We start from the raw sequence: 144,179 nt of genomic DNA on the forward strand, positions 1-144,179 counted from the left end.
TGGATTGATATATTATACCCCTAGTTTTAATTTTTTGTTTTTTTGAATTTGGTTTTGTGAGTGACCAAGATGACTAAAAGGAAGTTTTCTTTAGAGGGAATGGAGGAGGATTAAGAGGATAGCTGTGATGAAAAGCTCTTTGATTTTCTTCATGCAACTAGAAATTCATCTAGATTTGTTTACATCAGAGATATGCTCAATGTTCCCTTTGATTTGAAGATCTCTTGAAGGATCTTGAAGATAAACTAAAGGATTTTAGGGAGTTTTATGATGTGCATGTGGAAGGCCTAGAGATTGAGGGATTTGTCCATTATAGCGATGTAATGGAAGCTACCAATGTTGCTAGAACAACTTTGCAAACAAGGTTTAGCCTTATTGATGAGGAATTCAAGAAGTGGAAAGTAGATTGCCCTTTTCATCAGAATTAGCATCAACGTCTTCTTGTACAGAAGGATGTTGGATTTCTTGTACATCTTCATTATATGGATAGTTGTTCTTCAAATACAATACAAGAGAAGAAGATAGAGGATATTGCATGCAAAGACAAAGAAGTTGAAGAGAAGGGAAAAATGGTTCAGGACGATATTAAGAACCAATTAGTGCTAGGATTTGATGTTGCTTTGTTTAAAAGTGAGAACATTATAAAGTGGAAGAAAATGAGATAGAGTTGAGTGCAAAGATTGAAACAGGTCCTCTTGAATGTGTCCCAACATTTCCCAATTATCTCATCAACAAAAAGAGATATGTATTCCTAAATGATATTCAACACCTTTTTGATCTTAGAGAAGATTAATTCTTGGTAATCCGTGCAACATGGGATCAAAATGATAAGAATTTTATAGGTTATGAAGAGGAATTGCTAGCAACTCTTGATGTTGAGGGAGAGAATTTTCAAGACAGCTCTATAGCCTTGCATTCTTGTATTAATTAGATTGTGGAATATGAAAAGGGAGGGAATACCTACAAAGGAAGAATTCTTACAAATTCAGCAGAGACTTGGTATTGATAACATGCGATATGAAGAGAAACTGAAGTCTCCATTAAAGGAGAAACCAAAAAGTTCAATAAATCTATATGATGATAGTCTTCTTGAAGAAGATGAAAACCCTAAGGTATGAAAGATAATTCTAAGATATCCATTGTGATTTATATTAGAGTATGTTATGAATTATAAACAAATATTATTGGATATTTATCTACTGACATCTTTATACTATTGTGGTTTATTGTGCATATAGAAATTGAAGATGCAGACAGCTTTCTTGGAAGAGCCAAGGACTCAAGGCCATTGAAGCTTGGCAAAAGTCAAGGCCTTGGTCATTATATTGGAAGCTTAAATAATCAAACTATTGCAATTTATCATAGCAGGTTGTCAAGCTCTCCAAGCTTACCGATAATGGCTTTGAAAGCTATCTGCAAGGTGATGGGATCCCAAGCTTTCAATAGAGGTTCAGACAAGATAATGTTGGTGGAGAAGGAAGAAGTTGTAAGAGTTTTTGGCTTCATGCCTAAATACAGTGGATCTAGGGCAAGATACTTTGGAGTTCTTGGCTCTTATTTGCTCTCCCATGTAGAAGATGCCAAGAATTTGAAGCTCCTTCTAGGATATAGGAAACAAGAGTTCTTGAAATGTAGAGGTCTCATCGAGTGGGATGAAACAAAAGATTCCTTTAGAAGACCTAGTGAATTCCTTGAAACTAAAGACTTTTCTGCAAATAGAGTCAAACTAAAATATATTAAGGGTTTCTTGAAACTCATCTTTTTCCATCTCTTTGTCTAGTTTGTAACCATTTTGAATATATTTTCTTTGCACAAGATTTTAAATATCCCTCTTTTCTTCTTTGGGTAACAATGGATATAGTCCTTGCCAAAGATTATGTATTACATGATGCAGTTGTGTCTTTGAGCTTGAATTTGTGCCAAATTTGTATGTAGAACCATTGAAATACCTTTAATAAATTGTTTGCTTTGTATCTTCCACCTCCATGTCTTGTGTCTAAAGTATTTTGTTCTTGCTTAATAATGTGATTTTTCCGTACCTTGGGTACATTTAAGTGTCTTTAAGTCACTAGCTATGTGCCACTCAATCTTATAGTTCCCAAATCCTTCAACAAATAGCTCTTCCCCTGCTTGTTGTCTCTTAAAATAACAATAGCTATTGGTGTTCGATGAAAAATCCAATACAATATATCAAAATCCTCTATATCTACTTCGAATGCTCCTAGCCACCAAATGTTGTATTCTTATTGAACACTAAATGACATTGAGTGATTGCAATGATCAGATGAAAGTGCTCTATTTATCAAGGTAATAGAAACCCTCTCTAGTTTTGTACATTTTAAAATCTCACTTTCATCAAGTTTAACCATAAATCTAGCCACTCATTATGCCTCTTCTAGTGACAAGTCATAGAATCTAATCATTAAACACTTTAAGGTGGAAATTTCAAGGAAAATATTATTAAATTCATTGAATACAACTTCATTTTTCTTACCCTTGAAGCTAGCCTTGATATGGAAAGGCTCACCCAGAATCTCCATCACTTTGTTATTCACTCTTTGTCTAATAGTGCTAACCACAGATGGCCTTAGAAGTATGCAATTATATACTTGTCCTTACTTCATATTTGATTGTAAAAGTTGTGTATAAGCATCTTGAGACTGATACCAATATTATCTAGTGTCTTCTGCGCTAACTCACTATCCAAAGAATGCTCCTTTATAAATGACTCCAAGCCTTGTTTCTTTGTCTTTTTAAATTGCTTCTTCTCCAAAATATCTTTGGAAACTATTGAAGAAAGAAGATGATAATAAAACCAAGATGTTTTCAAAGAATCTCTTTTACTTGTATTCAGTTGAAGAAGAGACCTAAACAAAATCAATATCACAAATCAATACAATTAATTATAAGCAAAGTCATATTTCATATTTTTAAAGTGAAAAAAAATGTACATTGCTACTTGGATTCTTTTACTGCAACCATCTCCTCTTCGTCTGAGACTCTCAATATTTCTAAGAGCCTTTTGTCAATTTCAAAGGCCTAAAATAGTTTACTTTCTTTGATAAGATTTGATGTGTTTCTCGAACGAATGAATCCTCTGTTGATAACCCTCTAGCTTCTATAGTAACTCATTGTTATGTTTTGATAAAAGATTGTTCTCCAATTTGAGAACATCCTTTTCTACAACCAAGTTAAGTGTATAACCTAGAAACCCATTATAACCATCACCAATGAACTTCAACAATGAAGAGCTATTATAGAAAGGCGGAGTGCTATTTTTGCTAGGATCTTTGGAATATAGCCTGCCATCTAACCAAAGATCAAGATTCTTCTTTCCTTCAAACTTGAGTATATGTTTCTCATAGACTCTATAATAGTACTGGGTTTTATTCTCTTCCTTATTGGTTCATACTCACTATCCAACTCAATATGAAGATGATAGAGAGGTCTTTTACTAGAGCTACAGAGATCATTGGATGACTGATCCATAGCTAAGGATGTGATCAGAATATTGGATTGAAAAACTATGCGAATTAGAAACAAGAAAGAAAACGAAGAAGAAACTAGTAAGGATGGGAAAGAAAGAAGAGAGTGATAATGGAGGGAAGTGATCAAACATCGAACAAAATTCAACTTGAATATTAGTTTTCACTTTAATGAGGATGAGTAATATCTTCATTATGACAATCTTTGTCACCTTTATGGCGGCCTAGATTTCTAGGTTTGATGTGACCACGAGAATATCGCAACAATAACTTATTAATAATTTTTTATATATTTACTTACCAAAATATAAAAGTTTTTAAAAATATTAAAATGATTTTATTTTCTAAAATATTTTCTCTCTCTAGGATTTCTTACAAGGCATTTTCAATACCTCAAAACTCCCCTAATGTAAGAGTGTGTTTTTAGAGGATACAAGGATAGGATAAAGTGACAAAGAACCAACCATAAGTCAATGTCAGTAGCTTGACGGGAATAACATCATTGAAAAATAAGTCCTAACATCAAAAATACCCTAGAGTTACCTTAATAGAAACCCCAATGCTTAATGATTCTTACCAACTAATGAGAGTGAATTAGGAAATTACCATTGGAGTACCTAGTGTGTAATGTAACAACCACTTTGCAAACCTCTAGAGTAAGAAACTTTTTCCTCAAAAGGATCCATCTCCCTACCTAAATTGATCGGTCTTATCAAGATCTTGGTCAAACAAGAAGAGTTAGAGGCCATACTTTCTTCAAGCTCAAATGTAGATGTCTTAGGGATTGAACCTAGCAAATTTCCAACAAAAATTTAGTAGCTATTAGTGCAACATGATTAGAAGACAAGCATAATGCATGTGGGGAGATCAACACATGAGATAATAATAGATTTGGAGGAGGAAGGAAGACTAGGAAAAGATCCACTATAGCAAGTCACTAGGTTTATGCATGCACAAAGAATTGATAGGAGAAAGAGACTCTAATTATGTAGGAGATGAAAATAGTAGGAAGTCTACCTCTGCTTATGTCTTTATATTTGCTAGAGGTATTGTTTCTTAGATGTCCAAGGAGCAAAAATGTGCAACCTTGTGACCTTGAAGAGGTAGCAACGGTTGCTAGAGGTGATGCAAGTCTCTTTTTCCTCTAAATCAAAGTAATGTGCTTCTTTCGTCATCATTGAGTTGGCCTACTAGTGGGTCGGTGTATAACTCTAGTCCAAGGTCGTGCTTTGCCTTAATTAACCATGTAGTGTTGGCCTGAGTGATTCAATATTGGAGTGATTCTACTCAACGATGTATAATTCTTCTTAGTGGTGATGTCCAAATCAGTGAGGTGGTCACCTTACACATCGATTTAAAGTTTCCTAGAGCACAAGTGATCTTAGCATTCAATCTCGAGGACTAAAAGCTAGGATACATGCAAATTGCTAAACCCACCTCCCCATCCCAATAGTCCAATCCTACAACCAACACAATTCTTCTTACATAACTTCTAATTTTTTAAGCTCAAAATAAAAAACATGTGAGTGCCAAACCTCACCACCTTCACTCCAATGGAGGCACAAGTCCACCAACTTATCCTAAACATGACCTAGCTCTTCTCAAACAATTGTCTCCTCTCGACAAAAAAGCCATACATACCGATGACATCATCTTAAGGTGCACACCACACCTCGATGGGTCCCTATGGCTCTTCTAGACTATGAGCAATCCCAATGTGGGGTTAATCATGGTGTATAACAAATAGAGCATATAATCATGTGGATTGTAATATACCAAGAGATACATGGTGACAAAATAAAGAGGAGAAACAGATTGCACACTCAACAATTCTTCTATCTTTTCATTGCATACAATGACTACACTTTTAGAGAAGAGATAAGGCCTCATTTATGTAGCCTCATACTTTTCATGTGTGTCCCCATGTGATACACTATTACTCATACTTTGCATGTGTGCACCTATTTGGCACACTTCTCTCCACATCTTACATCCATGTCCTCACACCATACAATCTCTAGTATATAGAGTTCTTTAACGCACATACACACACCCACAACACCAAGCTTACATTCTCAAAACTCCTCTTAAGTGAGGTGTTTATTTCACATTTTCACCCATCCAATGTAGCATTGCACAACTGTAATTGTTATATCTTAATGCTCCCCCTCAATGCTATATTGGAGTGTTATAATGTGACTAGACATATCTAATCCACCATATGCATGTGTCACTGTGTGTGTCCCATGTTTGCTTGAGCACCACTTACTCAGGTGAATCCAACCCATCCTTTTTGAACTACATTAGTTTCTTTTTTCATATCAATCTCCATATTTCCCTTTTCCATGGTTTTCTCATGATGTTGGTTCCCAAACTATCACTGCAATTTGATGCTCCTAAGATGTGACATCTATCCCATTTCTTATTGAGCACAATTTAATTGAATCTTAGCATTGCACAAAAAATGTGGCACCATCTACTCTAATTACAATAGTGTACTCCTCTTGGTTGGATTTAAGCCTTCCCTAAAATTGTCACATGCCATTTTGTAGCTCACCTTTTCACTTCTTATATATAGTAAATATGGTGGCAAGAAAAAGTTTGACAAGAACTATCAAAAATATAGATCCAAAAATGCCAAATTATTTCGATCTACGCAATAGATATGTAGCTTCAAAATTAGTCCAAGGTAGGCACACTCAAACAACCATGTAGCTCTCCTAGTTGTTTTGTGCAAAGTTGGTATCGATTGTGCCATGATATGGCCATCTCAAGGCAACCATCTTTTCACCTGGACTGAACAAGCACAATTAGGTTTGAATACAATTAACAAATACAAAAAAGTTACAATACCCAAACCCGACACAAAGAGATTTATATTGAAGATATATTACTTTATTCCATGAAAAGAATAGAAAGAACTTGGAGCAAAGACAAAAATCAAAATAGTATGCTCATGAAATATTTCACTTTATTGCTATTCTTAGAATACATCATCATCATCATCATTATTGTCACACTAGAATACATTAGAATAAAAGAGTCTCAAGGATTTTTAAGCTCATATTTGTTTTCATAGCCAAGATTTGCAAGGGATCTCTTCTTTCTGTGCTTGTTATAACTACATCAGGCATATCTTTTGCAATCCCATGTTTAGCTTTGCTAGACTCTACTATTAGGCTATGTTTGGTTTACACTAGTTAGCACATATTGAACTAATATTAAGTTTAACTTCTATCTCAACAACCCAAATCTAGGGCATTTGATATGCCACCAATGTGGTCCTACAATTAGAAGTGCAAAGTCAAGTGGCAACTTCTTTTAGGGAGGAGTGGTAAATGATAACTAAAAAATAGTTGTTATACTTTAAGCATGTAGACGTAGATGAGTCAAAAATTATCAAGGAATGTCAAATGATAATGGCATGCCCAATTGCGACTCATCTGCATTAGTCAAGAAATCAGGAAAATAATGAATATTATGAGGGAAAGGGCACTAACGAGCTATTCATCATGTGTTTTGCCAAAGATAGGTGTGGGGATGACTTCATTGTATGGCTCATGAACTTATAACAACAACAAGTTGAAAGTATATGTGAATATGTCTCCAAGGTCCGAAGCTTATATAAATGAATCCCTCTTGCTAAGAGGACGAACTCCAAGGCTATCTCAAAGTCATTTGTCAAGGGGATATGGGACACATGCATCTATGAGGCTATGGCTAGTAACTCAACACTTGAGAGGTCTAACTTGAACTTTTTTTTGGATGAGGCCATATGTGTAGATGATCTACATAAAGAAAGGAATTGAGACAAGAAGGATAGAATATGAACCAATGTTGCATTGTTAAAAAGTTGCATTAAATTGAGTATAGCACCAGATCTTCTCACTACTTTTTAAAGCAATTGTAGCTTTATCGGTCAAATATTTAGTGCATGCATTTCAAGGCGACTGCCTACCTTCCAAATGTTCCATATGTCCACATATTTGTATGAATTATGGATGTATTGGACACGACAAAGATTATTGATGTGCTCTTAGGCACTTACCCTATGTATAGCCATTTAACAGTAGCCCATATCAATAGTAGAACATGACATTGTATTACCCTAGGCCACAACCAATTAGCCTTTTCAACCTCCAATGAGAAAATGTCAGTAGCTCAAAGAGCAAAAATAATCCATCTAGAATACCGCAACCCCTAGTTGTGATAGTAGCATGCCACCCCTTGAGTGACACTCCTAGCCACTACATTGAAGAGCTAACCAAGGAAGAGGAATATTCAAATCCTTGCATAACTTATAATGAGGAGAGTAATTTAGTTCTCATGGATTAATAACTTGTTCCAGTCATGGTGTTAGGGTGAGGAAGAGATAGAGTGCCAATCCAATATAAGGATCTCATTGAATATTGGAATTTTGGGAAGCTAAGAAATGCATCCTTAAAATGTTCTCTAAAAACTAAGTCTCCCAAGGATAATAAATTAGACCAACGATGTACCAATTGTGGTATGACCTATATGTGCCTTGATTGTTCTGGGAGGAAGTCCAACAGTAGTAAAGTCATTGTCCCATGCTTGTCAATGCCATTATGAGAGCTCCAAGCAAGAAATTTGGTGTCATTATTCTAGAGCCATCTATCACGAATGAATATGTGATTGAGAAGAAGAATGTCAAGAAGAGAAAGAAATGAGAAGTATAAAAGCTCATGCTACAAAGTGAAGAGATTGCAATAGAATCGACAAACAAAGTCTATCTAGTGCTGAGATGCCACCACTACCCCTCACATTGAGAATATGGAAGTCTCTAAAAAAAAGGAATATCCCAACATAAGCAACATCTCGAGATAATTAACAAGGTTGAAAAGTGGGTGCAAGAAGCTCAAAAGACTAAGCAAGCACCAAATGCCACATACCACAAGTTGCATAGAACTGTCAAGCATCTTGCCACCATCTTGCCTAAGACATGAACTTGAAACACAAATATTATCCTTTGACCCAACTGAGGTTGGAATGAGCCAAGGCATCATAATTTCCAAAAGAATTAGCAACCAAATAAGTCATCAGTTTTACCACCCTAAGGATGTGGAACCTAGCTTTATTGCCACCATAGCTTGGACCAACATGACAATACAACTTGGGTTGTTGATGCATAGTACCCTTGATGTTTGGAGATTTTTTAAATGTTGGATAGGGGGAGGGATGAAACCACAAGAACCACCACTCCGTGCAATCCACAGAAATAATACAAGCATGGAAGCAACTAACCGTTCTCCAAGAGCTTTTACAATCAACACCTTTTGGTGAGGGAGCTAAGTGTCACTTCGTTCTCCTGGAGGCTCTAGGTGACTCGTTAAGAAGAGGAAACATAGATATATGTGCCAAAGTTAGCATAGTCAATCATTCAACACTCGAGGCTTGGGGAAACCTACCATAGAAAAGTTGCATTTTAATGTGACAATGGTTGATGGTTACAAGATTTCACCACTCAGAGTACTAAAGAATTGGCTAGTCAAAAATGCAAGAATCAATTTCAGTATAAACTTCATGTTGATGAAGTGAGTAGACTGTGATTTGCTTCTAGTTCACCCTTGGATACGGAATGCCTTGCCTCATTGAGGACTAAGGTAACAAATTGGTCTTCTTGAGAAACTAGTGAGCTGCAATAATAGGATAGAAATGGAAAGCTAGAAAACCAGGCCCGTTGATCCCAAGGCCATATCAAAGGTGTTGAGATGCCAAGCTCAACACAAGATAATACTCACATACATGGATGATTGTTTCCACATTCATATCGCTAACAGTACCTACACCAACATATCATTCAAGTGATACTTTATAGTTACACATCAGACGAATAGCTTGTTCTATTTTTTTTTATCCTTTAAATATATAAAATTTTACAGTTAGAATTTTCCCACCCCCCTTGGGTATCTTGCCACTTCTTGTGGTCTTTCTAGCTAGCCATGGTTTCTATTCATGCTTGTAGACTAAAAAATGACTAGTACACGTAACAATTTCAAAGGATCAACAACCTCTTTTGTTTCTTTCCTCATTGTTTGCAACTTTCTTGTCACTAAAGTAGCATTCTACATCCTTTTTGCTACATGGCTTACTTCTTGACTTTCCTCTCTCAATAAGAGTTCCCCCTGGCATTTGACCTTCCTCTCACCATATGTGCATTGGAGTTGTTTGACCTTGCATTGTTATTTATGTTCAACTCAATGGTAATGAGAAAATTTCTCTCAATATTAGCACTCATAAGACCACTTGCAAGAGTGTGGAGTTACTAATGGCAATTTTGAATGTATCCCAACTTTGAGGAAAGGTCACTAATAAGAAGGTGGCCTTCATTGAATCATGAAAGAAAATATTTTGAGATGTCAATTGGCTCAAAATAGTGGTGAACCAATTGAGGTGATTAGACACTAAATCCCCCTCCTTCATGCATAGATCAATGATTTTTTTTAGCCTAGTAAACTTGCAAGATTGCACTTTCTTTCTCATATAGGTCGCCAAGATTTTTTCATACACCATATCACCTAGTATGTCTTTCACATCAAAATACATGGAGTTTGAGAGTATCAATATAATATTGGAGTATTCTAGCTCATCCAATTCCTCCCATACTTTTGTATCCATGTCTTGAAGTAGCTTAATCCCACTATATATGATTAGCTTCGCCTACTTTTGGACTAATACATTGTAGATCTGCTATTTTTGGTGTGAAAAAATCATGCTGTCAAGCATTTTAATACTGAACAATACCTTCTTTGAACTCAATGAAGAAGCCATAATGACAAGACTATGTCTACACACACCAAGCATGACAAGGAATACCCAAGTGCAAGCTCAAAATAGACAACGAACTCCAAAAAAAGTGCCCTACAAAGCCAAAAAATGGCTATCCAAATATTAAAACAGCATAAAACTTACACAAAAATGATAATTTAGCACTCCCAAAGGCATGTGAATTTTTTCAAGCTCTTTCGAGTATTGACTATCTTTTGAGCATAAAACAACCGCTAGAGATCAAGAATATGCAAACTACCTTCACAAATCAATTCCAATGTTGTACATAATCTCTACAAATAGACCACAAATAGCACGGGATAAATCCTTTAAGATAAAAATCTTTCAAATTCTTTATGTAATTCCAAGCCAATAGTAATCCAAGAGCCTTCGAGTGTTAGCTACTATCTAAAACTAATATCCAAACCAGAATTATTCTATTCTGTGTAAAATAGTGAATTGAAAACTCCTGAGCATCAACTCTATGATTGCTCGGATTTGTAGCTCTTGTCATACTCTTTGCTTTGATCTATAATAACACCTCAATTTGATATCATATGCAAAAATTCTAGTCAAATTACAAAAGTACTATCAAGATGCCATAACTATCTAATGATTTCTGTAGCATGCTCTATATCCACTCAAAATGGATAGAATGGCTCCAAAGTGAACATGAAATGTATTTTTACTCTCCTCTATTGCACATATATTTGAGAGGAAGAAAATGGAAGAGAATGCTAATTTCTCTTCTCTTGAAAAGCTTCAATGTTCCTAAATCTTGAGCATCCCTAACCTTTTTTTGAGCATCTAAACCCAAGCTATTTTGCATCAATTCGAGCCACTAATGACTACCTAAATGTAACCAGATCAAGCCATTGCAACCTCAAATCGAGCCTCAATGAATCAAGCACCTTCTTGACTCAAATCTAGATCTTAATAAGGAGGATAGTACATTTATCAATGTGTAAATAGCAAGCATCAATGTCAAAGAAAAAGCTCAAATCCTTTATCTTCATGAAAAAGCTTCACTCCTTATGCTCCTCACTCTAAGCATGAGCTCAAATGAACACTAACAAACACCACTCTGATACCAGTTTTGAGAGCAAAGCAATGGTAGGATGCGAGGTAGAAGCTATGGAGTCCAAGAAGGTTGAGAGAGAGAATAGCACAAGAGAGTTATGTGGATATAAAATCAATGGTATCCTTATTCTTTGTCATCATCTCATTGATATATGATTGTACAGTGTATATGTATACAAGGGGTGCCACCCAGCTATTGACCATTACCCTTTACCCCAACAACATTAAGAAGAATTAATATACTAGTGTTAGGTACCCACCTTGATTTTTATCTCCTTCTATCATGTGGATGGTACCATTTTTTAGGTGGAAGTAGCCATGGTGCAATTCAAAGAAGATTAGAGGCCTTGGTCTCTGTAAGAAACTTTGCTTATGTTGAGTGATATGAATTGAGTGTCATATATTGAGACTAGAAATTTTAAGAGTATGTGTAAAGGAGTAGGTGAGAAGAGAAGGGGCTAAGATAGAGTAGCCATTTGAGAGAATATCTAATTGAGACTAGAAATGTGAGTAGTGTATGTGACAGAGTAGGTGAATAGAAGGGGCTAAGATAGAGTAGCCATGTAACACGAGATTCATAGGTGCTTTGTAAGACTAAGAACCTTAGTGTCTAATCTAAGGTTTCATGAAGATCAGAAATTTTATTCAACTTTAATGGATTATACATGGTTTCATAACCCTTAGAATGGATACTCATGATAGGACTTCATAAGGAAATGATATAAGTTGTATGTGAACTAGATATATAAGAAGAGGAACCTAGTCATTATTTGATGGATAAGTTAATACTAAAGTGTATCATAGAAAGATCAACCTTAATTCAACCATTGAAAACTTGGAGAAAATCTAACTATGGAAATGATTGAGAGAGTGTTCTTATTGGTTGAAGAGAGCCATGGTAAAAGAAAAAGGGAAAGCTTAATGATTGGAAGAAACTAAAGTAACTTTGAAAACTCCATGCATGAAATAATGTTATGATGTTCATGAACCAAATTTCATAGATGATTATGCTAGAGTCACTAGTGGTTTTATTATCGTCATCTTTTGTCGTGAACATTATTGGTATGGCTTTGAAAGAAACTCCATCCCACTGTTGAGATAATGGATTCTTTTAACACCCTTTCTTTAGACACATACACATATGCATGCATATAAGCATGCATGTGTCCATACGCATAACACCCACCCACACACAAAGGGGGTGGATTCAACATGGAACCCACTCTCTAACAACCATGTTTGACTATCTATCAAAATGATAAAGTAGTTCAACTTGCTACCCACTCTTAACAAGCACTAGATGAGGGGTATCTAGAAAGATTTATCTATTATTTTATCTTGTGATAAGTCAAATATATAGTTTTCTCTTTTCCTTGATTTTCATTCTTGTTTTAATCCTTTTTTGAGATAGAGTTAGGAGTCATAACTACCCATATCCAATGGGTCAATCCACCTTACAATATGCTATGTTATACCAACAATAATTATAGATATCATATCATTTTCTCCAATAAACTAAGTCTTTGAATGATATCCCACATCCATGAATTTCTCATTCTTTTTTCTTTTGTGTAGTTAAGGTATGATTGCAAATGTAAGAACCGTGGTGTAGCATCTCCCTCTATCCATAAACACACATATACATAAATGCATCTCCATCTATCCTAGCACACATCAAGTTGGATCTCTTTTAACGTGACCATATATATATATATATATATATATATATATGAGGGAGAGAGAGTGTGATATGGCTAGTTTGTGAGGGATTCCTTGAGATTTGGTCAGAACATACTATAGTTCCACTATTTAAAAGCAATGATTCTTTGATCTGTAGTAACTATAGAACCATCATTGTTGGCCACACACTGGGGACCAAGATATACACTCCATATTGGAACATGAGCTTAGTGCATGGGCTATGAGGGAGGATAGAGGAGCACAAGGATAGGATAGTTTCAGACATAGATACACCGCATTGGATCACATCCTCACACTCAAAGAAATCATTATGAGGAATGATAGGCTCAAGGCAAGAAGTTCTATTGTTGCTTTGTAGAATTTCTTACGGCATTTCACACAATACCTCAAGCATGTATCATGCAGAGATTATAGCAAATGGGTGTGTCAAAAGGTATGTAGTGGAGCATCTATGCATTCTATGAGAAAGTGGCATGCCGTATATGCAAATAAAGGGATGTTTGAAAGATTTGACAACACCATAGGAGTAAATCAAGGATGTATACTCTCACCCCCCACGTTATTTGAATTATAAATAGATGAGTTGATTGAATATAGATTAACTAAGATAAATGTGCTTTTCAAAATTAATGTTAGTTATGACAAATCTTATGTGCAAGTGTCTCAGAGCAAAGAGAGAAATACACCAGGTAGAGATACTCTCATGAAACAAGTTTTCCTCCCACCACACAATCTTGTTGAAACAAATGCAACAATGATAAAAATAATGAAAAGTGATACAAAGACGATTTCAATTCCATTACAAAGATCATTTTGCAATTTGATTACAAAGTTGTATTTTCCATACAAGAGGGAAATTTGTGATTTCAATACAAAATTTGTGTTGATTTAGGGTTGCACAAATGCAAGGACGCAACTTGGAGAAGAAGAAGCTTGAGAGAGCATAACTCAAAGTGTATTGAGAGGTATCGATAGAGAAGATTTATAAGACTAAGTATGCCCTAAAAGTGAATACAAGACTAGGGAAAACAACCTCTGAAAGAAAGAAAAAAGTGCCCCGACAGTCCTATGTGTGTTCACACACATCACTACCAAAATATAGTAATAAATTCCCCCATGAGTGATGTAGTGAATAAGAGCTAGCACTCATGTATAGGGAAGTTCCATGCATGGTGGATTATATCAATCCACAAAGGGAAGTAAACCCAAAGCTTTTTAGAAATTTTTGAACTTTTCACCACGCAAAGCCTTTGTGATAAGATCTACAAGGTTGTCGTCGGCACATAGGCCAAGATGGTCTCTCTTGTAGAGAGTCTCTCCATGACATAATGATAGTGCACCTCAATGTGCTTAGTATGTGCATGGAACACTAGATTTTGTGTAACTACCAATGTGCTCTGATTGTTAGTGAAGATGATGGTGGTAGATGATTGTTCAATAACCAAATCAATTAAGAGGCCTCTAAGCCAAACATACTCAACCGTACTTGTGAAAGATGCTGTATACTCAGCTTCACAACTAGTAGTGGCCATAGTGGGCTACTTCTTGAGCTACCAAGCATGAAGCAAAAACCACTTGTGGATACACAAGTATCATAACAACTAGCCCATTCAAACTCCAAAAAAGCATGTAAATCTAGTTGCAATGGTCCCCCCTTGGGATAAAAAAGTTCAAAAAGCTGAGTGTTGCTCAAGTGACAAAAGATCAGCTTTCTTGTTTACCAATGCTTAGACTTGCTTGGGCTATGCATAAACTCGCTAATTTGTGAGACTACAAACTCAGTGTCACACTTTGTAATGCATACATAAATCAAACTTCCAATAGCTTGTTGATAGAGGAAGATATCAAGGTACTCTTACATCATGAAGGCCCAACTTCAAGCATGTTTTCATACGAGTAGCAATAGCCTTGCAATCTTCAAGACCAAATCTTTGCAATAATATATTAACATAGTTTATTTGACATAAAGCGATACTTCCTTCACATTACTTAAAATGAATGCCCAAATAATGATGTAATGGGCACAAATACAACATGTCAAAAGTTGAATTGAACTTTACCTTAAATCCAATAATATAGGTCTCATTAGTACCACAAGTAACATGCACAATGATCATATGCACATTACCCTCATCTCTAACATATAATGTGATCTTAGTGGGACTATTTTGAAAATGATATGCCATCAAGTATGCACGTATCTTCTCATATTAAGCCCAAGCTCCTTGCTTTAGATCATACAAATCCCTTTTCAATATGCACACTTTGTTTGCTTGCCCCTTCTACACAAAACCATGATGCTAAAAAACATTCGCTTCTTCATGTAAATCACCATTCAGAGATGTAGTTTTGATATCTAAATGATGTACATTCCAACCATTATGAGCTGCTAATGTGCAAATGCTATGAATAGTTATCATATGACAAGTGGGAGAAAATGCTTCATCAAATTCAATGTCCTACTACTGAGCATAACCCTTTGCCACAAGTCTAGCTTTCTAGCGATCAACACTATCATCTAGCTTGTGCTTTGACTTGTAACCCATTTGGTACCAATGACCTTCTTACCACAAGAGGTAAATCACATAAGAACCAAGTGCCATATTTAATAATAGTATGGTACTTAGATTGCATAGGAGCCACCCAATTTTTTAAATTTTATGCATTTCCAAAAGCCATAGGCTCATCCTTATCATACAAATAGAAATAGCCAATGTATAACAATCTAATGCATAAGAGATGCTTAGAGACCTCGAACAAGTATGACTAGCCAATGATGCATCCAACTTACTATCACACAATGTTTGCACCAACCATTTTTCATAGACTGCTCAATCTCTACTCCCTCATCAAGAAGTGCATCATTCACATTTTTATCAAAAATAGGCCAATTGGCTTTATCATGAGGAATCTACATACGCTAAAAAACTACATGATTCGGCACTGCATTGGATTGCACACCACTAGAAAGAGGCAACATCAAAGTGTCATAGATATCTTGTGAGCATACATATGTTTCTTTCGTACATGAAAGTAAAGGATGAAAAGTATCTTTTGTGAAGAAAATATCATAGCTAATAAAGATACACTTTTGTGGATGGTATAATTTATAACCTTTGCTTTCAGTACTATACCCATAAAAATGCATTTTAAGCCTTGTTATCCAACTTCTTGCATTGTTGCACTAGAACCAAAGTATAAACCAAGTAACCAAAAACACACAAGTGAGCTATAGATGGCTTTTCACCATGCCAAGTCTCATATAGAGTGATAGGTTGCAAAACTTTAGTGGGACACTTGTTAAGTACATAGACTATAAATACAACAAATTTAAGCCAGAAACTATGCAACAAAGCATGAATCTTAGCCATGCATTGTTTGCATCTTCACCATGAGTGATTTGTTATTCCTCTCATCTATATCATTTTACTATGGTGTTTTTTCCCACGTTAATCTAGACATGCATTAAATTCCTTTGACAATTTTTTTTCCTTGATTAAAATGGGGGGTGCCTACTCTGCATCACAATAAATTTTCAGCCATGCTAACAAACTGTTTGAAGCACGAAAATACTTCAAACTTAGCTTTTAAATCATATATCAATGCATACCTAGAGTACTTATCAATGAAAGTCATGAAGTATAGATAGTTGTCAAAAGATGTTGTTTGTGTTAAACCACAAACATCACTCTGTACAAGCTACAGTTTACAAACATGTCTCATTGAATTGCCTTCACAATGTATTTTCTAGGTGCCTCGAGTAGGCAACAAAGACATCATATCAAATTTCTATTGATGGGATGCATAAAGTATGTGCAACATGTCAATTTGGAAAGCAAGACGTGCATTTCCACATGAAAAGCATGTATACAAGAAGCTACTTGAGCTTATATATCCTAATGTTTGGGGTCCTACAAAGATTGCAACTACGTGTGGGTACAAGTATTATGTCTCCTTCATTGATAATCATACTCAAAAAGTATGGATTTACTTTCTATGTGAGAAAAGTAATGTGTCCAATTTTCTCTCTTTAAAAGCTTTAAGGCTTTGGTTGAAAAGGAGATATAGTAATATATTAAATGCCTACGATTGAATGGAGGGGGAGAGTACTTCACTAAAGAGTTTTTTTATTTCTTGTAGGAAAATGGTATTCAAAGGCAATTTACATGTAGATAATGGAGTTGCTAAGCAAAAAGCCAAGCATATTACAACGATGGCTTGAGCATTGATGTCTAAAAGAGACTTGTCTTATTACTATTGGAATGAAGCATTTGCTATTAGAATATATATTACGAGTAGGATACCTATGGCTATTGTACATGGTATGACACCTAAGGAGAATCATACATGGAAAAAGCCAAATATCTCCCATCTAAAAGCATTTGGATGTATTGCTTATAGGCACATTTATGATGAGTTGTGCAGTAAATTGGATCCCAAAGCAAAAAAATGTGTATTTTTGGGATATTCTCTTAAATAGAAGGTATGCATATGCTATAACCATATGACACATGAGTTGAGAGTAAGCAAGAATGTCTTCTTTGATGAAATGAGAAGTCGGTATAGCAATGTGCAGATACAACTAGGGCTCATGTGCATAAGAATGTGACTTGTAGAAAACAGGTCAAGAGTCATAGACATTCAGTGGGACATGTGAGTCTCCTAGTTATGGGTCTGTTGATAAACCTTGAAGTGGTAGATTACAGCCATAGGTCACTCCACCAAGTACATCATAAGTGTTAAGAAAATGCAAGGAGAAGCTTGGAGACTCATCTATTATGACTAATATATCATTAGGTTTCTCTCATGTTGATGTGGATTCAAAAGGTTCTATAGCTAAGGTTGTGCAGTACATAGAGCCCACTAGTTTTGAGGACCTAGTGAATAATGAGAATTGGGATAATGCCATGGATGATAACTATATAGCTCATCACTATGCATACATGGCTAAGGTTGTGGGAGCTATAGAGACCACTAGTTTTGAGAATGCAATGGATAATGAGCATTGGGATAATGCTATGGATGAAGAAATGGCTATACTTAAGGCACATGGCACATGGGATTTGGTGCCTTTACCAAACGCAAGAAAGATATTGGCAACAAACGGGTTTACAAGGTGAACCATAAGTTTGATGGATCGGTTGAGTGCTATAAGGCTTGCTAAAGGGTATGCACACAGACTCATGGTACTATTGATTGTGAGGAGACTTTTGCTCTAGTGGTAGCTAAAATGGCTCTTGTGAGGGCCTTCATAGCAATGGGTGCATCAAAGGGTTGGATTATATATCAAATGGATATTAAAATTGTCTTCTCACATGGAGAGTTGCAAGAATAAGTTTACGTTGAGTAACCAACTAGTTATGTGGATGATAATTATCATGATTATATGGGCTGAAGTAAGTACCCAAGGCATGGCATGATAGGATTGTAGAATAATATCTTATTAGCATTGGATTCTACACAATATAAGTTGATCACTCACTTTATGTATATGAGAGTGATGTGGGTATTATGGTTATTAGTATATATGTAGATGAATTGATTATCATGGGTTGGTGATAGTGGGACAGAGATTGACCATATGAAGTTTCTTCTCAAGACTAAGTTTGAGATCAAGGATTTGGGAGAGGTTTACTATTTTCTTAAAATAGAAATAATTAGAACTACAAATGGTATATGGTTATCATAAAGACAACATGCTTTGGATATGCTAAAAAAGTATGGTATTATCAGTTGTTGTAAGCCAATCTCGATACCTTTGGATGTCAATGTTAAGAGCTTACCTTTGGATGTCAATGTTAAGAGCTTACTACACATGAGAGTGATATGATTGTACCATTGAACTTGCATGGTTACACAAATGTGGATTAGGCTAGTAATATTTCAGATAGGAGTTCTATCTTTGGATTTATGTTTTCCTTTGGGAATTGTATTGTTATTTGGAGTTCCCACATCTTGTGTCTCTCTTTGTCTATTGCTCTTGCTTCCACTCATGCACTTACACTTCGGGCTCACTCCCTTTACTCTTGTCTATTTATAGGAGTTGCTCAAGAAGCATAGTAAATGTGAAATTTTTAGGATGGAATATCACTACTTTGGCCGTAAAATATCCAAACAAGGTATTAGAATGGATTTAGACAATGTCTAGACTATCTTACAATGACCTCATCCTACAAATTTGGAAGAGTTACAAATGTTCCTTGGCTTGGCAAGATTTTACCATACATTTATTAAAGTTATCAAGTGATTTACTATACACAAGGATTTCAAAGGAAGAAAGGCTAGATGGGCTAAATGTCTTCAAGGATTTGACTACATGCTACAATATCACAAGGATTATAATCTTGTAGCTCTAATGCTCTGAGTAAAATGTCTAAGATTGACACTCTCTCATTTATAGTATTGAAGAGGAATCTAATTAAAAATCTATAAGACAAATGTGAGCATGATCAATCTTATGCAAAGGTATTGAATGTGGTTATAAGAAGGGATCTTTCACCAATCCATGCAGAATATGTAAACTCCACATAGGGCTCCTCTCTTATAAGTGATGAGCTCAATCGATGGAAGAACTTTACCATCGATAACGAGTACTTGCTTCAGAAAAGGATACGTGTACCCCCAGGACTCAAACACTCCATGACAAATTCTTTAAAAGTGTCATGTTAGTCCTAGTAGTGCAGGTCATCTAGGGATCAAGAAGACCTAAGCACATGTATGTACACATTTTTATTGGTCTAGATTGCATAAGGATATAGAACAATACATTATTCTATGCCAAAATGTCCAAGTGAACAAAGTTGAGTGTTGGAAGGCAGGTGGGCTTTTATATCCCTTAGAGATTTCTAATGGAAAGTGATAAAGTCTCTCTATAGCTTTTATTGCTTTACTTTCTACTACCAATTGTGGTCGTGATGCCATCTAGATAGTATGCAATAGACTCATAAAATGCATAGATATATTCCAATGAAGGCAACTATGAAAAAATATGAATTAGCATGGCTATTTGCAAAGTATATTTATCCATCTATCTAGGATGCTAGCCAATTTCATAAGCAATCATGATAAAAAGTTTAATAGCCATTTTTGGAGCACTATATTCACAAGTTTAGATGCAGTGCTCAATCAAAGGAGAGAGAGAGAGAGAGAGAGAGAGAGAGAGAGAGAGAGAGAGAGGAGGGGGAAGGGAGATATGGCATAAGAGAGAATATGATACATAGTTCAATCATGTGTTTTAGGGTGTCAAATTTTAAGTTCCCATGGTAAATGTATTTAAAAATCTATTTGTGGACCAAGTTTACTTTAATGAGAATCTAGTAAAAGTAATAATGGAGTGTTCCAAGAGTAGACTAGGGCCTCTTACAACAAGAAACCAAGCCTTATCACAACAGTCTCCTTACAAAATTTCCTAAGATTAGGTTTCCATTTGTGTTGGGCATCACAAGTGTGTTATTGTGTTTAGTGTTGTTGTGATGGGGATAACACATCAACAAATTATATGTGGTCTTATAGCCCTTTCCCATTTAGGCTAGTTACAACACTAGCCTAGCTGGTGGATGGACAACTGAGTGCAAAAGGGCCAACCAAAAAGATTTTTCCCAAAAAATGGGCAAGAAGGCCTTAAGGCTTGGTTCACATGAGGCGAAAAAAGGAAAAACAAGAGGGGCATCATCCAATATGTATCATTTTCATTTGAAAACAAAAAGGTGGCTTTCTTTCAGACAACTTACAAAACTTTATATTTCTCTAGTACTTGATTTGTAGGGTTTCATAGGTCAAATAATTGACTCTAATTATACAATATTTAAGAGTTGAAGACAACAAGGTGCAAGACAATTGTGATGTTGCATACGAACTTTCATTATTAGACAACATTAAGTATTACAATTTAATTATACAAATGTGATAATAATCCATATTGGTGACTATATTATGATGTTTTATATAGAGAAAAGTTATTCAATATAATAGCATTAGAACATTAAATTCAATATTAGAACATTGGAATTATGTAAAAGTGCATCCATATTATATATTCCCCCTATTTTATTTAAATTCATGATCATCTTAAATTTTCATTCCTTGCATGTAGTGCTACTACTCTAGCATTAACCCACAATAGTTGTCTCAATTGAATTTCACTTGTGTAGCTTATATGCATGGAAAAATGTCAAGGAGATGTGGGGCTATGGAAGCACAAGAAAATGAGAGAGAGAGAGAGAGAGAGAGAGAGAGAGAGAGAGAGAGAGAGAGAGAGAGAGAGAGAGCTTGTCTTCTGCTTAGGTAGATTACACTCTTCGAAGATTTTTTAAACCTCAAAAATCCAAACCAAAATGAGGTCACATACAAATTTATGAGCTTTTCTCCACCCCTTGTCATGAAAAGACAAACACATAAAATGGGTGAAATTGATGTTAATTTTTTCTTAACATACATGACAAGAGCCCTTAAATTAAAAGACTTCCTGAATGAGTGGATGAGGCATGGACTATAATATGTCTATAAGAATGCAGAGCCAGAAGTATGGTGGAAGAAAGAAGGATAGAGGTCAATGAGAGAGAGAGAGAGAGAGAGAGAGAGAGAGAGAGAGAGAGAGAGAGAGAGAGAGAGAGTGTGTGTGTGTGTGTGTGTGTGTGCGTGTGTGTGTGTGTGAGTAAATCAATCACTACATGCCTAGAGTGTGGGCATGGACTTTTTGAAACTTGGCATAAATATGGGTAGGATACCTTTACATACCAAAATTAAAAGCTCTATCAAAAAGTGAAAAATGATAAAAATATCAAGTTGTTATCCTAGATATGCAAAAAGTACCCTTGTTTGTCACTTTGTAAGGTGAGCAAAGGAGACTCTTCACCTAAAAGTGGACACAAAATTTGACAATTTAGTAGGTAAATAACAAGTCATGTCCTCTCTTGTGTGTAAAAGAGATTAAACACCGAGATGCTAAATAGACACTTTGATTGGTTATGAACTTGCAAACTGACTGTTGATGATTTGGACGATAACTGGCCTTGAAGTTAAAACAAATAACACGATAAGAACATTGCACAAAAATCATAGGTTTGCATATAATTCTTGTGTGTATACACATTTATTGGAATTATATTGGCCAATTAACTCACAATCCTTAAACCTAATAACTTGGTTCAAGACATGCTAGTTTAAATTATTATTTCACACACACACACACACACACACACACACACACACACACATCAAATCCCAACAAATTACTAAAAATATGTGATGTTTATCATGCATAAGGTGGGAGAATTTTGGTAGCAAATCCCATCAATTTGTCTATCAATCAATGGACTCAAAAGATAGCAACCCTATGGAGAAGTTCCAACACCATATCACATATAAACCAAGACTTGATATTAAGCAATAAGCTTATGTATTTCCATATGGCACCTTAACCTCCCCATACTCCGAGCCAAAGTGTAGGGGGAAGCATTCTAGTGAATGTATTTCCAAGCCACCCTCCATCGATTGGCAATCTTCCTCCCGAGTTTGCACTATTCCAATGACCTAGATAGTTATGCATAGAGGATTTCACACATGCACAAAGAATTGTGATTATGCAACCAATTCCTCATAGCCCTCAATCTAGTCCTTCATTAACACAAGCATCTTCTTTTTCACAAGGATCTCAAGCAACAAATTCTTTTGAGTCAACCCAAAATATGTGTTGAGGTTAAAGCCATTGATTCCTAAGTATCAACAATGTCACAACTCCAAAAGACTAGTAAAGCATGCACACCACAAGCTCCATTCGAGACTAATGTGCCAAGGCTACCTAAACCAAAGAGAGTATGGAAAGAAAAGAATCAAGAAACCTTATCCCATGCATTGGATTAGACTCCTACAAAATGAAGGGAAAAAAATCCTCAATGAAAGGATCCATGGATTGTACATCTCATTCACATTTGAGGATCGATGAGCATAGATTTCTCCAAACCACCCAAGCAAGGAGTTAATATTCAACCCAAGGTGGCACCACAACTAGCATCCTTGTTTCTCGAGTTCGACAAGGATGGTGAGACAAGCAAAAAATAATGGGGATGTGTCTGTAAGTCTTATAAAAAAGTGATATTAACAAGTGAGATGAAGGCAAAGAGATTTCTGGGCAACATGATCGACAAGCCATGAAAGTTAAAGTGGAAGCTATGGAAAGATTTGTGCAAAGACTATACAGATTTAGAAAGAGATCCCAATCTTAAGAATGCTCATACCAAATTTTAGCATTTCTTTTGATAACCTAGTGTGTATAATGGTGAAACCATCAATAAATTGTTCCACTCAAACTGAATTCCATAGAGTAGTCAATGATTTTACAAAGATAGTTATCAATACATAGGGAGAAACCAACATTACCCACTAGATGGTATGTCTTGAAGTTTACTACTTATATCTTCTTATAATTTGGCATTCCAAATCTAATGTCAATGGCCCATTCTTTTGTAGCATATATTATACATTCATGGATCATATTTTTTAAAGTATGTGATTTTCTAAGGAAGGAGCATCCAAGTGTGGAGAAGTCTCATTATTGGGTTGGTGGTGTGAATTTCAAGAACACTTTACCATGGCGTGATGTGCATGCATCGACAATGAGTGATGCATCCTCATATGAAGTCAATACCACAATTGTCTCCAAATATACAATCACAAATGTTCCACAAGACATTGCCTCAAATGAGTCAAAATCTTCTTCAAAAGTGATTGAAGGATTCACCTTTACATTAAAATTTTGTAAGGCACATACACTATTGAAGTGAAAACCAATTATCAAAATATTAGTTGAAATAAAAGGCAATTTCTTTTCGTTTGGGTTAAGAGATACTAAACCATGGGTATCCTCAAGGATTGAAAATATGTGAAGGCTATTATTCTCAAGTAGCAAGTAGAAGCATTAGTAGCTGGACACAGATTTTTAAGGTGCATCTTTCTGGGCAATCCAATGCTTCATGAAAAAACACAATTCTCTTTTTTGTAATATGAAGAATGTACTGAGTAATATTTGCACCCCTGATATGTTCTCTTTGCAAATCTAGTAATTTCAACCATACAGGCTGTTGTTGCCATCCAAGCCATTGTCATCCAATCCAAAAAAAGATAAATTTTTACTATATTCTCATTGGTACCCATTGGTTTAAACAAGAATATAGAATATAGAATTTTGTTTTTGGGGGCAGGGGAGAGAACTGACACGTGTCCTAGTGGACCAGAACCCATTACAGTGTAAAGACAGTGACATTTTTACATTGTCACAAATCTTCCAACATAATTTCCTATCTAGAAGAAATCCTAATGTCTCCAAGACAACCATTCATTAAAAAGTAACACTTGCAAATGCACCACCAGGAAACATTGACAGTGGAACTCAATTATACAAACACCTAAATTGTTGAGTTCTATCTACATATTCTATCTCTGTTGATATGCCATATAGACCCTAATTTAGGTACACAGAAAATCAAGAAACTTTATAGAGAAGACACTACATTACAGAGATTGGAGGTGATCCACTGTCCAGATTTGTCAAGCTACTGCCTTCACTTGCACTATCTTGCACTAACTTGGGTTCCAGGTCAATAAACTCATTTGATTTGCTTGCCAAGTGGGCAATGCTTACTCGACCATGCTTCTTTATGTATTCTGCTACAGCTCTCATTTCCTCCAGTGAAATGTAAATATACTTTCCACGATCATCCATTACACCAGAAAGGCGACCTTCAAATGAAAAGCATGTGTAAACTGCTCGGTTAGAATATATCACATCCACACTTTTTCCAGTAAAATCATGACAACCAACTCACAACACTCACCTAGTTTCTCAAGTGATAAAATTCTATTGATGGCATCCTGCATTTGTGGACAGTATCCAATAATTAAGCAAGGACTGAAACTAGCAATTTGAGCATATTAAACCAGCTAGATTACACTTTTGATTTACTGAAAATAAATACCAAAGCAACACAAAATACCTGTGTTCGAAGATGAAACTCAGCTGCAAGATCTTCCAACTGCACGCACTTCTGCTTCTGCAAGTTATTTGCTAGTAGCATCAATTACATGCCCAAAAAATGGCTACATTGGCTCTATGAATTCAACCAGAGTATTAATAACAATTTGATCTTTTGAAGGCCTGATCAAAATGCACAGCCTAAACTATAAGTTCTCTCAACTCACCATTACCACTTAGTGGGCAGATAGTTGGAGAGTAGAGAGAAATAAGCACTAGATGACAATTCCACATTGATTGACTTGAGATATGCACAATAATGAAAGGGATTGTGGCAATATATCAAGTGGGTGTTATAATCCTTAATTGGCTGGGTGATAGATACAACGAAGTGCTTCCATCATACCCAATGCTACTCGAAATGATAAAGAAATGAGGTATTTAAAGCCTAAAATCAGCTTGCCCTGCTGATAAAATATGGTTGAGGTTCCAAAAACAAATTTCTTAATCACTTACATAAACTATAAGAAGGGTGAGCCTTTACTTGTCTACAAGTGAAATATGCTTCAAACAGATGAATTTGATATTTAACAGTGTAAAATGGCAGCTGGCACAACTTTCCACTCAAACCCACTAATTTCACTGCAGGAACTTGATACCCATTTTCAATAGATTCTAGAAAGAATAGGGCAACTTATTGGTATCAGGGCTGCTGTGATTCATGGATTTTGGTTTCTAGACTAACCAATCAAAGCTAGTTGGTTAAAGTGGTTCATCCAAACCTGCCATGCAATGGAGAACTGGGACTTGCTGTGGCATGCTGCTGTAGCTTGTCAGGCTGACCTGCTCCTGACTTCCTTTGGCACCACCTGGAGTGGGACAGTCAACACAGCCTCAGCTGCTCTTCTCAGCCTTCCCAGCACACCAAAACACAAACAACACCCACCCCCCCGCCCCCCCCCCCCCCCCGCCCTTCCTCTCTCTTTATCTCTCTCTGTGTTTTTGCGTTGGCCCCTACCCAATTTTAGCTGAGCGTCCTGCCTCACCAGCCCCTCCTTTTATCCTCCACAGCTGTCTCCTCTGCCTCGACTCCAGCTTCACAACAAATGGAATCCATATCTCAACAGCACCAGATGTACCATACAAATCACATAGGTGATGGCACATGCAATGACCAGCAGTACCTCTTGTCTCCCTTTCTCCGAGTGGATGTGGTCTGATACAATAAGAGTGGAGTGGAGTAAAAATAGACTACAATACGAGACCCGAGACAAATGGACCAGCCCTAAATGATCAGCCTTGCTGCCAAAACAAACACCCAATAACAAGCCTAGCAATGGAGATATGCTACGGTTTGCAAAAGAAAACACAGCATGTACAACTGAAACACAGTAAATAAAGACAATACTGCAAAAAGCAAAACTAAAAAATAAAGATCAATTGAATGAATGAGATATTGAATAATGAATAGATAAATGAATTGTTAGATATGCTCGATGCCCCACCCCCATAAGGTGCCACCAATGATCCATGGTGCTCTAAGTTGTAACACCCCCATTATGAGGAGAAGCCGCGTGAGCCCGGGGACATTGGTTGGATCCTGACTTATATGCCAAATCAGGTCTATGTGACCAAATGGCAAAAAGGTGACCTTTGCAGATCCAACCTTTGGGTTAGATGGAGTAGTTACGCTAGTAGCAACTCGAGGCATGATGCATCGAGCTACCGAGCGTGGGAGTTATCAAGGACCCCTATTTTGGGGTCTGGGGGCCATGAAAGTGGCCCTTAGCTTGGGGAGGGGGTCTCGGGGGGGCCAACGGTTCCCTGATAGGGATCTAGGGGCAGCACCCTCGGCCCGATAGTAAAGAAAATGTTCCCTGGCCAACTAGGACAGGTCATAATATGGTCGAATAGGTTTACCAAACCACCTTCCCGGGCTATAAAAGGAAGACCCCTCCAAAGCTAGAAACTTGTAACATCATAGCATATACAACAATGACACCAGAAGCACCATGGATACTCTTGAGCACTCACTGAACGCTAGATGCCCCTTGGTAGAAGCACCAATGTCGATACATATCATGCTTAAACCCTACTCATAGACAGTGGAAATGTTTGGATCTCAATGTCTATCACAAAGCGCTATAGAAGCACATCATGACCGTGAATTCCCCTCTTCCAATCAAACCACCGAAGTGTCTTCCGTTGTTCCATGGAACTCCATTCCATGGATTAAGGAACTTGGGAAAATGTTCCATAAGCATCATTGTTTCCATTCCCGTTACACAAACATGCATAGTGTGATACAATTACCTTAGGGTGTATATGGGAGAAATCCTATACTTAAATCGCTTCTTAAGCATATGAATGTGTTGGGAATGCTAGATTGCAATAGTTATGTCTTGGGCCTCGTATCATCTTATGTTGCAAAGCTTGTCAATATATATTAGTGCTACATTCCCAAATTTATTCAGTGCCCTCATTCCCATTCCGAACAAGAGTCTTGTTCTGTGTATGTGTTCTCGTTCCATGTGACTATGGTGTCTCCCCACGTGGAAATTGACTAGAAGCAAACACCGCTAGCTCTCAAACCATCCCATCATGAACCTAGAAGTCACATCAGCTCCAAGATTTCAGCTACTAGAATAAGCTAATGCATTAGAAAGCCGCCCTCAAGGTCCACCACATCATGTAGATGTATCGCAAGCATTATCATGCACTTCCTTCACCCTCTTGCAATCATTCCTCTAGGGAAGATACATAAGGAGCACAACTCCACTATTATAAGATAGGAGTATCCTCACTCTATGCCAAGACATGCACCCAAGAAGAATAGATGTCATTATAGACGACATAAGAGAATATCAAAGAGCTTGTACGTGCAAACCTACCATGCACTAGTACAACCTAGCCACACCATAGGAAAAGTCTACTTCCCTCCCTAACATGAAACCATCATCCAAGTCAGTATAGAGGGTCAAGAATCCATGTAGCAGCCATCCATCCACCATCAGCCAAACAAAACTAGCTATGCCACCAAAGAGCATGAAACTGGTCTATATCTACAAATCAAAATCCAAGCATCCTCCAAGTTCGAAAAGGAAGCCTCAAAAAAGAAATGTTAGGCTTGGTGAAGGAATCTCAAGCCAATTATATAGGACAATCATAAAGAAGACCAATGATATGCAAGCTGATAATAGAAAATTTTGCGACGCAAGGTGGGGGGAAGCATGTGTGTGTGAGTGTTATATTAACGTCTTGTGGAGACCAAAACTAACCTAAAGGACAAAATCAAGTACATCAATCATCATTTGTACATTCTACTTTGGGTGCCAAAAAGGCATAATCAACTAGAAACTAAAAGAAAAATAAAAGTAACCTCTAAGGTCAACCTATTATTTTAAGTCTAAGAAGATGAAGATATCGAGAATAATAGTTTTGTTCAAAATATGAAAACATACAAAGAAAGGTTTGTAGAGTTATCCCTTTCATTAACATTGGGGATTCTTCAATCATGGTCAAACAAAAACATCTAGATCCTTGCAAGGAACTATGATATGGATGGTAGATGAGGTCGTACCCACCCAGCTCGAGAACATTAAGCAAGAGTTGGCTAAAGTATTTGAGGCCCAAAGACATGGAAAATGGGCAGTCTATAGATGTGGCAGAGCCTTCATTGTAGAGATTCAAACACCCAAGGTAGAAGAGAAGTGGCCATATGAAAATGTTTAGGTGAACCTTTTGACATATCCTACCCCTATCTTAGTCCCATTCATCATCCAAGCCTCCTACCTTGATTTCCTTGGTGGCCCAAGCTTCAAGATGTTTTTCTTCAATTTGTGTTATGATTTCCTTTACTAGAATCTCTTTCTATGGTTCAAACTATTGTATCTAATAGGTGGTCTCGTCTTTGCATTTCTTCATCTGACTAACGTGCTCTTCCAATTCTTGAACTTTCTTCCTTGCTCCCTTCTGTTCCTCCTTTAATCTTTTGTTTTCTTTGGTCTATAACAAATGTCAATCGGAACAGAGTAGAACAATGGTAGAGCTTAGAAGAAGATAGTGGGGAGAAGAACATTAGGTGGGCAAGGGAGGTCAAGGCAGGTAAGGCAAAGGTGGGGCGAGTAAGGCAAGGGCAAGGTAGGGTAGGTTGGGGCAGAGTAGGTAAGGCAAGGGCGGGGTCGAGCAAGTCGAGGCAGGCAAGGCAAGGGCAAGGCAAGCAAGGCACACACACACACACACAGAGCAGAGGATTTCCAATGGTTACTGCTTCTTTTGTCAAACATCTGTAGAATCCCCTCGCCATCAGTTCCTTATTCATCCGATGGGATGGAAGATTTGGGAGCTACCATCAGCCTTTTGGTTGTGAGTAGTTGGACTACCAATGCTTCCAAAATTATCGGTCTTTGGACATCCCAAGTTTGTGGATCCTGTGCATGTTAATATGAAAGTGCTCTTTTATTTCTTACACTTCTAGGATTGTTGGTATATATGGACCATGAGGAATGCATTCATCTTTGATGCTTCATCAAGAGTGCAAAGTCATATAGTCCGCTTGAAAGGACTTCTTCATTGTCAACTCGACTTGATTGAGTTGGTAGATATTCTCCCTGGACAGGATTTGCTTCCTTGGCACACGGTAGTTTCTTCTGTCCCCCTCTAGTCACTCTACTTTCTTTGTACTTTAATTGTGATGTCTCAAAGAGGATCTATTGAGTCGATTGTATCTACTCCATGCTCGATGGCCTAGAGCCATCTTGCATATCGCAATCTTGTAATCTTGTACTTCTTTTGTGATTAATATAATTACCTATTACGAAAAAAAGTGTGTGTGTTTTGTGCTACTTGTGGTCTATCAACTGAACACGAGTTCCACTATTCACATAGAAAAGCAAAGAGATGGCAATGAAGTGAATGTGGTGACAAGTCACAGCAACCAACAAACAAAACCCTCTCTATAGCCAAAAATGCAAAACATAAGTGTGAAGTAGAACAAATCAACAAAAACGCAGAATTTACCACGACCCAAAGCAATAAACCCACAAATGCAAGATCATGCAGGGTCAAAGATAGCAGGCGAAATGTGTGGCAGCCCTCACAAAGCAGTCCAAGCCCTTCACAACAGTAGCAATTCCAAAACACATGTTAGAACCTTTATTAGTAGGAAAAAGTTGTCTACTGCCAGAAAGAGGTCATCCAGTTGTTGGAGAGGCCGCCAAGAGAAGACAAAGAGCTGAGGATGAAAAAAGCAATGTATACGAACTCCAAAAGTGATGGACATAGACTTCAGCAGCTCAGACCATTAAGAAATCAGGTTGCCAGTATGCAGCAGGCCTGCGTGACACAGGAGCAACAAAACACAGCACTTTGAAACTTGAAACAGTGAGTAACAGCTGCATGAAAAGCACAGAACCTGCAATACTGGTAGTCTTATACCATGTGAGAATCAGCAGCGTAAGCAGAAGACACAATTGTGAGGCAGTGAGAAAAATGAATAGTGAAGAAGAGAACATAAGAACTCAAAGAATGAAAGAACAGGTGATGGGACCCATAACTCAGACATGAGATATACCATACAAACCACACAAGTGATGGCACGTGCAATGACCAATAGTACCTCTAGTCTCCCTCTCCAAGTGGATGTGATCAGATACAATAAGATTGCAGGAGCAATGAAGTACATATAGACTACATGACAATACCCAGGCAAAATGCACCAGCCCTAAATGAGCCATCTGGATGCGCAAACAAGCACCCAAAACCAAGGCTAGTAAATGTGTCTAACACCAATATGTACACTACTAACACCTCCTCCTTTGCTTCAGCACTAAGCCCCCTCCCTCCTTATCTTGCAGCCACCTTACCTCTTTCTCGTTATGCTATCAGTTCAGCAGCTTTGCCGATTGGGACTAGTCTTCTTTACCACAACCACAGTCGAGATCATAGACGCTCAGACTAGTATAATGATTGCTTGAGGCAAGGCACAACCTAGTGACCTTTATACGGTGACTTAGTTCCTCTCCCAATGGATTGCCAAGAACTCTGAGTTCCACCATTTCTCGGCTTTAGTCACCATAAGGAAGCCTATGAACAATGAGCATCTTTGGCATTTTGCCCATCAGCACCAAAATCCTCCCACCATAATGCTGCCCCAATCTTATTCCACAAGTACATCTGGCCAGCCAAAAGAGTCCTCTTGCTCTCTATACTCAGATAGCTGATTTCTAATTTTTCTCCTCGTATCAACATCAAGGCACCATTCTCTCCAGAGTAGTCCTCCAACCACCCTATACTTCTTTATCTTTCATTTGATTGCCACTTTGAAACTTTGGATCCAACACACACACTTCTGCCTGCAAGGGAGAGTGGTAGGAATTCCATCTGCTGATGCACAAGTCATGGATGGACTCATACATGTCTGCATCGGGCTCTAAATCCTTCAATCTCTCTATCGTCTTGTCCATGGCCTCATAGACCTTGCCAATGCATGACTGCATACCATCCACAAGCCTCAACAAATGCATTACTTGCTGCACCATAACATCAATGTGCTTCACATCCTCCAAAAATACAAGATTCTATTCCAATTCTTTGCATTGTATCCTTGCAACTGTGATAGCCAATGGTGAAGAAATAAACTCATCACTAATAAAGAGTTGTCTCAGAGCGCCACTACATGTGATCAATCGACCCAACACAAGAAAATTGAATGCAAACTAAGTCTTAGAGTATTTCAGCAGCATTTTGTTTAGCTTCTCGCTAAACTCATGGCGCGAAACTAATGATTCAACACAAATGACACCATCAAATTTGCATTGTCAATGACAAGCTGTGTCCATGGCAACCTTTCAATATCTTTTAGCAAGTTGTTCAAATAGTGAGACATGCAATAAGAAACAATAATATCCGGATAGACATTCTGCAAAATAGCACATGCTGCCTTGTTTGCGAGCTTATCATCAACAACAAACCCCACAACAAGATCTCTGCCAATGAAATCCATTGCATCTACCCACTCAACAAAAAGTGTATCGGTCGATTTTCCTGTTCCTGAAGTATCATGAGATGAAATGAAGTACATCTCACTTCGAGAGTAAGCAACCACCCCATAGATCTTCTGTGCAAGTCACTCCACCGATCTGCAATGAATGACACCATTATTTGGCCATGCACGCATGGTTTTCTCAGCTACTTGCTCCACCGCTTGCCCTTCCCTTTCAAGCAATGTTGTACACAAGGTCTCTGATGAAGGAGTATAAGTTGGGCCATACTCCCCGATCTTTTTGCACATTACTTTAAAATATTCTAACCTCGCAACATTGAATGCAATGTGATCGTGAAAAAAGAACCGTGCAACAATAGCATCAACTTCCTCTTTTTTTTTGTGGATCCCAAACAGCCTCAAGAGTGCGTTGTCACCTAGGAGGATCAATCGATGCTTGCCCAACAAATGCTTCTATTCCAAATGCATCTAGAATAGATGATGTGTCACTAGCATCAATACTAGATGGTGCACAAGATACTTGAGAGGTCAATACCATCACAAATGTAGCAGGGTCGACCGCTGGTGCACGTGGTGCTCTTCTCAATGGTAACGAGACCCGCAACCCTGCATCCTTCTCTATGAGCTCTCCTCTCTTCTCACAGGTCACATTAGGACAATATTGCACTTTTTACCCTTCAATGCACAATAAGTAAGCTCGAACTTTGCTTATCCCACTTGTGTGATGATAGGGCACAAATTGCACGTCCATGCATGAAATTCTCCACCACTTCTAGGATGCTTAGCATGCAGCTCATCCCACCAAGACCATGCGTCGGACCTTCTACTTCTTCCACCATGATGACCACCTCGGCGAGATGTTGGCTATAAAGTCCCTTCATCTCCATGCAAAATTATACACGTGTGTGTTAAAGTTATACGCATGTGAACACACCCTTATTTGTAACCTAACATATAAATACATTCTTTATTCTTTGTGTACCATCACAATCTGGAACACTCATCTTGGCATTCACTCTCTCTCACTCTCAATACTACTACTCCACTTCTAACTCACACTCCCATTGCACGTTCTTCCCTTCAAACTGGTATCAGAGTTGCAGGTAAGGTGTGCGCCGTCGTGATGCTATGCGGACACGGTGTGAAAAACTCTAGAATGCATCATCATCCGACTTTCTTATTGATAAAGAGAGTCAATGTGATCTGAGTCATTAGTACTAGAGTGTATTGCATGGATTATCCAAAAATACTAGATTTTTGGATAATTTTAGCCTATTTTTTATATTATTTATTGAAAAAATCTGAAAAAGTTAGAAAAGCTTCTAGATTAGGATGGCATGCAAAAAGCAAGTTGCTTTTTCAGCCAGATAAGAGATTTTTCATAAAAAAGACAGATTAACAAAATCGCACACTGTAATATTCCGCATTAAGTAAATAATTGGGGACTTATCGAATATTTTTTTTTATTTTTTTTCCCCCCTTATCCCTCCAGCCGACGGACGAGCTGGAGGGGGACGGAAATAGAAGGAGCTCCTTGGTGGAGCCTGTGGAGGGAGGGAGGACATGCGTGTCGACACGCAGGAGGAGAAGATCCCCCTCCCTCCACTATTTAAACGAGGGGAGGGGGGGCCGCTGGATAGAGGGAGGCTGGGCCGTGCCGCCATAACTCCAAGCCGAGGAGGAAGACGAGTCGCCAACATCTGCCTCCACCACATCGCCATTCTTCAACCACCAGTCCGTCTTGAGGAGCCGTGGACTGCTACGCCAGTTAGCAGCCGCCTCCCAGTACGCCGCTTGCATTCGCAGGCCCTGCCACCTGGCCATCACGCCGTTAGAAGCCTTTTCCCCCCCCACGTGGCCCTTCCAGAAAGCCTTGGAAGGTTCCAAGGTGGGCTTCCTAAGCCCTTATTCTTCCCCCCCTCCCCCCCCCCCTCCCGGGGTTTTAAATCCCCCCCCTAAGTCCCTTATTCTCCCCCCCCCCCCCCCCCCCCTCCCGGGGTTTTAAATCCCCCCCCTAAGTCCCTTATTCTCCCCCCCCCCCCCCCCTCCCGGGGTTTTAAATCCCCCCCCCCTAAGCCCCTTATTCTCCCCCCCCTCCCGGGGTTTTAAATCCCCCCCCCCCCCCCCAAGCCCTTATTCTCCCCCCCCCTCTCCCCGGGTTTTAATTCCCCCCTAAGCCCTTGCTCTTTTCCCCTCCTCATAGCTCTTTAGACTATTCAAGTCACAACCATAGGCCTACCTTGTCCTTAGGCTACTTTGCAGACTTCCATTCTCTTGCATTAATTCCTTCACTCACTTTTAAGTCTTTTTGTGCAAGTGCTCTCGTAGTTGAGCTTTGTGTTCTTAGTCTTATCAAACAAGCCGGTGTCCACACACTCCCATGTCCTAAAAATCCAATTCATCATCATGGCCTCGTATGGTATCCCGTAAGGAAGAATATAGCCGTGAGATAAAAGATAGGGAGGGAAGCAGAGGGAGTGAAAAGAGGGAGTGAAGGAGGAAGAGTGGGAAAAAGGTAAAAGATAAGGAAGAAGAAGACGGTGGAATTCCAAGAAAAAAAAGGAAAAGGCTATCTCACATTCGAACTACGATGCCGCCGAAGAAAGTCCAAGGTGTAGCTGCGGGAGGGTCATCTCCCGGTATCCATGTGGATATCTCACCTCAAAGCCAAGTTTTTCTTCTTGGTGTTAATTCGGTTTTAAGTCAATCATGCAAAGAAAATTTGTTAAGGAAAGATATATTTGTTCGAGTTATTTTTAACGAAGGAGTTAGCTTATGAATGACAATGTATACAAATTAGCTTTCTTCAAATTGCATCAAGCATTATAAAATTATAGGCAAGATTAACCATTTACTATAGTAATATATTCCTAAAGTGTAGAAATTATATCTTGCACCATTAGTCTTATTCCTTTCGCAAAGAATCATGGTAAAATGGCTAAATTCATGAAAGGTTTCTTTCGATGCTCAAATTACTAGGGAGTTATCTTTGCTAGTTGCATATCTTAGCAAGGCAACTGTTGTTATTTGGCATGAGTTCATCTTTAAAGAAAACGGAAGTTAAATGTTAGGAATTAATAAGTATAAAAATTAAATATACGAACTCATTTGGAAAGAAAATGTAATGGGGAATTGCTGGATGACACTCTATTAACACTTTTCCCCTGCTATTTGAGGACTTGGGACTAATAAAGTGTGTATACACCAATTTCTCAGCTAGGCCTTTGTCCCAAGAAGTATCGTCGCTCTTTGTATCATCTTGGCATTATGCTATATGCCAAATTAAACTGTATTGATTGGGAAAGTTAATTGTCACAAGGATAGTAAAACCGTGACAAGACGAGTAAGATTACTTTCTAAAAGCTAACCGAACCAATCTTTCCAAAAGCTAACCGAACCAATCTAAACATAGAAACATTCATACCCTAAACACTTGACTACTTTCCTTACCGTAAGGACAATAATTTCATAAAGATAAGAAACTAGGAAACCCTAGGCCTGACATACGTCAGCTTAAGGAATCTAAACAGATTATTCCATTGCAGGACTTGCGCAACATGTATGAAATCATTTTGTGATTGATTCACAAGGAGAAAAGGAAAATACCCTCATCAAGGACGGCAGATCCTTACGCAAGCTATCTTGCAAAAAGACGTATTTTTGGGTATCCTTCTAAATAAGGAAAGTTGTAAACGAGAAACTAGCATATCTAAGGTACCTTAGGGTTAACCAAGTTGGGTATACCCTACACCCGAATATAAAGGATCTTGCCAAGTTACAAGACATCTTGAGAACGACTCCTGATACACTCAAAAAGGAAAGAACACTTCTTTAGCAGTTTACCATACAACTGGGTTGATTAATGGAAATGTTTGTGCTTGCTAGAGATTTTAGGGCTCTGTTTGAATTATGAATTACAAATTAAACAAGTACCTATACTTCAGGTTAAAGGCCTGAAGGAAGAGGCAGCTTCAGTTACCCCCGACTGCCTGCCTGACCCTAACCAAGGGGGTTGTTGACCGCGCCGGGAAAGTGGACCGAACCCGCCGCGAGAGGTCTCTCCGTTGAGTTCTACTTGGAGCAGGAGGACGCTTGGGTGCCAGGGGGGGCTCTGGCCGTAAATCCCTCGCCTTCCGGGTCCTGCACAAGAGGCTAACGTGACTTGGGATTGGATCTCGAGGCCCGCATACTAGTTGACGGGCGGAAGCTTGGAATAGTGATCCCTGGAGATTACTGGTTAGCCTTCGGGCAGATTATGGACAAGCCTACGGGCGGAACTTCTTGTAATTCAAAGATAAAATGATGAGATGTTAAAAGAACTTGCTTGATATTGTTTTTATATGTCACGTGATAAGATTACGTGAAGGAACCCGTGCTTAACAAGATTAATTAAAGAAGCTGATTCTTATATGTCAAATTAATGTGTTAGATAATTACATAACTAAAACAAATCGAGGAAAGTGCGGGGGATGGGCCATGGGTCCGTCCTACGGTTGGGTGGTCCCGATTAGCCGGAAACTTTTCTCAAAAATCTCGAAGAACAGCGGAATGATCATCATCATCAAAAAGAATAACGAGAACGATGACCTAGAGTTACGTCTTACCCGATTTACGTTGTTTTAGGGGAACGGAATGGGACTATGCCTTATGACAGAGAGGTTGAGCTTTGCATCCCTCTCGTTTCCCATTCTCCTTGAACCAAGTGCAGCGTGAATCAGCTTCGGACCTGGCGTTTCTACGTAAAGCAGTTCGCTCGGGTCTGACGCTGGTTGCTGTTAGCTAGTGACCCATTAGGAAAACCCTAATTCCGGTCGATCCTAAGTGGGAACGGCCAGGATACTTCCGCTACGTGGCAGACGCGGGAAGAACTAGATCGCAAAACCCGTAACATTCCGTGGGAGTGCCGGGCGGAGCTTTCTAGACATCCTTTCCGATGGACTGCTAAGACGTGTCCTGGATGATACTAGGGGACACGTTACAGTTGGTATCAGAGCCGACCAACAACGGAATTGTTTTTATGAGATCTCAATAAAATGAAATAAAGAAATTATTGTTGTCTAAACATTTCCTCATCTTCGATGCTGTCTTGCAGAACTATGAAGCGTGGAACAAGTTTTGGGTGTTTCGGGTCATGTTTATGACTGCAATGCATTCTCCGCTTTATAGACAAAGAATTGGGATGATGAACATCCTGGAGCAGATTTATAATCCATCACCTTTATACATAGAACGAAGATGGACGGGGTTTTCAGGAATCTACTACATAGCTGCCCACCGGTTCGCTTATCTACAGACCAATCTAAAGAGGATCAAGTGGTTGGAAGACTTGAAAGTCGTGAAGCTGTTCATTTTTGTGGAAGCTCACGTAAATTCGACTTTACATATTCAAGGTCGGAGGGTTGAAATGAACTCATATGTATATGAGGAAGTAACCCGTGTAATCCCAGCCGACAAGATTAAAGTGTTGGGCCGCCATGAGAAGTATGGATTCCAACGAAAAGGGTATCCCGAACTTCCAATGAATTATCGATTCCTAAAGATCCATGACCCAAAACCCTACTATTACACAGTTCCTGTAGACAAATGCAATACAACGTTGTTCTCCCCAAACTGAATGTAATGATTGAATTATCATCACACGAGACGTTGTATAAGGCTACGCCCATGTAAATATAAATAAGGACTTCTTTTATCAATATCTGGCTGTGCATCAGAGTTGTTAAAAAGTTAAGTAGCTTCATGATTTACGAGATAGCTGAACTAAAGATAAGCTAACATCAATTATCATATAATAACGTTAAGAAAACTTTTATCCAGGCACAACCCTAGGTACAAGTTCCAAATTCACCCCCTACATCAAGTACTGCTGTGACCCAGGAGAAGAAGTTCCTCCTCAAGCAGATAAAGCCACCCGAGTTTGACAAGAGAGGCAGATTCGTCCAGTCTAATGCTGAAATTTGGATTGAATCTATGGAGGATTACTTTGAAGCAGCTGGTACTGCACCTACCAATCAGGCCATGCTCGCCAAGTTAAAACTCACCGGCGAAGCTAGACTATGGTGGAAACAATGGTGCAGGGATCAAGGGACTTCAGAGGGGTCCGTTACCTGGGAGAAGTTAAAGAAAGCCGTGCAGGGGAGATATTTGCCACCTGTATATCGTACACAGAAAGTGAATGAGTTCTACGAGCTAAAACACCTAGGACTCATCCTTGACGCATACTACTCTAAATTTGTCTCTCTTAAAGTATGCGCCACAGATGGACATGACGCAGCAGGTGTCCAAATTTTGCGCAGACTTAAATCCACCCGTAAATACCCGTCTCAAATCTATACATCCATCAGATCTTCAGGATGCACTCATTCGAGCGGCGCCTATAATTCAGGAGGTGCAAGCTAGACCAAGGGGTAACAAAACTTGGTCCTATAGTGACCCGAACAGAGGAGCATTCAGACCTCAAGTGAAGAGAGTTCAAGGTCACAATCAGGGACAAAGGAAGAAAGCAAGGACAAATAACGTCAACAACTTTGTTCCTACTTAAAGTAATGGCCGAAACCTCCGATGTTTCCACTACAACGAACCCGGTCACTTCAAGAGGCAATGTCCCAAGCTCAGCGGGGGACATCGTCAAACGCATTTCCAAGGTGCACGCCGCGGTCAAGGAGCCGCCACCCGTGGAAGAGGAAGAACTGCCTACATTACCAATAGGCAAAGATACGAAGCAGAAGAAGAGGAAGATCCGACTATGGAAGCAGAATTCGAAAGAGCGACAGTCCATGCCGCTTTACACAAGAAAGGACCGAATCGCCAGTTCTCGGTGATTCAAACACCGTCGGACTATCAAGGTAAAGGTTTCAAAACCTTGATTGATTGTGGCAGTACACATTCCTTTATCTCACCAGCATGTGCAAAAAGATTAGGAATAGCCACAGTAGAAGCACCTACCCTGCTTGTGGAATTGGCAAACAGTCGTAAGGTAACTTGTACCAGGCAAATTGCTAAGGAAGAATTCTTTCTGGGAGGAAAGAAAACCTCAGTCAAATTCAGAGTCATGAATTTAGGTATCCATGAGTGTCTACTCGGGATGGATTGCCTTAAGCCTAATGACGCCCACATCCACTGTGGAAAGGGTCAAGTTTCCTTTCGAAACTCTGAAAGGGAGTTTGTCACAACTCAAGGTGAGGCAGGAGTACCAAGAATCCAATCAGCCAAAGTCTCTCGGATCATAAAACGAGTCAGAAAAGGATTACCCGTTTACCTGATCAAACTCAACAAGTTAGATCAAAAGCAAGAGTCTCATGAAGGACCTTCTTGGCTAAAGGAATACGCTGACGTATTCCCTGAGGAATTGATTGAACTTCCGCCTCCAAGAGAAGTAGATCATGATATTAGGCTAGTGCCTGGAGCTGCATCAGTTGCAAAGAGACCTTATAGAATGTCCATACCTGAAGCAATTGAGTTGAAGGAACAGCTCAAGCAACTGTTGGATCAGGGTTACATCCGGCCTAGCAACTCACCATGGGGAGCTCCAGTACTATTCCAGAAAAAGAAAGACGGGACACTTCGACTATGTATTGATTACCGAGGGTTGAATCAATCAACAGTCAAGAACAAGTATCCTATTCCTAGAATAGATGAGCTTCTTGATCGTCTTCAAGGTGCAAAGATCTTCTCCAAGAAGGTTACTATCAAATAAGGATCAAGGAAGAAGATATTCCAAAAACGGCCTTCAATACAAGATATGGGCACTTTGAGTTCTTGGTTATGTCATTCGGGCTTACAAATGCACCTGCCACCTTCAATAGATTAATGCAGGATATTTTTAGACCATATCTTGATGATTTCGTGCTTGTCTTTTTCGATGACACTTTAGTCTATTCTAAATAGGAAGAAGATCATCAACCTCAACTTCGGATTGTCCTTGAGACAATGAGGTCTCATAAGCTGTATGCAAAAATGAAGAAGTGTGCATTCTTTAAGCGTCAAATTGAATATCTGGGATTCATAGTATCATCAGAAGGAATATCAGTAGACCCAGCCAAAGTCAGAGATGTGCTTGAATGGCCAATACCAGTATCCGTCAAAGAAATGCGTAGCTTTCTTGGCTTGACAGGATGGTATAGGGTCTTTATCAAAAACTATGCTTTGATTGCAGCACCTCTTACAGACTTACTAAAGAAGCAGACTTCTATTACATGGTCAACTCCTGAACAAAATAGCTTCGACAAATTGAAGCAAAGTTTGGTATCAACACCTATTCTAAAACTTCCTGACCTCAATAAAGAGTTCGAGGTAGTAACTGATGCCAGCATTCTTGCCTTGGGGTGTGTACTTATGCAGGAAGGTCATCCAGTAGCATACTCTTCAAGGAAATTGAAGAGTCATGAAAAGAATTATGCCACGCATGATCTGGAATTATTAGCTATCATCCATGCTCTAAAGCTTTGGAGACACTACCTGTTGGGTAACAAGTTTACTCTAGTAACTGATCATAAGAGTCTCAAATGGATTTTTACCCAGAACGAGCTCAACATGAGGCAACGTCGGTGGATCGAAGTATTGGAGGAATATGATTTTGAAATCAAGTACCGACCAGGGAAAGAGAATGTAGTTGCCAATGCGCTCAGTCGCAAGGCATTCCTAAATTCCCTAATCTTGCAGAATCCATCAACGGCCAGATCTCTGGCTACAAAGGTATCTATGCCAAACAACCCTATACTTGAACTAGCTAGAGAGGAAGCATGCCATGATTCGGCCTACCAAACAATGATAAAGGAAATATCTACTAAGGAGCAGAATCAGAAGTTGCAAGCTAAGTATCAGGAATTTTCCATTGATAATGGGCTTGTCTACTACAGAACAAGGCTGTGTATACCAACAAGCCAGTCACTTAAGCAGAAGATATTATAGGAAGCTCATGATTCCCCTTTCGCAGGACATCCTGGCTATGCAAAAACTCTTAATGCAATTAGGAAGAGCTACCATTGGGAGAGGCTTAAAGGTGACGTTCTCAAATATGTCACTGAATGTTTGTCTTGCCAACGTATCAAGGCCGAACATGTCATGATGCCAGGAAAATTGCAACCACTTGACATTCCCCAAATGAAATGGGAATTCATCAGTATGGATTTTGTTGTGGGCTTACCCCAAGTCCAAGGAGGATACAATTCCATTATGGTTGTGGTTGACATGCTTACCAAGGTTGCACACCTGATTCCAATAAAGACAAACTATAAAGCCTCCGACATTGCAAGATTGTTTATCAAGGAGATATTCAAGCTACATGGGTTACCTAAAAGAATCATTAGTGATCGAGATTCTCTCTTCACATCACACTTCTGGAGAGCTATCTTTGAAGCTATTGGGACTCAACTCTGTTTTAGCACCGCCTACCATCCCCAAACGAATGGACAAACAGAGCGAGTGAATCAAATCATTGAGGATATGTTTAGGGCATACTGCTGTCGAGAGCCGAAAAGGTGGATTCAATACTTGCCATTAGTTGAATTTGCCTACAATGCTTCTTACCAGCAAAGCATACAAATGACCCCTTTCCAGGCATTGTATAGTCATGATTGTTGAAGTCCCCTAAACTTTTCTGATCCAACCCTAAGAGTTGAAGCTTCAAGACAAATGTTGAAGGACATGGATGATCAAATAAGGTCAATAAGACAAGATATACAAGCAGCCAAGGATAGACAAAAGGCATATGCAGATTTGAAACGTCAAGAAAGAGTCTTCGAAGAAGGAGACATGGTCTTCATTCGGGTATGCCCTAAAAAGAGTTCTCTATCCCTAGGTGAATGCAAGAAGCTAAGTCCAAGGTATTGTGGACCGTATAAGGGCATACTGCTGTCGAGAGCCGAAAAGGTGGATTCAATACTTGCCATTAGTTGAATTTGCCTACAATGCTTCTTACCAGCAAAGCATACAAATGACCCCTTTCCAGGCATTGTATGGTCATGATTGTCAAAGTCCCCTAAACTTTTCTGATCCAACCCTAAGAGTTGAAGCTTCAAGACAAATGTTGGAGAACATGGATGATCAAATAAGGTCAATAAGACAAGATATACAAGCAGCCAAGGATAGACAAAAGGCATATGCAGATTTGAAACGTCAAGAAAGAGTCTTCGAAGAAGGAGACATGGTCTTCTTTCGGGTACGCCCTAAAAAGAGTTCTCTATCCCTAGGTGAATGCAAGAAGCTAAGTCCAAGGTATTGTGGACCGTATAAAATCCTCAAATGCCTAGGACCCAATGCTTATAGATTGCAACTCCCTGAGAACCTAAAGATTCGCAATGTATTCCATATCAGCCTATTGAAAAAATATGTACCCAATCCTAATCATGTACTTGATGACCAACAAATTGTAATGCCTAGTCAAGGAGTCCTTGAACTAAGGCCAGAAAGGATCTTAGATGTTAGGAGAAGACAGTCAAGATCTAGAACCTTGAAAGAATGCCTTGTCCAGTGGAAAGATTATCCCGAAGAGGATGCCACTTGGGTAGATGAAGGCACTCTCAACCATCAATATCCCCAGTTTATCTCGAGATGAGGACATCTCGATTCCTCCAAGGGGGAGAGAATGTAATATTCCGCATTAAGTAAATAATTGGGGACTTATCGAATTTTTTTTTTTAATTTTTTTTCCCCCCTTATCCCTCCAGCCGACGGACGAGCTGGAGGGGGATCGAAATAGAAGGAGCTGTAAGCTCCTTAGTGGAGCCTGTGGAGGGAGGGAGGACATGCGTGTCAACACGCAGGAGGAGAAGATCTCCCTCCCTCCACTATTTAAACGAGGGGAGGGGGGCCGCTGGATAGAGGGAGGCTGGGCCGTGCCGCCATAACTCCAAGCCGAGGAGGAAGACGAGTCGCCAACATCTGCCTCCACCACATCGCCATTCTTCAACCGCCAGTCCGTCTTGAGGAGCCGTGGGCTGCTGCACCAGTTAGCAGCCGCCTCCCAGTACGCCGCTTGCATTCGCAGGCCCTGCCACCTGGCCATCACGCCGTTAGAAGCCTTTCCCCCCCCCCCCCCCCCCCCACGTGGCCCTTCCAGAAAGCCTTGGAAGGTTCCAAGGTGGGCTTCCTAAGCCCTTATTCTCCCCCCCCCGCCCCCCCTCCCGGGGTTTTAAATCCCCCCCCTAAGCCCCTTATTCTCCTCCCCCCCCCCCCCCTCCCCGGGTTTTAATTCCCCCCTAAGCCCTTGCTCTTTTCCCCTCCTCATAGCTCTTTAGACTATTCAAGTCACAACCATAGGCCTACCTTGTTCTTAGGCTACTTTGCAGACTTCCATTCTCTTGCATTAATTCCTTCACTCACTTTTAAGTCTTTTTGTGCAAGTGCTCTCGTAGTTGAGCTTTGTGTTCTTAGTCTTATCAAACAAGCCGGTGTCCACACACTCCCATGTCCTAAAAATCCAATTCATCATCATGGCCTCGTATGGTATCCCGTAAGGAAGAATATAGCCGTGAGATAAAAGATAGGGAGGGAAGCAGAGGGAGTGAAAAGAGGGAGTGAAGGAGGAAGAGTGGAAAAAAGGTAAAAGATAAGGAAGAAGAAGACGGTGGAATTCCAAGAAGAAAAAAGGAAAAGGCTATCTCACATTCGAACTACGATGCCGCCGAAGAAAGTCCAAGGTGTAGCTGCGGGAGGGTCATCTCCCGGTATCCATGTGGATATCTCACCTCAAAGCCAAGTTTTTCTTCTTGGTGTTAATTCGGTTTTAAGTCAATCATGCAAAGAAAAATTGTTAAGGAAAGATATATTTGTTCGAGTTATTTTTAACGAAGGAGTTAGCTTATGAATGACAATGTATACAAATTAGCTTTCTTCAAATTGCATCAAGCATTATAAAATTATAGGCAAGATTAACCATTTACTATAGTAATATATTCCTAAAGTGTAGAAATTATATCTTGCACCATTAGTCTTATTCCTTTCGCAAAGAATCATGGTAAAATGGCTAAATTCATGAAAGGTTTCTTTCGATGCTCAAATTACTAGGGAGTTATCTTTGCTAGTTGTACATCTTAGCAAGGCAGCTGTTGTTATTTGGCATGTGTTCATCTTTAAAGAAAACGGAAGTTAAATGTTAGGAATTAATAAGTATAAAAATTAAATATACGAACTCATTTGGAAAGAAAATGTAATGGGGAATTGCTGGATGACACTCTATTAACACTTTTCCCCTGCTATTTGAGGACTTGGGACTAATAAAGCGTGTATACACCAATTTCTCAGCGCCTTTGTCCCAAGAAGTATCGTCGCTCTTTGTATCATCTTGGCATTATGCTATATGCCAAATTAAACTGTATTGATTGGGAAAGTTAATTGTCACAAGGATAGTAAAACCGTGACAAGACGAGTAAGATTACTTTCTAAAAGCTAACCGAACCAATCTTTCCAAAAGCTAACCGAACCAATCTAAACATAGAAACATTCATACCCTAAACACTTGACTACTTTCCTTACCGTAAGGACAATAATTTCATAAAGATAAGAAACTAGGAAACCCTAGGCCTGACATACGTCAGCTTAAGGAATCTAAACAGATTATTCCATCGCAGGACTTGCGCAACATGTATGAAATCATTTTGTGATTGATTCACAAGGAGAAAAGGGAAAAACCCTCATCAAGGACGGCAGATCCTTACGCAAGCTATCTTGCAAAAAGACGTATTTTTGGGTATCCTTCTAAATAAGGAAAGTTGTAAACGAGAAACTAGCATATCTAAGGTACCTTAGGGTTAACCAAGTTGGGTATACCCTACACCCGAATATAAAGGATCTTGCCAAGTTACAAGACATCTTGAGAACGACTCCTGATACACTCAAAAAGGAAAGAACACTTCTTTAGCAGTTTGCCATACAACTGGGTTGATTAATGGAAATGTTTGTGCTTGTTAGAGATTTTAGGGCTCTGTTTGAATTATGAATTACAAATTAAACAAGTACCTATACTTCAGGTTAAAGGCCTGAAGGAAGAGGCAGCTTCAGTTACCCCCGACTGCCTGCCTGACCCTAACCAAGGGGGTTGTTGACCGTGCCGGGAACGTGAACCGAACCCACCGCGAGAGGTCTCTCCGTTGAGTTCTACTTGGAGCAAGAGGACGCTTGGGTGCCAGGGGGGGCTCTGGCCGTAAATCCCTCGCCTTCCGGGTCCTACACAAGAGGCTAACGTGACTCGGGATTGGATCTCGAGGCCCGCATACTAGTTGACGGGCGGAAGCTTGGAATAGTGATCCCTGGAGATTACTGGTTAGCCTTCGGGCAGATTATGGACAAGCCTACGGGCGGAACTTCTTGTAATTCAAAGATAAAATGATGAGATGTTAAAAGAACTTGCTTGATATTGTTTTTATATGTCACGTGATAAGATTACGTGAAGGAACCCGTGCTTAACAAGATTAATTAAAGAAGCTGATTGTGTTATATGTCGAATTAATGTGTTAGATAATTACATAACTAAAACAAACCGAGGAAAGTGCGGAGGATGGGCCATCGGTCCGTCCTACGGTTGGGTGGTCCCGGTTAGCCAGGAACTTTTCTCAAAAATCTTGAAGAACAGCGGAATGATCATCATCATCAAAAAGAATAACGAGAACGATGATCTAGAGTTACGTCTTACCCGATTTACGTTGTTTTAGGGGAACGGAATGGGACTATGCCTTATGGCAGAGAGGTTGAGCTTTGCATCCCTCTCGTTTCCCATTCTCCTTGAACCAAGTGCAGCATGAATCAGCTTCGGACCTGGCGTTTCTACGTAAAGTAGTTCGCTCGGGTCTGACGCTAGTTGCTGTTAGCTAGTGACCCATTAGGAAAACCCTAATTCCGGTCGATCCTAAGTGGGAACAGCCAGGATACTTCCGCTACGTGGCAGACGCAGGAAGAACTAGATCGCAAAACCCGTAACATTCCATGGGAGTGCCGCGCGGAGCTTTCTAGACATCCTTTCCGATGGACTGCTAAGACGTGTCCTGGATGATACTAGGAGACACGTTACACACACATCGCGATCGCTATTAATAGGCTGCAATTTAAACTAGAAGAGGAAGAAGGAGTGATCTGGGAGATCCGTGACCAGACGTCCTGGAGTTTTACCCCCCTTCCGAAGCCAACGGAGCCATGAGATTTGGGTTCCGAGCAACAAAGAATGAGCTATTATTTTCTAATCCACGTTTTTGTTCTACAAAGAAGCTCCAAGAGATCTAATGCCTAGAGAGTGCTTTTAAGTAGTACCAGACAAAGAATTTCACGTTCTATCAATACATATTGATTTGATTCATTGTGCTTTGTCATTATTGTGTTTACCTCTTATATATTCTTTATCTTCTCTTCCATCTCCTATCTATACTTCCTTCTACCTCTAATCCCCGGTGGATTCGACCTTTCGACAAAAACCTCTCCGACAGCATGCGTCTTGAAGTTTATGCATATCAGCTTCAACTAGTCCTTGTGAAGAAGCGTCAAATCAAACTAGCGTGAGTGTAGTCGATAGATCAAGGGCAGGCAACGACTGAGTCAGGCGATCTATTTCAGCCAGTGTGAAGTTAAGCGACCGTTTTCCAGCAAGCGACAGGTTAGGCTATTGTTGCAAGACTGAGCGACAAGTCAGACGCATGCACGGATAGCTCACAGTTATCAGTTGCAAGCAATTCCGGCAAGCAACTCGAACCACAGGTCAATGAGGGTGCGCACCATGTTCCCAGGACAATTCGTCAAATGTTTTTTCAGTTCGTCATTTTTTTTCAATATCCTTTGCAACCAACCCCCTTGCACACTGACGGGGGTTCTCGTTACATAGGCACAATGAAAGGTGAAAAGGATCGAAGCTTGCACTCGAGAGCTATGGCGGGAGAGCAAGAGCAAGAAAGAGAGAGACAAGAAATGGGAACTCCAACAGTCACAATGTGTGACCGGGCCTTCCTTTATTCAAATTGTCACTAAAAAAATAAAGAATAAAGTGACGGTGACGGACGCCCACCACCTGCAGTGTGCAATGGCGGTGACTGTCAGTGTAGTAATACACGAGCGGCTAGGCGGAGGCGCCTTTACCCCCAACAACCTCCCACTTAAAGGCGAATCTGCCCTAGTAAGGAGTGAAAAGAAAAAAGAAAAAAGACAGTACAACATGTACACATGTACAACAGGATGAGGAAAGACATATTCTCATCCCACGCCCATCAACCTCTTGAGAAAGGCAAAGCGCTCTGTGGAGAGGCTTTTCGTGAGCAGATCTGCAGGATTCTGGTCAGTCAAGATCTTGACAAGATCAACAGACTTGACCTCGACAACCCCACGTATGAAGTGATACCTCACCTCAATGTGTTTCGTCTTCGCATGGAAGATCAGATTCTTGGCTAACTGAATAACACTCATAGAATCCGAATGCAGTGTAGGGGGAGCATCAATACCAAGGTCAGCAACCAAATGACCCAACCAAATGGCCTCCTTGCAAGCCTCAGTGGCTGCAACATACTCACCCTCTGTAGTAGAAAGGGCCGTGCATTTCTGCACCCTGGACATCCAAGAAACAGCACCTCTAGCATAGGTGAATACATAGCCGGAAGTGAACTTCCTACTATCTGCATGTCCTGCATAATCAGAGTCAGTGTACCCCACGACTCCTGTTTCCTGGCTGCCATAGCATGTGCACATATCTGCAGTGCCCTTCAGGTACCTCACGATACCCTTCACGACATCCCAATGCTTCTTGCCAGGTGTAGCCATATAGCGTGCCACAACACCAACTGCAAAGGCAATATCTGGACGAGTGACGATCATGGCATATATAAGATTGCCCACTGCAAATGCATAGGGAATCTTGGCCATCTCGGCCCTCTGCTCATCTGTCTGCGAACAATCAACCTGTGATACCTTCACATAAGAAGGCAATGGACATCCAATAGGCTTTACGTCCTGCATGCGGAAGCGCTCAAGGACTTTATGAATATACTCCCTCTATGACAAGTAGAGAAGTCCCTGATGCCTGTCGCATCTAATACGCATACCAAGTATGTGAGCGGTCTGTCCCAGATCTTTCATCTCAAAGCTCTTCTTGAGCTAAGCCTTAAGAGCATCTAGCTCATCATGAGCTTTCCCTGCTATCAGCATATCATCCACATAGAGTACTAAAATCAATAAAAAACCATCATGGGCTTTCTTCATGTAAAGACACGGATTCATAGCACTCTTGCTATAGCCCTGTGACTGCATAAATGCATCAAACTTATGATACCACTCCCTAGGTGCCTGCTTCAAGCCATAAAGACTTTTGTTCAATTTGCACACTAGGTGCTCTCTGCCACGTTCTGCAAAGCCCTTAGGCTGCTCCATATAAATCTCATCATGCAAGTCCCCATATAAAAAAGCCGTCTTAACATCCATCTGGCATAACTCCAAGTCAAGCTGAGCAACCAAAGCCAAGACTAAGCGCAGGGTGGTCATCTTAACCACAAGAGAAAAAACCTCATCAAAGTCTACACCATGCTCTTGCTTAAAACCCTTTGCTACCAATCTAGCCTTGTATGCCGGCTTGGGGTATCCAGTGATACTTTTCAGCTTGTACACCCACTTGCATGGCAAAGCCTTCTTGCCCTTAGGCAAAAAAACTAAACCCCAAGTCTCATTCTTATGCAAGGAGTCTATCTCAGACTGCATAGCCCTCTCCCAGGAGTGACTGTCACCCCTGCGCATAGCCTCATCATAGGTGAAAGGCTCTCTTGCATCTGTACCCAAGACATAATGCATCGAGGGCTGAAATCTATCAGATGGACGTCTGTCTCTAGTAGACCGTCTCACGACAGGCTCTGCTGCCTGCCCAGCTGTCTGTCCAACACCTTGACCATGAGCATCTACTGCAACTGTAGGCTGTCCAACTGGCTATGCGGGAGCTCTCGGCTCCTCCTGAAATATGACCCTGCGGATCTCAACAACTCTCTCAGACTGCCGATACATCTTGTCTTCAGGGAAGACTACATCATGACTGTGAATGACTTTCCGCGCCAGTGGATCCCAGAGACGGTAACCCATCTCGCCTACATCCCTTTAACCAAGAAAAATGCATTTGACACTTTTAGGATCCAGCTTACTTCTCTTGTCCCTGGACACATGGCAAAATGCCTCACATCCAAAGACACGAAGATGCGCATAAGAGGGAGATTTTCCAATCCATACCTCCTCTGCAACCTCGAAATCCAAACCACTAGAAGGTAATCTGTTTATGACATGCACAGTTGTACTAACTGCCACAGCCCAAAAGCTCTGTGGTAGGCCTGCATGGCTAAGCATACTGCGTACACGCTCCTGGATGGTTCTATTCATCCGCTCAGCCAAACCATTCTGGGGGGGATATAGAGAACGGTCAACTAACGCTTAATACCCCGCTCATTACGTAACTGCTCAAAAGCACGTGAGACATACTCACCCCCATTATCTGTCCTTAGGCATTTTAGCCTATACCCAAACTGATTCTCAACCAATGCAAGCTATCTCTGAAACACAGCCAAGACATCGGATTTCAACTTAATGGGATAAGCCCAAACTTTCCGTGAAAAATCATCTATGAACGTAACAAAATACTTTGCACCACCCATAGACTGACAAGGCATGGGTCCACAGACATCCGAATGTACCAATGCCAAGGGCTCACTCATGCGTGGCCTACCAAACTTCTTATGCGTAGACCTAGTTTGCCTGCCATAAAGACAATGCTTACATAAATCAAAACATGCATAATCAAGAGGCGGTAAGTACTGCAAACCAGAAAGCATTTTCATTCCCTTCAAAGATATATAGCCCAAACGGGCATGCCAAAGAGATACATGTGGGATAGAACCCACAAACAAAACATGATCAAGGGAAAAAGCAGATACAATAAAGGGATAGAGGTTGCCAGCCTTGGCACCTCTCACAATCACAAGTCTGCCACTAGTGATCTTCCATGCAGAGTCTCCAAAAGATACATGATAACCTGCGTCATCAAGCTGTCCAGCTGACATGAGACTGCGTGTCAAAGCAGATACATGACGTACATCCTATATAACAAAATTGCTGCCAGAAGGAAACTACAGCCTAACATCACCAATGCCCACAATATCAAGAGAGTTGACATCACCCAAGTGCACAGAACCCGAAACAGTACGGTATAATTGAAACCACTCTCGACAAGGTGTCACATGAAAGGACGCACCTGAGTCCAAGAGCCAACATTGTGCATACATAGAGTCTATCTCTGTCATCTGCAAAGCACTAGAGGAAGCTGCAAGGATATAATCATCATCAACATCCTCAGGCTGCATAACATTGATCTCTTCAATTTTAACACTGGACTTTACAGGCACTATACTGCGATCAGAAGACTTATCATGCACTTTGTCTTTCCCCTTATCTTTGCGCCTCTCATTGCGCAGTTCATGGCATTGTGGCCTAATATGGCCCCTTTTTCCACAATGGTGACAAGTAACATCTGCATTCCCGCCACGGAATTTGCTACGTGACTTTCCACGAGACTTGGACCGAGATTTCTGAGAATCCCGTCCACGGCCATTGCCACTACCATACTTTCCATATCCATCATTCCTGTCTCTAACTGTCATAGCATGCGACACACGAGAGGCATCCAAATTCTTACGGTTAACCTCTTCCTACAAAAGAGCACTCTCAACATCAAATAATTTTAAGGTAGCAGTAGAGGCACATAATGCAGTGCGGAATACATCCCATGACTCATTAAGAATACCAAGCAAGAAAAAAGGAGTGACATCCTCTGCAAAAGTGATGTCCTGCGAAGTCAAGTTTTTGAGTATAGCATGGAACTGGCACAAGTGAGCAGACATAGTCACATTCTCCTTCATGAGCAGATCCATAAGTTGCTTCAGCCAATACATCTAACTCGCTGGACCTTTCTTGTCATAGAGATTCTTGATTTTATCCCACAACTGCCATGCACTCTGTTCTTCCTCAAATACATTGTAATGAACCTGTTCTGTGAGAGATAATACAATAGTGGACTTGCATAACTCATCAAGCTCAAGCCATTCCTCATCTGGCATAGTTGCAGGCGGATGTCCGCTCAACCTCAATGGTTTGATCTGTGATTTCTGCACCAACACCTACTAAATTTGGCTCTTCCAATAAGAGTAATTCATACCATCAAGCTTAGTGATATTGAAAATAGCATAATCAGTGGACGAACTCACCATAACACAAGCTGGAAGACTGTAGACAGTTCAAAAAACTGCTTGCTGTTTACTGCAGAAAATGACCAAAAAATCACCAAAATCGAGAGAAAATGGCGAGAGAAGTGTAACCAAAGCTGCTGCCCATCAAGTACTAGTGAAAGTACATCATTTCAGAATATTTCAGCATGAAAAATCCATGTCAGTCCGGAGTTATATGCTTGCTGTAATAAATGACAGCAGGGTACTATGAGAGGCAATTGCTGACCAAATCACTGCATAAAGTCAAGAAATGACAGCCAAGACATGACCAGCCATAAACGGGCATAAATCAGCACCAAACATGTAACGTGTCCACCTGTTCCCTTCAGGACACATCTTAGCAATCCATCGGAAATGAGGTCTAGAAAGCTCCACCCGGCACTCCCATGGAATGTCACGGGATTTACGATCTAGGACTTTTCACGTCTGCCACGTAACGGAAGTATTCTGGCCATTCCCACTAGGACCGACCTGAATCAGGGTTTTCCTTAATGGTCATTTCCTAAACGGCAACTAGCATCGAACCCCGAGTGAACTACTTTACGCAGAAACCCCAGGTCCGAAGCGGATTCACGCTGCACTTGGTTCAGGGAGAATGAAAAACGAGAGAGATGCAAAGCTCGACCTCTCTGCCATAAGGCATAGCCCCATTCCGTTCCCCCTAAAACAACGTAAATCGGGATTATTATAACTTAGACTCTAGGTCAACGCCCTTGCTATTCATTTCCTTTGAAACGATCTTCTTGCTGTCCATCATGATTGAGAAAAGTTCCCAGCCAACCGAGACCACCCATCTATAGGACGGACCCATGGCCACATCCACCGCACTTTCCTCAGGTTGTTTTAGTTATTTAATTACCTACCACATTTAGTTGGACATGCATCAATCAGCTTCCTTAATTAGCCCATTAGGCATTGGTTTCTTCACATAATCATAGCACTTCACATAGAAAAGCAATGTCAAACAAGTTCCTTTTCAACAACTTATCATATTTATCTTTGAAATACATTTACAAAGTCTAGCCCGTAGGCTTATCCAAAATCCGGCCAAAGGCTATCCAGCAATCCACAGGGATTACTAATCCAAGATTCCGCACGTAGACTAGTATACGGGCCTCGAGATCCAATCCCAAGTCACGTTGGCCTCTTGTGCAAGGCCCGGGAAGGCGAGGGATTTACGGCCAGAGCCCCCCCTGGCACCCAAGCGTCCTCTTGCTCCAAGTACCGCTCAACGGAGAGACCTCTCGCGGCGGGTTCGGTCCACCTTCCCGGCACGCTTAACAACCCCCTTGGTTCGGGTCAGGTAGGCAGTAGATAGTAATTGAGGCTGCCTCTTCCTTCAGGCCTTCAACCTGAATCATTAGATATCTTTTCATCCTTTAATTCCTTGAGCAAACAAACAAAACTGTGCTTTTTAAAACTGTTACAAGCACAATCATTTCCAGTGGTCATTATTCAGCCAACTGCTAAGGAGTGAATCCTTCTCTCCGAATGCGTTCAGCACTTGATCCGAGATCAATTGCGACTTGGCAAGATCCCCAAGGTTTTGTTTGATAACCCGTATGTCCTTGGGTTAGGGTTGTATCTTATTAACCCAACTTAACCAATACCCTAAGTTTTATTAACAGAAAGTATGTTGCTCCAATTTATTGATTGGTCCTTTGCTTCCAAGCAAATATCTAATTCCCTTATCTTGGTTACTTTTCCCAAGAAATGTACTATATCAGGGCGATTATTCATCCTCTTGCAAGATAAACTTGCGCAAGAATCTGTCAATCTCATTCCACGGAATTTGACCATTTCCTTGTGACCAAATCACAAGATCATGCGACTCTGCAACTTGTTGCACAAGTGTCGCATCTAATCCATGGGACTATTTTACCCATCGAACGGTGTCTTCTAAGCACGGAATCATGATTACATAGGAAACAGGGTTAGGGTGTCTTCATAACAATCCATTCCTAATTGCACTAGGCCGATATTGTCCGTCCTACGATTCCAATTCAAACCGAGTTTCATTTTTTTAGCGAGCGATCCTTAGGGTAGAAACCCTAGATCGTTTCTCACAAGTATGTCCTATTGTCCCTGCATTCCATGAATCGGGGGTAACTGAGACTGCCTCTTCCTTCAGGCCTTCAACCTGAAGCATTAGATATCTTTTCATCCTTTAATTCCTTGAGCAAACAAAGCAACCACTGCTTTTTAAAACTGTTACAAGCACAATCATTTCCAGTGGTCGTTATTTAGCCAACTGCTAAGGAGTGAATCCTTCTATCCGAATGCGTCCAGCACTCGATCCGAGATCAATTGCGACTTGGCAAGATCCCCAAGGTTTTGTTTGATAACCCGTATGTCCTTGGGTTAGGGCTGTATCTTATTAACCCAACTTAACCAATACCCTAAGTTTTATTAACAGAAAGTATGTTGCTCCAATTTATTGATTGGTCCTTTGCTTCCAAGCAAATATCTAATTCCCTTATCTTGGTCACTTTTCCCAAGAAAGGTACTATATCAGGGCGATTATTCATCCTCTTGCAAGATAAACTTGCGCAAGAATTGGCCAATCTTATTCCGAGGAATTTGACCATTCCCTTGTGACCAAATCACAAGATCATGCGACTCTGCAACTTGTTGCACAAGTGTCGCATCTAATCCATGGGACTATTTTACCCATCCAACGGTGTCTTCTAATCACGGAATCATGATTAGATAGAAAACAAGGTTAGGGTGTCTTCATAACAATCCGTTCCTAATTGCACTAGGCCGACATTGTCCGTCCTAGGATTCCAATTCAAACCGAGTTTCGTTTTTTTAGCGAGCGATCCTTAGGGTAGAAACCCTAGATCGTTTCTCACAAGTATGTCCTATTGTCCCTGCATTCCGTGAATGTGGGTAAGTCTTTAGGGATACGAGAGTTTCAACTTGGCAATAAGTGCGGCTAGGTCACGTCCTCAACGTGCTAAACCCTAGTTAGCACTTTGAGATATGTTGCCTTGATTTAACCCTTCCTAAGCAATTCCTTCGCGGTTTTAGGTGTTTAGGGTAAACCAATTTACTTGTCCATTCATGAGATCGAATAGGGGAAAAACTAATTGCATTACGATACCATTCTCGTAAGCACACAATTTATTGCCTACGTATGATTAGATTTACAATCCCTAACTTTTCTGGTTAAGATCAAAGCGTATGTTAAGTTATGGCATAATTCCTATTGATCCTTTTATAACATGCAATCAAGATTAATGCTACTAAGCTTTTGGGTTTTATGTGAACCATGCAGCCTTTTCCTAATTTCATTCCTGAATGAATTATTCGTATGCTGAATTTACACAACCTTTCGTAACTACTTACGTATTTATGCCAATTTCCTAGAGATTAATCTACTTCATGTAGCCCTAGAGTCATTTCCATGCCTTGCAAATTCCTACGGTTATTAGTAACTTTCTTTAACGAATCATTGCAAAGAAAATATGTCTAATAATGCGACATGCGATTTATACTTTCCATGCATAATAGAATTGTACAACAATAAATTCGACTTTGTAAAGATGATCATTAGTTGATCTAATTTCATTACTTTGCAATGCATATAAACAATTTGCTAAGAATGCATACATGTCTTATGTCCTTCTTTCATTCGTTCCTTTGAAAAATACAAATGACTGATTCTTCGATTGTGAGTTATTTTTCCTAAGATAGCCAAAGTTTTTCATTCGTAAAAGTGCATCTTACTTTCGTGAATTAACCATGCATAATTACGATATTCCGACGTAAATCAAAAATAGGAAGAAAACCTGGACTTGTGGATTCGGTGAAATGTCCACATAAATGCTAGGAGATGATCCTCCTGCGGTTGCGCCTTGTGCCTTTTTAGGAGCCATCGCGTATTCGACCTTCTTGCCTTGGCCACAGACTTATGATCTTGGCCCGTCTCCCTCACACACGCAATTCCTTTTAAGGTTCAGCTTCCTTGACCGATGCACCGTCTCACAGAATTGGGCTTTGAAAGGCTTCATAGGCTTCCTCCTCAAAGTAGGGGTTTCACGATTAGGACTTTATAACCGGTAAAAATGACTTTGGGGAATGTAAGGGAAAGGGAAATTGGAAATTCTGGATATAATAGGGCCTTCTCGAAAAGGGATACAATGGATTTAAAAGACTTGTAATGGAAGGCTTTAAAAGGAAACGGAGTTAAAACTTTGTGGGGATGCTATGAAAAGGGGCTTGAAAAACCCGGCTATTGTGAGCTTTATGGGGGATGCAAGGGGGAAAAGAGTGCTTAAATTCCGAGGTTATAAGGACCGATTGGGAAGGCTCATGAAAGTCCAAGGAAGGGAGCTTTAAATGGACTTTGTGGAATGCAAGGGGCTTAAACTCCGAGTTTGAAAAACCCGCTTTGTAGGGCCAATGGAAAAGGGGTTTTTGAAACCCGGGAGTGAGCATTTCCACGGAAAGGGTTGCTTTAAACCCGAGGGCAAGGTGAGCTTATAGGGCTTTAGTGGAACCCCACGGGAAGGGGTGCTTAAATCCGCGAGAGGGCCCGTTGGGGGGTGGGGGGGGGGGGGGGGGAGAGGGGGGTGTGTGTTGGTTTATAAACCACTTTAGAAGGGCCTTATAAAAGCCACAAGAAGGGGGGCTTTCTAAGGGGCCCTTAGAAGCTTCTCAAGAAGCTTCTGAGAAGCTTCTGGGAGGGTCGTGGGGAACCCAGGTGGATGAAGAGGAAGGCGGCAGATTCTGGCAGCTGGCGGCGACTTCACGGCCCAGGTGACGGCTTCGGATACCGGCGGCGGCAGCACGGCACACGGCCTTCTCAATCCCTCCTCTCACGACACGGCCTGGCGATGGCTTCGTCCTCCTCTCTGACAGCTTCACGCTTCTATTTTCCTCCCTCACAGTCAATTTCCAATCCCCTCCTTCACCCCTTAGAGAGGAGTTATATAGTTGAAGGGAGGGGGACCTCCCTCACCCACGCGGCTACTTGCATGGGCATTCTCCCCCCATGTCTTCCAGCTTTGTACTGAATCATCCCCGCTTCACTCCCTTCCCTCCAGCACGACCTTCGGCTGGGAGAAAGAAGGGATAATTTTAAAAAAAATTGCCATAAATTAATCAATTTCATCTTGATCTCCTTCCAAGAGGAGGTTCACACGAACATATGCGGATTTCATTTACTTTGGTCTCGTTTATGCCAATGGAGATCAAGCTACATCGTGTACAATTTGAAGATCGCACCGTCCGTATCTTTAATGCCGGCATCGTCATTGCATGAGACTCATGCGTGCACGTAATATTTTTCAACAGAAATATTATATTCTCTCCCCCTTGGAGGAATCGAGATGTCCTAGTCTCGAGATAAACTGGGGATATTGATGGTGGCTGAGAGTGCTTTCATCCATCCAAGTGGCATCCTCCTCAGGATAATCTTTCCACTGGACGAGGCATTCTCTCAAGGTTCTGGATCTCAGTTGTCTCTCCCTAACATCTAAGATCCGGTCAGGCCATAGTTCAAGGACTCCTTGACTAGGCATTACAACTTGTTGGTCATCAAGTACATGACTAGGATTAGGTACATACTTCTTCAATAGGCTGATATGGAATACATTATGAACCCTCAGGTTCTCAAGGAGTTGTAGTCTATAAGCATTAGGTCCTAGACACTTGAGGATCTTATATGGTCCACAATACCTTGGACTTAGCTTCTTGCAATCTCCCAAGGATCGGGAACTCTTCTTTGGGCATACGCGAATGAAGACTATGTCTCCTTCCTCAAAGGTTCTATCTTGACGCTTCAAATCCGCGTATGCCTTCTGTCTATCCTTGGCAGCTTGGATGTCCTGTCTTATTGACTTTACTTGGTCATCCATCTCTTCCAACATCTGCCTTGAAGCTTCAACCCTCGAGGTTGGATCTGAGAAGTTTAGGGGGACTTCGACAGTCATGACCATACAATGCTTGAAAAGGGGTCATCTGAATGCTTTGTTGGTAAGAAGCATTGTAGGCAAATTCCACCAAAGGCAAGTATTGAATCCACCTTTTTGGTTCATGACAACAGTATGCCCTAAGCATATCCTTGATGACTTGATTGACTCGCTCCGTTTGGCCATCAATTTGGAGATGGTAAGCTGTGCTAGAACAGAGTTGAGTCCCGATGGCTTCGAAGATAGCTCTCCAGAAGTGTGATGTGAAGAGAGAATCACGATCACTAATGATTCTCCTGGGTAGCCCATGTAGCTTAAATATCTCCTTGATAAACAACCTTGCAATGTCTGAGGCTTTATAGTTTGTCTTTACTGGAATAAGATGTGCAACCTTAGTAAGCATGTCAACCACAACCATGATGGAGTTGTATCCTCCCTGAACTTGGGGTAGACGAACGACAAAGTCCATACTAATGAATTCCCATTTCATTTGGGGAATGTGGAGTGGTTGTAACTTTCCTGGCATTTTGACATGTTCGGCTTTGATACGTTGACAAGACAAACACTCAGTGACATATTTGAGAACGTCACCTTTAAGCCTCTCCCAATAGTAGCTCTTCCTAACTGCATTGAGAGTCTTGGCATAGCCAGGATGTCCTGAAAAAGGGCAATCATGAGCTTCCCACAATATCTTCTGCTTAAGTGACTGGCTTGCCGGTATACATACTCTTGTTCTATAGTAGACAAGTCCACTATTAATAGAGAATTCATGATACTTAGCCTGTAGCTTTTGGTCCTGGTCCTTGATAGAGATCTCCCAGCATCTTTTGATAGGATGGATCATGACATGCTTCTTCTCTAGCTAGCTCAAGTATTGGATTGTTTGGCATAGATACCTTTGTAGCTAGAGATCTAGTTGTTGATGGATTTTGCAAGATTAGAGAATTAAGGAATGCCTTGCGACTGAGTGCATCGGCAACTACATTCTCCTTTCTCGGTCGATATTTGATTTCAAAGTCATACTCCTCCAGTACTTCAATCCACCGACGTTGCCTCATGTTGAGCTCGTTCTAGGTAAAGATCCACTTGAGACTCTTATGATCAGTCACTAGTGTAAACTTGTTACCCAACAGGTAGTGTCTCCAAAGCTTTAGAGCATGGATGACAACTAACAATTCTAGATCATGGGTAGCATAATTCTTCTCATGGCTCTTCAGTTTCCTTGAAGAGTAGGCTACAGGATGACCTTCCTGCATGAGCACACATCCTAAGGCAAGCGTGCTAGCATCAGTTACTACCTCGAACTCCTTACTGAGGTCTGGAAGTTTTAGGATAGGTGCTAATACCAAACTCTGCTTCAATCTATCAAAGCTAGTTTATTCGGCAGTTGACCATGCAATGGATGTTTGCTTCTTCAGTAAGTCCGTCAGAGGTGCTGCAATCAAAGCATAATTTTTTATGAAGACCCTATACCATCCTGTCAATCCAAGAAAACTATGTATTTCTTTGACAGTTGTTGGTATTGGCCATTCTAGAACATCTCTGACTTTGACCGCATCCACTAAGATTCCTTCTGCTGATACGATGAATCCCAGATATTCAATCTAACGTTTGAAGAATGCACATTTCTTCATCTTGGCATACAGCTTGTGTGACCTCATTGTCTCAAGGACAATCTGAAGTTGGGGTTCATGATCTTCCTCCTGTTTTGAATAGACTAAAGCGTCATCGAAGAAGACGAGTACGAAGTCATCAAGATATGGCCTAAAGATATACTGCATTAATCTGTTGAAGGTGGCAAGCGCATTTGTAAGCCCGAATGACATAACTAGAAACTCAAAGTGTCCATATCTTGTGTTGAAGGCCATCTTTGGGATATCTTCATCCTTGATCCTTATCTGATAGTAACCAGACCTGAGATCAATCTTGGAGAAGATCTTCGTACCTTGAAGACGATCAAGAAGCTCATCTATTCTAAGAATAGGGTACTTGTTCTTGACAGTTGATTGATTCAACCCTCTGTAATCAATACACAGTCGAAGCGTTCCATCTTTCTTTTTCTGGAATAGTACTGGAGCTCCCCATGGTGAATTGCTAAGCGGATGTAGCCCTGATCTAGCAGTTGCTTGAGTTGTTCCTTCAGCTCAATTGCTTCCGGGATGGACATTCTATAAGGTCTCTTTGCAATTGGCCCAACTCCTGGCACTAGCTTGATCTCATGATCCACTTCTCTTTGAGGCGGGAGTTCTGTTAACTCTTCAGGAAATAAGTCCGCATATTCCTTTAGCCACGAAGGTCCTTCACTAGACTCCTGCTTCTGATCTAACTTATTGAGCTTAATCAAGTAGACAGGTAGTCCCTTTCTAACTCCCTTTATAATCTGAGATGCTTTGGCCAATTGAATTTTTGGCTTTCCAGCCTCACCTTGAGTTGTGACCAATTTCCCTTCAGAGTTTCGAAAGGAAATTTAGCCCTTTCCACAATGAATGTGGGCGTCGTTAGGTTTAAGCCAATCCATACCGAGTAGACACTCATGGATACCTAGGTTCATAACTCTGAATTTGACCGAAGTCGTCTTTCCTCCCAGAAAGAATTCCACCTTAGCAGTTTGCCTAGTACAAGTGACCTCACGACCATTTGCTAATTCCACAAGCAAGGTAGGTGCTTCTACTGTGGCTATATTTAATCTTCTTGCACAAGCTAGTGAGATAAAGGAATGTGTACTGCCACAATCAATCAAGGTCTTGAAACCTTTACCTTGATAGTCCAACGGTGTTTGAATCACCAAGAACTGGCGATTCGACCCTTTCTTGTAAAGAGCGGCATGGACTGTCGCTCTTTCAAACTCTGCTTCCATGGTCAGATCTTCTTCTTCGCACATTTCCCTGTTGGCAAAGCAGGCGTTCTTCCTCTGTCTCGAGTAGCGGCTCCCTGGCCACGGCCTGTTCCTTGGAAAGGTGCTTGGCGATGTCCTCCTCCAAGCTTGGGACATTGCCTCTTGAAATGACCGGGCTTGTTGCAGTGGAAACAACAGATTCCGGCCATTGCTTTGGGTAGGGACAAAGTTGTTGACATTATTAGTCCTTGCTTTCTTTCTTTGTCCCCGATTCTGACCTTGAACTCTCTTCATTTGAGGCCTAAATGCTCCTCTGTTCAGGTCATTATAAGACCAAGTTTTGTTACGTCTTGGCCTAGCCTGCACTTCCTGAATTATAGGCGCGGCTCGAATGAGTGCGTCCTGTAGATCTAATGGGCGCATAGATTCGAGACGGGTATTCACTGGTGGGTTTAAACCAACACAAAATTTTGACACCTGCTGTGTCATGTTCATCTGTGGCGCATACTTAAGAAGTGAGACGAATTTAGAGTAGTATGCATCAAGAGTGAGTCCCAGCTGTTTTAGCTCGTAGAACTCATTCATTTTCTGTGTGCGATACGCAGGTGATAAGTATCTTCCTTGCACGGCTTTCTTCAGCTTCTCCTAGGTAAGGGATCCTTCTGCAATCCCTAAATCTCTGCACCATTGCTTCCACCAAAGCCTAGCTTCGCAGGTGAGCTTCAACTTGGCGAGCATAGCCTGGTTGGCGGGTGTAGTACTGGCTGCTTCAAAGTAATTCTCCATAGATTCAATCCAAATTTCAGCATCCGCTTGGACGGACCTGCCTTTCCCATCAAATTCAGGCGGCTTAATCTGCTTGAGAAGAAACTTCTTCTCCTGGATTACGACAGTACTTGATGTAGGAGGCTAACTGGGAATCTGTACCTGGGATTGTGCCTGGATAAAGGTTTCTTAACGTTATAACTTGCTAATCGTTATGATTTATATTTCATACACAATTCAGCTATTAACCAAGAATCCTAGCCACTTAACTTTTTATCAATTCTCATCGACAAAACAAACATTGATAAAAAGAAGTCTTATTGCATTCATATGGACATAGCCCTTTTGGAATACAACATTTCCAGAGATGATAGAACAACTGTTACATTTAGTTTGGGGAGAATAATGTTGTATTACATTTATCTACGAAAACTGGATAATAGTATGGTTTCGGGTCATGAATCTTCAAGAATCGGTAAGTCATCGAAAGATTAGGGTATCCTTTCCTTTGAAACCCATTCTTCTCGTATCGCCCCAGCACCTTGATCCTGTCGGCAGGGATTACACGGGTCACTTCCTCATATACATATGAGTTCAACTCAACCTTCCGACCTCGAATATGTAAAGTTGAGTTTACGTGAGCCTCCACAAAAATGAACAGCTTCACGATCTTCAAGTCTTCCAACCACTTGATCCTTTTTAGGTTGATTTGAAGATATGCAAACCTGTGGGCAGCTATATAGTAGATTCCTGAGTCACCCGTCCATCTTCATTCCACGTACAAAGGCGATGGATTATAGATACGATCTAGGATGTTCATCATCTCAACCCTTGTCGATAAACCGGGAAATGCATCGCGGTCATAAACATGACTCAGAACACTAAGAACCTGTTCCATGCTTCATAATTCTGCAAGACAACATCGAAAGTAAGGAAATGTTCGGAACAGCAACATTTGCTTTACTTTTTCTTATTAAGATTTCTTAAAAACAAATCCTTCATTGGTTCGCTCTGATACCAACTGTAACGTGTCCAACTGTTCCCTTCAAGACACGTCTTAGCAGTCCATCGAAAAGGAGGTCTAGAAAGCTTCACCCTGCACTCCAATGGAATGTCACGGGGTTTACGATCTAGGACTTTCCACGTCTGCCACGTGGCGGAAGTATTCTGGCCATTTCCACTTAGGACCGACCTGAATCAGGGTTTTTTTTCATGGTCATTTACTAAACGGCAACTAGCGTCGAACCCCGAGCGAACTACTTTACGCAAAAACGCCAGGGCAGAAGCAGATTCACGCTGCACTTGGTTCAAGGAGTATGGAAAACGAGAGCTCGACCTCTCTGCCATAAGACATAGCCCCATTCCGTTCCCCTAAAATAGCGTAAATCAAGATTATTATAACTTAGACTCTAGGACAGCGCCCTTGCTATTCATTTCCTTTGAAACGATCTTCTTGCTGTCCATCATGATTGAGAAAAGTTCCCAGCCAACTGGGACCACCCATTCGTAAGATGGACCCATGGCCACATCCACCGCACTTTCCTCAGATTATTTTAGTTATTTAATTACCTACCACATTTAGTTGGACATGCATCAATCGGCTTCCTTAATTAGCCCATTAGGCACTGGTTTCTTCACGTAATCATAGCACTTCACATAGAAAAGCAATGTCAAACAAGTTCCTTTTCAACAGCTTATCATATTTATCTTTCAAATACATTTATAAAGTCTAGCCCGTAGGCTTATCCAAAATCCGGCCGAAGGCTATCCAGCAATCCACAGGGATTACTAATCCAAGATTCCGCTCGTAGGCTAGTATGCCGGCCTCCAGATCCAATACCGAGTCACGTTGGCCTCTTCTGCAGGGCCCAGGAAGGCGAGGGATTTACGGCCAGAGTCCCCCCTGGCACCCAAGCGTCATCCTGCTCCAAGTACCGCTCAACGGAGAGACCGCTCGCGGTAGGTTTGGTCCACTTCCCGGCGCGCTTAACAACCCCCTTGGTTAGGGTCAAGCAGGCAATCGGGGGTAACTAAGACTGCCTCTTCCTTCAGGCCTTCAACCTGAAGCATTAGATATCTTTTCATCCTTTAATTCCTTGAGCAAACAAAGCAACCACTGCTTTTTAAAACTGTTGCAAGCACAATCATTTCCAGTGGTCATTATTTAGCCAACTACTAAGGAGTGAATCCTTCTCTCCGAATGCGTCCAGCACTCGATCCGAGATCAATTGCGACTTGGCAAGATCCCCAAGGTTTTGTTTGATAACCCGTATGTCCTTGGGTTAGGGCTGTATCTTATTAACCCAACTTAACCAATACCCTAAGTTTTATTAACAGAAAGTATGTTGCTCCAATTTATTGATTGGTCCTTTGCTTCCAAGCAAATATCTAATTCCCTTATCTTGGTCACTTTTCCCAAGAAATGTACTATATTAGGGCGATTATTCATCCTCTTGCAAGATAAACTTACGCAAGAATCTGCCAATCTCATTTCGAGGAATTTGACCATTCCCTTGTGACCAAATCACAAGATCATGCGACTCTGCAACTTGTTGCACAAGTGTCGCATCTAATCCATGGGACTATTTTACCCATCCAACGGTGTCTTCTAATCACGGAATCATGATTAGATAGAAAACAAGGTTAGGGTGTCTTCATAACAATCCGTTCCTAATTGCACTAGGCCGACATTGTCCGTCCTAGGATTCCAATTCAAACCGAGTTTCATTTTTTTAGCGAGCGATCCTTAGGGTAGAAACCCTAGATCGTTTCTCACAAGTATGTCCTATTGTCCCTGCATTCCGTGAATGTGGGCAAGTCTTTAGGGATACGAGAGTTTCAACTTGGCAATAAGTGCGACTAGGTCACGTCCTCAACGTGCTAAACCCTAGTTAGCACTTTGAGATATGTTGCCTTGATTTAACCCTTCCTAAGCAATTCCTTCGCGGTTTTAGGTGTTTAGGGTAAACCAATTTACTTGTCCATTCATGAGATCGAATAGGGGAAAAACTAGTTGCATTACGATACCATTCTCGTAAGCACACAATTTATTGCCTACGTATGATTAGATTTACAATCCCTAACTTTTCTGGTTAAGATCAAAGCGTATGTTAAGTTATGGCATAATTCCTATTGATCCTTTTATAACATGCAATCAAGATTAATGCTACTAAGCTTTTGGGTTTTATGTGAACCATGCAGCCTTTTCCTAATTTCATTCCTGAATGAATTATTCGTATGCTGAATTTACACAACCTTTCGTAACTACTTACGTATTTATGCCAATTTCCTAGAGATTAATCTACTTCATGTAGCCCTAGAGTCATTTCCATGCCTTGCAAATTCCTACGGTTATTAGCAACTTTCTTTAACGAATCATTGCAAAGAAAATATGTCTAATAATGCGACATGCGATTTATACTTTCCATGCATAATAGAATTGTACAACAATAAATTCGACTTTGTAAAGATGATCATTAGTTGATCTAATTTCATTACTTTGCAATGCATATAAACAATTTGCTAAGAATGCATACATGTCTTATGTCCTTCTTTCATTCGTTCCTTTGAAAAATACAAATGACTGATTCTTCGATTGTGAGTTATTTTTCCTAAGATAGCCAAAGTTTTTCATTCGTAAAAGTGCATCTTACTTTCGTGAATTAACCATGCATAATTACGATATTCCGACGTAAATCAAAAATAGGAAGAAAACCTGGACTTGTGGATTCGGTGAAATGTCCACATAAATGCTAGGAGATGATCCTCCTGCGGTTGCCTTGTGCCTTTTTAGGAGCCATCGCGTATTCGACCTTCTTGCCTTGGCCGCAAACTTGTGATCTTGGCCCATCTCCCTCGCACGCACAATTCCTTTTGAGGTTCAGCTTCCTTGACCGATGTACCGTCTCACGGAATTGGGCTTTGAAAGGCTTCATAGGCTTTCTCCTCGAAGTAGGAATTTCATGATTAGGACTTTACAACCGGAAAAAATGACTTTGGGAAATGTAAGGGAAAGGGGAATTGGAAATTCCGGATATAATAGGGCCTTCACGAAAAGGGATACAGTGGATTAAAAAGACTTGTAATTGAAGGCTTTAAAAGGAAACGGGGTTAAAACTTTGTGGGAATGCTATGAAAAGGGGCTTGAAAAACCCGGCTATTGTGAGCTTTATGGGGAAATGCAAGGGGGAAAAGAGTGCTTAAATTCCGAGGTTATAAGGACCGATTGGAAAGGCTCATGAAAGTCCAAGGAAGGGAGCTTTAAATGGACTTTGTGGAATGCAAGGGTTTTAAACTCGGGGTTTGAAAAACCCGCTTTGTAGGGCCGATGGAAAAGGGGTTTTTGAAACCCGGGAGTGAGCATTTCCATGGGAAGGGTTGCTTTAAACCCCAGGGCAAGGTGAGCTTATAGGGCTTTAGTGGAACCCCACGGGAAGGGGTTTAAATGAACCACGAGAAGGATGCCCTTAGAAGATTCTCAAGAAGCTTCTGAGAAGCTTCTGGGAGGGTCGTGGGGAACCCACGTGGATGAAGAGGAAGGCGGCGGATTCTGGCAGTTGGCGGTGACTTCATGGCCCAGGTGGCAGCTTCGGATACCGGCGGCGGCAGCACGGCACACGGCCTTCTCAGCCCCTCCTCTCACGACACGGCCTGGCGATGGCTTCGTCCTCCTCTCTGACAGCTTCACGCTTCTATTTTCCTCCCTCACAGTCAATTTCCAATCCCCTCCACCCCTTAGAGGAGAGTTATATAGTTGAAGGGAGGGGGACCTCCCTCACCCACGTGGCTACTTGCATGGGCATTCTCCCCCCATGTCTTCCAGCTCTGTGCTGAATCATCCCCGCTTCACTCCCTTCCCTCCAGCACGACCTTCGGCTGGGGGAAAGAAGGAATAATTTAAAAAACATTTGCCATAAATTAATCAATTTCATCTTGATCTCCTTCCAAGAGAAGGTTCACACGAACATATGCAGATTTCATTTACTTTGGTCTCGTTTATGCCAATGGAGATCAGGCTGCGTCATGTACAATTTGTAGATCGAGCCGTCCGTATCTTTAATGCCGGCATCGTCATTGCATGAGACTCATGCGTGCACGTAATATTTTTCAGCAGAAATATTACAAAACAGTCATCAAGACCCTGAGCAAACACCCAAACATGTCACCAAAGTATCTGTCAATGAGTAGGCATACCCCCTAAACAATAGGGCAAAGTATACATAACACTAGCAAGACCTGATACCAATAGATGTATGCTCACAAGAGTGCAAAGCCCAAGCTCAGGTCAAAAGCAACTCCAAGATATCAATGCATGAACCATGTAACATTTAAGTATAAGAGACCCCGAAGTCTCAAATATCTGCAAAATGCTCAAATAGCATAAACCTCTTGGTCAATGTCGGTCAAGCATACAAGATGCTTCCACTGGCACAAAAGGCGGATAAACAAGCTCAACAGCTCAATCAAACCAAGTCAGAGTACCAAAGACACGTAACCAAGACAACGTCTCAATAGCATCCAAGGTCGTAATGGAAAAAGCCAAGTAGTAATGGAAAAATCCAAGTCAATGTCCAATTGCTTTAGAGAATACTCAAATGAATATCGAGACGAGCTCAAACAACTGCCATCCACAGCCAAAGCATAAAGCATTCACCAAGACATCATAACCCGTACTGGGTAGCCTAGGCATAAACCATATCATAGATGAAATGCCAGCTGCAAAGAAGTGACAGTCAAACCCAAATTGAGCTCTAATCTCAGCTCAAAAGCATTCCGGAGTGTAAACAAGAAATGTGGCATAGTCCAAATACATCATGACATCATACTGAGTAGCCGGGAGCACCCCGTGACCAATAGGTATAACCCAACTGTAGCATAAATAGCTTCAGCCCAGAAGTTTCCAGCAGCATATAACCTCTGTAAATTGAGCAAATTAGTGCTCAATCCAAGCTCAAATCCATAGGCAAACCATAGGCATACATTTCCGTATGTATACATATCAATCGGGCATAATCGGGCATCAAATGCCAAGACCTGTAAGCATAAAATTGAAGTAATAGGTGGCTGCCCTGTTTTGGACAGATCTGGGATTATTCAAAACAGTCAATGGCTGAGCTAAATCAGCTCCAAATGCGTCTCACATAAGAGACATAACATCCACAAGTGATCCGGTATCAATAGACATCAGTAGAAGCATCACATAAGCCATAGGCATACAAATACATGCTGTCTCAGACCTGAAATCTGTTGCAGAATATTCTATATCAGAATTTGGCAAATCCGACATCGCCATCGCGTCCAGAGCGTGCCAAAACCCCAACTTAGACTCTTACCTTGCTTGAATCGGGTTCCGAATGCCCGAGATATGACAAAAAGAGTAATTTTGGGCCAGATTTTGAAATAGGCGCAAAAAAAACATGAGCTGGCTGGAGGGGGTCTTGCTGTCCCACGTGTCAACAATGGGGCACAAATGGGGGCCAAAGAAGGCCTACACCAAGCCTCAACAAGCCTTGATAAGCTGGAAGCAAGATCCAAGTAAAGGAAGCTCCAAGAGGTGTGAGCTATGGCTGCCCACAACCTGTGAAAACCCTGTTTACCTAGACCTGTGGACTGAAGTAAAACTCTGAAATAATGAAGCAATACCTCAATGTCAATACCCTGATGGTACCTCAATAGGCCGGGAAGAAGATCGGGAAGCCGGGGCGTGATGGAAGCTCAAGAGAATGAGCTATGGCTGCCGGGAAGGAGACCCAATGCGAGTGGGAAGTCAATGGAAAGCTAAGAATGCCACGGGCCGGGCTCAAGAATCGAGAAGCCGTGCTCTGATACCAGTTGAAAGGTGAGAAGAATCGAAACTTGCACTCGAGAGCTATGACAGGAAAGCAAGAGCAAGAAAGAGAGAGACAAGAAATAGGAACTCCAACAGTCACAATGTGTGACCGGGCCTTCCTTTATTCAAACTGCCACTAAAAGAATAAAGAATAAAGTGACGGTGACAGACATCCGCCACCTGCAGTGTGTAATGGGGATAACTGTCAGTGTAGTAATAAAGGGGCGGCTAGGCGGAGGCGCATTTACCCCCAACACACAATTCACAAATTTGTGCCCGAAATTTAGGGCTTTTCACAAATTCAATGTAGTTTACGCATAACAATGATATTTGACCTGGAAATTGCAAACATAGTGCACAGTGGCTCTGAAAATTTTGGGGCTTTTCATATATCAGTGAAATTTTGCTCAACAGAGCTGAATTTATTGACATTGGTACACATTTGGACTTTGAAAATTGGGGCTTTTGTAAAATTTTGTGAAATTTTGATAAATTCACTCGTTTTATGCTCTTGAGAACACACATTAATGCAATTGGAACAGATTGGTCAATGAAATTTTGAGGCTTTTACTAAAATTTGTGGATTTTGGCAAAATTAATGTGTGAAATGCACTTTAAGGATATTACTGAAGAAATCTTGGTGTTGTAAGCAGTGTAATTTGAGCCCTTTATCTCCCACTTGTGAGATTTTGGAAAATTTGGAGAGAATTTTTTGTATTTCTGTGTATTAGAAGTTGATTTGGTCACATATGCATGCAGTATACATGTCAGGCAGCTCCTATTGAGTTGATGTATTGCTGAATATTCATGGTGCAGTAGTCTTAGAGATCATGTGCAGATCTGGGATTGTTACAAATGTAATTTTTGGTGACATTGCAGAAGTGGGAGTCACTTGGCAATGATGTATGCATGTAATGTATGCTGAGATTTTAGTTATATTACTGAGTGTCATCCTTTCTACTGCTACACTTGTATTTGGGCACTGTCGGTGATACAATGACACTAAATCTTACTCTTATTTCCTGAAATTTTGGGCTGAAATTAACTAAATATTCAGCTTGTTGTTTGCTATCATAAATTACAGCATTGCCGTTTGGTGCATTGCTGACAAATGGCCACTAACGCTTCTAGCAGCAGTGACACTAAATCCCTCCTTGAAATCAAGAGGTTTAATGGCACCAGCTTTGATCTATGGAAGGACATGATGCAAGGCATTTTGTTTCTCAAAGACTGTAATGATGCTCTCTTGGAAACTAAGCATGCAGCTATAGCAAATGAGGACTGGGATAGACTCAACAAGGCCATTGCATACATTAAAATGGTTATATCTGAAGATGTACTTATAGACATTAAGCATCTTGATACAGCTTATGCTATATGGAAAAAGTTAATGGATACTTATGAAAATACGACTCTAGTAAATCAAGTGCATCTCATGTGCAAGCTTGTGAACATGGAGTTGGATGAGTCTAAGCCAGTATCTGAGCATTTGAGTGCTTTCATAAGGATTTTGAATCAGTTGCAAGACTCTGGTTTGCAGCCCTTCAATGATAAACTGAAGGCTATTTTCTTGTTGATGACTTCACCTAATCACTTAGCAACAACATTACTTTAACCTTGGATGGTGTTAGGGGTTCTATCCTCAATGAGGAGATCAAAAGAAAGTCCACTGGAAAAAGCAGTGGTTCGGCCTATCATCTTAGAGGTAGGTCAGAGAAGAGGGGTAATGCAACAAATAAAGGCAAAAATAGGAGTAAAGGCAAAGGACAAATAGCAGGATGCTACTTGCTACTAGTGCGGGCATAAAGGCCATAAAAAGCCCAATTGCCGGTATTACAAGAAAGAGCAAGAAAGAAAGAAACAGCAAGGAAAGAAAAAGAAGGATAATAACAAAAATGATGGCAACTCTTCCTCAAAAGAAGCTGCAAAGACAAATGTTGCATTAAATGTGGTCATTGAAGAGCTCTCTGACATTGGAGAGATTGCAACCTCATGCAATGTAGACATTATGGCAACAGCACGTGATATGCACATCACCAATAAGGAAATAATTGATGCCTTACTTTCAACTCGTGATGGGCTGTCCCAATCATGGATAGTGGACAGCAGTGCCTCTTTTCATGTTATTGCCTCTTTGGACTCATTTTCTGAATACACTACAAGCTGTCTAGGCAAGGTTTTCTTGGGAAACAACTATACATCTGAGATAGAGGGTGTAGGTACCATTCATTTGGTTCTTGAAAACAGCCAAGAGCTGATTTTACAAGATGTCAAATATATACCTGGCATAAAGAAAAGTCTACTCTCAGTTGGGCAACTTGATGCAAGAGGGTATTTTACTACCTTTAGTGGTGGATCTTGGAAGATCCACAAGGACTCTGCTGATTGATAAAGGCAACAAAAAGGGGACTTTCTATTATTTGCATTGTAAAGCATTACCTAGCAAGTTCTTGGATGTGGCTGAAGTTCATTCACAAATGGAACTTTGGCACAAAAGACTTGGCCATATGAGCCAAAAGGGCCTCTCCTCTTTAGGGAGATTTGATGTAAAAGGCTCTGGTCTCGAATTTTGTAATGACTGCATATATGGAAAACATGTGAAGTCTCCTTATTACTCTGGTATCGTTAAGAAGTCCAATGCTCTTGATTTAGTATACTCTGATGTGTACACTATCCCTATTAATTCATATAGGGGTGCACGGTGCTTTGTCAATTTTATTGATTATTTCAATAAAAATTTATAGGTGTATGTGTTAAAGAGCAAAAAGAAAGTGTTGGATGCTTTTAAAAGGTTTCATGCTTTTGTTACCACACAGAAAGGACTTAGATTAAAAGCTATAAGAACGGATAATGGGGGTGAGTATGTTTCTAATGAGTTCAAAAGGTTTTGTGAGATACATGGCATTAAGAATAAGTTAACAGCCCCTTATAATCCTGCATCAAATGGTGTGGCTGAAATATATAATCACACACTTTGTGAGAGAGTCAGACGCATGCTATCCATAGCTAATCTCCCACAGCAATTCTGGGGAGAGACTCTTAAAACCGCAGTTCATGTATGCCATCACTCTTCAAATCGTGCGTTGGAAAATGGCTTTCTTGAAGAGGTTTGATCTAGCAAAACCTGCTTCATATGACCATTTGCATGTCTTTGGTTGTGATGCCTTTGTGCATGTACCTGTGGATCAGAGGACCAAACTAGACATGAAATCCATCAAGGGCATCTTCATGGGATATGGAGATGAGGGAGACACCGATGGGTTATAGAGTTTGGCTTCCTCAGGGCAGAAAAATAGTACACAACCAAGGCGTAGTATGTAATGAGACAAAGTTGCTGAAGCATGCTACACAAGGTGACCTTGACAAAAAGAATGTCAAATTTCAGCATGAATAGCCAGCCATTCAGCAGCCCTTAGCTGAAGAACCTGTCCCTTTTGATGCTGAAAATGAGCAGCAACCCATTGTGCTACAGCCAAAAGATAATGGAGAGCAAATAGATGCACAGGATGGAATAGGACAGTGAGAAGAACATACTGAAAACAGGTTACAGCAGCATGAAAATGTTGAATATCAGCAATATGCAGGAAGAGATGAAGTCTCTGTATGCAAATAACACTTGAGAGCTTGTACTTTTGCCCAAGGATAGGAAAGCTATCCCTAATAAATGGGTTTACAAAGTGAAATGTATTCATGGAAAACCCAAGTACAATGCATGGTTGGTTGCTAAAGGCTATATACAAAAGGAAAGAATAGACTTCCAAGAGGTTTTTTCACCAATGGTGAAGATGACTATGCTCTCTATGTTTTGTTTGCTCTCATTGCATCCTTGGATTTAGAGTTGGATCAGATAGACATGAAGATTGCTTTTCTTCATGATGGCCTGGACGAAGAGTTGTACATGAAACAACCTGAAAGTTTTGCCATTCCAAGGAAAGAGCATTCGGTTTGTAAGCTGAAACACAGCTTATATGGGCTGAAACAAGCCCCTAGACAATGGTACAAAGAGTTTGATACCTTCATGCTCAGCCATGGTTTTAAACGCAGTCATGCAAATGACTGCTTATACACTAAAAAGGCTGATGATGAAAGTCTTATTATGCTGGTCTTATACGTGGATGACATCCTGATTGCAAGAAAGTATAAGAGTACTTTGAATGCTCTTAAAAGGCAGCTAAGTTCAGCTTTCTCTATGAAAGATTTGGGGGCAGCTGAACATAGTTTGGGCATGCACATTAAAAGAGATAGAGGGCAGCACTTGTTGTTTCTCTTACAAGACAAGTACATTAGCAAAGTACTTGATAGGTTTAATATGCCTGATGCTAAGCTCCTTGGTGTGCCTTTACCGCCACAAAAACAAAGCTTAGCAAAGCTGATTGCCCAAAGGATGATGCAGCTACTAGTGCTATGAAAGGCATACCTTATGCATCAGCTTGTGGATCCTTAACATATACTATGGTTGCAACTCGCCCTAACATTGCTCATGGAGTGGGAGTTGTTAGTAGATTCAAATCTAACCCTGGCAATCCACATTGGAAAGCAGTGAAATGTATTTTCAAATACTTCAAAGGTACACAAGAGAAGTGTATATACTATGGAAAGGGTACACTAGAGTTGCAGGGTTTCTGTGATTCAGACATGAAAAGAAATCTTGACACTAGGAAATCTACCAGTAGGTATGTCTTTACTTTGGCTGGTGGGGCTCTCTCTTTTTTTTTTTGCAAATAAAATGTGGCTAATTATATTACTCAAAAAATTTTGATTACAACGGAGTGCTCATGCTCAACAAACTAGCTGGAGCTAATGAAAGTCAACTACATCATGTGTACAAGCAACAATAACATTAACATCAACTACATCATGTGTAAAAGCAACAATAGCAATAGCATTAGCATTAGCAATAGCATTAGCATTAGCGTTAGCGTTAGCATTAGCATTAACATTAGGCAAGAAGCCATGAAGGGGGGGGGTGTATCGCCATCTGGGGCTGCTGCCTGCATCACAAAAAACAGGTCCTAGCCGCCCCAAGTGTGTATGAAATGACATCAAAACTCTTGACAAGCCCTGGACTCGCCTTACACCTGCTGATCCCATCGGCCACGAAGGGAGTGGATGATGGAGGTCCAAAGCTCTGCTAAGGTCGCATGTACTGAAAGTCTCTCTCTGTCGAAGGCCTCCTGACACCGCGCCTTCCAAATATGCCAACCAATAAGACTCCCTATGATCTCCCATACCTCAGAGCGGTCTGCTGTGTGGAACCTGGCGAATGGGTAGAGCCTCCAAACCAACCACTGCGCACGACCCAGCCTCGATAATGAATATCGTGTCTTGCATCCCGGCCTCATACATAAGGTGACGGCCTTGGCTGACCGCCTGCCGGCAGAGAGCTCCCCATGAGATACATCCAAGGCTAGGTGCAAACGGCGAAGGATGCGGCATGCTCCTCTCCACACATAGTTTTTCCATACGTGAATCAAACGTCAAACGCAAATGCGTATGAAAGTATGAAACGAGTATGATTCAGACCCTAGACCTGAATCATACGTGACCCTAATTTTTTAACATATTCTTAACAAAATATGAGAAAAATACACAACTTTAAGATATAATAAACATGATAAACATGTGCTAATTTCAAAATAAAAGAACAATGCACAACTCTTGAACTTTGAAGACTGAGACTCGAGAGTTTGAGTCAATATAGAAGGATTCATGATTCATCATTCAACTTTCAAGGAATTGACATGATACATGATACATCTGTCATCAAGATTCAAGCCAAGTTGCCCAATGCCAACTGCATAGTAGACTAAAAACTGAAAGGGAACAACCAAAAGCAAAACTGAAAACTGCATAATAAAGTCACATCATATATCATGATTCATGATTCATCTGTCATCAACTAATCTACCCATTTAGTTACACGCATATCATGTATCATGTCAATTCCTTGAAAGTTGAATTTGGGGCAGCAGTATTTCCAAGTAGAGAGCTGTGTTTCCCACAGTTTGTGGAGTTCCTCAGGCTGAGTTCAGTTGTTTTCAGTCACAATTCCTCAGGAGTGTGTGTTTCAGACTGCCTGGATCCAAGGAAAGAGTCGGCAGATAAAGGCGACCACATTCTGTATGCTTTTGTGTAAAGTCGTCAACATTTTTTAATTTAAAAAAACGTCAAGTCTGATATGGGGTTTTCAGACGTCTGAAATTCATTTCAGACGCGTCTGAAAACAACTATGTCTCCACACGAGCTACGCCGCCTCACACAACCAAAGGCAGTGCTTTGGGGTTTCCAGAGGCTGCTGTGTGCAGCGCTTACAACCTCCCTCCTGCATCAAGGCAAGCCAGCTTCCCACCGCCAAGCCTCCATGTGCCACCAGCCATAAAAATTAAGATACCCTCCTCAACCTCCAGCTATCTCATAGGCGGCGCCAGAAGGCCCATCGGAAAGGGTTCGTGATGTTGTGCTCCGCCCAGTGTCTACTTCGTGACGGTGCCCAATCCATATCCTCCTGCATCAGTGCGTGTCTGCCAATCCTGGCGGTGTATTCCAGGAACCTCAGTGGCTTCTTATCGACCGCCGTGGCCAGCCATAGCCACTCTCTCGGATCCCACTCCAGCCCATCAAGTAGCCTGCTCTCCCAAATCTAGAGGCGCCACTCCCTGAGCTCCTACCAGAAGACAAAAGGGTCCAGCCGCCATGTCTTCCCTTGAAGGCTAATTACCCGGATCCTCTTCCATGAAAGGGCAGCTATCCCCTCATCCTACTGCCCTCTATCAAGAGCCAAACGCCCCCCCCCCCCCCTATACGGTGAAGAAAGTCCCAGGTGGAGCACCGCCCAGTCTACCTGCCACCTGTAGGGGGATGCCTGTTGGTGAAAACCTAGCGGCCCATACCTCCCCAGACTCTATCAGCTCTCGTATCGAGGGATCAAGCCACTCCTGAGATATTGCAGCATCTATCTCCCTTCTCCTCAACTCCACTCCTCTCTGGCAACCTGATACTCGCTGCAGCACCTCCTTGTCCACCATCTTGTACACCTCCCACCATGTCCTGATGGTATGAGCCGCGCTAGCCTCCCAACCAACCCACTGGATGTGGGGCCGCTCACCAATCTGTGCCCCTTCTTGATCTCTGACCTAGGGGTTCCAGATCACCAATTAACGGTCTATCTTCTCCTGGCAGCCTGGGGAGCTCTGGATTAGAGCCTTACGGAGGCCCTACCACAAGCGGAGCAAGCTGCGTAGGAAAGGTGATCTGGGGGGGGGGATCTGGGCTGATGTGAAGATCCATCTCAGGGACAACCTCCACTCACCGCCAAGCCTCCGTCTACAATCCTGAAGACCCTCCTGCAATAGGACCTTCCAGGTCTGTCCTCCTGGTGTGACGTCACAGACAACTAGCTTGCCCAAGAGGGCCATACTCTGATACTCTGGATATATGATCCTAAACCCTCCCTTTGACCGATGTCATATGATGGTCGCCCACGCCACCTTGGCCCTAGAATCCCTAGAGCCATCTAACCCGGACCAAAGGAAGTTCCACACTACACAGGATGAGGAGAAGCACCAACATGAGGCGATGTACCAGGCCGTCACTAGGAGGACCTGGTTAACCACCAGGGATCGGCCAGCTAGTGAGAGGCGAGCCGTGCTCCAGTAGGTCAGCTTCCTCCGAATAGAATTGAGGACTGGAAGAAACTACTGGGCGGGATTCCACCTAGAACCCTAGGTACCGAATGGTCTGCCCTCTACTCACCCATCTAGTGGTCACCCCACTCCGTGCTAGAGTCCGGGTCTGTGAGGAAACCAACCGACTTTTGCCTGTTGATTTTTGCTCCCGCTGCAAAACCGAACACCTCAAGAGCCAACCTCACTCTCACCAGCATCAACTCATTGTCCTCTATGTAGAGTGTTGTATCATCAGCATACTCTAAGTCTAACAACTCAGTCTCCTCTCTCACTGGAAGTCGGAGGCCGCGTAATCCGCTCACACGACCTGAGGAAGTGAGACATCGCCTCTGCAAAGAGTAAGAACAGGTATGGGGCCAAGGGGCAGCCCTGCCGGACTGATCTCTTCAATGGAAACTCCTCTCCTCGCCTACCACCTATGAGAACCCTGTTGGTGGCCGATCTATAAAGTGCGGAGACCCCGCAAATCCAAGCCGGGGGAAAATCCAACCTCACCATGGTGCCCTCTAGGAAATCCCAGTCCACCCTATCATAGGCTTTCTCGAAATCCAAGAGTAGTACGGCCAGTCTCTCCCCACTCTACTAAGCCCACTCTGTCGCCTCAGAAAGTGAATACATTGTCTAGGATGCTCCTATCCTGGACAACGCCAGTCTGTGTGTCATGGATGATGTCTAGAAGCACGAGGTGTAGTTGCCTACCAATCATCTTTGCCAGTGCCTTATAGGACACTGACAATAAGGTGATCGGTCTCCACTGGCCGGTCTCCCCCTTTGGGGAGAGGACTGATAAGGTTTGCCGAAAGACTCCCTGGCATCTGTCCTGAAGTGAAAATCTCCTAAAAGGCCATCAGTAGAGGGCTGTCTCCTGCTGGAAAAGGCGTCTTTAGTCGTCGGTGGCAATCTCGATCACCTCGTTTGGGCTAGAATGAGTCCTCCCATACTGATCTCGAAGGCTGCGTATCTGCTCTCCTGAGGTGCGAGGCTGGTGCACCTGGAAAAACTCCCTGCACATCGTGTCCCCCTTCAGCGTCCAGAAAGCTGTGAGGTGCGGAAGGAGAACTCCGAGCGCCTATCCTCTAGACCAGCAATGGTTGCTCGCACACGCACCTCCTATGCGTGGAGGGTGGGATCCCCTAGTGCCTCCTATAATAATCTCTGCGTGGCTACAAGGTCCCGCACGAGTGCTCTCTCCTCCTCCCAGCTTTGTTGCTTGGCCTGTATGGCTACCTCTTGACAGATACTGCTCGACTGGGCTAGAACATTTGCAACCTTCTTTGCGATCCGGTCCCTCTTGCCCCACTCCTTGGTCCAAATCTGCTCTATCTGTCGCGTCACCTCCTCCCTCCTATAGATCGAGTCAGGGATTCGACAAGATCGTGTGTCTAGGGCAGACGCTGGGGGATCAAGTGTCAAGAGGACCGGGCAATGATCGGACAACGTGGTGCCTGCCAACTGCCCAATCTAGCCTCCACGAAAGCCTCCCCACTCTCCCACATAAAACCTGTCCAACCGCTGCAGCAGGACTCCACCTAGCCGCCTGTATCCCCAAGAGAAGTCCAAGGACCTCTCCCTCCTGTGGAAGGCAAGGTCTCTTCAGGCATCGTGTGCTCCTACTGTCGGTAGAAAGACCTCCCATGCATCCTGCTCCTCCCCAGTCATGCCCTGGTAGTTTCTGCCTCTGCCTTGCTCGTCCTCCAAAGCCTCCAGGTTGTTGAAGTCTCCACCAATGATCCAAGAGTCCACCTTTGGGAGTCCATCCGCAATCTCCACCCAGAACCTACTACATGCCCCAACCTCCATAGGAGCATAGACATTGAGGGTGCATACGCCTCCACTCTTGCCGTGGGCACCTATGGTGTGCTCCCAATAAGTGTGCGAGTTGCCCAGGAGTACCTTCCCTACCCGCTGGTCCTGGGTGGGTGTGAGCTTGTGCTCCTGTAGAAGTAAGATGTCAATCCGTCCAGCAGGGCAGGCTGCAGCTCCTACCGAACAAATCAACTTCTTGGAACCACGTGCCCCATTGTAGTGGAGGCTATTCACATTCTAGGATGCAAGGTGTAAGCTCATGGGGAAACCTGTGATTGACTGAACACACATTGTTCGGTGTGGAAGTTGCTGATGAGGAGAAGAAACTATGGGGCATGCAAGTACGCTTTGCCACAGGTCTGGACGACGAACTCCAATCCCCCATGGTGGCCCTCGGCCGAACCATAGGGATAATAGATGCTCTAGGTGATACTATCAATGCATCTATCAGTCATGCTCAGAGTCGTGACTCTGTACTCTCGTAGAAACGGCCGCCTATGCCAAGGGCCACTCGATCACATCCCTCAGAGCTCTCCACTGTGGAGGGACTCCAAAGATAATGCTCAAATGTGGGACCGTGGCACCAGCCCACCAGTTAATGTCCATTATGCAACTAGGCCACTGCTGTGCTGCAAACAGTGCTAGTCCTTTTTCTCCCATCCACTGGGAGATGTGGTCCTCCACCTGACTCTTCAACTCCTCTATCTATGTCATCGTCCAATCCCCTAAGTGAGAGGACTGAAGGAAAAAAGTGTAGTTTGGTCCATCCGGCGGTGCTAGTAGGACCTTGCCCCTCCTTGACTTACAAACCACGAAGATCCCCACCTCTAGAGGTAGTGGGAACTCTCTGCGCTCCGCAACTCTCATGTAGGACCATGGGCCACTGCAAAAAAGCTCCTGTGGCAACAATTGTGCCTGTCTCAAAAAAGTGTGACGGGCGGTAGGGGCAGATGAGCTGGTAGCTGTGTGGGAGGAGGAAAATTGCTTGTCGGAGGAGAATGTCGACGTGTGTGGCTCATCACCTCCTGTGGGATGAGGGGGGGGTGGGTCTGGGGGGATCACTTGAACCGGGTGCAGATTAGGGGGGATGCTAGGCAAGGAAGGTTGTGGGGAGGAAGAGGATCGAGGGATGGTAGGATGGTCGGAGGTACGTGGCGGGGGTGGGGAGAGGCTGGTGGGCCAGGGTCAGTGGGAGGGGACATGGGAGGGGGGGGGCGGGGATGGGATGTGAGGGCTGTGGGATCTCAGGTGAGATAGTCTGTGGCGCGGGTGGTGGATGTGGGGGGTTGCGGTCCTGCCAGGTGGGGCGGGCAGGGGGGGCTGCAGGGTGCTCTGCCAAGGGGGTGTCGCTCGCCCTCTTGCTCCTTGCTGTCGAGGCTACATCTGGGGATCTAGCTGTGGCCCCCCCTGCTATCTCCCTCTCTGTTGTCTCTAGACCCGTGTGAAGCCGTCGGCATCCACCTGCGGGCCTGTCGGCGGAGCCGCCTGAAACGTGTACAATATGCTGCCTGATGCCCAAAGTCGTGGCAACCCAGGCACTGTCCTGGTTGCCCAGTCACAATGACCTGTTGCCTAAAGGAGTGCCTCAATCTCCAGGAACTTTGGTATATTCTTTGTCTTTCACGACCACTAGTACCTTTGGAACTCTTGCAGCTATCACTGCATCCGTGCAGGAGGCAGGAAGAACTGTGCCGAAGAGCTGTCCAAAGTCCTCCACTAACTGGCGGTACTCTACCGCCAGTCCGGGGAAAAGTAAGGTGACTGGGCGGGTGTTTGAGAAATCTATTGTGAAGCAGAAAAGACTTCACTGTGAAGCCACTATACCAGGAAACCATGTAAATGACCCCCTTCGTGGAGGCATAGGGCGAGCTCTCCACTAACTCCCGAGCTACGTCCACATAGATGAGTCGAACCATGAAGATCCCTTGGCCCATGAGGACTGCCTCCACAATCTGCATTGTGCCAATGCGCAGCGTGGAGTGGAGCTAATCTCGCACTTGGAGCCTCTCTGGGGAGTGTCCAACTACCTTACCAAATATTGTTGTTTCTTTAAGCTCCAACTTTGTGGCCCGCACAGCTAAGAGCTGTTCCTCAGAAAGAACAACACGCAAGGCGTTTGACTGGGGGGCACTCGTAGAGTGCGCCGGTGTTTGACCAAAGGTTTCCACTGCGCATCCCTACTGAGAATCTACCTTTCACGCTGTTGTGCTTCCAAAGGGGGAGTTGCTCCAAGACGAGGGAGCAACTGAGGGGGGGGGAACAGGCAGGTGCAGGCAGGGGGGGTAGGGCAACGCAAGGGGGCAAGGCGGTGTCATGGGAATGTTTGCCCATGAATGAAAAAAAACACTTTCTATTGTTTCTCAATCACTCTAGAACTTTCTAGAGAGTTCATAAAATAAGTTATTCTTCCTACTTCAATCACTATTATCCTTCACTTCTATTTTCATTCCAATATAATATTCCATCCTTTGGTCTTTCTACCTTGAGTCATATGTTCCCACCTTGAATAAAGACAATGTCATGACTACCTTGAAATTAAAACCCACTCTACTTTGCTTCTTTGACCACAAGTTGTAATAAGTCATGTAAATCACCAAGCATAAAACATGATGTAAGACTAGGTTGTTGGAACTCTAGCCCTTTGATTCTGCCTTGTAAGCTTCTTTGTCACTATGCTTGAATGGGAAAACCACTCTCTTAAGTTTCTTATAATTCTCCAAAGTGCATATGGTCAACCTAGTGCACACATGACATTATGTAAATGACTTGATATGACTTATGAGACTTTAAAACCTTTGTGTATTAAGCTTGTGGTAGAGAAGGATCAGCCCGCTTTTTCCACCGTGATTTTCGGGCAGTTTGAAGACAGATCAAGGTGCCATGGATGGAGGAGCGAGAGAGAAGTCCAAGCTACCACACAAAGGAGAAGGTTAAGCCATGCAACCACAAGCAACATAAGAAGACTCTACTTGACATGTAAGTACCTCTCTTTCCATGCATTGACTGAAATAGAGGGCCACTCTTGGCTGGAGAAACAGGGCAAATGTGTATAAAGAGGAGGGCAACAGCCCATTCACGGGGATTCATGCTCATGGAAGAAGAAAGAAGGAAGCTTTGAACATTGTTTGTGTCTATGTCTATGAAGTAGCAACTCTCTCCCATCAAGTGAGCCTCTTGTTCCACTTCTTGATCTATATTATCAAGGCTTGTGGGCTGTACTTAAAGACCCAAGCTTGCTCTTTTATGGGCTGAATCTCTGTTTTACAAAGCACCTCTTGCACGGTTCAAGTGGTACATGTATTTGTGATGAAGAAGAAGAGAAGGGCAATGTCTTATGTACCTTCCTCTTGATGTAGACTCTCTTCTCTATCAAGAAGAGATCTTTGGGAGACATAAAGCTCTGATTTTGGACTGTCATATGCAGCCCAACGCTCTCTTTTTGGGCTGAATCATGTCTCATTGATGCTCTATTTCTATTCTTATGGTTTATGAAGAGAATGTGCTCTACTTTCACTTGTAATTGCTGCGTCTAATCACTCTTGCCTTGAAGAGGCATTGAAAGTACTCTTTGGGAGATTATTTGTGTCATCTTGGATTATCCTTGGTAGCCCAAAACAGGGTATTCATGGGGTGAAGCTTTGTTTGTGATCCTCTTCTTTAATCTTGGTAAAACATGGGCTGTTCTTGGTTCTTATGAGTGACTACAAGCTATAGTCTTTGTAAGAAAGTTTCAAAGGCATCTTTTGGCACTGTTATGTGATACTTTTGGTCTCTTCTTCTCAGCCTAAAACAGGGTATTTCAGGGCTGAAACCTATAAATATACCCCCACCCCCGATTGATCGCCGCGCCACCCCCCCCAGATTCATCGCGTCTGCCCCGTTGTTCCCTCCCTGTCGCCATCGCCAGAGCCCCCTCCTGCCTACGGCATGTTGCTAGTGCCTCGTCTAGCGCCTGCTCGTTCCCCCCCTGCGTGCGCTTTTGCTTTGCCTGCGCCCGTTGTCGCAGTGCGTAGGGTTGACACAGGGGTTTGGCAAGAAAACTGGACAAGATAGATGGAGATGTGACTTCAAGAGATAAATAGGATTCAAGTGAATGTTTATAGGTTCAAGAGGAACTTCACAACCTTCAGTTCACCATATACTTTGTATACATAAGACAGTTGAATAAATAGGTTAAGACGAAGAAAGAGCTTGAAACTTATGATCACGAAGATGGGCGACGTGATGGGCTGGAGCCGTTTTTGGCAGCCCATAAGCCTACTAGAGTTGCATGAATGGTAATACAGAGGTGGGGGTATCTCTTGGTGTTCAAGGTTGCAAAAAATTGTGGCACTGAGTACTTATATTTCAGCCACAAAAGCTTCTAAAGAAGCTATTTGGCTTGGCCATCCAGTCAAGGATTTCGGTCTTTCTTCACATACTCCAGTGCTTGGATGTGATAGCCAGAGTGCAGTATGTCATTAAAATCCGGTACACTCATCTTGGCATTCACTCTCTCTCACTCTCAACACTACTGCTCCACTTCCGACTCGCACTCCCATTGTGCACTCTTCCCTTCACGAGAGTGGTTACCAGTACTTGGATGTAATAGCCAAAGTGCCGTATGTCATTAAAATCTGGTACACTCATCTTGGCATTCACTCTCTCTCACTCTCAACACTACTGCTCCACTTCTAACTTGCACTCCCATTGTGCACTCTTCCCTTCACAAGAGTGGTTACCGCGTGCTTGGGATATCCATACCATGAGATGATAAGGAAGATTGGATGAAGAGAGAGAGAGAGAGAGAGAGGATTGAAACTTCAAATAAGTTGCAATCCGTCACATTTTCCATCCCATCACTTTGTGATGCATGTAAATGTGATGTCCCAATCAAAGATTATGTGTCTCGTCATAGAAACATTTCGGGGACAGCATCCCACAGGTCCATCTTGCCCATTAGTTGTAACTATGGCTTTGACATTTGAGGAATTTTGTATACTATTGATAAAGAAGTAGTTATGGTTTAAAACCGAAAAAGGTAGAAACATTGGAGATGATGCATTCTCTACCAATGAGAAAGGCAAAGGTGGTTCCTCTACCAATGGTGACAAAAAGAAGAAGGGTAGTAAGAAAAAGTTTCAAGGAGAGTGCTTAACCTGCAAGAAAAAAGAACATACAATTGCAAATTGTTGTATCAAGAAGACTAATGAAAAAATAGCGCTCCGAAAACTAAAGGGAAGGATACAGCCAATACGACTAAACCAATTTTAAGAGTTATTCATGGCAACCATTGAAGAAGCGTGTTCCTCGGCACAAGAAGTATCTACCACTAACTCATGGATATTGGATAGTGGCGCCTCCCATCACATGACCAACAAGAAAGGTCTATATAGTTCTATGTAACCTCTATAAAAATCCATCACTATGACAGTTGAGAATGATGCAAAATGTCCTGTTGAGAGTACGGGTATTATTTATTTTGTTGTTACAAATGGTGAACTCAAAAAACTTTCAAATATGTTATATATTCTAGAGATTAAGAAAAATCTAATATCAATTGCTTCCATAACTAATCTTAGCCATGAGGTGAGGTTTACCAAGACAAGTGCAAAAATTCTCGACAATGCTAGCAAAGTTGTCAACAAAGAAGAAATAAGAAACAACCTAAATGAGCCAAGTGCCCTTACAACCACCATTGGTATGGGCAAAAGTAAATGACTAAGCAAGATATGGTTTGTCATCTACTTGCAATAACTAAAATGAAAAAACCATGTGAAGCTTATATAATAGGCAAGCAACAAAGAAAAGCATTTCCACAAAAAAGCAAAAACAAAGCAAATGCTCCTTTAGAGTTGGTGCATGCTAACTTGTGCGGTAAAATGCTTACACAAGCCTTAGGGGAATCCTCTTATTTTATGTTGATCGTTGAGGACTATAGTAGAAAGATATGGGTGTACTTCCTTCATAATAAGGCTCAAGCTTTTGGTAAGTTTAAAGAATAGTTAAAACTTGTTGGAATGAAACAAGGCAAAGTGTAAAGAAATTTAAAACACATAGCAATAATGAGTTCAACTCAAAGGAGTTTGAAGACTTTTGCAAGAGCAAAGGGATTAAGCATAAATTGACAATGCCTCATATACCTCAGCAGAATGGCATTGTTGAACGTTGAAATCGCAAAATTGTAAAAATGGTAAGGTGCATGCTTAAGGGCAAGGGATTACCTAACCAATTTTGGACAAAAGTTGTTAATACTACAATCTACATTCTCAATTAGAGCTATACAAAGGCTCTTAAGGACAAAACTCCTCACAAGGCCGATACTAGTAAAAAACTATCTATCTCGCACTTTAGAACTTTTGGATGTGAATGTTATACACATGTTCCAAAAGATAAGAGAAACAAGTTAAAACCAAAAGGCACAAAATGCATCTTATTGGGTTATAGTGATGAGCAAAAAGCTTACAAGTTGTATGACCAAGTGACAAAGAATATCATAGTAAGTCATAATGTGGTATTTAAGGAGCAGTCACATATAATGGAGGAGAAAAATACAAGTTTGTCCACTTTATCATCCACTAAAGAAGTAGTCCACTATGGACTTGTCCCAAGAGCTATCCCTATCCTCAAGAAGGAGAAAACATCATCTTTGGATGAAGAGAAGAAAGTTCACCAATCACACTATCGAAAAAGCCATTGTTGTGATGGGGTGAAGCAGCTCCATGATCACAGTAATTCCATGCTTTTGACTATTGAGAAAAAGGCAAATGGACCAAAGAGGTCTCAAAGAATAGAGGAGCAAAGGAAGGCTTCTACTCACATAGTCAATATGGCCTTGATGGCGGAGATTATAAGAGAAGTAAAGAAGCCAACAGACTTGGAAGAAGCCCTTGCTAATTTAACATGGATAACAGCTATGCAAGCTGAATATAACAACATAATGAAAAATGACACTTGGGAGCTAGTGGATCGGTTTGAACTTTGAAAAGAGAAAGATTATTGACACCAAGGAATATTCTTTTGCCGACTAGGAAAAATTCATAATATGGTCAGACGAGCCGACCAAACTACCTTCCAGAGCTATAAAAGGAAATCCCCTCCCAAGCCATCATTAATCTATCTTTCACCTAGTCAAAATTCTTCCGGCTAGCCTTAAGCTTTTCGCCTATCCTTTGTTTAGATTGCCATCTCAGCTTCACAATGGAAGCACACGGATGAACAAAGCCATCTTTATATCTATTCATTTAAAATTAAAGCAGTTTCTGTTCTTCTCATATTTGTTGTGTATTCTCTACTCCTTGCTCAGATTGTGTTCGCTACGCCATGTAATTTTTACATTGTACTTCAGATCAACTTGACCTATTTGGAAATAATAATATGTTTTGATGTTCAAAAGTATCCCAAAACAAGAAACTTGCTATGAATAGCATTAAGGTTTGATGGAGTATCTCAAGCAAGACAAGCAACAATGCCTAACAGAAGAGGGGACATATGCCAATAAATCTCCATTAAATTCGAAGTCTAATTAAGAGTATTCAAAGGGCCCAAACCTTGATGTATTCTACAAAATCACTGAGCAAACCCTTGGATCCTTCTCGCAATTCTTCTTCTTCTGTTCCTTCTGTGTCAACTATGAAGGCATCCTTCCACTTTTCAAATTCCGCATTTGCAACTTCCTCTTCCTTTATTTGTAGTAGTCTAGCTTCCTCCTCCTTCACATGACCATTCAATAATAAGAGAGATGCAAAACTATAACAAAAATAAAACAAATTTTAACTCCTCATCATAATTAGCAATGCATGCACCTTGCGCAATTCTTCAGCTTCTCTTTCTTCGTCCTTGCGACGCCGCATCTCAGCATATCTATCTTGCTTTTGCCTCCTCATGTCCCGAGAAGCATCTTCAGCCTAGTACCAAAGCATGTTGAGTTTTAACTACATCCCAAAGTGCATTGTTCACATAAGCAGATATCAGACAGCACACCTGCTTCCGGGCCTCTTTTTCCTGTTTTTTCGTCTCTTTCTTTTTTGAGGATTTTGTGGCATAATAAGCAGCTTGGTTCAAGTCCTCTTGTACTTCATCCTCTCCATCTGCCTCTTCTGATTGCCACCCCACAACAGGAAAGTCAAAATCATGAGAACTATTGACCAGAATAAAACCTCTTGAAACATCCAAAGAGCAGCCTCGGCAATGGAACTTGAAACACATGCATCATTAACAGGAAAGCCAAATAAATAACTTTAAATCAAAGTAAAGAACCACCAACAAACATTAGAACTTCAAAACTGAACTCACCAGTCCTAGAAGTTGAGGCACCATCCACGTTCCTTCTACGCATCCTACGAGTACCAGCATTGCGTGATGAAGACTGAACATCAACAACTGCAGCACCCTGGGAGTTCCAGATGCAAGCCATGTCGGTAACTACTTCAACATGTCCATAGAAGGTCATTGAAACTATCAATGCAAGAAAACTAGTTAAAACAATTTAAGACGATTTGTAGCTGAGGAAGCTAAAAATTGAGTGTCAAAATATGTACAAAGCATTCGTAATTGAATTTCCATTTTGCCCATTAGCACGTGATTGTTTACTACTCGCGCTTTATCATATGTAGTAACGCAGAATTGAGTGAGCGATCAGACGAAAGCCATTGACCTGATCAAGCTTGGGGGATTCACGCCGACGACGTAAGAAGAGCAAGGGAACGAGGAACAGAAGTACAAGTGTGCTGATCAATACTGTCAATGGATCCATTCGCATTAATCTGGCTTTGGTCCTTCACCTTCCCGTTAGAAAGACATATATGTGTGTCTCCAGCTTTTGGGACGGCGGGGCCAGGGGGGGCACGCACAGACAGACAGACAGACAGAGAGAGAGAGAGAGAGAGAGAGAGAGAGAGAGCCGGGGAGGGGCAGGGAGGGGGAGGGGAGAAGAAAATATTTCCTGCGAAACCTGCGCTTAATAAAATGGGCTAAGTAAACAAAACCTTAAAACAATTTTTACTAGCTCCCTCTGTGTACGGAAGAACCGACATTTATTGTCCAACAAATTACAAATCTAGATAAAAATATTGAGCCTTTAAAAGAGAAGGTTTACAGTTTAAAAGATAGACTCGGTTTTTTTAAAATAGTATTAAAAGATTTGCATAACTTATGAAAAATGATTCTTCAAATAGGGTTGACAAGAGAGAGAGTCATTGTGAGATTGTTTATTGTTTATCCTCTACCTACAAGCAAGTAAAAAGGACAAGGGACAAATAGGATCAACTACTCGATACAAGAGGAGAGAGGCAAATTGACTAAGTAAGAGGGTTATGTTGCGCATGTCAAAGGTTTCAACCTTCAAGCTGTGGCATGGGCTTTTGTGAAGGACATGCAAAAAATCAATGTCTCTAATATGCAAAATCTATCAGCCTCACACAAGCATGTGCATAAGGCAAAAGTCTCAAATCAATTTTTCCAAGGTACTAAGAGTTTGCCTCTACAAGTTTACTATTTCATTTCATGGAGTAAGTTCCTTCAAATGAAGCATACAACACATGGTTTTGCTAACACTTATCAAGCTCACTATCCTTTGGTTTACTTCTAAGATCTCAACAAGGACAGGAGTGAGTCTTAGTTTGCTCAATTGGTTTTAAGGGAAACCTTGTGTATTGCCCACCTTGGATAGTTGAGTTTCATATGAAGATGTGCTTATCAGTAAAGTGTCCTATGTGGATCACTTTTCCTTCCATCCAAATTCAATAGTGTGGCCAATGCCTTGAGGACCCACACCATGATGACTCTAGTTAACTTTCTTCACATGTTCAAGCAATGAGGAGTGGCAAGAAGAAGAGGGTGAAGTACTTCTTCTAATACAAAAATGATTGTCTCTATAACATTACAAGAAGCTAGTGGCTTTTCAAAAGAAGGGAGACAAGGGCAAGGGTAACTCAAGCTCTTCATCGTCCTTAAACTTCAACTCTGATATTGATCATGCGGCTACAGCTGCAATGACCTAGGAGTCATTTTTCTATGAAAGGTAGAGCCCAAGTAAAAGCACACAAGCAGAAGCAAGAGCTATGGCAGATGGAGCAAAAAGGCAAGAGAGAGAGACATCGAACGTGGAAACTCCAATAGTCATAATGTGTGATCGGCCTTTCCTTATTTAATACTCATTGAAAGAATAAGAATAAAGTGACAATGATGGGCGATGTCACCTACAATGTACAAGTGTGCAGTCTCACTTTGTGTAGTAAATACAAAGCAACGTAGACAAAGGCACCTTTACCCCTAACAACTTTCAATTAAAATGTGAATGTGCCTCTAATGAGGAGAGACCAAGAAAAAAGTGACAAAGTACAACAAGTTGAGGAATAGACATCATGTCATCCTACACCCATCATATTCTTAAGGAAGGCAAAACGTTCTGCTTGAAGACTTTTAGTTAGTAGACTTGTGAGATTCTCATCAGTTGAGATCTTGACAAGCTCAATTGACTTGTCTTCTACCACCTCTCTGATGAAGCGATAGTGCTTCCATGTAGGGGGAAAGAATCCCTACGAAAGTTGTGCTTAACAAAATAGGCTAAGTAAACAAATTTTTAAAACAGCTTTCACTAGCTCCCTTTGTGTACGAAAGAACCGGCATTTATTGTCCAACAAATTAGTAATCTAGAGAAAAATATTGAGCCTTTCAAAGAGAAGGTTTATAGTTTAACATATAGGCTCGGTTGTTTAAAAATAATATTAGAAAACTTGCATAACTTATGAAAAATGATTCTTCAAATAGCGTTGAGAAGAGTGAGATTATTTAAGCATAAAACTCCGTACAAATGGCAACAAGCTCTATTGTTTATCCTCTACCTATAAGCAAGTAAAAAGGACAAAGGGACAAATAGGATCAAGTACTCGATACAAGAGGAGAGACGCAAATTGACTAAGTAAGAGATCTATTTTGCTCAAAGGTAAAGCTTTCAAGCTTCAAGGTGTGGTATGGGCTTTGATGAAGGACATGAAAAAAACCAATATCTATGAAATATAGAATCTTTTGGCCCCACAAAAGCATGCGCATAAGGCAAAAGTCTCGTTGCCGATCAAAGAAAATTTTCCAAGGTACTAAGAGTTTGCATCTACAGGGTTTCCTTTTTTATTTCATGGAGCAAGCTCCTTCAAATGAAGAGTACAACGTATGGTTTTGCTAACACTTATCAAGCTCACTATCCTTTAGTTTATCAAAAGCTCATTGGTAAAGGTTTTTATCAAGTACTTCTAAGATCTCAACAAGGACGGGAGTGAGTTTTATCATGCTCAATTGGTTTTAAGGGAAACCTATTGTATTGCCGGACTTGGACGGCTAAGTTTTATATGAAGATGTGCTTATCATTAAAATGTCCTATGTGGATCACTTTTCCTTCCGTTTGAATTCAAAAGTGCTTCCAATTCCTTAAGGACACACACCACAATGACTCCAGTTAACTTTCTTCACATGTTCAAGCTTTTGTTGTTTGCGATGAGGGGTGGCAAGAAGAAGAGGGAAAAGTGGTTTTTCTATGACAAAAAGGATGGTCTCCATACCATTACAAGAAGCTAGTAGCTTTTCACAAGAAGGGAGAAAAGGGCAAGGGTAACTCAAGCTCTTCATCATCCTTAAACTTCAACTCTAATGTTGATCGTGTGGCTAAGGCTAGGTTACCTAGGAGTCTGTTTTCTATGAAAGGTAGAGTGCGAGTAGAAACACACAAGCACAAGTAAGAGCTATGGTAGATGGAGCAAGAAAGCAAGAGATAGAGACACCATATGTGGAAACTCCAAGAGTCATAATGTGTGATTGGCCTTTCCTTATTTAATAGTCACTAAAAGAATAAAGAATAAAGTGACAATCATGGTGGGTGATGTCACCTACAATGTACATGTGTGCAGTCATTGTGTGTGTAACAAATACAAAGCACCTTAGGGAAAGGCACATTTACCCCTTACAACCTCCAACTTAAATGTGAATGTGCCTCTAGTGAGGAGAGACCAAGAAAAAAGTGACAAAGTACAACAAGTTGAGGAATAGACATCAATGCATCCTACACCCATCATATTTGTAAGGAAGGCAAAATGTTTTGATGAGAGACCTTTAGTTAGCAGATTTACAAGATTCTCATCAGTTGTTTGAGATCTTGACAAGCTCAATTGACTTGTCCTCTACCACCTCTCTTATGAAGTGATAGTGCCTCAATGCAAGGGGGAAAGAATTCCTACGAAATCTGTGGTTAATAAAATGGATTAAGTAAACAAAACCTTTAAGACAATTTCTATTAGCTCCCTCTGTGTGCGAAAGAACCAACATTTGTTGTCCAACAAATTATAATCTAGAGAAAAATATTGAGCCTTTCAAAGAAAGCTTTATAGTTTAAAAGATAGACTCGGTTTTTTGAAAATAGTATTAAAAACAAATGGCATCAATCTCTATTGTTATCCTCTATGTACAAGCAAGTAAAAAGGACAAGGGACAAATAGGATCAAGTACTGAATACAAGAGGAGAGAGGCAAATTGACTAAGTAAGAGAGCTATGTTGCGCATGTCAAAGTTAAAGCTTTCAACCTTCAAGGTGTGGCATGGGCTTTGGTGAAGGACATGCAAAAAATCAATATCTCTCAGATGCATAATCAATTGGCCTCACAAAAGCATGTAAATAAGGCAAAAGTTTCGTTGCCCATCAAATTGATTTTTCCAAGGAACTAAGAGTTTTCATCTACATGTTTACTCTTTTATTTCATGGAACAAGTTCTTTCAAACGAAGAGTACAACATATGGTTTTGCTAACACTTATCAAGCTCACCATCCTTTGGTTTATCATAAGCTCATTGGTAAAGGTTTTTATTAAGTACTTCTAGGATGTCAACAAGAATGGGAGTGAGATTTATTTTGCTCAATTGGTTTTAAGGAAAACCTTGTGTATTGCCCACCTTGGATAGCCGAGTTTCATATGAAGATGTGCTTATCAGTAAGTGTCCTATGTGGATCACCTTTCCTTCCGTCTTAATTCAATAGTGTGGCCAATGCCTTGAGGACACACACCATGATGACTCTAGTTAACTTTCTTCACATGTTCAAGCTTTTGTTGTTGCAATGAGGGGTGGCAAGAAGAAGAGGGCGAAGTGCTTCTTCTATGACAAAAATGATTGACTCCATAGCATTACAAGAAGCTAGCAGTTTTTTAGAAGAAGGGAGAAAAGGGCAAGGGTAACTCAAGCTCTTCATCATCCTTAAACTTCGACTCTGATGTTGATTGTGTGGCTAAGGCTACGGTTACCTAGGAGTCCATTTTCTATGAAAGGTAGAACGCGAGTAGAAGCACACAAGCACAAGCAAGAGCTATGGTAGATGGAGCAAGAAAGCAAGAGAGAGTGACACCATATGTGGAAACTCCAACAGTCATAATGTGTGATCGGCCTTTCTTTATTTAATAGTCATTGAAAGAATAAAGAATAAAGTGACAGTGATGGTCGATGTCACCTACAATGTACATGTGTGCAGTCATTGTGTGCAACGCAAGCAAAGGCACCTTTACCGCTAATGTGAATGTGCCTCTAGTGAGGAGAGACCAATAAAAAAGTGACAAACTACAACAAGTTGAGGAATATACATCATGTCATCCTACACCCATCATATTCATAAGGAAGGTAAAACGTTCTACTGAGAGACTTTTAGTTAGTAGATTTGCAAGATTCTCATCAGTTGAGATCTTGACAACCTCAATTAACTTGTCCTCTACCACCTCTCTGATGAAGCAATAGTGCCTCAATTCAAGGGGAGAAATAATTTCTACAAAAGCTACGCTTAATAAAATGGCTAAGTAAACAAAACCTTTAAGACAATTTTTACTAGCTCACTATGTGTACAAAGAGAAGGTTTACTCTTTAAAAGATAAAGTCAGTTTTTTAAGAAGAGCATTAAAAAACTTGCATAACTTATGAAAAATTATTCTTCAAGTAGGGTTGAGAAGAGAGAGAGTCAAAATGAGATTGTTTAAGCATAAATCTCCATACAAATGGTAGCAAGCTCTATTGTTTTTCCTCTACCTACAAGCAAGTAAAAATGACAAGGGACAAATAGGATCAAGTACTCGATACAAGAGAAGAGAGGAAAATTGACTAAGTAAGAGAGCTATGTTGCACATTGTAATGTCTCCTCCCCACCCCCACCCCCCCGTGACCCCGTTCTATCCCCTCCATAGGAACTCCCCCCCCTTAATTTTTTATTTTTATTTTTAATATCTCTCCCCCTGCTGTGTGCATGGAAGGGGAGAGAGAGAGAGAGAGAGAGAGAGAGAGAGAGAGAGAGAGAGAGCGAGTGAAGTTAATGATAACGGGGGGGGGGGGGCATGCAGCCCCCCCAGGTGGTGGGAGGCGTCGTCCTCCACCCCCCCTCCACTATATAAGACTCCCCCCTCCTCCCTAGGGAAACTCAGGTCCTCCCCCCCTCCTCGTTATTCTGGACAGGCGCCTCCCCTCCAGCCTCACTAGGCAACGGCCCCCCTCCAGCTTGGCCCCAGCAGAAACAGCGCCCCCCCTCTGGTTCTGCAGCATGTTCCCGCCCCCCCTCCGTTTGGGGTAAAGCGCCTCCCCCTGGCGTCCGATCAGCAGCCCCCTCGTGTGATCATTGTGAGGGAGAGAGAGTAGAAGAAGAAGAAGAAGAAGAAGAAGACGAAGAAGAATAATAATAATAATAAGAGAGAGAGAGATAAGGAGAAGAAGAAGAAGAAGAAGAAGAAGAGGGAGAGAGAGAGAGAGGGAGAAGAAGAAAGAGAGGAAGAGGGAGAAGGAGAAGAGGGAGAAGAAGAGAGAGAGAGGGAGAAGAAGGAGAAGAAGAGAACGAAGGAGAAGAAGAGGGAGAGAGAAGGAGAAGAAGAAGGAGAAGAAGAGAGAGAGAGGAGAAGAAGAAGAAGAAGAAGAGGAAGGGAGAGAAAGAAGGAGAAGGAGAGAGAGAGAGAGAAGAAGAAGAAGAAGGAGAAGAAGAGGAAGGGAGAGAAAGGAGAAGAAGAGGGAGAGAGTAGGAGAAGAAGAGAGAGAATGAGAGAGAAAGAGAAGGTTCTAGAACCTTTTAAGGTCCCCTCCCCCTAAGCCCAATTCACACTCGGGCTCCCTTTTTGTGCCTTTGGAGTATATCTTCATCATCAGGATATGCTCAGGTGGCATTGGAGTGCTAGAGTTCCGCAATCCCTACACAAGAAGACGCATCCCATCAAAGCTCTCTACCGAAGTTCATGTATAGGATACACGGCTCCCAATAGGCGCTCCCTATTCGTACATTGCCTCTTGGCCAAGGTTCTTATGGACTTTCTCCCCATGACGCAGAGAGTCTCAAATTCAGGATGGCCCCGAAGCGGAGATCTTCCCAAGTGAATGGGAATCCCACAACCATGGACGGAGATTCGGGTCAAGATGCCACCATCCATGCAAACACGCTGCCAAGGGTAAACCTTCTCCCCATAATCACGTACTGCCTCGATGTCTTGCTTATCTCATGAGGATAGGGAATCATAATATTTCATATTTCATGGTTTCATAGGTAAAGAACCTAGGCGTGAATCTAGTTATGATAGTTGTAATAATCATAAGATATTTCATGATTATGGTCAATGAAATGATAGGTAAAATTAATTAAGGAAAATGCATTATAAGATGCCAAAATGCCTGACACAACCACTTGTATGAAGAACATTCTACTAGTTAATAATAGAAGATATTTTTGTATTATACACTGAATGGATTACCCTAGTTTGCATTTAGAAAGAGCTAGAATCTTGCATTATTTTCATGAAAAGGATTGGAGCCTCCATCGAAAGAGATAAAAATACTGCCTTATCAAAAAAATGCAATAGCATCCTAAGATTGCAAACCATTTTTTCATGCGCAAGGACGATAGAGTACATTAAAGTAGTAGTTAGATCATGCACATGTCGGTATATGTTAACTTGCACACTCAATGGGATTGCACGATAAACATTGTTAGAACAGTAGTTCTAAAAGAAATTCCATTTAGAGATCCTTGTTCGAACTCTAGCCGATAGATGAAGATTGGATAACCTATGGCTAATCAGGTTGGAATCTCGTTAATGTACTCTTGGTGATGTACTAGCAATATGGGTTAATACTCGGTGACATGTGATATTAGATAGCTACTGTAGGAATTGGGTTGATTTTCTACCCTAAATAGGTAGCTAGGATTAATAAAGGTCAAGATGAAATCATTTAGTTGATTTAAAGGATCTGGAAAGAACTTGTTAAATTGACCTTGCGAAGCCCTAACCCAAGGGGGAGAGCGAACTTCATGGTAATTGATTTATGCTAAGCACGTTGCTTGGAATTGTTGAAATGGTTTCTAAGGAAGGTTGATCTTGTTAAATATGGATTGTTGACACAAGTTATGCGTGGTTGTTTGAAAAGGTTGTAAAAGTGTTTTGATACATCCAAGTTAAATTCTGGTTGTGCATGCGATGGGATTGTGATGCCTTGAAGCAAGGGGTTGTGCATTCAACTGTTCGTTAATGTGGTTTTGGATGTTAACCCAAGTGGGTGTGTGATTGATGATTGCATGGCTAGGTCTGAGATGACTGATTGCCATGGAAAGAAAAGAAATGTTTTCCCTAGTAATTGTTTTTAAGCTGGTTGCTTCAGCTATGGTTGAATTCCTAAAGGCATAATTAAGGAAGGATGGCGCTAGCTACCCCTCGCGAACCGCCAAACCCTAACCAAGGGGGTTGTGAATCCGCGCCGAGAATGTGGACCGAACCCGCCGGGAGAGGTCTCTTCGTGGAAATTACTTGGCGTAGGAGGACGCTTGGGTGCCAGTGGGGGCTCTAGCTGTAAATCCCAATGCCTTCGGGCCCAACACAAGTGTTCTACGTGACTCGAGATGGGATCTCGAGGCCTTGATACTAGTCACAAGGTGGAATCTTGGTAGGATAAACCTTCGGGTTTTATTGTCAAAAGATGAAAGGATTTTTCTACGGAGGCAGAAAGGAACACTTAATTCTCCTGTATGGGCAGGAGACACACATTAATCTGAAGATAAGTTAAGGAAGTGTTTGATATTGTTTTATCTTGTCTTCGTGTCTGTGCCCTAAATTATGTAAAGAAACTTGTGATTAACGGGTTAATTAAGGAAGCTGCCTTTATATGTCAAACATAATGTGGTAGGTAATTAGTTAACTAAAACAACCCCCGAGGGAAACGTGGTGGATGTGACTGTTGAGTCCATCCTACGGCAGGGTGGTCTCGGTTAGCCGAGAGCTTTTCTCAATGGAATTTATTTGATGCGAACGTTAGTTAAACAAGGACCTTAGAACTTGTAAGTTGAAACCCTGATTTATACCGTTTTAGGGGACCAAAATGGGACTATGCCCTACGGGCAGAGAGGTCGAGCGATGCCTCCCTCTTGTTTCCCATTCTCCTTGAACCAAGTGCGGTATGAGTCTGCTTGGGTCCAGTTGTATCTACGCAAAGTGGAGCAGCTATTGACCGACGCTAGAAGGCTGTTAGGAAGGCCCGATTACAAGGAGCCCGCACTTCAGGTTGATCCTGGTGGGAATGGCCGGATAAGTTCCGTTGCAGGGCAGACTTGAGAGACCCTAGTTGGCAAACCACGTGACATTCCTTGGGAGTGCCGGGCGGCGTCTTCTAGATATATCTCTCAATGGACTGCTAAGACGTGTCCCACAATTTGAGGAGCGAGCACGTTACAATTGGTATCAGAGCAAAACTTCTTAATGATACATGATTGATTAATGTTTGGTTCATGGACATATCCTAAACAGAAATAACCTAAGTGGTATGGCTTGATTGCCAGGCACCTTCTGCACCCACGAATGCTGACATGCAAGAGAAGAAGTTCCTTCTCAAGCAAATTAAGCCACCCGAGTTTGATGGCAAGGGAAGGACTGTTCAGAGATCTGGATTGAGTCCATGGAGGACTATTTTGAGGCAGCAGGAACTGCACTTGCTAACCAAGCCATGCTCGCCAAACTTAAGCTTACAGGCAAAGCGAGACTTTGGTGGAAACAGTGGTGCAGAGACCAAGCGATCTCTGAGGGGATAGTCACTTGGGATAAGCTTAAGGAAGTTGTGCGAGAGAGGTATCTGCCACCTGCCTACTGCACACAAAAGATGAATGAATTCTACGACTTGAAGTAGCTAGGATTATCCCTTGAAGCGTATTATTCAAAGTTCATTTCACTCCTAAAGTATGCACCCCCAATGGATATGACACAACATGTGTCAAAGTTTTGTGTTGGGTTGAATCCACCCATAAACACTCGATTGGAATCAATGCGCCCAACGGACTTGCAAGATGCATTACTCCGAGCGAATCCAATCGTCCAAGAACTTAAATCAGGCAACTATGTTAAAGACGACTCACGAGATCAAGACAAGAGGTGCCACAAGTGCGGAGAGATAGGACACATCCGTAAGAGATGTCCCAATTGCCGATGTTTCCACTGCAATGAACTAGCACACATCCAAATAGATTGTCCTGAGTTGGACCTTGAGAATTAGGAATGTGCAGTCAAACGAAGTCGTCTAAACACTACTTTTGGCTCATATTATGAACCATATGATCATGAAGGCCTGGAGCCTGTTGTAACCTTTGAGGATGACTAGATATCCTAGAAAAATCTTCTTGAGGTAATAAGTCTTGTACTTGGAATAAATCCTATTGAATCCTATGAGTTGTGACAAGTTGTTATTTTAAGTTGAGAATTTGATTAATCAAAGTAGTGTAGTGAAAGCATGATGGCCCCTAACCCACAGGCTAAGGCTATAAGCCCCAATTGTGCTTGTCTTCCCCAATTTCTCTCGAGATGAGGATATCTCGATTCCTCTAAGGGGGAGAGGATGTAATGTCTCCCGCCCCCCCCCCCCCCCCCCGTGACCCCGTACTATCCCCTCCATAGGAACTCCCCCCCTTAATTTTTTTAAATTTTTTAAAATATCTCTCCCTCTCTCTCCCCTTGTCGTGTGCAGGGGGGGAGAGAGAGAGAGAGAGAGAGAGAGAGAGAGAGCAAGTGAAGTTAATGATAGGGGGGGGGACATGCAGCCCCCCCAGGTGGAGAGAGAAGGAGAAGAAGAAGGAGAAAAAGAGAAGGAGAAGAAGAGAGAGAGAGGAGAAGAAGAAGAAGAAGAGGAAGGGAGAGAAAGAAGGAGAAGGAGAGAGAGAGAGAAGAAGAAAAAGGAGAAGAAGAGGAAGGGAGAGAAAGAAGGAGAAGAAGAGGGAGAGAGTAGAAGAAGAAGAAGGAGAAGAAGAGAGAGAATGAGAGAGAAAGAGAAGGTTCTAGAATCTTCTAAGGTCCCCTCCCCCTAAGCCCAATTCATGCCCGGGCTCCCTTTTTGTGCCTTTGGAGTATGTCTTCATCATCAAAATATTCTTAGGTGGCATTGGAGTGCTAGAGTTCTGCAATCCCTACACAACAAGACGCATCCCATCAAAGCTCCGAAGTTCGTGTATAGGATACATGGCTCCCAATAGGTGCTCCCTATTCGTACATTGCCTCTTGGCCAAGGTTCTTACGGACTTTCTCCCCACGCTACAGAGAGTGTCATAATTGAGGATGGCCCCGAAGTGGAGATCTTCCCAAGCGAATGGGAATCCCACAACCATGGATGGAGATTCAGGTTAAGATGCCACCATCCATGCAAACACGTTGCCAAGGGTAAACACTAAAGTTTCTCCCCACAATCAGGTGCTCCCTCGATGTCTTGCTTATCTCATGAGGATAGGGGATCATAATAAAATTCATATTGCATGGTTTGATAGGTAAAGAACCTAGGCGTGAATCTAGTTACGATAGTTGTAATAATCATAAGATATTTCATGATTATGGTCAATGAAATGATAGGTAAAATTGATTAAGGAAAACGCATTATAAGATGCCGAAATGCCTGACACAAACACTTGCATGAAGAGCATTCTACTGGTTAATAATAGAAGATATTTTTGTATTATACACTGAATGGATTACCCTAGTTTGCATTTAGAAAGAGCTAGAATCTTGCATTATTTTCATGAAAAGGATTGGAGCCTCCATCGACAAAGATAAAAATATTGCCTTATCAAAAAAATGCAATAGCATCCTGAGATTGCAAACCAGTTTTTCATGTGCAAGGACGAGAGAGTACATTAAAGTAGCAGTTAGATCATACACATGTCGGTATATGTTAACTTGCACACTCAATGGGATTGCACAATAAACATTGTTAGAATAGTAGTTCTAAAAGAAATTCAGTTTAGAGATCCTTGCCCGAACTCTAGCCGATAGATGAAGATTGGATAACCTATGGCTAATCAGGTTGGAATCTCATTAATGCACTCTTGGTGATGTACTAGTAATATGGGTTAATACTCGGTGACCTGTGATATTAGATAGCTACTCTAGGAATTGGGTTGATCTTCTACCCTAAATAGGTGGCCATGATTAATAAAGGTCAAGATGAAATCACTTAGTTCATTTTAAGGATCTAGAAGGAACTTGTTAAATCGACCTTGCGAAGCCCTAACCCAAGGGGGAGAGCGAACTTTAGGGGAATTGATTTATGCTAAGCATGTTGCTTGGAACTGTTGAAATGGTTTCTAAGGAAGGTTGATCTTGTTAAAGATGGATTGTTGACCCAAGTTATGCTTGGTTGTTTGAAAAGGATGTAAAAGTGTTTTGATACATACAAGTTAAATTCTGGTTGTGCATGCAATGGGATTGCGATGCCTTGAAGCAAGAGGTTGTGTATTCAACTGTTTGTTAATGTGGTTTTGGATGTTAACCCAAGAGGGTGTGTGATTGATGATTGCATGGCCAGGTTTAAGATGACTGATTGCCATGGAAACAAAAGGGATGTTTTCCCTAGTAATTGTTTTTAAGCTGATTGCTTCAGCTGTGGTTGATTTCCTAAAGGGATAATTAAGGAAGGATGGCGCTAGCTACCCCCCGCGAACCGCCAGACCCTAACCAAGGGGTTGTGAATCCACGCTGGAAATGTGGACCGAACCCGCCGCGAGAGGTCTCTCCGTGGAAATTACTTGGTGTAGGAGGACGCTTAGGTACTCGTGGGGGCTCTAGCCGTAAATCCCAATGCTTCCGGGCCCTACACAAGTGTTTTACGTGACTCGAGATGGGATCTTGAGCCCTTGATACTATTTACAAGGTGGAATCTTGGTACGATAAACCTTCGGGTTTTATTGCCGGAAGACGAAAGGTTTTTTCTACAGAGGCAGAAAGGAACACTTAATTCTCCTGCATGGGTAGGAGACACACATTACTCTGAAGATAAGTTAAGGAAGTGTTTGATCTTATTTTATCTTGTCTTTGTGTCTGTGCCCTAAATTACATAAAGGGACCTGTGATTAACAGGTTAATTAAGGAAGCTGCCTTTATATGTTAAACATAATGTGGTAGGTAATTAGATAACTAAAACAACCCCTAAGGGAAGCGTGGTGGATGTGACCGTCGGGTCCATCCTACGGTAGGGTGGTCTCGATTCGCCGAGAGCTTTCCTCAATGGAATTTATTTGATGCGAAATTTAGTTAGACAAGGACCTTAGAACTTGTAAGTTGAAACCCTGATTCATACCGTTTTAGGGGACCGGAATGGGACTATGCCCTACGGGCAGAAAGGTCGATGCCTCCCTCTCGTTTCCCATTCTCCTTGAACCAAGTGTGGTATGAGTTTGCTTGGGTCCAGTTGTAGCTACGCAAAGTGGAATGGCTGTCGACCGATGCTAGAAGGCTGTTAGGAAAGCCCCATTACAAGGAACCCGAACTTCAGGTCGATCCTAGTGGGAACGGCCGGATAAGTTTCGTTGCAGGGCAGACTCGAGAGACCCTAGTTGGCAAACCCCGTGACATTCCTTGGGAGTGTCGGGCAGTGTCTTCTAGATATATCTCTAGATGGACTGCTAAGACGTGTCCCACAATTTGAGGAGCGGGCACGTTACACACATGTCAAAGTTAAAGCTTTCAACCTTCAAGGTCTGGCATGGGCTTTGGTGAAGGACATGCAAAAAATCAATATCTCTCAGATGCATAATCGATTGGCCTCACAAAAGCATGTGCATAAGGCAAAAGTCTCATTGCCCATTAAATCGATTTTTCCAAGGTACTAAGAGTTTGCATCTACATGTTTACTCTTTTATTTCATGGAAAAAGTTCCTTCAAATGAAGAGTACAACATATGGTTTTGCTAACACTTATCAAGCTCGCTATCCTTTGGTTTATCATAAGCTCATTGGTAAAGGTTTTTATTAAGTACTTCTAGGATGTCAACAAGAATGGGAGTGAGTTTTATTTTGCTCAATTGGTTTTAAGGAAAACCTTGTGTATTGCCCACCTTGGATAGTCGAGTTTCATATGAAGATGTGCTTATCAGTAAGTGTCCTATGTGGATCACCTTTCCTTTCGTCTTAATTCAATAGTGTGGCTAATGCCTTGAGGACACACACCATGATGACTCTAGTTAACTTTCTTCACATGTTCAAGCTTTTGTTGTTGCAATGAGGGGTGGCAAGAAGAAGAGGGTGAAGTGTTTCTTCTATGACAAAAATGATTGTCTCCATAGCATTATAAGAAGCTAGCAGCTTTTCAGAAGAAGGGAGAAAAGGGCAAGGGTAACTCAAGCTCTTCATCATCCTTAAACTTCAACTTTGATGTTGATTGTGTGGCTAAGGCTACAATGACCTAGGAGTTAGTTTTCTATGAAAGGTAGAGCTCGAGTAGAAGCGCACAAGTAGAAGCAAAAGCTATTGCAGATGGAGCAAGATGCCTCCCCTCCCAAGCACTTCGATAGCTCCATGATCCAAGTGTAAGCTTTAAGCATGCTCAATCCTCAAGCTCCATGCTCCAAGCTCCTTTTCTGCAAGCAAGAGAAGGGAAGAGAAGAGAAGAGAAGAGAAGAGAAGAGAGGGGAAGATTGAGAGCGTCTCCACCATGGTCCTTCACCCTCACACTCTCACACACACTCTCTCAAACACAAGCTCAAGCAAGCAAGAAGAAGAAGAATAGGAGAGCTACTTTTGGCTACACACAAGAACGAGCTTCTTCATTTACTTTTTTTCCTTTATACAAAACCCTAACCCTAATTCCCTTTGGGTGGTGGTCATCCGCTTTTTGGTTCGGGGGTTTGGGCCATTCCTCCAATCCTTCTTCTCCTCTTCCCTATCGGCATGGCCTCAACATGTGCCTCTAACCATTTACAATTTGCATGGGTGAGAGCTTGATGCTCTTTTACAAAATAAATCATGGTGCGCCTTGCACTCTTTTACAAAAGTATTGACTTGCACTTTTTCTTGTGTGCCTCTCTCCTTGGTTTAGGACTTTTTTGCACTTCTTGTGCTTCCAGATTTTTCTTCGCGCGCCTTTGTCTTCTATTTCTTTTTTGCCTTGATCTTGTCGTCTACTTTAGATTTTCCAGATTTTCCACCTTGTTCATATGAGGGTTAACATTACCCCCCTCCTAGGCAAGTGCTAGTCCCATGGCACTCTCACCGTAGAGGCAATAGGCTTTGACATGCACCAAAGACGTGGTTGGAAGGGACTGCTGTGGTTTTGCCTTGGAGGAGTTTGGTGGTGGTGCGGATGAAGGTTGTTGGGGGCACATTGTTGACCTAATTGGCTAGTGATAGGGTTATTGTAGTTGGTGATAGGGTTGTTCTTTGTTGGGAGTTACACTCATGGCTAGCACAAGTGTTAGTGTTCATGACGATTCTTTGGTGGGATTGCATGATGATAAAGGAAAAGAGTTCAGAGTTGAGTGTTGATGAAGAGTTGATGGTACTTTCATTGGAGTCTTCAATACATGCAATAAAAAAAATCTCATATGGTCTCTCCCTAGGGGTTAGTGCTAGTCTTTTTATTGTGCTTGCACAAGACATAGTTTGATTAGTTTGGGAGACAGGTCGAACTCTAAGCGAGCTGAGAGTATTGTCATGCACTTGAGGATCCAAACTATTTATAGATTGTGATGCAAATATTATGTGAGTGCACATGCATACTTATATATTACGTAGCTAGAAGATTGTTGGTCCGTTTCTTGTAGCAATGTGTGGATGAAGCGAGGGTTCAATGGGGTGGAAAAAATTATTGATATTGAGGAGAAGTACACTTGAAGGCTTCTTGAGACATCATTTGTGATTTTGACAACATGATGTAGCATAATTGAGCTCATTGATGCCTTAGCTTTTGGTAAGTTGGTGGCTATTTGTAGTGTTTGAAGAGTACGGTGTACTTTCCATGGTCTTTCGTGCCTTCCTTACTACTGTTGATTGCGATGGCACTAAGATGGAGTGTGAAAAGAAATTGTGCAAATGGTTCAGGTTTGGGTGGCAGGTCTAACCATAGGTGAGACGAGCTCCCTGGGTATGTCCGCCCTTGATGTGCTCTGAACAATTGTGGGGTATATATAAAGGGCTAGGGAACTAGGGATGGCAGAGCCAATTGACCAAGATTACTGGATGTACCTAATTTGAGGACCCCTAGGTGTTGTGCTGTGATTGTGGGTGCCATTTTTTTTTTCTTTTTCTTTTCTCTTATTTTTTCTTTTTTTTTTTGTGGATAAAATGAATACAATCAATGTAATACGTTGAGGCTATCAGTCTTTCACTTAAATTGAGAAATGTCAAGATCCAAAGGTTGTGAAAAATGGATTTTACAAAGATGATTATGTTATTGGCCTCGATACTAGAGGAACAACTGTTGAGATGAAGAGATACACTTGAGATTTTGCAAACCTCTTTGTAACATGTGAGGCATCAGACCAATTGAGGTAGCAACTGGAGTGAGTTGTGCATGGATGAGGGACAAAGCATCTGATGAATTGAATCTCCGTTGATGAAGAAACGGTTGTCGTTGTTGAGAGTGTGGCTGCTACCCAAAGGTAGAGTCGGCCAAGAAAGAGAGATTAGCCAATGACTATGCTTTGGGCCATGCTCAAATGCAATGTGTGATTTTTGTAGGGGTGATTTTCTCTTCCAGCAGAGGGGCTTCCGTCATGGCTCTTTGTTCTTGGTATTTCTGTCACTTTCTCCATAATGGTTCTTTGTGGGATTGGTGGTCTTGTGGTGACTTGGACATTGAACGCTTTTGTATAGAGACCTGTGCCATCCTGCATTCACTTGGCAACTCGTAAGAGTACATGTAAGTCATATACTTCAACCATAATGAACAGGTGCAGCTCAAAGAGATATCACTTATCTGAATCCCACAGTGTTGACTTTGATGCATATCACCTATCACTTGTGCTTGATTGTCATTGCTTGTGTGTGTGTTAGTTTTACTTTTTTTGGTATTATTTGTACATAGTCACAAAACACATTGTTTATTTATATACATGTTTATGAATCCATGTCACTTCACGAGGACAAAAACCAATTGTAGAACTCACGATTATATTGGAATGTGGCATATATATCTAGTAATCGTGGCAGACTACTCAATAACAACATATATTTTGCAACATCGAGTGTCATGGTGCCTTGTGTGAGTCTACTGGCAACATGTGGCTACTCCTTAGTGAGAATTTTATCAATCAGAGAGTGCTCCTGGCTAGTTCAAGTTAAATCCATACCCCGAATGGTAGTCATTACCAGAAAGGAAGTTGGCGCCACATAAGTCAGGTCTCTTTGAGACTGCCATTTGGCTAATCGCTCCTTTGAGACTATCATAATTTGGACTCCAAGTTCAGCCATTGTAGCATGGTTCTCAAACCAACATTTTTGAAATTGTCTTTGACCCTTTGATTGTCACTTTAGTTGATCTATCTTCAATAGATTTCGTTCGCAAAGAGCTTCATTGAATGTCACAATTAAGCATAGTTCTTCGGCTTCCTTGTTAGAGATGAGTTGCATGTGTTCATGTAGGAGCTTGTCATAGTGCTCGTTAAGATATTCTTGCTCTTCCCAAGATAGCGGATATGACAAATATTTCTCAAGCTGCTCCCTAGGGAATGTGCCCATGTTTACAAGGACATAGGCATGTGTGAATAATTTGAGTTTAGCATCCAACTTGATCAAGCACTCTATGCCACTTCTATGTTTGATGAGAATTGGGACACAAGGTGGTACATGTTTGATCGGACCGAACGGTGTTTGATTGTGGATCATGATCATGGTTTGATCAGATGGTCGGTTCAATCGGACATTGCCGTCTGATCACACGACTACTGAGCTGGTCCACCGAGTGACTAGTTGGATAGTCTAATTCTAGGAGTCCACTGTGCGAGTCCGATTCTAGCTACCTCCATGCCCGATTGAGTTGCCTCCCCTCCTGAGCACTTTGGTCGCTCCACGATCCAAGTGTAAGATTCAAGTGAGCTCAATCCTCAAGCTTCACACTCCACGCTCCATTGTTGTGAGAAGAGAAGAGAAGAGAAGAGAAGAGAAGAGAAGAGAAGAGAAGAGAAGAGAAGAAAAGAAAAGAAAAGAAAAGAAAAGTAAAGAAAAGAAGAGAAAAGAAAAGAAGAGAGGAGAAGATGGAGAGCTTCTCCACCATGATCCCTTACCCTCACACACTCACTCCCTCATAATCTCACTCTCTCTCTTAAGCACAAGCTCAAGAAAGCAAGCAAGAAGAAGAAGAGGAGGGATACTTTTGGCCACACACAAGAATGAGCTTCTTCATTCACTTTTTGCCTTTTATACAAAACCCTAACCCTAATTCCCTTTGGGCAGTCATCTCCTCTTTGCTACGCGCTTGGGCCATTCCTCTAACCCTTCTCCTCCTCTTTCCTATTGGCATAGCCTCAACCCATGCCTCTAACCATTTACAATTTGCATGGTGGGTAAGAGTTTGACGCTCTTTTACAAAATAAATCATGGTGCGCCTTGTGCTCTTTTACAAAAGTATTGACTTGCACTTTTTATTGTGTGCCTCTCTCCTTGATTTAGGACTTTTTGCACTTCTTGTGTTTCTAGATTTTCTTGGTGTGCCTTCGTCTTCCATTTCACTTTTGCATTGGAATTGTCTTCTACTTTAGGTTTTCTGGATTTTACACCTTGTTCTTGTCTGAGGGTTAACATACATGAGTTAAAGCTATCATACAATTGGGATCTCATTACAAGTGAGAAAAAACTTGAGGACATGAACCCTGAAAACAACACACAGTCTGAGTATGAGGATTTCAATGATGAGTACAAAGACTGTTGTTCCATTAGTGAGAAAAGCAAAGAGGAAGTGGAGACTATAGAATATGACACGGATGGAAGGGTGATTGAGCAAATCAGAGCAGACTCTAAACCCTGAGAGGTCAATGCTTTTAGAGTGAATGAAGGAGTATAAAGACTATTGTTCCATTAGTGAGAAAAGCAAAGAGGAAGTGGAGACTATAGAATATGACATGGATGGAAGGGTATTTGAGCAAATCACAGCAAAATCTAAACTCTAAGAGGTCAATGCTTTTAGAGTGAACAAAGGAGTTATCAAGGTAGATTGTGACTAAACTTGGCTAGAATATCTAGAGGTATTAGATTATGAGCAAGGGGGACTAGTCAAGCTTGGGGCCACATCATTATTTGGAGTGGAGTAGTCTGACTTAGAGCTATGACCACTAAGGGAGATAGCCTTTTTTAGTGAGGATTGTGAGTACAACTTTGAGTCAGAGGTAAGCTTTGATAGCAATCCCAAAATGCCTCGACCACCTAGGACCAAATGCACCAAGGGGGACCTCCCAATCTACCCAAGGTGCAAGAGGCTAAAGGAAGAGAGAAGAAAACAATCAAAGTCTTAAGAAGTTAACCGAAAGAAAAAAACCCTAGGATTTGCCCAAGCGCTTCACGAAGTTTAAGAAGGCTGATCGAATAGTGGTGTTAGTAGGAGCCAAGCAGAAAAGGTTAGGCAAGTGATCCCATTGAAGGACTAGCCAACATTAAGGAAGTCAACTTGGCAAGGGAAGGGGACAAGCCTCGATTCGTGTGCATAATGAACGACCTAACTAAGGAGGAAGAGACTAATCTTGTAAATCTCTTAAGGAAATTCTTTGATGTGTTTGCATGTTCCTTAGACGAGCTAAACCTTGTTGGCATGGAAGGTTTTGATAAATTCAAGAGATGAGTCCTAAGTGTAGTGCATCAAACAAGTGCAATTTGAAGTGCTCATGAATCCATAATCTTTGTGATGTGCAAGATTATAGACAAGAAAACATACCTGTTCCACAATGTTCGATAGTTACTACTGACAAACTCTAACTCCAATCTATCTAAAAATTACCAAGCATGACCAAGGTTATAAAGTTTCCACACTCAAAAACCAAAAAAAAAAACAAAAACAATTCCTAAGCTAGACAAACACAGAAAATCCAACTATGAAATGATAAAACAAATAGTCACGCAAACAACTAAGCTAACAAAAATCAAACCTATCTATAGTTTTACTAGAGGTTTTTAGTTTTCGAAAAAACACTTGATAGCATGATGCAAGAGTTGGTTTGACAAGCATGCTAAACAATGGGATTTGAGCAAGGAGACTTAGTCTTGCTATACTCTATTAAGGAACACAAGCAAAATATGAAATTTAGGGGATTGGGACCTTTTAAGGTTCACAATGTCAGTAGGATAGGCAACATAGAACTCAAAACCTTAGAGGGGGAGGGCATAGGATTTTTCAATGGAAGTCACATAAAAAAGTATCTATGACTTGTAGTGCATCCACCTTGCCATAGGCAATGTTAGAATAGTAACGGCTTTTAGCAAGGGCACCATAGCTGCCCAAAAGCCTATAGTGCCATCAATAGTTAATCCTAGTGTCAATCCTAAGGAGGGGGTAGTGCACCATAATGCACACCCATTGTGAAGTCTCACCAATATCTAGAAACCACAACCAAAGCTATGAATTGAACGACCAAGTGGATCCCCAAGTGTAGACCATAGCCTTACAAAAGCCAATCATTAGGAACTCATAGTTTTCACACCTCACACTCTAGACATAAATGGAGGAGTTGGCACTCCTATGGTGCACAAATGACTAGGCCACCCTATTGCATGCCCAAGGTTACTATGAATGTAACACCTTGATGTGGCTGCCCAAACTCACAAGTGACATGTATGCCCCTCAATCCCGGGCTCCAAAAAAAATGCCCAGAAACATAAATCAAAATAGGGTAAGAGAAAAGCCATGAGGAAGGGTTCTCAATCCATGAGTGCTCCAGTGTTCTCTCAACCAAAAGCTCAAACAATCATCAATGAGCTCCAGCAAAGTGCAAGAGCTTGCACCTACATCAAGCAAAGGAGCTCCACTCACAACAGGAACCAAAAGGCCAAATGACGTGGAATCATGCCAAGGGTGGAAGGTACCCCACCTTGAATTATCTACTAGTTTGGTGCCCTCAGCAATGCGCAACATAGAATAGGACAAGTTCGTGAAAGAGCTTTAGAGGCAACATGATAAGATGAATGAAGAAAGAAAGGCCACACTTGCCAAGCTAGATGAAGAAAGGAATGACTTTACAACCTATCGGCTAGAAAAAACAAGGCAGATGACCATAATAACTAGGGAAATGATGGCATTAAAAGAGGCCTTAAAGGCAAGGCAAGGTGAAGAAAGTCTAAAAGACCTGTATGATAAAGAAAGAGAGAGCCGCATTGCTCTAGAGGAATAATGCAACATGCAATGGCTTGAGGAAGAGGTCAATGTCTTGAAGCAAGAAAGAGAACAACTATCCAAAGAAGTCCAAGAGGCAAAGGCAGAAGATGAGCAAGAAGCCAGGAGAAAGATGGTGGAACTACATAACCAACTTCATGCAGCACTCCCCAAGAAGGCCATCCTAAGGGAACATGTAGAGTGTTGGAACTGAGAGAAGGAATAAATGAATACATTAAGGCAAGATCAAGAGCAAGTAATCACTACCCTAGCCCAATACTAGAACTAAGGATTGGAGAAAATAAAAGGGAAGACAGAAGAATAGGTAGTTAAGAATGAGGAAATCATTAAAGACTTATCTTACTACCTAGCATATTTAGAGAGCAAACACATTATGGTAGAAAGCAAAGCTGAAGCTATGGAGACAGGGATGTTTGAGCACTAGAAAGCCTTCTTCAACATAGTACTCAATGTCACCTAGAAAAGAGAGGAATATACGATTGATGAACTCAAAAGGAAATTAGAGTTGGCAAGGAGAGCACTTAAACATGGACTCCATGCTAAGGCACCCAAACCTAGCACCAACTTAGGTGGAGGAGCAAAGAGCTCATTTGATCATGGCTTTATTAACCATGCAAGAACTTGAATTTTTGGGGTTTGGGAAGCCAAAGTAGTGAGCACAACCTCCCCTTGAAGAGCCGAGAGAGCCAATACATGAAGAGGGGTCGGAATTCGAGCATGAATACATTGAGGAAGAGTAGCTACATAAACCAAGCCTCCCATTGCAAACACAAGTACAAACAGAAAAGCAAGGTGAGGAATCCATGCCCGCCAAGAGAATGGTGAAAATGCGGCACAAGCGGAGAGAATAGGTAGAGCTAGCATGAAGAAACCTCCAAGCCAAGCTGCAACAAGTTCCTAATGTGGCCCTTCCTCAAGAAGAGTGCAATCCTGTGAACTGGAACTAGAAACTTGCAGTATGGGAGCACTGAGAGAATTGCACATTTGACCCTTTGAATTCACCTTCAGTTTCCCTCGAACATTGGATAGAATGTTATCTCCAAGGGTGGTGGAGAAAGTGATAAAGCTCTTGCAAGGTTGGGGAAGCGATGGTCGTAGAAGAGAATTAGACACCCCACAAGGTGGCAACGGGAGCCTGCAGACTATTGAGAGGATAAGGTGATGGAGGTTCCTAGGAAAGTGGAGGATGAAGCACAACCAACGTGGCGAAGCAACATCTGAGACTCTAACTTAGAGGCCTAGATGGCATTCTGTAACACACTACCACATGAGAAGAATGATCTACGTACATGCCCTATCATGGAGATTGGGGTTGATTTCAACTAGGAGATGCATGGTAGGTATGATTTCTCTATGATCTATAATATGAATGCTGCATCTCCAAAGGAATGCTTAACCTTCATAGAGAGGGACCTCCATCCATCCATAGCATGCTTCCTCCTAGACTTGTTTTCTTGCCCAAATCTTGCCTTCATCACCACTTGTAATTATCTCCACCTTTTGAGAATCTTACTAAAACAAAAGGCTACTGTAGAGGAAGAGTGGTTACTGCCTCTCTTTTTTGACATTAATGGAGGGATAAATAGTTGCGCAACAATGACTCGCCTCATGATGAGAGCCACCCTCTTGCTAGCATTTTATATGAGCTTATTAGAAGATATAAGCGATAGTAGGTTTACTATGCAACCACATGTTTTTATCCTCCACAACTCTCAAGGTAAGAATCAACTTAAAGGGCTATATGCAAAGCCGATCTTTTCTAAGTAAATCCCTCAAGCCTCGGCCCTTGCCTATGAACGAGATGCCACTTAACGTGATCCCTTGTAATCAAACAAAAAAAGAGAAAAGAAAAGAAAAGAAAAGAAGTGAAAAAGAAAAGAAAAAAAATTGAAATCCCTCCATTTGTACTCTATGAGTGTAGAGGCGAGCCTACGCTCAACTGCCAAGACCCACAGATCTCTTATTCTTTCAAGCATTTCAAGTGAACACCTATGGCTATCTCTCACCTAGCCAATGCACCTTTGATCCTACCGGGGTGTAGTGAGCTTACCTTGATTCCCAAATGAGTTTCCTCCTCCCTCAAGCACACCGGTAGTTTTACAATTTGTGATGCAAGCTCAAGCAACCTCGAGCCTCCACCTTTAAGCTCCATCCTCCATAGCTGCGTGCAAGATAAGAGAAGAGAAGAAGAGAGGAGATGATGGAGAGTTGAAGCAGTGGGTTAAAGGACCAATGGAGCAAGGGGCAGCTGATTTACACAATCATGACGTGGTAACTCAGATACCCAGTCTGCCACTGCAATCAGTGCCCAAGTCCTTGCACGCTAATGCTTTTTGGGAAGGCACCAAAATGCGTGCAGTCTACCAATCCTAGCTCTAGGAGACACCATGAGAAAGGGAATTGTGGACATGGGAGCAGGAGTTAGTGTGTTGAGCCACTTAGTACTCTAGGAATGGGGTAACCCGCCTGTTGAGAATGCTAGGTTCAATGTCACCCTAGCCAGTGGAATGAAAGTGTGGCCATTTGGAGTATTAAAGAACTGGCCATTGAAGATGTAGGAATCCAATTCTCTATTGACTTTATAGTCATAAAGGGAGTGGACTATGACATCCTATTAGGCCGACCCTAGATACACAATGCATGCGTCATAAAAGACTGGGGTAACAGTCTAATCTTCCTAGGCCGACCCTATACACAATGCATGCGTCATAAAAGATTGGGGTAACGGTCTAATCTTCCTAGGCAATCAAATGAAGTCAGTAAAAGTAGAGATAGATACATGGAAGACCACACCAGTCAACCTGGATGCCATCTCCACCATGCTAAAGGATAACGCATAGGTTAGGAAATCTTATGGGCCACTAACCAAATATATCCCCTATCCCAAAAATGAGTGAGACTGGAGGCACGTACTTGCCACAATAGATTTTCCATTCTCGGATAGTGAGGAGTACGAGCAAGCTGCTAGGACAGCTGATAAGTCCAGAAACACACCCTTAATGCCAATCTGCATGATGGCCAAAAGCTCGAATGGATAATCCAACCCCATCAAACTCCACATCCCAAGTAACAAGTGAGAACTCTTGGAGATTCTAGAATATTTGACAAGCAAGCTAGCTGGCAATCTAGCCACTAACCTTCAACCTCTCCAAGTTCTCTTGGACGAATCTAAGTGGCAATGGACCAAAGTGCACAACTTAAACCTAATGTACAATTGGGCCTTAGTCACCGATGAGAAGGAAAGGTCCTATCAAGTCCTATGAGACGTTGAGTAGCCAGAGGAGGATGGTTGTAGAAAAGAATATAAGGATTTCTATTTCTTTTGTGATGGAATCATAAGAGAGATGGATATGGTAGAATATGACAATGAGGGAAGGATGATAGAGTGAATTCGAGCTGATTCCAAACCGTGTAGGAATAGCGCCTTTAGAATTGAAAGAGGAGTCATGCACATGGGTTGCGATCAAACCTAGCTGAAGCACATAGGGGCAATAGACTACGAACAAGCAGGCACAAGCGCTTCACAGGTGCTTAGGACGACAAAGTCACCCTTTGAACTATGGCCACTGAACTACGACCACTAAGTGAGACTCCCTCTCAAATGGACCTTGGAGAGGGAGTAGAATGCCACCCTACGGGGGACCAATGATACAGAATTTTGGTAGGATAAAGTTTTTGAAGTGCCCAGGGCCGTGAAGGGCTATGAGTGCCAACCCACAAGGAGGAGACATAATTTTGATGTGAACATGGACGCCTGGATGGCTTTTTGTAACACCCTACCATTTGAGAGAAATAATTAAACCTTCATGCCATATCCGAGAAGGATAGGAGTGGATTTTAACCCGAGCATCCATGGCCGATACGACTTTCCATGGATCTACAACACCAATGCTACTAAACCTAAAGAGGCCCTCGTTTTTGCACCAGAGGACCTATATGATTCAATAGTTTGCTTCATCAACAAATTCTCTTCCTATCCTGATCTCGCCTTTATCACGACATGTAATTATCTTAGACTACTTAGGATACTACTTAGACAGGATCCTGCACCACAAGAGCATCGCCTTACACCCCTCTTTTTTGATCCCAATGGAATAGACAACTACACCATGGCAAGATTGATGATGTGAGCCGCTCTACTTCCTTCATTTTGCTTAGCCCTCCTAGAAGATATAAATGATAGCCACTTCACATGCTGAAATCATCCATTTCTTTCCACCACCACTCTCCAAGTACGCCTGAACCTCAAAAGCATATGACCAAGACAAAGAGTGAACACAGAGAGAGAGAGAGAGAGAGAGAGAGAGAGAGAGAGAGAGAGAGAGAGAGAGAGAGAGAGAGAGAGAGAGAGAGAGAGAGAGAGAGAGAGAGAGAGAGAGAGAGAGAGAGAGAGAGAGCAGTAAAACACATAAAATCTGCAATGAAAAATGCTATATAAGGATGCAGATATATACATGGGTGCAGAGAGAATTTTTGTGTATGTCTCCACCTCAAAGATCTCACACTCTGTGAATCCCAAGGGTAGTCTCAACAGTTTGCAACCTAAAAATTGAGAGCACAACTGTGTAAGAGTGTGGAAAATGGGGCCGATAAATAGCCCAAGAAAAATAGATCAAATAATGCCAGTCGATTGCATTAAATGCAACCAACTGGAAAAAAGTTATCAAACTTGCATAGTCCCTGGCTATGGCACACGATTGTAGCACAGCTACTATCGGATGAGACTTGACATGTGTAATTTGCCTTACCTATCACCTGTTGCTGACCTGAGCTACCTGCCACATGTACTGCTTGGTACAGCTACTAGAAACTACTCAAATCTGCACACTTGCCTATCCAAGGAATGTCAATCTGTAACATGCCCTCTTGGATCTTGGACATGACAGAAGGCTAAGGGATTTGGGGAGTGATGTTTAAGTAAAGCTTAAGGAAGCGTCTTCGTCAACAAGTCTACAAGATTGTCCTCTGTCTTGTAGTAGACCAAGGAAATAGTCTCATCTAGAATCTTCTCTCGAATGAAATGGTACTGGATCTCAATATGCTTCGTGTGAGCATGAAACACAGGTTTCTTGACCAAGGAAACACAACTCTCATTGTTGCACTAAAGAACAATAGGACCTCTCTTGGCTAGCCAAGCTTCTCCAAGAGCCTATGAAGCCATATTGTCTCACATGTAGTAGAAGATGCCACCCAATACTCCACCTTGTAGAAGATATGGAAACTGTGGGTTGCTTCTTGCTACTCCATGAAATAGCACCAACACCCAAGGTAAAGCAATAACCTATTGTGGATCTTTGATGATCCACATTGCTACCCCAATCCGAATCACTCCATCCTATAAGTACCAAGTCTATAGCACTTGTACCTAGTGGATAATAGATCCCAAGATCAAAGGTTCCCCATAGGAATTGCAAAATCCTCTGAGCAATGTGCTAATGCACCATCTTGGGTTCACTCATGAACCCGGCTGGCACACCTACAACATAACATAAGTCAACACAAGTTTTGAGAAGCTAGATCAAGGAGCCAACCAATTTTCTATAATGGGTAGCATCCACCAAATGAGAATCAAAATGAGTTGTAGCCTTCCAATTCGGGTCCATAGGAGTTGTAAGACACTTGTGTCCCTCCATCATGCACATAGTCAATAATTCCTGTACATACTATTGTTGGGAAATAAAGATCCCCCTCATAGTTTCATAGATCTCATCACCAAGGAAGAAATGAAGAAGGCCCATATCCATTATCTCAAACTTCACATGAAATGCTGCCTTTGTCTACTCGACCCTTTGAGTATGGTCACCTATCAACACAATCAAGTCATCCACATAAAGGATAAACAACACACAACCTCCACCTGAGGTGTGAACATAAAGCTAGGGGTTGACGGACTTGGAACACCGATACCCCAATTTCTCTTGGAAGAATGAGTTAATCTTCAAATTCTAAGAATGGGGAGACTACTTAAGGCCATAGAGAGCATTACTCAACCTGTACACCACTTGACCATCAGAAGAATCGAAGTTTGGAGGTTTCTCAACATAGATATTCTCCTTCAACTCCCCATTCAAGAAAGGGAGACTTCACATCTAGCTGACCATCAGAAGAATCAAAGTTTGGAGGTTTCTCAACATAGATATTATCCTTCAAATCCCCATTCAAGAAGGCAGACTTCACATCCAGCTAGTAGAATGGCCATCTCCTATGGCTAGCCAAGGCAAGAACTGCACGAATAGTAACCATCCGAGTTGTAGGGGAAAAAGCATCATGGAAATCAATGCCTGGGCACTATGAAAAACCTTTAGCAACAAGGTGGGCCTTGTGCTTGTCCAACATGCCATCACTATGTACTTGGACTTGAAGACCCATTTGACTCCAATAATCTTCTTATGAGGAGGCTTTGGCATAAGATACCAAGTGCCATTCCTCTTAATCAACTCCAGCTCCTCCTCCATCACTTTTCTCCCCAATGATCATGTTGTAAATTGTAAATACTCCTTCACGAAAGTGGGTTCCTGATCCTGCATGACATGAGTCATCAAACAATAATTACACAAGCTTGGTGTGGTGTGCTTGGTTCCTCCAAGAATGCCGTGGGCCATCCTATGACATCAACTCCTCACCTCACATCGCTCTCCATCTAATAAAGTTTCTAGAAGGTTCATTAATGGCTAGGGTGCAATTGGTGAGTCATGTGGCTAAGAACTAAGTTCCTCATTCGAGAAGAGTCCTCAAGAGGCACACGTGCGAGTGCTAGTATCTCCAAGAATGGCATATTCATCATCCCCTTTTGAGGCTAAAACTTCCATGAATTGAACATCATGGCTCATGTAGACATCCCACTTAATGGTATCATACAATCAGTAGCCTTGAGATTGCGAGTAATAGCCCATAAACACTTGTCTTTTGGAAGTTGCTTCAAATTTATCATGCCATGGTTTTGGGATGTGAACATTGGTATCATACCCAAAATCCTGAAAATAAGAAACATTTGGCTTAGACCCAAAGTATGCCTCATAAGGGGTCATACCAACAACAGTGAATGTAAAGGATCAATTAAGAATGTGAACTATAGAAACCATAGCCTCAGCCCATAGACACTGAGGTGTTTGACGATGCCCCATCATGGTATGGGCCATCTTGATTACGGTGTTTGTATTGGAAAGCTCCTAGTGAATATCAGATCTACACAAAAATAAGCAAGCTCATAAGAAACAAATTCTCTGCCCTTATCCGATCATAAGGTCTTCAATTTTTGGCCTGATCAATTCTCCTCAAAGAGAAACCAATTTGTAAAGCGGAAGAAAGCCTTTGATTTCAACTTCAAGAAATAAGCCCATGTCATCCTACTGTAATCATCCACAATTAGCATGAAATACAAGCTCCCTCTAAGGGACTCCGTCCTCATCAGTCCACAAAGATCGGTAGAAACCAAGGGTTCTAAAGACCGCCTCAAAGCCTTGCTGGGAATAGCATCATGAGTTTGCTTCCCCCATGGATGTAAGATACACAAGACTGCTGCCTCACCACAATATCATGCAAACATCAAACAAGCTATCCCTTAGACACCTTCCAAAGGTAATCACAGTTGAGGTGGCCAAATTGAGCATGCTGGTGAAGATCAAATTGAGTTTGAGAGGTAAGAAGAAGAGAAATCAAGGCAGAAGAAGGCAACAACTTATAGACTCCATTCTCCTCATAACCTGAAGAAAGAATCTGTCTCAATCCATGATCAAGAATCCGAAAAGAATCCACATCAAATTCGACCAAGAGGCCAAGGGCACAAATCTTGTGCACTGAAGTTAGATGGCATCCCAAGGCCAGCACATAAAGCACCTCTGATGTATGTGTTGAGATATCGAGCTCCACTTGTGGTATGCCAGGGTGACTGTTGTGCATTTATGTCACCGACTTGTTAGTTGCAGATGTGGTTGGTACACCGCCCATGAATAATAGCTAGATGACAGCTATCCTTATCTACTCTAGTTCGTGGCTCAGTTAGTATGCCACCTTAATTAGTTGAGTTTGGTTTGAGACCCATATATAGGGTTCTTCTATTTCTTTGTACTAGAGTTCTCTTTGGCTTACACAACTAAGAAGAGGAAAACTATTTTCAACCTCCACCTTTGTGTGTATTCCCCCATTGTGCAAGCAGGAAAGCTACAAGTGAGACTCCTTCCTTCTCTCCCACAATCTTGACATGGTATCAGAGCCTTGTTCGTGGTAAGGAGCTCAAGAAAGTAAACCAAGTTCGCGGTGTTCTGTTAGAGGACCAGTGTTGCTTTCATTTTTCTATTTTGGGAGCAAGTCTTTGTAGGTAGCACAGTCGAAAAGTGTAAGAGTGCATTGTCTCAGATTGAGATGCCCTTCGCGGTGTAGCAAGAGGGCAATATATGCTACGGGAGAGGGCTTTAGCCCATGTTTTTTCTATTTTTTTGATTTGAGACCATTTCGGGGCTTGTTTTGGAGGCGAAAGTTTTCTGCACGCACTCAGAAAAAGGCCCTGTTTTATGCTATGCGACCACTGTTCTACAGGTCGGTGAAAAGTTACCGTAGAAATTGCATCGTATACCTGTGCGCAGAGACATTGGGAGTTACAAAATCATCCTTGTTGCCTGTTGATGCAAAATCGTCACTAGGAAGTGACTGTGTGGTCAAATACCACTTTCGTCAGTTTTGCAGATTTGCCCTTGTGAGGCTGAAGCTATGTTTTTTACAGTGACAGAAGTTTTTGCAGTGTTCTGTAATGGCATCCGATTCTCTTTCACAGATTGTCACTGAAAAGCTTGACAAGAACAACTTCCAAGCATGGAAGTTTAGAATGACGAATTTCCTTATGGGAAAAGGATATTGGGAATTTGTTGTAGGAAATGAAGAAGAACCAGTTCTTCCTGATGTTCCCAATCAACAGCAAATGGAGGCATTTAAAGGATGGCATGAGAGAGCCAGAAAAGTTATGTACTGGCTGTCTATCAGTATTTCAGACTCTATGATTGTGCATATTCAGGATACAAGTACGCCAAAGGAGGCATGGGATACTTGGTCAAAAATGTATAGCACAAATACGCAAGCCAGGAAAATGCAGCTCAAGCAAGAGTTGCACAATGTGCAAAGAGAAAGTATGAGCATCAATGACTACCACATGAAGGTGAAGAAGATTGCAAATGCACTTGCTTCCATTGGGTCGCCAGTGGAAGATGATGATTTAGTTTCTGTGACCTTGAATGGTCTAGGAAAGGATTATGCACAGTTGCGAATATCCATTTCTGTCCGTGAAAGATTTCCTGATTTTGAGGAGTTGATTGCTCTTCTAATGTCTGAGGAGCAGAGAAATGGTGGTGCATCTTCTTCAGGAGGAACTTCAAAAGAAGCTGTCTTCTACTCAAATGCTGGAAGAGGTAGAGGCAGAGGTAGAGGAGGCCGATCTGGAGGCCGTGGTAGAAATCAGAATATGCAGCAAACTCAAGAAAACCAATCCTATGGAGAAGGACGTGGTAACTCTAGAGGCAGGGGGAGCCAAAGAGGTCATGGTGGATGGCAAAGAGGCCAAAATGCAAACAGCAATGTTGAATGCTACTATTGTGGTAAAATGGATCATATGGCTCAAGACTGCTATAAAAAGCAGAATGACATCATGAATGAAAAATTGCAACAAGGGAATTATGCATCTTCTAGTAGACAGGGTGATGAAAGAAATTAGCATTTGTTTATGGTGCAGCACATGAACAATTCTGTGACAAGTGTAGAAGAAAGCAACGAAGTGTGGTATGTTGACTCAAGTGCGTCAAACCACATGACAGGTCATGCAGAATGGATGCAGGATGCAAGGAAAATGGAAAAACCAGGATTTGTGGAGACCGGTGATGATACTGCACATCCTATTATGCAGATTGGAAAATTTCCTTTGTGTATGTAGGATGGGAAAAAGAAATACCTATCGGATGTATTTCATGTCCCGAATATCACCAAGAACCTAGTTTCTGTTGGTGGTCAAATGGTTGAGCAGGGCTTGTAGGTCAGATTTAATCCTCATGGATGCTTTATTGAGGATATGAAAAATAAAGGTCGCTTGATAGCAAAAGGAAAGAAGAAGGGCAGAATGTTTACATTGGATGCAGACATGCCTGAATTGAGTGCAGCAATGTTTGCACATGGGACCGGTGTAGTTGCAAATATTGATATCTGGCATAAAAGCATTGGTCATGTTAATGTACAATGACTTAAATCAATGCAGGCCCAAAATATTGTTGCAGGAATGCCTAAATTCAAGGTTGCAGAAATGCATAACGTATGTGAAGCCTGTGAATTTGGAAAACAGGCAAGGAAACCATTTCCTAGACATGTTCAAGAGAGTAAGAAGCCATTGAAATTAATCCAATCTGATGTGTGGACTACTAAAGCTGCATCTATTGGAGACTGTCATTATTTTGTCACTTTTATTGATGACTATAGCAGAAAAGTTTGGGTGTATTTTATGAAAAAGAAAGGTGAAGTGTTTGGGCATTTCAAAACTCTTAAAGCTATGGTTGAAAAAGAAACATATCTGCAATTAAAATGCCTAAGGTCAGATGGAGGGGGAGAGTACCTCTCAAATGAGTTTGCAAGGTTCTTGCAGGAGCATGGCATAAAGCAGCAATATTCATGCAGTCATACCCCACAACAAAATGGAATTGCAGAACAGGCATATTGGAGAGGTATCTCGTGCCATGCTCAACGAAAAAGACTTGCTAGATTTTTACTGGGCTGAAGCAGTTGCTATAGCAGTCTACATAATGAGTAGGACTCCCACTGCAGCAATACATGGGATGACTCCAGAGGAGAGGTATACTAGTAGGAAACCAGATATTTCTCATTTGAAAATTTTTGGTTGCATTACCTATGTTCATGTGCTAGATGAGTTGAGATCCAAGTTGGATCTAAAAGCTGAGAAGTACATCTTTATTGGCTACTCTCTGCAGATCAGAAAGGGTATAGATGCTATAACCCTTCTACTCGTAAGTTTATAGTGAGCAGAGATGTTGTTTTTGATGAGATGAGTAGCTGATATAAACCAGTAAATGTGATTGATGATGTAGATGCACAAAATGGGAATGCTATACAGATTTCACAGTAGCAGTCACAAAATATTAGTGGACCTGGAGTGTCCTCTAGCAGTGGTTCACATTCTTCGCCATGGACAGGTAGATTGAGATCAGGATAATCTTCTCAAAGCAATGCAGATACTGGTATGCAGGTATCACGAAAAGGAAAAGAGAAGGTAGATCAGCCCATGTTTGATGTGAATGCAGGTCACTCTTATGAGGATGGTGAATCCAGTGGCTCAGAACAGAGCATTGATGATGAGTTGGGTATTCTTTCTATTATTACACCTGGAGTAAGGAAGACTAGGGATTTTTTGAGAGCATATGGGAGCGGATCTACTTCGCGCAGGTCTACCAGAGCTAGGTATCATGTGGATAGGCTAAAATATGATGGATTTACAGCCATTCACTATGCCTATATGGTCAAAGTGATAGAGGAACCAGAACCCACTTCTTTTGAGCAAGCCATGGGAAAAGAAAAATGGAAGAAAGCCATGGATGAAGAAATGGATGCCTTGGAAGCAAATGCTACATGGGAATTGGTACCTTTGCCTAAAGATAAGAATGCAATTGGTTCTAAGTGGGTTTATAAGGTGAAGCACAATGCAGATAGTTCTATGAACAGATACAAGGCAAGATTAGTAGTCAAGGGGTATGCACAAACATATGGCATTGATTATGAAGAAACATTCAGTCCGGTTGCAAGGATGGCAACTGTAAGAGCAGTCATTGCTATGGCTGCATCAAAGGAATGGTCTTTACATCAGATGGATGTAAAGAATGCCTTCTTGCATGGTGATTTGCAAGAAGAGGTATATATGGAGTAGCCACCAGGTTATGTGCATGCTGTTCATCCTGAGTTTGTTTGCAGGTTGAAGAAAGCCTTGTATGGCTTGAAGCAAGCACCTAAAGCATGGTCTGACAAGATAGGATAGTATCTTGTCACTATTGGCTTTCAGATTTCCAAGGCAGATTTCTCACTTTATGTGAGAAAAACATAGAAAGGTATTATGCTACTTGTCATTTATGTTGATGATTTGATTATGATAGGTGACAGTGATGAAGATATCCTTCATGTGAAAATGCTATTGAAGCAGAAGTTTGAGATGAAGGATTTGGGAGAGCTGCGTTATTTCTTGGGCATTGAGGTGATTAGATCACCAAGTGGGATATGGCTCTTGCAGAGGCAGTATGGATTGGACATGCTGTCCAAATATGGGATGACATGCTGTAAGCCTATTTCAGTTCCTTTGGAGCAGAATGTGAAGCTGAGTGCAGATGCAGGTGAGCTTCTGGAAGACCCTACTATGTACAGGTGAATAATAGGAAGTTTGATTTATATGACTATTACCATGCCAGATTTGAGCTATGCTGTTAGATTGGTAAGTCAGTTTATGTAGGCTCAAAGGAAACCGCATTTGGATGCGGCTAGATGCATACTCAGGTATGTGAAGTCCACATTGTAGTATGGACTATTTTATGAGACTGGGATTCAGATACAGTTCCATGGATACACTGATGCTGATTGGGCTGGTAGTATTTTTGATAGATGATCTACCAATGGATATGTGTTCTCTTTTGGAAGTGCTGCAGTTACTTGGAGCAGCAAGAAACAACCTACAGTTGCCTTGTCGAGCGCACAGAGACTGAGTATAGGGACGCAACAATGGCTGCATGTGAGGTAGCTTGGTTGCATAAGCTACTTTATGATATGCATCAGCCTACAGATGGGCCATGTGTCATTTATTGTGACAACATGAGTAGTATACACTTGGGAAATAACCTAGTCTATCATGCTAGAACAAAGCACATTGAGGTGCATTATCACTGTGTGTGAGAGAGGGTTTTACTAGGTCTTATTGATCTAGTTTATGTCAGCACAGAGGATCAGGTAGCTGACATATTTACGAAGGCATTGGGTGTACAGAAGCTGCGCAAGTTCAGAGACCTGCTTGGTGTGCAGGAATTGGGATTGAGCTCGAGGGGGAGTGTTGATGTATTGAGCTCCACTCGTGGTATGCCAGGGTGACTGTTGTGCATTATGTCACCGACTTGTTAGTTGCAGATGCGGTTGGTACACCGACCATGAATAATAGCTAAATGACAGCTATCCTTATCTACTCTAGTTCGTGGCTCAATTAGTATGCCACCTTAGTTAGTTGAGTTTGGTTTGAGACCCATATATAGGGTTCTTCTATTTCTTTGTACTAGAGTTCTCTTTGGCTTACACAACTAAGAAGAGAAAAACTGTTTTCAGCCTCCACCTTTGTGTGTATTCCCCCATTGTGCAAGCTAGAAACCTATAAGTGAGACTCCTTCCTTCTCTCCCACAATCTTCACAGTATGGGCACCACGTTGCCCATTTGGAATAAGATGCATGTCACCCCATCCTTGAATAGGAATAGAAGAACTATCACCAATGAGAATCTGGCCATGTGAAGGTTACAAATGAGCAACTGCTGAAGAAGGAGTCATATGTCGTGAGGCACCAATGTCAATAGTCCACTCTTGAGTTTATGGGGCTGTCAACGCAGCATCAGAGGCCTTCAGGGTCAATTCCTCAACCACCTCCAAGTGGAGGAAAGCAGTTGATGAGGGAGCATCCATCGCTCCCAAATCCTTTGAAGATTTCTCCTTCTGCTCCTTGTCGGGGCAATCCTTCTTCTAGTGACCTATCTTGCCACTACAGATGTGACAAGTGGACTCCTTTTCCTTGTCCTCCTCCTTCTTCTTTTGGTTCTTTCCCTTCTTTTGAGAGAAGACTGACTAACCAAGGCCTCAAATTTAGAAGCATTGGTTCCTTTCAACTACTCCTCTTGGTCGAAGACCGTATGAGCTAACTCCTCCCATCAAAGAGTCTCAAACCGCCCTGAAGCAATCAAGGAAAAATAAAATCCCCGAAAACGGGTCGATAAGTGTGAAATAAGAGTTATTGCTATATCTTCAAAATTGATTATCTTTCTTGCATTTTGATGGGACCTAAAATGGGCCGGCACTGGCTATGGCACTAGTCGGGCCCCATGCACAAAATAGACAACCCCACCATAAGGCCTCGCGGGCCAGGAGCATTTGTAATACATCGATATACAGTAGATAGACTTAATTATGCATTTGTAGATGATATGTAGTCCAACGTTTACTTTTCCTTCTCCTTAGAGGGAGATCCCATAACATGTACGCATAGTGTCTCGTCACACAAACATCAGGAAGCTCCCCTCGGTTGATTGCCGTGGCTCCACTATGACTCTCCTACACCTTGGGGATTGGCCCCAAGATGCACCGCTCCAACATATAACACATAACACACAAACTCCACTCTTTTGTTGTTTTGTACGATCCAAGAATGTATAAATCCTCACCAAAACAGCCCCAAAGAAAGCATACAACTGACCTACAACAAAGGCTCCTTTCCACTCAACGTATAAGTCATATCCAAGGAAGACAATTGCTATGCAATCGAGGACTGATACCATGTCATGCATCATGCATAGTGCATATGATCCTAGTGCACAAACAATATTTATCCAATCAACATTTTGTGATGTGGAAAAACAACCCTTTCATGATTTTCACTAAACTTGTGCTTCAATGTATGGAGACTAGCACCGATTTCTCGTACTATTAGTCCCTTAAACTGAATTATCACAATTCTAAATGGAATGCACAATTAGATATTTCAAAAATTCAAACCCTCTCAGCCCTCTTAATCTCCTAACCTCACCCTTTCCCTCTAACGTTTAGGTTATGTTGCGTTGCATAGGTGTAGGGTATTATTTTGCATGTATTTTTTGCATAAAACAAAAAAAAAACCATGAACTATGACACATAAACAAAGCCAAACTAAATCCAAACTTCATGCCTTAGCCTCATTATACAACCACAATCACGAATCATAATTTTCTAGATTTTTCTAACGAAAAAATCCTATTTTTCTCTATTTATTTATGCATAAAAATAGATTTAAAAAAATTATGATTAGTGATTGATTATGACAGTTGAAAGATGTTTTTCACATAATTTTATCCCATGCGCATCTCTTTTCCCCATCCAAAACCAATAAAACCTTCATTTTTACACTAAAAAGACACTTTTCGGGCCATAATTTAATTATTGTGACTATTTATTATTATGGTTCCATATTTTTTTAATGCACATCCCTTAATCATAATGAAAACAAGATCCAAACAATTTTTTGCTCCATATGAATTCCATTTCAACCATCGAACATCAACAAGAAGCAAATTTCCTTTGTAAAAATGAGACATATCGCTTATTTGAGTGTTGTGAGTTTTATAATTAATTTTTTCAGGTTGCCAATTGACCAACCAGCAGCAAATCTTCAATGTTTAACATCTCCTCTTAGGCTCCTCTTGATCTTGGAGCAATCTGGTTCATGCCGGGCAAGCATCCTTCAACCAGTCTTCATTCTTCTTCATGGGCATGAACTGCCCCTTAAGGGGAGAGAGAGGGAGGAGAGAGAAAGACTGAATCTAGTTCTTCACATCCAAGTAGCCATTATACGTGCAGAGACTGGCGATGGAGAGTGAAGAGAAGTAGCAGATCATCGATATAGTCGAATCAGGGGGTTACATTGAAGTGCTAATTGCCTCTCTCTCTCTCTCTCTCTCTCTCCCTTCATGAATTCGTCGCCTGCATCCATGGTGTGTTTTTTTTTCATGTGCCCGTTGAAAAAACGGCCCTCCCCCAATCGTCAAATTTTGGGGGTCCAAGGGGCCCCCAAAGGGTCACACCCCTTTAATTCTCAAATGGTTGACCAATTTTTGGCTCTCCTCCTGCATTCGGCGTCCGAATTGGTTGTCGAAAATTCTTGAGAATCTATCTCGAAGTCCCCCACTGTCGGGCATCTCCCAGAGTCTCATCTGACATGTCAATAAATTATGAAAATTCCTCAACTGCGCTTGGTGGGTCTTTAAAGCACTTTTAGGGACTTTGCCGCTTAAAATCGTACTGATTGTAGCTATCGCCTTCAATGAAGTCTATTTTTCCCCTGAAATTTGGATTTTTTGGCTATTTTTAAGCACTTTTTGATGTCAAAAATCATCTGTCACATTTTGTACCTACACATCTGAAGTTACCTTAGCTTGTTAGTATGCTCTTGCATAGAAAATGACTTGTTGACACTCATGGTTTGCATCTACACTTCCAAAGAAACTCGTTTCATGATAGTCATATGATTATACATCTGATCAAGCTCCAACCATATCTCCTGGGCCATTATCAAATGCTCAATATGAGGGATAACAGTTGTAGTGTATGAGAGAAATAAAAATGAGCAAATGCAAGCATTGAGTTTGTTCCAATGCGCTTGAGCCTTTGCCAACTCCAACTTACTGGAAGAGAGTCTAGACTTTTCACGTGAAGAAGGCGATGAATAGCCTCCATAACAAGCTTCGCCAAATCATCGACTCCAAAATGGCAAGTATCATAACCTACTAAATGTGGTAGTTCTCGACATCAAGCTTTCAATCTGATGGAAGAGCCAATAGTAACACGGGCACCTTTTAGTCCATGATCGCCTGAATCTCTGTCTCGGCCACCTTAGAAGACATCTTCAGTTATAATGCCTACACAAAAACACAAAAAATAGTCCCCCTCTGTTTGCTTGCGTGAAAACAGCCTACTAGAGCTCTTCAATGCTCATCTTGCTTCTTCTTCACCTACTGAAGGTGATGAAAAGGTAAAATCTGCACTTGAAGGCCCAAAATGTAGCCTTTTTCCTTCTCTAATAGCAAAATCAGCAGCATCAACTTCATCAAACCTACTTCTTTCTTGCATGCCCACACTCGCCTCAGCCTTGTTCTAATGCATAGCCACTTGCCCTTGAATACTGAAAACATAGTCTTGTTTCACACTAGAATCTCCTCTTCAAGTCCTTCAATTCTCTGATACCATGTCACAGTGAAGCAGTGTGGAAGCATATGACCAAGACAAAGAGTGAAGAGAGAGAGAGAGAGAGAGAGAGAGAGAGAGAGAGAGAGAGAGAGAGAGAGAGAGAGAGAGTCATATGCTTCCACACTGCTTCACTCTGACATGGTATCGGAGAATTGAAGGACTAGACCTAACAATGTATCTTGTTGATAGACATAGCCAAAAAGTTTAAAGTTTGTTTTTCTTTAAGTTTCTTCTCAATGAAGTCATGAACAGTGATTTTAATCACATTGACTGGGCAAAGTTCAAATTAATTGCAAACTTGGAAGCTCAAAACTCAGAGCTTCTTGCCCCAAAGGAAACTCTCAAGCCGACATCCAACTAGCAGACTCCAACTCAAGCACTTCACTAAGCTTGGATACTAGTGTTTGTTTTTAACACTACTCATCAAACTGCTAATCATTACCTGAAAGTTAATCTCTAAAAACTAAAGACTTTTAGGTCCTAAATCATATTCATTAAGTGCTTAACCATCATCATCTCTATAGAGGTGATCTCACGCTCAACCCAAGACCCACATACCACTTATTGTTCAAGCGTTTCAAGTGCTTAACTGTCATCATCTTTGTAAGATGAGCTCAAGCTCAATTGCCAAGACCCACGGACCACTTATTGTTCAAGCATTTCAAGCGAACACCTATGGCTATCTCTCACCTAGCCAATGCATCTTCGATCCTACTAGGATATAACAAGCATACCTTGATGTCCAAAAGAGTTGCCTCCTCCCTCAAGCACATCGATAGATCCACGATTTGAGATGTGAGCTCAACCATCCTCAAGCCTCCACCTCTAATCTCCATCTTCCATAGCACACCAATAGCTCCACAATTCGAGATGTGAGCTCAAGCATCCTCAAGCCTCCAGCTCCAATCTCCATCTTCCATAGCCGTGCGCGAGATAAGAGAAGAGAAGGGAAGAGAAGCAAAGAAGAGCGAAGATGATGGAGAGCTTCACCTCCAAGGTCCCTCAACCTCGCACACTCACTCCCTCACACTCTCACACTCCCTCTCTCAAGCACACACAAGCAAGCAAGAAGAGAAGAGAAGAAGAGAAGAAGACGAGTCCACTTTTCCACACACTAAAGAATGAGCTCCTCATTCACTTTTTGACTTTATATACAAAAATCTAAATCCCTTTTGGGCAATCATCCCCTTATCCCCTTTTTTACATGGCCGGATGTTGTGGCCTAGGACCTCTTTCCCATTGTCGTCCTATCTTCGTAGCTTTCTTCCTACTGCCTATCTACTTTTACAATTTGCATAGGAGCGAGCCTGGAGCTCTTTGAAAAACGTTTTGGGGGTGCCTCACATTTAAAAATGCACTTTTGCCTTTGCCTTAGCTTTTGAGGCTGTCCTTACGCTTTCAATCGTTTCCCTTCTTGCTTCTTTCGTTGTGTCCGATTTCCCTCTGGGCTGCCTCTTTTAGCTCCCGGCTTGTGGTTTTCCACTTGTTCTATTTTTTCTTGTGTTGAGGTTAACATTTTCTTGTGCTGAGGTTAACATTACTCCCCTTCTAGCCTAGGGCTAGTCCCATGGCGTTGATGGGTAGTAGTTGGAAAGTGAGATGGGTGTAGCTAGATGGATTTTTTTTGAGTTTGTATACAAGCCCTTGCGGGGGATGGTGTTGGATGGATCGGCCCTTGAAATTGAAGATAAAGTTGTGGTCCCTCCCTGACACTGACCTTGAGTGGATATGTCCCTTTGGAGAATAGCAGATGGACGAGTCCATTTTTGAAATTGACAATGGTTTTTGCTAGATGCCTCCTCACGCCCTCTGAGGTTGCTATGATGTGAGCTTAACATGACTTCTCCTTATTCCCTTCAAGTTGCCTTATCCCTTCACCTATGTCCATGCAGACTTTACCACTTGCACAGGAGGAAACTCGGCATTCTTATAAAATGAAATACATTGCACCTTGCGCTTTCCTTGCAAGAGCCTTTGGAGGCTCTCCCTCATCCTTGAGAGAGCCTTGCTACAATATTCGGTGCTTTCCTTCGTCCTTGAGGGAGCATCCTTCATCCTTGACAAGACCTCCCTCATCCTTAAGAAAAGACCTCGCCAAGATATTTGAAGCTCCCCCACATTTTTTGTGAGGTTGCCATCTCTTGCACTTTTTGTGGCAGTTGAGAAAAATAAGCTTCTTCATTCACTTTTTGACTTGGGCTTCCTTGGTCTTCCTTTGCTTTATTTTGGCTGCATGGTGATACATCATGCGACATCACTTGTGAAGTTGATGATAATAGGGTTTCATCAGGATCGGTCTTGGGAGTTGAGAGTGAATTGAGTGGATGATGGGGTCTTCGAAGTTGGTGGGTTGCATCATTTGTATTTACCTGGAAAGAAAGAAGGTGCACTATCTGGGGGCATGTCTACCTTACTGTGTGGTGCATTATGGTCATGCTAGTGGAACTAGGAGCTGGGTTGAACCACATGCCACCAAGCTTGGGTGTTGTCCCACACTTGACGACTCAATTTGTGAATAAGGGAGGTGCGGTGGGTGTGGCTAAGGGGACAGGTTTGGAAATCCTACCCTTGAGGTACCCTAAGTGTGGAGTGGGGAAGCAAAATGGGCTAGGGGGTTAGGGATGGAACTAATCGACCGAGGCCACTGGATGTGCCTAATTTGAGAACCCCTAGGTATAGTGACTGTGGCCAATGTGGAGCTAACAACTTTTTCTTATGATTTCCCCTTTTTTTTTTTGAAATTACATAGTCATAACAAGGGCTAATCTTCATCATCCTCATTTCTTTTCAGTGCATTTTCTCCTTGAATAGGATTTTGTGTGCATTTCCCGAGCAGTTTTTGCATTCACCAGCTGCCTGCCTTTACCTATTGGACATTATCCACATTTTCTAGGATTTTTCCATGCACATTTGAATTTTTTCCTAGTAATAAATGTTGGTCAAATTAGCATTAAATGCAGGTCGGCCCATTTATAGGGGTCGAGATTGCAAAGCAGCCATATTTAGGAATATTTGGCTACCTATAGACTTCCCCACTCACTTGGAAAATCATCTCTCTTTTTCCTTGGTAGGTGCAAACTTTGACTTCAATGTTCTTCTTTGTCTCTAATGTTGTCATCATCATCATCTTGATTTGGTACCCTCAGTGACACATATGGACTGTGTGCAGGGCCCCATTCAACATTTTTTTAGTGTATATTTATTTATTCTTTTATTGTGGTCTCTCTCTCTATTCCTTTGTCTTTGAGTTTGTGTTTCCTTTTCGCTGCACATTGTCACATTAACTTTGACCAAGTTAATACAACATATAGCCAAGATACAACAAACTTGTTGACAGCAGACATTAGGGTGATATTCCTACAACAAAACAAAGTAGTACAAAGAAAACACAGTGCAAACCTGAGTGGAAAATACAAGCATTGACATTTATGTAGTCCACTTACATTGATCAAATGTACTTAATGCTTGTCATGCTATTGGGGGTTGCCAGGGGATCTAGGGTGTGCTCGGCAAGAAACCCCATCACGGGATTGAATTTAGACCAAGGCATACAATATGGTAGAAAGTTTTTTCCAAACTCACTATATAACACTCAGAGAGCATGAATAGCGATGTCGAGGGGTTTTCGTGGCCATCTGACCATTTTTCACACTCAATGGTGAGATTTTTTGCCCTACAGTCCCTAGACCCTCAGCAACCCCCCAACATTGCCATTTGTGCTCATTGTTGCTATGCAATGAGTTTGGCAAAAATTTTAAATTGTATTATATACCTTGGCCTAAATTCAATTGTCGATTCAATGTTAGACATCCATGACTATGATTTAGCTGACAATGTCACATAATTTTAGACATGTACATAATTGAATTAGAATGATAATAGGAAACCATGTTTTTGATACAAGTCATATAAAAAGAAAAATATATTAATATATAATTTATTTTAACAATGAGTGGCTTTTGAGCTGGGTACCAATAGGCAATAAGTTTTAATATATTAGTTGCTCCGAGGAGGCAACTTTTTGATGGCTTCAACTGCTTATTTGTTGTTTTTATTACCTATAGGAAATTGCCCCTCCATTACACCACCACCATCTCTAGTTTTGGAGCCTCAAATGAGCTCCCGAATGTAATGGATCTAACCATCCTCCCACATAAGCATGTGCCAAACATGTGTCTCAATAGCTCCTTCTCTACAAGGATGATCTTGCTTGCATTTGTAGTGATGATGGAGACACAAAGCACCTTTGAAAGCACTTTGAGAATGTTAAGCTAGACATGAATGGGAGGGGTGAAGTCAACATGCACCACATCAATATAACAAGGGGAAATTCACTTACTGAGCAAGGATGGCATCTCTTCCAAAAGCCTCTCAATTCCCTTGTCTACTAGTGAACTCATCAATATCTAGGAGAGCCTTGAGCCAATAGAAAATTCATTAAATAAATGTACTAAACTAAATAAAGACACACATGGGATATTAAATTTACCTCTTGGGATTCATTAGCCTTGAGCTTGGCCTCCTTTATTAGGTCCAAGCTAGATTTTTCTTCATTGATCATTGGGGGGGTTGACACATCGAGTGAACTGTCGAGCATCTCATGGGATCATCCCTAGCATGGATGGCCTCAAACTCTTCAATGCTAATAGTGGCTTGCTCAATCGTGCCAGTTTTAGCCACAAGTTCCACCCTTGATCGCTTTAAGATTGGGGGACAAGATAGGCGTTGGCAAGTATGGGCATATTGTCGAGAAGGAAGTCACATGCTATTGCAAGCATGGAGAGTGCCTCATCCTCTTTCAAATCAAACATCTTCTTCACATCGTGGAGGAAGATAAACTCTATGAGGCTAATAAGAACCTCAACAATGTGGGAAACCTTTACATCTATATCCTCGCTCTCATCCAGCTCCTCATGGACATAAAGGGGAACTTGGGGTAGCCGATCCCCTAGAGGCTCCCTCTTCATCACCACCACTACTAGTGGCCCTTGTAGATGAGTCCTCAAGGGGGCAACCATAATTGCAAGCTCTTTAGCCGCAACATGTGCTTCGTGTGCTCTGGTAAGTGGCTCAAGCATAGGGTCATTCATTATCTTTCAACAACTCACCAATTTTACCCACGTTGATTGGCATAGTAAGGGGATCATCTTGCTCATTTGGCAGAAGTAAAAAATGTGGCAGTCCAAGAGAGGAATCGCCGACCAAGTGGAATAGTCCCAAGTGCCTTGGCCTCTTGGTAATCTTTCTATAAAAGAAGTAGGGGTTATGTTCTTCAAAAACCTAGTGAGGTGCTTTTTGAAGGCATCATTTGCATTGATGTAATTCAAAAGATTAATGTGAATCCAATCCTCTTGGAATCCCTCCAACGATACCATGAACTCATGAAAGTAGATGTTCATGTAGTTGACATGCCCTTTGAGACTAGACCCAAATCAATGTGTCATAGTAAGAGATGGAATGTTTGAAAATTTGATAGAGATTGTTGGGACCTATGAATTTTCTTCTCCAAAAAGTCCATGAAGTTGCTTAGTTGGGAGTCCATGCTTGTGCACAATGGATGGGAAGGGATTCAAGGTAGGAGTACTTGGATGAGAGGGAGGCAAAAAACAAGCTATAAAAAGTGAGAATGAGAGCCCAACAAACTTACGTATATAGGGTTAGAGATAAGGACATTAAAAATTTATAAAAAAATAAAATTTTGAAACACGAGCAATAAAAAGCTAAAATCTAGAGAAGAGAAAAATTTACAACCAAAGAAAAACCAATGTAAGAAACAAGAATAATATATCATTCTTCACTTGCATTTCCATCATCAAATTGTACATGGAACCTGCACATGGAACTCAACTCCATTCAAAGCTATAGATAACATGAAATATTTTTCTATTCTCTTTCCCACTTGCAAAAAAATTAAAACTCTTATGCATGCATCACAACATTGAAGATCATAGATAAACTCAAACAAACATACTTTCCTATGTCCAACTCCAAAGCTAAAATGATCAATATCCACACTTCCCATTAGAGTTAAATGTTTACAAACATTAAATAAGCTCCAATACTTGTTCACTGAGGCTTTCTCCACCAACCCATTTGGCATACTAATTTCAATGTCAAAGGTTGGTCCACCATCTTCATTGGACTCCAAAGGGATCTAATTGCCTAGTTTTTTCATCCACCATTGATAATGAAAGCACATATATAAGGAAGAAATTGCAATCAAATATTAGAATGTAATGCTACTAGCTACATTGACATGAGTATACATCACCTCTATGCATAGTGTCCATCTGATCCCAACTTTCTCCAAAAATAGATGCAATGAATGTTTCACCTATACCTTTGCAAATGTACATAGAAGAACAATGATATGGATTCGTAGCCTTAAAAATATGCACAAAATCATGAATTGACACAAATTAGGAGAGTCCCACAAATCTTGAAGCTTTAACTTAATGGTGCTATGAATATCATTTAATATTTTTGTTGCTATAGCTATATGGACCACTGATCAGGGATTGGCCACTCAATCAAGTCAAATAACAGGTAAGGAAGTAGTTCAAGAGCAACATATGTATTTGAAGATATAGGCACCAAATATTTATAGTTCTTGTGAGGAAGGCACCGAGTTGATTGTAAGAAAGGAAGAAGTGGCGGCTCTTGAGTACCAATTGACAATGGTGCCCTTATGGCTGTGGCCATGGTTGTGGAAGGAAGGAGATAGTGAAGAGATTTAACGGATGGATTAGTGGAATAGAGAGGAAGAATGCAAAAGAAATAAGAGTTCTCAGAGAAACACACCAAAAAAACCTTTTTTGGAATATTCACAACATGAAATGAGTTTTTTGAGAGAAAAGGGGAGAGAAGTTAGGGGGTAGGGGGGAACAAAGATAGGGGAAACAAGCCTATTTTTGGTGGGTCCGAGGGGAAAAAGGGAGTGGATAAAATGTGCACACCACCCCCTCTTCCATCGGTCTACCTCATATCTCTTATAATTAGGAGAGTGATTAAATATTAAGTTGAAGGGCCCTTTTTGAGTCCATATTTTCCCTAATATGAGGATTATGTAGCTCACCATTATGCTTATGTTGAGTCCACTTGTTTTGAGAAGACTATTGGTCATGCTCATTGGGATGCAGTAATGGATGAGGAGATGGCTGCATTAGAGGACAACATGAGTTGGAATCTAGTACCATTGCTTAAGGGCAAGAAAGATATTGGTTGGAAGTGGTCTATAAAATAAAATATAATACAAATAATTTTATTAGCAATAGGAATAAGGCTATACTAGTTGTAGAAGACTATGCATAGACATATGGCATAGATTATGAAGAGACATTCAGTCTAGTAACTAGGATGACAATTGTCAAATATGTGATTGCTTTGGCATTGTAGCCAAAGGTTGGAGTTTACAGCAAATGAATGTGAATAATGCCTTCTTGTATGGTGATTTACATGAAGATGTGTATATGGAGCAACCAATAGCTTATAAGTATTTAGAGCATCCCACATATACGTGCAAGTTAAAGAAGGTGCTGTATATGGGCTAAAACAAGCACTTAGAGCATGGTCTAACAAGATCAGAGAGTATCTTGTCAACATTGGTCTTTATATTTTAGATGCACATCACTCACTTTATGTGAGAAATGATGATGCAGATTTGATCATCATACTAGTCATTTATGTGGATGAATTGATTATTACACATAATGATGAGAGTAGGATTGCTAATATCAAGGACCTTTTGAAGCAAAAATTGAGATGAAGGATTTGGGTGAGTTGAAATACTTCCTTGACATTGAGGTGATCAGATGTGCTAATGGTATATGGATGTCCCAAAGATAATATAGCTTGGATATGTTATCCAAGTATGTTATAATAGCATGTAAGCCTCTTTTAGTGTCATCAGAGCAAAACGTAAAGCTGAGTGTTGAAGTTGGGGATGGGATAGAAGAACCTACTATATTCAAGATGATAGTAGGGAGTTTGACTATATAACTAACACAAGGCTAGTAGAGTTGAGGTATGTTATTGCAATTGTGAACTAGTTTATGTAGATACCTAGGAAGCCTCATTTGGATGTAGTTAGAGTCACATAATGAGATGTGTGAAGTCCACCTTGTATTATGGACATTTTTTATGAAGTAGGTAAGGATGTCCATGTGTTTGGGTACGTAGATGTAGGTTGTTGGACTATTAGCAAGCTTGATAGAAGATCTACCAAGTATATGAGGGGATGAGCACCTTCAATGGTTCTCCCTTGTGTGCACATTGATGGGATGAGTGCCTTGAGAATGATTCTTTGTTAGTATAGGGCACGTTCCTAAGAGAGAATTACTTTTCATCTTGGATGGAAGGTTGATGGAACACCCATCCTTTCCGAGCGTGAGACTTACAAGTGTGAACATAGGTGAAGCCGTACACGTGGGTGATGCCACAATATTCATATCTCAAGTGCTAATGTCTATGTGATTTGATTATTTAATGGTCATTGAATTGATTATTTAATGGACATTCAATGACTATTTGATTTATTATGGATAGTTTTATTTATTCAATTAATAATTTTTCTAACATGATTTTTTGAATTTTTGGCAGTTGTTGCTGCTGATGTGTAGAGCAAGATGAATTGGATATATGTGGCAAGCACAATGTATTTCATAGAATTTTTCATTGAATTATTTAAAAAGACACACCACCATTCATTCTAAGGCATTTACACATCCTCTTTGTAAATATTTATTGTTAATACTTGAGATTTTAGGAGATATATTGAAGATATTCTAAAAATATTTTATGGCTCTCAACAGTTATGAGTTGTGCAATTGATTGCAGCCATTTAATCAGTGAACTCAAACTCTTTTATAAAAAAGAGTGATGGCAAAGGGCTATCTTTGGGCAAAGCAAGATTCATTTTAATATTATAAATACAGCATGGAGGAGATGCCGGGTCCACGTACGGGGAAAAATTGCACCCAATAGTTTATCACTCAATTTTGCTTTACTCTTCTTTAAGTCTATTTTGAGTTTTATGAGTCGTGCTTTCATTTTTATAAGCAAAAGAGAGTGAGGGAGAGCTTCTTCTTAGGCGCAAGTCTCGCATCCAATCTATGCAATAATCCAACGCTCTTGCTACCTTTTAAGCTTTGATGAATAGCCTTTCCTTTACAAAAAGGTCCTTGCATTTTTCAATGATATTTTAATTTACAAGAAGAAGAAGGAGAATCATGTGTAGCATGTTAAAGAAGTCTTTGAGCTCTTGAGGTTGTATATATTATTTACAAAAGAGTCCAAGTGTACTTTTATGGTGAACAAGGTGGAGAATTTAGGTCATACTGTTAGTGAGCAAGGTATTATAATGGAACTCAAAAAGATGCAATGCATAAAATGATTGGCCTACTCCCACCAACACTACTTCACTGCATGGATTTCTTGGAATCTCTTCTTTCTATTGTTGATTTATTAAGGATTATGCCTATGTTGCAGTGCCTCTTACTAATAGGTTAAAGAAAAAAGCCTTCTTTTGGGATACTATTGTTAGAATATTAGAGTACCACCATGGGAAAGTGTGCACAAGAGGGAGAAGAGAGCTCAAAGTACAAGAACAAAATCTTGCCTAGTAAGTTGCTCACAAGTACAATTGGGGTACTCTCACACACAATGAGAGTGACCCTTCGGGCTGTTTAAATAGCCTCTAGATGGCTCGGATTAGGGTTTTCCTTGCCCTATAGTCCATTCACACTCATCTACCCTTATCCATCCTTGGATATAGTGGGTTCACATGCATATCTCTCAACACCCCCCCTCAATACTAGAGTGGCATTGGATTACAAGACATGTTGATATTCCCACCTTGAATCACATGGGATGCCTTTATAAATTAGGCTACAAGAGTGCTTCCGAGTAGAGGTTTTATAGATTTTTGAAGAGTTGATCAGCATCAAGTGTTGTGGTGAAGACAAAGTTGGCTTCCAATTCTTTTGGTACTTCAGGGGTTATAGGGCATTTACTAGTGATATGCCCTATCTCTTTTGGTACTTCAGGGGTTATAGGGCATTTACTAGTGATATGCCCTATCTTCTTACATTTGTTGCACTTCATTTTGTCAATATATTTTTTCCAATAATTACTTACTGTATGTCCCTTTTTATTGCAAAAGAAGAATTTAGTGAAAACTATATGAACCAAGAGTTGCTCATGGATTGTTGAAGTAGATGCTTGACTAGTGTGACCTCCTTTTTGATTTCTTTTCTCCTCATCCAAACATGGTGCTCTCCAAGGTCACATTAGGGATATTTGTAAGAGTATTTACAAGGGTTGGGAAGACCTTTTTGATAGCTTTCAAAAGAATGGCCATGGCAACTTCAAGATCTTGAAATGAAAATAGCTTTGCCATTAGCCCCTTCATATGAGAGATGAAATTACCCAGGTCTTCTCCTTGCTTATACTCCAAGCTTAAAATTTTGGTCTTGAGGAAATGTTTAGAGTTCTTCCTCTAGCCCCATAAAGCTTTTCAATCTCAACCCATTTCTCAACCCTTTTCAATCAAAGATTAATCTAGATGAAGCATGATTATGGCTTGGGATATTTTATATTCTTCTACATCAATCAGGTTGGATGGGTCAATAACTTTGGTCCCTTTGATGAAGGGTCAGTAACCATGCTCCATCATTTTGTACTTCAATAATATTTTCCATAGATGAAAGTCTTTTCCATCAAACTTACGTATTTGAGGTCTGACATCGGCATAGGCCATGGCCATGATAGGAAGGTCTTACCAATTGCAGTAGGCAATGGTAGTGTCTAATCCTTTACAGTACGGCCAATAAGTGTAGAAGCAAATGAAATGATATTTACATCAATAGGTAGCAGGCTCAAATGTAATGTTCTAGAAGATGAGATAAGAGATAATGACAACGGTCTATGTATTTATAATTAGCACATAGCCTTACAGTGGCCAATTGGATGGTGATACTTAAGCACTTCCTGAATCATGCTTAAGGTCTAAAAATTTTCAAATTTCTAAAAATAATTAGTAGACTGATAAATAAATTTATTATTAGTGCTAAGAAGCACTCATTGCCAAGTATAGGTGAAGCACTTGACATTAACCTACTTATAACTGGTTTGAGGAGTCACCTTTGGTTGAAGACACTATGAGTTTAGAGCTTTCAAGCCTACAATAAACTCACAAAATCTTAAATAGTGATTAAAATCAATGTTGATGACTTTAGAGAGTATAAAAAACTCAAAAAACCAAGCTTTGAAGCTTTGGCTATGATTGCTATAAAAAACACTGTTAGGGTTTTGCTTGGTATGAGCAATAGAGAAGAAATTTCTAGGAGCCCTCTTGGGTGAGGATAACTCACTTGGTGGGCTCACATGGCCCCATGGTGGCACACATGGTTGTACCCTGTACAACTCACAGCAATCGACCAAACTCGATGCTGTCCAGATCTACACCATTTTTGGAGAACACGCAATGCCACCCTTTTGCTTGCCTAATTGCCTAATGTCAGAGTTTGTTTAAGGTGATGTGCTTAAGCTCCTTGAACAAGGAAACAACTCTCTCCATAAGAAATCTAGGCAAGATATTCTCTCTTTGGTTCTCCCCAGATCCTCCAATAGAGGTGGATATGGCAAGTAGCTATGGAGGTTAAGAGGTATGATGAACAAATAACACACTCATGTGCACTTGGTGTGAGATGGAGTTAAATGAAGCTTGTTGGATCAAGCATGGTTGGAATAATAGCTTTGTTATTGTTGACCATCTTACAAAATTTGCTCACTTTCTTCCAACTAAGAACCACTATTCAGCCAAGTAAGTGGCAAAGCAATTTATGGAGGGGTTTTCTTATTTACATGGTATGCCTATGAAGATTGCTTGTGATAGAGATTCCAAGTTGAAAAACATTTGGCTCATTTAAAAATTTACTAAGCACTTCCAACTAGCTCTAGTTTTTAGCATTAATTCTCACCATGTACTTTTCCTGTAGCAACCACGGCTACATTGTGTCATGGAATAATAGAAGAATTTATTCATGGCATGGCCGCGTCTCACATTGCTTATTCAAATCCATGTTTTCTTGACATTAACTATTAGTCTAATTTCAGTTAAGTGTAGGTCGCTTTTATATGACTAAAAATGTATAATCTTATTTTAATTAATTTATTATTCATATATAATTATGAAGATATGTTATTAATTATTAATTTTAATAAAGAGATAGAAAAGAGAAGAAGAAGAAGAGACCAATGTAGCTTCATCTTTTGTAATAAAGAATAAATGCCTTAGTCTAGGGTAGGCTAGGGTTAAGTATAAAAGGTGGAGATGTAACATGTGAGGGATCTTTTTGCCATTTTCAAACATTACATGTTTGAGGTCTCAACCTCCCACCATCTGAGAGGGTGAATACTCTTGGCCACCATAGCTTGGGGTGCATACCATGCTGCAGCCATTCATCGTTTGATTCTCAGCCAACATTGGTAATATCATTTCATGCTTAGCCACCTTGGCTATGATTTCTTGGCATTTTATGTCTATTTCTTGTATTTTCTGTTTAATGGTTTCCTATGGGAATTAGCTTCTTTACATCTTTTAGCAATGAAAAATACTCCAATAGATAATGAGATATCCATGCTTGAGTAAAAGTTTTCAATTACCATTGGACAAGAGTCTTTAAGTAATGAAGAAATACAAATTCCTGATAGAAACCAAGAATTTATAAAGATACCATAGAATCAAGTATCCAAGTAAGTGAAAATTCCAACAATCTTGATGATATGCCTCAATGTTGGCCAAATCTTGGTGGCTTTATTCCTGCCTTCCTTGCATCAAACTTTGTAGGTTCTTTGTAACCTGCTATACTAGCCATATATACATAATGGCGGGCTGAATAACCAGTGTATGTAAACCTGCCAATTGGTCTTCTGACTCTCTCATATCTCCGTAACTATGGCTCACTCTAAGCTTGCCTCTCATGAGGTGGTACATAATGACTCTGCCTTGCTCCAGGCGTCACAATAGACGGAATGCCCAAAATTACTATCCAAACTATCGTTGTTAGATGACTCATAACTTGCTGTAAGTGGACCTGTCACATCCTCAAGCATATTTTCTTTTCCCTTATCCAATCTCCCCCTCACTGACATATACGTGCCAGTGGACGTAGGAGTACGACTCCGCAAGCATCTTGAACAAGGACTTACTGTAGGCGACCCATCACTTGTAGGATCACTCATAGATGTACTCATTGTAGGTGTATTTTCAGCATTACTAGTGCTGGTTGATCCATCAGTAGCAACTACAATAGGATTACCATACTACGATGCCAGGTCATAAAAAACAACATCTTTGCTAATCAATGTCTCATGTGTAGATGCTACATAACACTTGTAAGCTTTCCGGTCTTGTGCATAACCAAGGAACACACTCTTGACAGCTTTAGGATCCAATTTCTTCCTTTTTTCATCAAGAACATGCACATATGCAATGTTGCCAAATACCTTCAAGTGTAAAATGTTAGGCTTATGACCATACAACCTCTCATATGGATTTATATCATGAATCCTCCATAAATAGTAGTCACTAGTGCTTCAGCCCAATTTGGGGCTAAAATCTTCAGCTATATTCAAAGAATTCACTGCAACATTGTTCTTTTAATTCATTTCTTACTGTACATAAGACATCTTGTCAAAATATGAAAGTATTATGTGCCCCTATGGTAGGGCAATGTTTGTAGATCATTCATAGATGCTTTGAGTTGAATTAATAGGAGCTTTTTCTCTTATTTCTTGGCAGTGGTAACTTATCCTTATCAGGAAGTCAATTTGAAGCTCTCTTGAAGCAAGTCTCTTTGCCCTACAAGCCTTGTAATTGACTCATAAGCTTTTGTCCCTAACAGTCTACATTGAATGTAATCATGCAAAGTTGATTCATGCTATGGCATCATGGATGAATGATAGGGTACATAATTGTTTATGATACATGACAGTATATTGTACTTGATTTTATAATTTGTGATTGCTCTTATAGTCAAGAAAACAAGCTTGATTTGAGTTAGAACTTATGAGATAATACTCTTGTGATCTTTGCTAAGAACATGCAGTTGGAAGCTCTATCAACATCTTTAAGAACTTGGCTTGAAACCTTCAACCCTTCTCTTATCTCTACCATCTGTGGAGTCTAAGCTCTTGAAACCCTATATATTCTTCTCTCTCAAACCCTTGTGATTGACCATGAAGTACCTCTTGAACCTTTAAACATTCACTGTAATCTACTTATCTGTTGAAGACATATCTCCATCTATATTGTCTAGTTTTCTTACCAGACCCCTATGGTGACCTTCAACCCTACGCAGTGCGACATTGGTGAACCTGACGTGAAGATTGGTGTAAGAGAACTCCAAGATAAGGGATTATTCAGGAGATACTCTACAATAGTTGGTGTGCATACTATAGCAGACTCAGCAACAACAAATTCAAATGTTACAACAACAACAAAAAAGGCAAGATGAAGAGAAGATTGATTCTATAGCTATCAAGGCCCTAGAGGAGGTTGGGCGGGAATTAAAACAATTTAATGGTCAAAATGTCTTTGTTTGTATTCACTTATATGTTGAGAAAATGCTCTTCTTTGGTGTATTGCAACATGCATGGAGTCGCTATTTTGTGAGACTAGCTAAGCACGGTCTTCAAGAAAGAATCCATGGTCTTTTTCAGTGAGATGCGGATTGGGCTGCATTCAAAAAGCCCCTACACAAAGAATTCTTCTCAGAAGACTCTGGCCTAATGATGAAGAAAAGTTTCACTGATTGGGTTGAGAAACCCAATAAAGGTTTAGCTGCAATAGTTTTATACCATGAGTTTGAAAGTAAATTCGCACAACTTGATGCTGAAGACCAACAAAGTATGGAAGGTCAAAAAATTGAATTATTCCTTAAGGTTGCAGATCCCATTTTGCAATAGAAGCTTCCTGATTGCCTAGAAGATGCTACCTCCAAATTAGGAGTCAAGACCTTATGGATAGATGTTACTGATACAGTTAACATGATTGCTCGAAGAGAGCGGATGTGACTAAGAGTGGGCTCTACTTCAATTTCAACAAATCCATTGATGGAGCTTGGTCCACCTTCAAAATCCCCTATCCCTTTGACTAATCAACCACCTCTTTCTTCTTCTGTTCCTTCTAAAAATGATGTCATGGATGAACTCATTAAAAGCATGCATGACCTTCATCTGAATCTTACAGAAATTAGTTTCAAGGTGGAGAAGCTGGATATCAAAGTTGAAGAATGAGGACGATCATAAACTCAAAGACCTATGAGAGAAGGCTTTAAGAGGCGTTGTATTTGCTGTGACAGCCAACAACATCACAAGAGAGAGTGTTCTACCTTCCATGAGACTGAAGCACATAAGCTTGTCTTTTGGAAAGAAAAAAATTCATGCAGCTGAAACTGGTCTTCCACTGGAGCCAAATTTTGGCAATGGTGGAATGAAGAAAAGATTAGAAGATTTAGTTGTAAAGGATGCCTATGCAGCAATTGATGTAGCTACCTATGGGTTGCAAATTGAACCAACTAAATCAAATTTTAAAGCATGTAAAGCTAATGTGCAATCTAAAAGTGTGGATTCAGGCACTAGATCAAATGGAATGTGGTAAAGTAGCCAAAGAAGATTTGGCTAATTCTAGTCACAGTGCATTCGAGGAATAACTGGTTGGAAAGAACTGGTAGATTCTTTTTCTGCCTTTGCACATTTGGCTGACGTCAATCATAAAGAAGTCTTGATTGAAGAAAAGAGAAAAAGAGAAGATGAACCCGGGACTTCCTCTTCTAGCTCTCCGAAACGAATAACTAAAAGAATGCTTGAACAACCAAAGCTTGCTAAAAATATAACCCCAGATCAAGAGATGGAAGATGCGTCACAAACAAAGAAGGCCGAAGGAAAGAAGAAAGGCAAGTAGCCATGCTACAAATTGCAGTCTGACATAGAATCTGCAACCGATCTCAAATGAGTTCTAGAAGAACAAATTCTTGGAAGTAAAATTGAGTTCACCTTAGGTGAAATTCTCAAAATTGCCAAACGTGAATTTCATGATGTAATTGTTAATGTAATCAAAAGAAAAAGACAATATGTTGGTGATGATTCTGAAGAAACAATGCATGATTTTTTGCAAGCTCTTCGAGTCTTTGTGTAAGATGAAGAGAAGCTGACTACAGAAGGAATTCAGCTTGAAGCAATTAAAGAGTTAATTGTAGCAATTGAAGCTGAAGATAAAGAAAGCACGAATGCAAAAATTAAAGAAGTGAAAGCTGAAAATGTAATAGTTGGCTGATCCAAACAATTTGGGCAGCCCACCTCTCAAAAAGAAGGCCATCTACAACACATGCATGAGGAGGAAGAGGCTTAGTCCAAGCAGTCACTACTCCCATACTCATTGGGCAAGAGCAACAATGGATACAATCGTCAAAATTGGAGAAAAAGAAACACCATGTATTGCACTCTTAGACCATGGCTTGGGGATAAACGTCATGGCAAGGAGTCTCTAGGAAAGTGGCAGATGGCCTATAGATGTTGATCCAGGTTGGCGAATGAGAGTTGCAAACAACTCTTCTAGAGAGTTATATTGTGCATGTCCTAATGTGCAGGCAACTATTGGAGACGTAAAAGACAATTTTCACTTTTTGGTTTAAGACTCTTGTAGTTACCCTATCATTCTTGGGCAACCTTACATTTTTGAAGCCCGCTTGGAAACAAAAGCTCTTGATGATGGTTCTTCCTTGTCAAAATGTGCAGGATCTAGGACATGGCAATGTAGCTATGGTGGATGGAAGAAGAAGAATGAACTCATGATGATAGAGACATTGGACTTGACTGTTACACAAGTGAACGAGGTTCCAAGATTGAAGCTTGCACTCATAAACACAATCTTGTGTTTTATATTGACAAGTACAAGACTGACACTAACTGATAAAGAAAAGCATCATCATGTATTCATTCATATGAAAAGTGGTAGACAATACAATGCTTTATAGTTGTTGGATGGGTATAGTTTTCCCTTTTTGTGCATATGGGATTCCTACAACCTGCATGTCTTCATCCCAAATTGCCTCATACAAAGAGGCTACATTAGGTGTGATTGCTAATATCTCAACACCCCTCCTCAATCACAACCAAAAAGTATAAAGTGTGTAGAGGCTTTAGTGAAAGTAACACCTGCAAAGTGTGGGCATACCAAAAGCGTGACAAAACACCAAAGGCTGTCACAGAAAAGGCTAAGTGTGGGTACCACAAACATTATGGTCATCTAGAGGCTGTAATAGGGGCCTTATAGATGTTGTAGTACAATGCTACATGAGGAGTTTACAAGCTTATGATAAAGACATTTGGGCTAGACATTACACGGCTAAAAAAGTTAGTAAAAAATAGGATCAAGGACTGGCAGGCCCTTGCAGTTTTCAGCATTAGTTTTGACATAGATCTTCAATTCATTGTAGGTCTTCTTGTCGGAGTAGTCCAGCTTGCTCTTTTTGATCATGTACTTACTGTTTACTTTGCTTGCCACTTCAAAGTATTCATGATTTTTTTGCTTCTTCTTCTTATTCTTTTTCCCTTTGATCTTTCCTTTATGGTCATCATTTTCATGGACTTTGCTTGCATTAGTCATCTGGTTCTTGTCTTTATGGTCCTCCTCAAGCAAAGGTACAATCTTTGAGGCAGTGGAAATGAATTCAAAATCTTCAAATGGATTCATTAATTGCTCTTTGATGTAAGCAACTTCATGTGTTCTTGAAAGTAGAATAGACATTTTTCCAATGTAGTATAAATGAGTAACAATAATCATGTTACTTCCCATGAGTGGCATCCACATAAAAACTTCATGCTTGGCATTCTTGTGTAAGGGAATCAGCTTCAAATGATAGAGAATAACCAGCAATGAGTTGATATTTGTATGTGCCAAAAGACACAAGCAATGGCAGTGTAGTATCAAAAGATACTAGTTTGAACTTTGATATTTGTTGCTTGAGTTTGACTTGATGATCTTCAAAAAACTTCCAAGCCTTCAAGATATTCCAAACCAAATCTTCCCTTCCTTGATTTGATGCTGCTACCTTCAAACCTGAGTGACAGGGCCTTCAGTGTGGTGAAATCAGTGAGTAGATGAAGTAAAAAGGAGCTTTAGTGAAAGTAAGCTATGGCAGATTAGGGTTTTCAAAACAGGCGATTGGTATTTTTCTTATTACTGCTCACAAAGGTATTCATTTGAGAAACCTCTAAGAGGGAGAGTTCAGATGTATAGCTTCAAAAGCCCTATGATAATGATCAACATTGTTGCATGTACGGACTGAACGAACTGTATGATTGGAACCAGGTGTAGATATGTCAACAACGTCAAATTTTCAAAATGTTGGGCTTATTTTGCATTGATCATGTCAATTTCTATGCCACACTGAAGCACATCGAGAAGAGGAACAACTTTGTAGAAGATAGCATGAAGGGTTATGCCCTCTATTGCAAGATCTAGCTCCTTAAAGTTTGTAGGGTCTGTCTGGCTTTGGCAGACACACATGGCAACAACTATGTAGAATCACAATGCGGAGCTTGAAATGGACTAATGTTGAGCTCTGAGGTGATAGAAAGGAGCTCCAACAGCAGCAGAGATACAGTTCTCCAGAAGAAATCTTGTCAAGATCTTGTCTAGTTGAAGAGATCTAAGAGCTTGAAGAAGGATAGGTGCAGGGTGGCTATGGCTTCCACAAGGTCAAATGGAGAAGAAGGAGTAGGAGATGAGCTCCTAGACTTGGACTAAGCTCAAGCTGAGCTAGATGAGAGTAGAATGGAGTTGGAGAAGTAGTGCCGTGCTTGACTGAGCTCTGATACCATGTCAAAATGTGCGGGATCTAGGACATGGCAATGTAGCTATGGTGGATGGAAGAAGAAGAATGAACTCATGATGACAGAGACACTGGACTTGACTGTTACACAAGTAAATTAGGTTCCAAGATTGAAGCTTGCACTCATAAACACAATCTTGTGTTTTAGATTGACAAGTACAAGATTGACACTAACTGATAAAGAAAAGCATCATCATGTATTAATTCATATGAAAAGTGGTAGACAAGTACAATGCTTTATAGTTGTTGGATGGGTATAGTTTTCTCTTTTTGTGCATATGGGATTCCTATAGCCTGCATGTCTTCATCCCAAACTGCCTCATACAAAGAGGCTACATTAGGTGTGATTGCTAATATCTCAACATTCCTACGCTCGAATCCAAAGCAAGGATAATGAACAAGCTATCCAATTTCTTATTGTGTGTGTTAACCATCATCGAAACAGAGATTGATTGCATGATTATCCCGTGCCTTCTAATTCTCAAGAATTCAAGGGTTTTCGGGCTGCATTGCTGTAAAAGGAGGCTATGGCAGTGCATCATGTAAAAAGATTGAACCTCCTTATGCTACAAAAATGGTGTCCCTAGAAAATCTGTATGTATGTACAATCGATAGTATGGGTTGTTATAAGTTTCTTCTAGCCACCATGACTAAAGCTGAAAGAAAATATTTATGTCATGTAAAAAGGGTGCTAAAAACTTATGACATGATGGCTGAAAATGAAGATATTTCAGGCATTTTTTTTGGAGTGATTATTATTGACACGTTGACTGAAATATATGCAGCTACTCATACAGAAAATCAGGCTGAAAATCACTCCATAGAAGTATGTACATTGGATTTTTATCAAACAATTCAAGAATTTGTTGAGCAAGAAGACATTGGTTCACTCAATAAGGCTGAAGCGCAAGTGGAGACAAAATACACGACTGTGGATAAGAAAGTCAAGTCCCATTGCCTCCTGAAAGTGAAGAGCTAGTTGATAGGGTAGCAAATCAACCAAGTCTTTATGATCCTTCTAACATTGGTCACAAGTTCACATCTAGAAGTATAAAAGAGCTCAAAATAGGTGAAAATTCTTTCCTATTTCCGGCTGAAAAACACTCTTTTATGCAAATGCTAATGAAACATGGAAAAGCTTTTGCATTTCAGCCAAGTGAAATAGGTTGTGTGGATCCAAATATTATGGATCCTATGGTCATTTTTACGGTCCCACATGTGCCTTGGAACCTCAAGCCCATTCTTGTTCCAAGGGTGAATTCACCCAAATTATTAGAACTTCTAAATGAGAAGATTAGAATGAAGATTTTAGAACATTATTCAGCACCTTCCTCAAATTGATGGTTTATTGTGCCCAAGAAAAATGGATCTTTACGATTCATTCAAGATCTATAGTCTGTTAATTGTGTCATAATTCAAAATGTTGGTTTGGGTCCAATTGTTGAGGAGTTTATTGAAGCTTTTGTAGGTAGATAAATTTATTCTATAGGAGACCTATATTCAAAATATGACCAATTTTAGCTTCTTTCATTAGAAAACAGAGACATTACCACAATGAGGACACCTCTTGGATTGGTCTGCATGTGCACTCTACCACAAGGTGCAACAAACTCTGTAGCC

At 41.1% G+C, this 144,179-nt stretch overlaps 2 protein-coding genes across 3 annotated transcripts; both read right to left on the reverse strand.

Moving 5' to 3' along the window:
• Positions 1 to 24,108: 24,108 nt before the first annotated feature.
• Positions 24,109 to 85,993, reverse strand: LOC148022673 (DDRGK domain protein). Of its 2 annotated transcripts, none has more exons than XM_087695110.1 (8): positions 85,724 to 85,993; positions 85,363 to 85,459; positions 85,051 to 85,163; positions 84,873 to 84,974; positions 84,618 to 84,779; positions 25,046 to 25,102; positions 24,887 to 24,923; positions 24,109 to 24,791 (listed from the first exon to the last, which is right to left on the reverse strand). In XM_087695110.1, the coding sequence occupies exons 1-8, from the start codon at positions 85,826 to 85,828 to the stop codon at positions 24,559 to 24,561; spliced, it is 906 nt and encodes a 301-aa protein (XP_087551236.1). In that variant the 5' UTR covers positions 85,829 to 85,993; the 3' UTR covers positions 24,109 to 24,558. The 2 variants fall into 2 exon arrangements, with proteins under 2 accessions (XP_087551236.1, XP_087551235.1); XM_087695109.1 differs by having other exon boundaries at positions 24,114 to 24,791; positions 85,051 to 85,166; positions 85,724 to 85,992.
• LOC148022674 (uncharacterized) lies at positions 25,688 to 55,300 on the reverse strand. The gene is made up of 3 exons (XM_087695108.1): positions 55,044 to 55,300; positions 26,042 to 26,239; positions 25,688 to 25,892 (listed from the first exon to the last, which is right to left on the reverse strand). The coding sequence occupies exons 1-3, from the start codon at positions 55,073 to 55,075 to the stop codon at positions 25,796 to 25,798; spliced, it is 327 nt and encodes a 108-aa protein (XP_087551234.1). The 5' UTR covers positions 55,076 to 55,300; the 3' UTR covers positions 25,688 to 25,795.
• Positions 85,994 to 144,179: the final 58,186 nt, after the last annotated feature.

Source organism: Lygodium microphyllum, chromosome 16 (genome assembly GCF_053477565.2).
Source record: "Lygodium microphyllum isolate KBCC chromosome 16, Lygodium_microphyllum_v1.1.10, whole genome shotgun sequence".
Taxonomy (NCBI): domain Eukaryota; kingdom Viridiplantae; phylum Streptophyta; class Polypodiopsida; order Schizaeales; family Lygodiaceae; genus Lygodium; species Lygodium microphyllum.

What these genes read in the sequence shown, in the direction of transcription:
- LOC148022674 (XM_087695108.1), bottom strand. Translation starts at nt 55,075, where the DNA reads ATGTGGACATTTCACCGAATCCACAAGTCCAG. An exon ending in CACCGAATCCACAAGTCCAG is followed by an intron (nt 26,240 to 55,043) that starts GTTTTCTTCCTA and finishes TTATTGTATCAG; the next exon opens with ACCACATCCACTCGGAGAAA. An exon ending in GGACGCTCAGCTAAAATTGG is followed by an intron (nt 25,893 to 26,041) that starts GTAGGGGCCAAC and finishes GTCCCACTCCAG; the next exon opens with GTGGTGCCAAAGGAAGTCAG.
- LOC148022673 (XM_087695109.1), bottom strand. Translation starts at nt 85,828, where the DNA reads ATGCGAATGGATCCATTGACAGTATTGATCAGCACACTTGTACTTCTG. An exon ending in ATTTTGTAGAATACATCAAG is followed by an intron (nt 25,103 to 84,617) that starts GTTTGGGCCCTT and finishes AATAACTTGCAG; the next exon opens with AAGCAGAAGTGCGTGCAGTT. An exon ending in TTTATCACTTGAGAAACTAG is followed by an intron (nt 24,792 to 24,886) that starts GTGAGTGTTGTG and finishes TTTCATTTGAAG; the next exon opens with GTCGCCTTTCTGGTGTAATG.